At 43.4% G+C, this 123,015-nt stretch overlaps 3 protein-coding genes across 8 annotated transcripts; 2 read left to right on the top strand and 1 right to left on the bottom strand.

The window, feature by feature from the left end:
- Window positions 1-11,437: 11,437 nt before the first annotated feature.
- On the top strand, window positions 11,438-12,703 carry LOC137368752 (actin-like protein 7B). The gene has a single exon (XM_068028943.1). The coding sequence runs from the start codon at window positions 11,438-11,440 to the stop codon at window positions 12,701-12,703; it is 1,266 nt and encodes a 421-aa protein (XP_067885044.1).
- Window positions 12,704-20,002: 7,299 nt separating this feature from the next.
- On the top strand, window positions 20,003-21,244 carry LOC137369420 (actin-like protein 7B). Of its 2 annotated transcripts, XM_068030613.1 has the most exons (2): window positions 20,342-20,371; window positions 20,483-21,244. In XM_068030613.1, exons 1-2 carry the CDS (start codon window positions 20,351-20,353, stop codon window positions 21,242-21,244), a joined length of 783 nt encoding a protein of 260 aa, XP_067886714.1. In that variant the 5' UTR covers window positions 20,342-20,350. The 2 variants fall into 2 exon arrangements, with proteins under 2 accessions (XP_067886713.1, XP_067886714.1); XM_068030612.1 differs by having other exon boundaries at window positions 20,003-21,244.
- Window positions 21,245-30,185: 8,941 nt separating this feature from the next.
- Window positions 30,186-120,127, bottom strand: elp1 (elongator acetyltransferase complex subunit 1). Of its 5 annotated transcripts, none has more exons than XM_068030608.1 (37): window positions 120,010-120,127; window positions 117,701-117,870; window positions 106,726-106,878; window positions 105,835-105,916; window positions 103,818-103,898; window positions 100,619-100,704; window positions 96,026-96,125; window positions 92,885-92,975; window positions 90,352-90,475; window positions 87,695-87,800; window positions 86,131-86,361; window positions 84,239-84,409; window positions 81,884-81,986; window positions 80,673-80,849; window positions 79,770-79,876; window positions 77,906-78,015; window positions 77,364-77,417; window positions 77,166-77,268; window positions 76,693-76,808; window positions 69,143-69,216; window positions 66,461-66,539; window positions 63,432-63,511; window positions 62,415-62,546; window positions 61,489-61,574; window positions 60,274-60,422; window positions 57,633-57,756; window positions 53,701-53,798; window positions 51,503-51,704; window positions 50,683-50,744; window positions 44,608-44,670; window positions 41,804-41,864; window positions 41,397-41,510; window positions 41,179-41,290; window positions 38,977-39,104; window positions 37,485-37,639; window positions 34,952-35,030; window positions 30,186-31,285 (listed from the first exon to the last, which is right to left on the bottom strand). In XM_068030608.1, the coding sequence occupies exons 2-37, from the start codon at window positions 117,848-117,850 to the stop codon at window positions 31,221-31,223; spliced, it is 4,008 nt and encodes a 1,335-aa protein (XP_067886709.1). In that variant the 5' UTR covers window positions 117,851-117,870; window positions 120,010-120,127; the 3' UTR covers window positions 30,186-31,220. The 5 variants fall into 5 exon arrangements, with proteins under 5 accessions (XP_067886709.1, XP_067886708.1, XP_067886712.1 ...); XM_068030607.1 differs by having other exon boundaries at window positions 117,701-117,867; XM_068030611.1 differs by having other exon boundaries at window positions 81,884-81,983; window positions 117,701-117,867.
- Between the last annotated feature and the right edge of the window lie 2,888 nt (window positions 120,128-123,015).

Below are 123,015 nucleotides of genomic sequence, written 5' to 3'. Positions count from 1 at the left end.
TCCAGGCCTCGCTGCCATAGAGCAAGGTACTGAGGACACAGGCTTGATACACTCGGACTTTTGAGTTCCGTGTCAGTGTGCCATTTTCCCACACTCTTGGCCAGTCTGGACATAGCAGTGGAAGCCTTTCCCATGCGCTTGTTGATTTCTGCATCGAGAGACAGGTTACTGGTGATAGTTGAGCTTAGGTAGGTGAACTCTTGAACCACTTCCAGAGCGTGGTCGCCAATATTGATGGATGGAGCATTTCTGATGTCCTGCCCCATGATGTTCGTTTTCTTGAGGCTGATGGTTAGGCCAAATTCATTGCAGGCAACCGCAAACCTGTCGATGAGACTCTGCAGGCACTCTTCAGTGTGAGATGTTAAAGCAGCATTGTCAGCAAAGAGGAGTTCCCTGATGAGGACTTTCCGTACTTTGGACTTCGCTCTTAGACGGGCAAGGTTGAACAACCTGCCCCCTGATCTTGTGTGGAGGAAAATTCCTTCTTCCGAGGACTTGAACGCATGTGAAAGCAGTAGGGAGAAGAAAATCCCAAAAAGTGTGGGTGCGAGAACACCGCCCTGTTTCATGCCACGCAGGATAGGAAAGGGGTCTGATGAGGAGCCACCATGTTGAATTGTGCCTTTCATATTGTCATGGAATGAGGTGATGATATTTAGTAGCTTTGATGGGCATCCAATCTTTTCTCATCATATCAATCACGGAAAAGGTAATCTCTGATCACTTCCTTATATTGCTCTCTACCCACATCCCTTTTCCATCTCCCAATGCTACCTCCTTTGTCTGCCCCGGAAAAAAACTTTCCCAATTCACTTTCCACTGAATTTGCAAAATCCCAACTGTCTACCCTTTGACCTTCCATGACATTTTTGCAGTCACTGATGTTCTCAACCACACCCTCACCTCCACCTTTGAAACAGTAGCACTCAGTAAAAACTGTTATTCTCTCTCACCCTGGCCGCTCCCCCAGCATGACCCTCATCTCTGTTACTTTATGTCCAAGGGACATAGACTTGAATGGTTTCACCATTTACCGCCAGATTTGGCTGGACCATGTAAAGCACTATCTGGCCCTGATCTCATCTGCTGAAACTGCTCACTATTCCAGGATCATCCTGGAATGCAAAGGTAACCCGCAGCTTCTTTACTGCAAACCATCTCCTTAAATCTTCTCTCTCCAACAACAAGCGTGAGGAACTCATGGACTTCTTTGTCAATACGATTGAGACTATCCAATGTACTGGCTTCCTCTAGCCCATAAAGCCCAACTTCCTCTAAAGTTCCCCTGCCCTAGCCCTGAATTCACATCTTTCTATAGTTTCTCTCCTTTCTCTCCTCATACTCTCTCCAAGCTCATTTGATCCACAAGCCCCACCCCATGCTCTCTCAATCCTATTCCAACTTCCTGGCCACCCAACTTCCCTTCCTGGTTCCCTTGTTAGCTGATACTGTTAATGGTTCTCTCACTCTTTAGGTACTATTCCTCCTTCAAATCTGCCATCATCACCCATCTCAAAAAAACAACCCTTCACCCCACCGTCCTTGTAAACTACCGCCCCATCTCCAAAATCCCTTTCCTCCCCAAAGTACTTGAAAGTGTTATTGCCTCCCAAACCCATGCCCATCTTTCCTGAAGCCCCATGATTGAATCCTTCCAATTAGGATTTCCACCCCCTGCCACAGTTCTGAAACGGCCCTTATCAAAGGCACAAATGACAGCCTATGTGACAGTGCTAAAGGTGAGCTTTCCCTCAAACTGTCTGCAGTTGTTGACACAGTTGGCCTCTCCATTATCATCCAGCTGATTGGGACTGCTCTCACCTGTCAGAGTTATACAGCACAGAAACAGGCACTTCGGCCCATCGTGTCTGTGTCAGCCATCAAGCACCTATCTATTCCAATCCCATTTTCCAGTATTTGGCCTGTAGCCTTGTATGCTATGGCGTTTCAAGTGCTCATCTAAATACTTCTTAAATGTTATGAGGGTTCCTGCCTCTACCACCCTTTCAGGCAGTGTGTTCCAGATTCCAACCACCCTCTGGGTGAAAAATATTTTCCCTCAAATCCCCTTTAAACCTCCTGCCCCTTGCCTTAAATCAATGCCCCTAGTTATTGGCACCTCTGCCAAGGGAAAAGGTTTCTTCCCATCAATGTCCCTCATAATTTTGTATACTTCAATCAGATCCCCCCTCAGCCTTCTCTGCTCTAAGGAAAACAATCCTAGCCTATCCAGTCTCTCTTCATAGCTGAAATGCGCCAGCCCAGGCAACATCCTGATGAATCTCTGCACCCTCTCCAGTGCAATCGCATCCTTCCTATAGTGTGGCAACCAAAACTCTACCCAGTACTCCAGTTGTGGCCTAACTAGCGTTCTATACAGCTCCATCATAACCTCCCTGCTCTTGTATTCTATGCCTCGGCTAATAAAGGCAAGTATCCTATATGCCTTCCTAACCACCTTATCTACCTGTGCTGCTGCCTTCAGTGATCTATGGACAAGCACACCAAGGTCCCTCTGACCCTCTGTACTTCCTAGGGTCCTACCACCCATTGTGTATTCCCTTGCTTTGTTAGTCCTCCCAAAATGCATCACCTCACACTTCTCAGGATTAAATTCCATTTGCCACTGCACTGCCCATCTTACCAGCCCATCTATATTGTCCTGTAATCTAAGGCTTTCCTCCTCACTATTTATGACACCACCAATTTTCATCTGCATGTCATCTGCGAACTACTGATCATACCTCCTATATTCATGCCTAATCATTAATGTCCTACAAACAGCAAGGATCCCAGCACCGATCCCTGCGGTACACCACTGGTCACAGGCTTCCAATCGCAAAAACAACCCTCGACCATCACCTCCTGCCGCCTGCCACTAAGCCAATCTTGGATCCAATTTGCCTAATTGCACTGGATCCCATGGGCTCTTACCTTCTTAAAGGCCCACATGGGAGATTGGTTATCAAAAGCCTTACTGAAGTCCATGTAGATTACATCAACTGCTTTACCCTCATCTACACATCTAGTCACCTCCTCAAAAAATTCAGTCAAGTTTGTTAGACGTGATCGCCCCTTGACAAAGCCATGCTGACTATCCCTGATTAATCCCTGCCTCTCCAAGTGGAGATTAATCCTGTCCCTCAGAATGTTTTCCAATAGTTTCCCTACCACTGATGTTAGACTCACTAGCCTGTAATTACCTGGTTTATCCCTGCTACCCTTCTTGAATAATGGTTACATATTTGCTGTCCTCCAGTCCTCTGGCACCTCTCCTGTGGCCAGAGAGGATTTGAAAATTTGTGTCTGAGCCCCTGCTATCTCCTCCCTTGCCTCACATAGCCTGGGATAGTTCTCATCTGGGCCTGGGGATTTAGCCACTTTTAAAACCACTAATACCTCCTCCCTTTCAATGCTAATTTGTTTGAGTATATCACAATCCCCCTCCCTGATCTCTACAACTACATTCACCTTCCCCATAGTGAACACAAATTAAAAGTAATCATTTAAAACCTCACCTACGTCCTCCGGCTCCACACATGCTTTGGTCCCTAATGGGTCTTACTCTTTCCCTGGTTATCCTCTTGCCCTTAATATACTTATAAATGCCTTGGGATTTTCCTTTATCTTGCCCGCCAATGTTTTTCATGTCCCCTTTTTGCTCTCCTAATTACTTTTTTAAGTACCCCCCTACACATTCTATACTCCTCTAGGGCCTCTGCTGTTTTCAGCTCTCTGAATCGGCCATAAGCCTCCTTTTTTTTCCCTTATCCAATCCTCTATATCCCTTGACATCCAGGGTTCCCTGGACATGTTGGTCCTACCCTTCATCTTTACGGGAACATGTTGATCCTGAACTCTCACTATTTCCTTTTTGAATGACTCCCACTGGTCTGATGTAGACTTTCCTACAAGTAGCTGCTCCCAGTCCACTTTGGCCAGATCCTGTTTTATCACATTGAAATTGGCCTTCCCCCGATTCAGTACCTTTATTTCTGGTCCATCTTTGTCCTTTTCCATAACGACCTTAAATCTTACAGAGTTATGGCCACTATCCCCAAAATGCTCCCCCATTGACACTTCTACCACTTGTCTGGCTTCATTCCCCAGGATTAGTTCCACCCCTTCTGTTGTAGGACTTTCTACGTGCTGGCTCAAAAAAGCTCTCCTGTATGCACTTTAAGAATTCTGCCCCCTTTAAGCCTTTTGCACTAAGACTATCCCAGTTAATATTGGGGAAGTTGAAATCCCCTACTATGATTACCCTTTTATTTTTACACCTCTCTGAGATTTGCCTACATATCTGCTCCTCGATCTCTCCCTGACTATTTGAAGGCCTGTAGTATGCTCCCAGCCAAGTGATTGCCCCCTTTTTGTTTTTAAGTTCTACCCATATGGCCTCATTTGAGGAACCTTCGAAGATATCATCCCTCCTTACTGCAGTAACTGACTCCTTGATCAACAGTGCAATGCCACCTCCTCTTTTACAGCCCCCCCACCCTCCCTCCCCAACCCTCATCATGCCTGAAGATTCTATACCCTGGAATATTGAGCTACCAGTCCTGCCTTTCCCTCAACCATGACTCTGTGATAGAAATATTATCATATTCCCATGTGTTAATCAATGGCCTTAATTCATCTGCCTTACTTGTAAGACTCCTTGCGTTAAAATAGATGCAATCCAACCTTGCATTATTTGCTTGTGCCTTAACAGGTCTATATTTGTTCTGCCTTCCAAATTGACTTAATTTCTGTTCTATATTTGGCTGTACATCACCCCCTACTGTACCTCCACTCTGTATCCCATCTTCCTGCCAAATTAGTTTTACCCCCCCCCCCCCCCCCCCACCCCACACACACACACACACACACACACAACAGCACTCCAAAACCTCCCAGCAAGGATGTGGTCCCATTTCCGGTTCACGTGCAACCCGTCCAACTCATATAGGTCCTACCTTCGCCAGAAACAGACCCAGTGATCCAGGAAACTAGAGCCCTCCCTCCTGCACCATGTCTTCAGCCACACATTCATCTGCTCTATCCTTCTATTCCTATATTCACTAGCACGTGGCACCAGGAGTAATCCAGAGATTACAACCTTTGAGGCCCTGCTTTTTAATCTGCTACCTAGCTCCCTAAATTCTTGTTGCAGGACCTCATCCCTCTTTCGACATATGTCGGTGGTACCAATGTGAACCACAACCCCTGACTGTTCACTCTCCCCCTTCAGAATGTCCTGCAGCGGCTCCGTGACATCCTTGACTCTAGCACCAGGGAGGCAACATACCATCCTGGAGTCACCTTTGCGGCCACAGAAACGCCTATCTGTATCCATTACGATAGAATCCTCTATCACAGTAGCGCTCCCACTCTATTTTTCCTCCCCTCCTGTGCAGCTGAGCTACCTGTGGTGCCCCAGACTTGGCTCGCTGCATTCCCTTGAGAAGCTATCTCCCTCAACAGTATTCAAAGTGTAAAATCTGTTAGAGAGGGAGATGCATCCAGGGGACTCCTGCACTACCTGCGTAGTTCCTCTACTCTGACTGGCAGTAACCCATTCTCTTTCTGCCTGCAGTCTTTACCTGCGGTGTGACCACCTCCCTTTACGTACTATCCATGACGATCTCAGCCTCGCGGATGCTCCAGTGTCCCCAGCTGCCGCTCCAGATCCGAAATGCAGATTTTGAATAGCTGCAGCTGGAGACACTTCCTGCACACGTGTTCACCCTGGACACTGGAAGTGTCCCTGACTTCCCACATTGCACAGGAGGAGCTGCACTGCAGATTGCCGAGCTGCCCTGCCATGACTTACCCTTAATTTACTCAAAAATTTGAGATTATTTACATTGGGGACCTTGATTCCTTAAAAAAACACTACATACTATATAAAAAAAATTAGTAATAATTACTATTTACAGGCACTAATAGCTGTTACTTACCCAACCAATCAGTTTACAGATTTCCTGTGATGTCACGAAGTCTTTTTTCCCTCTTTTGAACCACAGCGCGTGCTGTGAGAGAGAGAGCCTGCCCTGCCACTGCTCCAGTCCTCAGGTAGGTAAGGGCCTCGAGCCCCGCTCTCTCTTCATGTAGGTCCTGCTCCAAATCCGCCTCCTCCCAGGTCCGCCTCAGGTAGGTGAAGAATAGTTCCATTCTTATCTATTTAATCATAGCCAGAGAATCACCATCAATGACTTTTCTTTCTGCTCCCACGCCTTTACCTCTGGTGTCCCTCAAGGATCTATCCTTGGTCCCCTTCGATTTCTCATCTGCATGCTGCCCCTCAGTGACGTAATCGGAAAACACAGCGTCAGTTTTCATGTACAATGGTGATGCCCAACTCTGCCTCACCACCACCGCTTTTGCTTCCTCCGCTGTCTGTAAATCATCAGACTGCTTATCTGACACCCAGTACTGGATGAGCAAAAATTTCTTCCAATTAAATATTGGGAAGACTGAAGCCATTGTCTTTGGCCCCCACGACAAACTCTTTCCTCATCACCGATTCCATCCCATTCCCTGGCAGCTGGTTGAGACTGAATCAGACTGTTTGCAGGTGTCCTATTTGACCTGGAGATGAGCTCTGACCAAATATCTGTGCCAAGACTGCAACTCTGTAACATCAACCAACTCTGCCCCTGCCTCAGCTCATTACTAAAACCTTCATCCATGTCTTTCTTACCACCTGTTATGACCAGGTGAGAAGGGGTCTAGCGGTTCCCTCTCAGCCTTTGCCTGGTTTAACCGTAACAGGGTTTAATTTGAAAACACCGTGTTTTTAGCTCCCCCTCAGTGAATGCTTGTTCACTGCTCCAATTGCAAGGCAAAGAAATCGAACAGGTTTCCTTAGATCTAAACAAGAAAGCTGGAAGTTTATTAATCTTAAGCTCTAATCCAGTTAACGACTACGGATATGCGACGCGACCATGCTAGCATACATACGCGATAAACACACATGCAGATAGAGACAGAAAAAGTAGAAAAGAATAAAGGGGAAAAGTTTGAGGCAATATCGGAATTATAATTACAGTCCTTTAAATTCAATGAGGAGTGCTCAGTTGCTGGCAAATCATGCTGTTCGTTGGGGCCCAGTTCACGCTTCAGCTTGCTTTGATGTCGGAGTCTTTTCTTTCTTAAGGTTTACGTGTCTTCCATGGGTCTGGTGGCTTGGGAGAAAGCAAGAGAGAGACAGCCAGGCGAGACGCTTCCTTGTTCCAGCTTCAGTTGCAAACTGCCTTCTGTCTATGTGACATAATTCAACTCTAAGTTGGCCAGCAGGTCAGTCATGTAACTAACTGGCTTAACCACTCCTGCGTTTGTGGATTGTATCATCTTAGCAGTCCCTGGAATGCGCTTCCTTACACCTTCAATGTCTGGTGATCAAAATCCACTTGGGTCAAATTGGACCAGGGAATAGTCCTTTGTCTCCACAAGCATCGTCCCTTAGTATGCAAATGTCCTCCAGTCAAAGGTCTGGTGATCTCTTTACAAGTTATTTCCTCACTCCAGCAACAGTTTAAAATCAATGTTCCTATGGCGAAATTAATATGCCTCATTCTTGGCAGGTGGGGGGCTGCATGACACCTCCAGATTCGACTATTACAATGCTGGTCTCCCACAATACAACCTTTGTACAATTAAGGTCATCCAAAACTCTGCTGCCCATGTCCTAACGCACAAAGTTCTGTTCACCCATCACCCCTGTGCTCGCTGACCTACACTGGCTCCCAGTTAAGCAATGCCTCAATTTTAAAATTCTCATCCTTGTTTTCAAATCCCTCAGGCCTCACCCCTACCTATCTCTGTAATCTCCAGCCCCATAATCCTCTGAGCTCTCTGCATCCCTCTAATTCTGGCTTGTTATGCATCCCCGATTTTAACATCTCTACCATTGGTGGCTGTGTCTTCAGCTGCCTGAGCCCCTGAGATCTGGAATTCCTCCGCTAAACCTCCTTTGAGACCCTCCTTAAAACCTACCACTTTTACAAAGCTTTTGGTCACCTGTCCTAATGTCTCTTTATGTGGCTCAGTGTCAAAGTTAGCTTTATAATGCTATTGTGAAGCACCTTGGGACATTTTATTATGTTAAAGGTGCTATATAAATACAATTTGTTTGAATTTGCTGATTTAGATATTGAAGTTCTAAGCTTCCTCCAGTAACCTAATGGTTAAAGGAACTGCCAGTTGAAGCAGTGCACCAGACTGAGCAGAAAGATCTCCGATTGAATTCCTGGTCTGTGCTTCTTGGTTAGCTTATCACAGGTGGGGCAACAGTTGAATCACCAGCATTGCAAGTGATTGTAGGTCAGGGTTTCTACGCCAGAGCACAATTCAACAATTCCTGGCTATGTGTGGACATCCAGTGAAGACTGATTTGTGTGATAGCCCTCACAGTGAATCCAACTCCTGACACTCCCACCTTAGACTTGCAGTTTCATGAATTTATCATCATAACCCTTAGCGCTCTTTTCTGACCAGCAAGTACTTCATTTCATACTCGTTTCCTTGTGGTCATAACTAATGATTCTGTACTTTATTGCTCTGGCACCCAAATGGCCCAGTTACTTTTTGAATAACAATTTGTGTTTGTAAAGCATGTTTAGCATAGAAAAACGCCCCAAGGTGTTTCACAGAGGACCTAAGGGAAGAAAAGCGGAAGCCAAGCCGAGGAAGGAGATAGTAGGAGTGGTTAGCAAAAAATCTGTTCACATTTTTAAGGAGGATCTGAGAGAAAGGTGATGGCTTTAGGGAGGGAATTCCCGAGCTTTGTGCCTATGTGGCTGTCAGTAGCTGAGTGAAAGAAAGGGTTGAACAGGAGGCTGGATTCAGAGAAATTGAGAGTTTTGGCAGGGGTGATGGTAATAGGATTGCTTAGAGATGTGGAGAGGCAAGGTCTGAAGGTGTTTAAAAACAAAGAGCATATTAAATTGTGGGGTGGGCAGGTGGTTTGAGGTTGGTGTGATGGCTGAGTGGGGTTTGGTGCAGGCGCTGGCGCAGTTTTAGGTGAGCTAACGCGGAGGATGAAAGGCTGGTCAGGAGAGCTTTGGAACTCTGTTTTTCTCTCCACAGGTGCTGCCTGACCTGCTGAGTATTTCCAGCAATTTCTGTTTTTGTTTCATCTTTCCAGCATCCACAGTATTTTGAGCTTCGGAATAGTCAGGTTTAGAGGTGACAAAGACATGGGTGAAGATTTCAGAGGCAGGGAAGCATCTCAAGATGGAAAGAAAAGCCACTAGTTGAGATGGCTAGGACTGGACACGAGTGCAACCAAACAAGGATAGTTCCACCAAGCTAAATGAGAGAGAGGTATGAGAGAAGGATGGTGTGGTCAACCATGTCAGAGGCTACAGAGAGATTGAGGAGAGATAATGCATCACTGTCTCACAGAATGTAATTTGGCTAGGGACACCAGTGCTGTAGGAGCATTGGAAACCTGATTGCAGAAAATTAAACAGGTTTTCAGGAGAGTTGGCCATAAATCTAAGAGACTAAAATACATTCAATGATTATGGAGAGGGAAGCAAGTTTGGAGCTAGGTCAATAGTTTGAAGGGCAGAGGGGGGCAAGGGTGTGGTTTTCTGAGGAAGGATGACAATGGCTGATTTGAAGAGTTGGTGGGATTGGGGGTGGGGGAGAAGTACCTGAGGAGACAGAACCATTTACAAATGTCAGCCAGGTAGGTAGGTTGTGTGGTCATCAGTTTCTGGGAATGGGATTCAGGGAAGCAGGGATCTTGTGGACAATTTGAGCTCAGCAAGGACATGGGGCTGGGGTTGGGGGGGGGGTGGGGGTGGGGGTGGGGGTGGGTAGATGGGAGTAAAGCCTAGCTGCCTGACCCAAACCCACCCAAACCCAACTGCATGTCAGGTTCGGGTCCGGGTTCTTTTCTGTGTCCAGCATTCGGGCTTGGGTCGAGTCAGGCTGGACTGTACTGTTTTGCTTTGTATTATTTTCATTTTAATCTACTTTTTGATGTGATTTTTTTTCTATTTCAATAACATGTTTGATATTTTCGGGTCGGGTCTGGCATGAAAAAAGATTAAAGGACTCGGGACTTGGGGCCCGGGTTGGTTGCGGTCGGGTCAGGCCCAGGTCGGGTTTTAATTTTATACCCGAGCCAGGCTTTAGATGGGAAGGGAAAACCAGAGGAAGGTAGGGATTCAAAGCTAACGTGCCAGTAGGAAGTTTGGGTTGGTGAGCAAGGCAGGGGCAGGCTGCAGATGCTGGTTGAGCAGATAATGTCTATCTTGGTGGCAAAGAAATGTATGAGCATCAACAAAAACAATCTAAACCTTTCTGAATCTGCTTGATATCATTTGCTCTGCTTTCTGTTTTGGTAACATCTGCAAACTTTTCGACATTACATGCAATAACACAGCTAAAGTCATTAACATATTCAAAATATCAAGTACCCCATCTGTAAGTAATTTCCAGACTGAAAGTTGGGCATTTATAGCACCCCCTGTTTCCTGTTTTTAAAACACATTAGCACCATACTTAATTGCTATTCCGTGACTTGTATTCCATAGTACTATTTCGAAGAAGATCAGGGAGTCCTTCTCTGATATCCTTGCCAGTTTTTATCCCCAGCCATTACCAAAACAGATGATTCGATCATTACCACATTGCTGTTTGTGGGAGCTTGCTGTGCTCAAATGGCTGCCGTGTTTCTGACATTACAACAGTGAGCACTCTCCTGAAAAGTACTTCATTGGCTGTTACGCCCTTTGGGACGTCCTGAGGTTGTGAAAGGCGCTATGGAAATGCAAGTCTTTCTTACCTTAACCATTAAATATCGTTGTGATCCATCTCAAAAAACTTTCTGAAGGTCCCGTGTGCGTTCACTGTGCCAAACAATTGAGTTTAATATAATTTCCCTTTTCCTGAATTCAGCAAATTAGTATCGGGATATCCTCCAAATGTGATGCGAGCTCTCAAAATAGTCTCAAAGACTACACCCCCCCCCCCGCCCCCGGACTGGGGAAAAGAATATCAATCTCATGATCCAACCGCAGATCTGGTAACTCCGTTTGAACGAAGTCACCATCAGCAATTGTAATGCACTTCCGCCTCATTAAATGCAAATATTTATTATCACAAAACTAGTATGGAAAATAAATATGGTGTCGATTCGTGCGGGATGGGCGTCCGATTACATGATGGGACAACCGGTCAACCTGTAGTCGACGTTGGGACGTCAGCTGCTTCATTCATCACCAAAAGCAATTTACACAGAAGGAGCCTCAGATCAACGTGTAATCTGACTTGATAATGGCCCCTGTCTGACGCCCATAGTAACGGTATCAACAAGGCTATAAAAGGTGATAATCGGGGGAGAAACAGCATTGTTATTCCATCTTAACAACGAAAGGTGACCACCGAAGAGGCTGGTTTTGTAAATGCAAGGGAAATAATCAAAAAAGAAACAGCGATGAAGTCATCAAATTTACAGATTAAGAAATGCTCCTTACCAATGGGGGTTCTCTGCAGGAAATTCCCCTCGAATACCACTCAATCGGTGAAATCAGAGCCCAGGATGACATCCTTCTCCTCAATAGACAGCCAGACAGTCAATCCTGGCAGGGTGGTCAAGGAGGTCAGGGCTCTGATGATTGACATGGGCACAGGCTACTTCAAAGCGGGGTTCGCTGGCCAAGCCAAGCCTTCGGTTGTCGTCTCTTCCATTGTGGGTAGACCCATGCAGCGGAGTGCCAAGACTGGGGACAACCGCCAGGAGAACTTCGTGGGCAGCGAGCTGAGAGCCCCCATGGAGCTGCGGCTCATCAACCCGCTCCGGCATGGCATCGTGGTGGACTGGAACGGAACCGAGGCCATCCTTTCCTACATGTTCGAGAAGGAGCTGAAGGTCCAGCCAGAGGACCATGCCGTTATGGTGGCCGACCCGCCCCTCAGCCCCACCACCAACCGGGAGAGAATGGCCGAGCTCCTCTTTGAGACCTTCAGCATCCCAGCCATCCACATCACCAGGCAGTCCCTCCTCTCCATCTATGCCTATGGGTGCACAAGTGGGCTGGTGGTGGAGAGTGGCCATGGCTCATCCTGTGTGGTCCCCATCCATGAAGGCTACATCATGCCCCACATCACTGCCACTGTGGACTATGGGGGCAGCGACCTAACCAAGCACTTGCTAAAACTCATTAACCAGAATGGGCACAAGTTAAGTGCCAGTGAGTATCACATTGTGGAGCAAATCAAACAGGAGTATTGCTACACTGCCATTGACTTTGATGCTGAGATGCGTGGTGAGACCAAAGAATGCACAGCACACTATGAGCTGCCAGATGGTAAAATTATCACAATTGGGAAAGAAAGGATCAAGTGCCCCGAAGCCCTCTTCAGTCCATCACTCATGGGTTCCAGAGAGGCTGGGCTCCACACAATAGCTCTGAACATCATCAATAAATGTGACACTAGCCTGCTGGAGGAAATGTACAAGAACATCCTACTTTGTGGGGGCTCGACCATGTTCTCCGGTTTCCGTGTTCGTTTCCAGAAAGAATTAAGGAAACTGGCACAGGATATGAACCCACAAGTGCAAGCAATTCCTGAGAGGAAATATTCAGTTTGGTATGGAGGGTCAATCCTAGCCTGTCTCAAATCCTTCCAGCAACTTTGGGTTAGCAAAAAGGATTACGATGAGCGCGGACCATTGGCTATCTATAGGAAATGTTTCTGAAGCTGTTTTAAACACTTGTATCTTTAAAAAAAATACATTGCTGATTTCCATCGTTGAATGTAACTTATTTTAATTGGAGAAAAACTGGTTTAAAACTATGGAAACATAATAAAGTCTTATAATCCGTGTGATTATTGAAATGGATGATCATGGAGATTAAGATGTGATTAGAACTAAGGTAAATACTTGGCTTCACGTAGAATCTTATTGGGTTCTGTTGACTTTGGGAACCAGGACTGCAGGCTGTGCATGTGAATTATAATAAGACCAGGAATGGACTTGGGTTTGGCTGGTATGCATGCTGCTCAGACCAATATAGAGCCAGTTGTTCTGCTCATGGTCTGGATGGGTCAATACACCAGTTAAATGTTTTCTCCTCATCTGGCAGTGTTCATTGATGTTGATTTAAATATTGCTGGTGTTGGACCACCCGGAAAGGCCTTAGGTTCTACCTCTGCTCCCTATCTGTGTAACCTCCTGCAGCCCTACAACCCTCTGAGATCTCTGAGTTCCTCCAATTCTGGCCTCTTACGCATCCCTGATTTTAATTGCTCCACCATCAGCAGCCATGTCTTCTTTTGCCTAGGTCCTAAATTCTGGAGTTTCAAATCCCACTCCAGAGGTTTGAGCCACATTGGCTGAGATTCCAATGTAATACTAAGGGACTGCTGCACTGTCTGAAGTGCTGTCTTTTAAATGAGATGTTAAACATCTGTCCTCTCAGGTGGACATATAATATCCTATGGCACTATTTTGAAGAAAAGCAGGGGAGTTCTCCCCTGTGTCCTGGCCAACATTTATCCCTCAACCAACATCACTAAATATAAAACAGATTATTTGGTCATTATCTCATTGCTGTTTATGAAAGCTCGCTGTGCACAAATTGAAAGACCTGTCCAATCTTACAGTAATTTATATATATTTGTTTGTTCATGGGATGTGGACATCACTGGCAAGGTCAGCATATATTGCCCATCCCTAATTGCCCTCGAGAAGGTCATGGTGAGCTGCCTTCTTGAACTACTGCAGTCCATATTGTGAAAGTACACCCACAGTGCTGTTACGGAGGGAGTTCCAGGTTTTTGACCCAGAAACAGTGAAGGAACAACAATATATTTCCAAGTCAGGAAGGTCTTGGAGAGGAACTTAGACCAGCTGGTGTTCCCGTGTGCCTGCTGCCCTTGTTCTGCATGTTTGGAAAGTGCTGTAGAAGGAGCCTTGGCAAGCTGCTGCAGTGCATCTTGTAGACAGTACACACAGCTGCCACTGTGTGCAGTGGTTGAGGGAGTGAATGTTTAAGGTGGTGGATGGGGTGCCAATTAAGAAGGCTGCTTTGTCTTGGATGGTGTTGAGCTTCTTGAATGTTGTTGGAGCTGCTCCCATCCAGGTAAGTGGGAGTATTCCTGACATCACACTCCTGATTTGTGCCTTGTAGATGGTGGACAGGCATTGAGAGTCAGGAGGTGAGTTACTCACTGCAGAATTCCCAGCCTCTTTCCTGCTCTTGTAGCCACTGTAGTTATATAGCTAGTCCAGTTAAGCTTCTGGTCAATGGTAACCCCAGCAAAATGATGGTGGGCGATTCAGTGATAGTAATGCCATTGAATGTCAAGGGGCGATGGGTTAGATTCTCTCTTGTTGGAGATGGTCATTGCCTAAAACTTCCGTGGCATGAATATTACTTGCCACTTATCAGCCCAATCCTGAATTTTGTCCAGGTCTTGCTGCATGCGATCACAGATTGCTTCATTATTTGAGGAGTTAGGAATAGGACTGAACACTGCAATTATCAGTGAACATTCCCACATCTGACATGATAGAGGGAAAATCAATGATGAAGCAGCTGAACATAGTTGGGGCTAGGACTCTACCCTGAGGAACTCATGCAGTGATATCCTGGCACTGAGGTGAATGATAACCATCTTCCTTTGTGCTAGGTATGACTCCATCCGGTGGAGAATTTTCCGCCAATTCCCATTGACTTCAATTTTGCTGGGGCTCCATGATGCCATATTCGGTCAAATGCAGCCTAGATGTTAAGGGCAGTCACTCTCACCTTATCTCTGGAATTTAGCTCTTTTGTCCATGTTTGGACCATGGCTGGAATGAGATCTGGAGCTGTGGCCCTGGTGGAACCCAAACTGAGAATCGGTAAGCAGTGCCATTGATAGAACTGTTGATGGCACCTTCCGTCACTGCTGATGATTGAGAGTAGACTGATGGGGCGGTAATTGACCAGATTGAATTTGTCCTGCATTTTGTGGACAGGACATATCTGGGAAATTTTCCACTTTGTTGGGTAGATCCCAGTGTTGTAGTTGTACTGGAAGATAATGTGTATATTCATATTATGTTTTTAAAGTGAATGTTAAAGACTTTATTAGATGCACGAAACCTCCTCAATTCTCCTGGTGCATTTTTTGTTCACTCTTAATTATAAAATCACTTGCATGTTGATGAAGTGGAGGAGGAGGTCATTTGGCCCATTGTACCTGTGCCAGCTTTTTGAAAGAGCTATCCATTTCATCCCACTCCTCTGTTCTTTCTCTGTAGCTCTTCAAAATGTTCCCTTCTAAGTATTTATCCAATTCCCTTTTGAAAGTTACTATAGAATCTGCTTCCAGATCATAACAACTCGCTGAGTATAAAAATGTTGCCTGTTTCCCTTCTGGCTGTTTTGTTAATTATCTTAAATCTGTGTCCTCTGGTTACCAACCCTCCTGCCAATGGAAGAATTCTCCTTACTTGCAATTATTTTTTTTTACCAAGTTGATAATAAAAGATAAAACAATTTTTTTGTCTCAAGAAAAATAAATCGAATTAAATAACCTAGGAGCTTGGACAATCTCTGCTTCTACATCTATTCATCTGCCTGCCTGTCAGATGCTCGATATCTGTTTCCTCTGACAGTGCAGAGAACATTCAAGACACAGAGATAGAAACAGCCGTTGGTTTTAGATAGTGATGTTCTATTTATATTTTAATACTAATATTGCAATTAATATTCTTGGGCTTTGCTAATTGCTTTTGGGTGAACAAAAAAGATTGCAGAAGAATGAGAACTATGGAGGCTTGATGCATCTAACAATGCCATTAACATTCATTTAAAAAAAACTCATGATTAATATAAAATTACACAATAGCTGGCAACCACAAGATTGGATAGCTCTTTCAAAGAGCCAGCATAGGTGAAATGGGCCAAATGGCCTCTTTCTGTGCTGTATGATTCTATGATTCAAACCCCAAGATGAGCCTGGCTGATTTGAATATTCATTGATTTGCCACCAGGATAGGTTCCTGATCTCAGATGGTGTGCTGAGGTCAGTAACTTCAGAGGGAGGGAAGAAGTCAACCAGCACGGATCAGGGAGATATTTCAGAGATTTTCATATAAGAGCATATGAAATAGGAGTAGGAGTAGACCATTCAGTCCCTTGAGCCTGCTCCGCCATTCAATATGATTATGGCTGGTCTTCTACCTGAATTCCACTTTTCTGCCCATTCCAGATATCCCTTGCTTCCCTGAGAGATCAAAAAAAAATCGATTGATCTCAGTCTTGAATATCTTCAACGACGGATCATACACAACCCTCTGGGGTAGAGAATTCCAAAGATTCACAACCCTCTGAGTGAAGTAATTTCTCCTCATCTCAGTCCTAAATGATCATCCCCTTATCCTGAGATAGTGCCCCTGTGTTCTAGATTACCCAACCAGAGGAAACAAGCTCTCATTGTCTACCCTGTCAAGCCCCTTCAGAATCATGTATGTTTCAATGAGATCACCTCTCATTCTTCTAAACTCTAGAGAGTATAGGCACAATTTATTCAGCCTCTCATCATAGGAGAACCTTCTCATCCCAGGAACCAATCCAGTGAACATTTGTTGTACCACATCCAAGGCAAGTATTTCCTTCCTTAGATATGGAGACCAAAACTGCGCATGGTACTCTAGGTGTGATCTCAACAAAGCCTTATGCAATTATAGCAGGTATTTTAAGTTCTCACCGTGATTTTAACCCCAAAATTCCATGGGGCCAGTTAGTAGCTTTTTCATTTCAGGAAGTCCAAGTACAGCAAGGAATTTCAGGATCAAACTGTCCATATATCAATGAATAACAGTGAAACTAAAAAGGAATATCAGAGGAATTTAAAATAAAAGCCATGTATGAGACAGGAAGTAATTACATAGAATTATAGAATGATACAGCACAGAAGGAGACCATTCAGCCCACTGTGTCTGTGTCAGTTCTTTGAAAGACTTCTCCAATTGGTTCCACTCCTCTTCCCTTTCTCCTGAGCCTTACACATTTGTGTGATAAACTCAGCAGATTTAAAGACAAATCCTCTCTCACACACATGAATAGCTGTTTACATGATTTGTCACAGTGACAAACGAATTTGGCCTAACCATCAGCCTCAAGAAAACAAACATCATGGGACAGGTCAGAAATGCTCCATCCATCAATATCGGCCGCCACACTCTGTAGGTGGTTCAAGAGTTCACCTACCTAGGCTCAACTATCACCAGTAACCTGTCTCTCGATGCAGAAATCAACAAGCGCATGGGAAAGGCGTTCGCTGCTATGGCCAGACTGGCCAAGACAGTGTGGGAAAATGGCGCACTGACACGGAACACAAAAGTCCGAGTGTATCAAGCCTGTGTCCTCAGTACCTTGCTCTACGGCAGCGAGGCCTGGACAACGTATGTCAGCCAAGAGCGACATCTCAATTCATTCCATCTTCGCTGCCTCTGGAGAATCCTTGGCATCAGGCGGCAGAACCGTATCTCCAACACAGAAGTCCTTGAGGCGGCCAACATCCCCTGCATATACACCCTACTGAGCCAGCGGCGCTTGAGATGTCAGAGCCATGTGAGCCACATGGAAGATGGCAGGATCCCCAAGGACACAGTGTACAGTGAGCTCGTCACTGGTATCAGACCCATCGGCCGTCCATGTCTCCGCTTTAAAGACGTCTGCAAACGTGACATGAAGTCCTGTGACATTGATCACAAGTCGTGGGAGTCAGTTGCCAGTGATCGCCAGAGCTGGCGGGCAACCATAAAGGCGGAGCTAAAGTGTGGCAAGTCGAAGAGACTTAGCAGTTGGCAGGAAAAAAGACAGAAGCGCAAGGGAAGAGCCAACTGTGTAACAGCCCCGACAACCAATTTTATCTGTAGCGCCTGTGGAAGAGTCTGTCACTCTAGAATTGGACTTTATAGCCACTCCAGGCGCTGCTCCACACACAACTGACCACCTCCAGGTGCTTACCCATTGTCTCTCGAGACAGAGGTCAAAGAAAGACTGTGACACAGAAACAAAATAAGGAAGTAACTTCATATAAGAACAGATCAGCAGGAAGCTGGAATCCAAGAGATGTTCCCTAAGTTCCCAATTAAGAAAATAAGCATCGCACCAGCTTACACAAAAAATACAAATGCATCTCATTCATGCAAAGAAAGGTAAGGGAAAGAGGTAATTATTCTCCATATTACGGCCAAGTGTTTACATCATGATTCCAATCAAATTCCATCAACAACTTGAATTTGTATAGCACCTTTAACATAGTAAAATATTTCAAGGTGCTTCACAGGAGTGATTATCAAATAAAATTTGACAACAAGCCATATAAGGAGACATCAGGTGGCCAAAAGCTTGGTCAAAGAAGTTGTTTTTAAGGAATGTCTTAAAGGAGGCTAAGGAGGTAGAGAGGCAGAGAGGTTTAGTGAGGAAATTCCAGAGTTTGGGATCTAGGCAGATGAAAGCACCACCGTCAATGGTGGAGCGATTAAAATCAGTGCTGTGCAAGAGGCCAGAGTTGGAGGGGTGCAGAGATCTCGAAGGGTTGTAAGGCTGGAGACAATTACAGAGATAGGGAGGGGTGAAGTCAGTGAGTAATTTGAAACAATGTTGAGAATTTTAAAAACTAAGTGATGCTGGACCAGAAACCAATGCATATCAGCAAGCAGAGGGGTGATCGGTGAAAACTTAGTTAAGATGAGGGCAGCAGAGATTTGAGCGAGCTCAAGTTTATAGATGGTGGGGGGTGGGAGACCTGCTAAAGAGCTGGAAGAGTTGAGCAGCAGATGAACTGAGGCAGGGCGGAGATGGGTGATGCTATGGAGGTGGAAGTAGGCAGTTTGGTGATGGAGTGGATCTGGGGTCAGAAGCTCATTTCAGGGTCAAATACGAACAGTCTGGTTATGCCTTAGGCAGCAGCCAGGAGAGGGAAGGAGTTGGTGCTGGAGACTAAAGACAATGGCTTTGGTTATCCCAATATTTAGTGGGAGGAAATTTCTGCTCATCAAATACTGGATGTCGGACAGCGGAATTATTAAACACAATTCAATATCACAAAACACAGTACATTTAATATCAATTGATCCATTGGGGAGTTGCAATATTTTGCAGTGGCATAAAATGACTGCAGGTGGTTAACATTTTGCTCTTCCTCCAGGAAATAGTCTCAGACAGTTTCAACCATACATCATCAGCAGTATAACTGCAAGGTTGTAAAGCCAACCTCTCCAATATTAGAAAATAGTTTATTGTTCTGTCAGCTGTATTCGAAATGAAACGTTTCCCCACCAAAAGGAGGCCAAGGAGCAGAGTTCGTCCTGGTTTGGCCTTATTTGCATAGAGCTTTACTTTCTTGATGAGAGTGGTACCAGCAGCACACCTCCAAGCTATCCACCTCCCTTTCTCTGTTAAAAATAACGATCCTGGTAGCAAACGTAATAGTTGCATTTGTAGACTCCCCCATTTAATTCATAATTGTATAACTAAGTTTATCACTAAATTCCTCCTTTGCCATATTACTTATAGTGCATTATTGAAATTATTGGATGCATTGATTTTATTTAGTGCAAATAAGACTCGCAGTGATCAGGAACAACATGCAAGATTATTGAAGGGCAGTCAAAATTGAGGAAAATCCAAAGGAGCGAAACTAAAGGTGCGTATTGCAAAAGGCAGGAATCCAACCCTAATGGATTGATGTGTCTTATCTATGTCCACATTTCAAATTTGTACATATTTGGATATGAGCGCGGGCGCAAGGAGATGAAGTTTGTATTTAAAGCTGGGCGTCACTGCGCATTAACTCGTCACTGAAGGAGCTGGTGTGAGTGCGAGATGACCTGGCAATGGGTTGTGTCTGGTCACCCTGGAGACAGCAGCTAGCCTTACAAAAAGGTTAAGCATCTCGCAAACAAAGTGCATTAGTGTCTCGCCAGCTGTTGCTGTCTGGAGACTGGAACACACGCGCGTGTGAGAGACAGGCGGAAAAGAGTGAAAAAAGGATGGTTACCAAGCCAGTGGCCCAGATGCCGAGGAAGACGGGGACACCCCCACCTTCCACAAAAGCCCAGAAATCCACCTCCAGGTTGTCCCAGAGCGTCAAGTCAATGGATGTGAAACCAGGGAAGATGCTGAAGGAGATCAGATCAGTGATGATTGACCTGGGGACCGGCTACTGCAAGGCTGGGTATGCGGGCCAACCCAGGCCTTCAGTGGTCCTCTCCTCGGTGGTGGGCAGGCCAATCCAAATGAGTGCCAAGACTGGGGACAACCGCCAGGAGAACTTCGTGGGCGATGAGCTGGCCAGATCCGAGCCCAAGCTTAAGCTGATCAACCCTCTAAGGCATGGCATGGTGGTGGATTGGGAAGGGGTGGAGGCCATCTGGGCACACATCTTTCACAAGGCCATGAGGATCCTGCCTGAGGAACATGCAGTGATGGTGGCTGACCCTCCTCTGAGTCCCAGCACCAACAGGGAGAAGATGGCTGAGCTCCTCTTTGAGACCTTCAGCACCCCGGCCATGCACATTGCCTACCAGTCCATCCTCTCTCTCTATTCTTATGGTCGGACCACCGGCTTGGTTGTGGAGTGTGGGCATGGAGTCACTCATGTGGTCCCAGTCCACGAGGGCTACAATATGCCCCATGTAACTGGCAGGGCTGACTATGGAGGCTCAGATCTCAATGACTATCTGCTCAAACTGCTCAACGAAGCAGGCAACAGGTTTACCGAGAAAGGGCTCCACATTGTGGAGGACATCAAGAAAAAGTGCTGCTACACGGCTGTCAATTTCGATCAAGACATGAGCCTTGATGTCAATGAGTACCTGGTGGAGTATGAGCTGCCTGATGGCCACGTCATTGCCATTGGAAAGGAGAGGTTCAGGTGCCCGGAAGCCCTTTTCAATCCATCTTTGATCGGCTCCAAGGAGCCTGGGATTCATTCCCTAGCTTTGCACAGTCTGGATATGTGCGACAGCAACTTGAAGTATGACATGTATAGCAATATCCTCCTGTGTGGAGGCTCCACCTTGTTCGATGGGTTCTCAGATCGCTTGCAGAAAGAAATGAACAAGATGGAACAAGGTATGAACCCCACCGTCCATGCCATACCCGAGAGAAAGTATTCAGTTTGGCTGGGAGGCTCCATCATGGCTTCTCTCAAATCCTTCCAGCAACTTTGGGTTCGCAAGAGAGATTATGATGAGCGAGGACCATTTGTCATTTATCGCAAGTGCTTCTGAAACTGCTTATCCGACCCATGGCCTCATTTTTGTTGGATATTTTAACTTTTGGCTCGTTTCCGACTTTTTAAGTACATCATCTCATCTAATTTATCACGATTTCTACCAAGCCGCAAGACTACTGTCATAACGTAATAAAGCATTTGCAAACTAACTCTTTGGTCTGTTGCCTAAAATCTCAGTCAGCTGCAGGAACAGGGAAATTCCTGCAAATAAGCAGTTACCCTTTGTGGACTCTTACTGTGCATTCAGATAGAATTCTCATCCGACCAAGGCGTAGAGACCTGGCAGAGAATTACTTCATCTCCACTGATGTGGAAGCTCTGTTAACCACGCTAAAAAAAAATCTGGAATTAGTGGGCTCATTCGTCTAGACATTATTCCAGTTGCCCTGTCTGCCTTTATTTATAATTCTAGCACGAATGAGCAATGTCCTGAAGAAGATTCAAATTGACGCCAGATTGGCTGATTTTGTAAAGCCCAAGGATATTTAGTTCTGGTTCCAAGTTGAATTATTATCCAAACCGTCCTTCTGTCAGTAATCATGCCATACAACCTTGTGGTACAAATAACTTTTTAATCAACTTAATGTTGGTGATATTGCCCTTTATCCAGACACAAACTGCAAAACTATGCACAACTATTCAATCAGTGTACTGTAAATACCGTTTTAAGAAAATGTGCATCAATATGTAAACTAATGTATGATTGTTCTTAAAAAGTTCGTACTTGGTTAAATCTTTGACAGCTTTCCCATTTTAAATTGCAACGGTTTCCTTATAGAACATGATAAAAATGCCACTAATAGTCAGGAACTTAGTTAATGTGATGTAGTTGGTTTTCTTTCGTACCATAAACTAGCTTGAGTGACAAACATAGTATGAGGGAATTTCAGCACGAATAACGCCAGGCCTCAATAGAGCATTTCTTGATTCACGCCACTTTGGCAGAGGAATTTGCGTGTCCTTGGGCACGAATCACAGAAAGTTAACATGCAGGTGCACCAAACATTAGGAAGGCAGATGGTATGTGAGCCTTTTTTGCAAGGGGTTGTAGTATAAGAGTAAGGAACTCTTGCTGCAATTATAAAGGGCTGTGGCGAGACCACACCTCGAGCACTGTGCGCACTTTTGGTCTCCTTATGTAATGAAGGATATACTTGCCTTTGAGGGGTGCAGCAAAAGTTCAGTGGAATGATTCTTGGGATGAGAGAGTTTTCCTGTGAGGAGATATTGAACAGAAGAATGGGCCTACATTGCCTGGAGTTTAGAAGAATGAAAGATGATCTCATTGAAATTTATAAAAATTCTTAGACAGGTTGAGAAAAGTCATTTTCCCTGGCTGGAGAGTCCAGAACAAGGGATAAGGAAAAGAGGTCAGCTCTTTAGGACTGAGATGTGGATTAATTTTTTCAGAAGGCTATGAAGCTGTGGAATTCTTTATCCCAGAGGGCTGTGGATGCTCACCCATTGCTGAGATCTATAGATTTTTGATCTCTTACAGAATCAAAGGATATAGTGATAGAGTGGTGTTGAGATAGATCAACCAAGAGCTTATTGAAAGATGGCGCAGGCTCAAGGGCCTGTGTGGCCTCCTAATGCTCCAATATCTTATGTGTTGATTATTTCTATATGGTGTTGGTCAGAAAGAATAAGCTTGTTTGAAATACTTCCACCTCTGGACATTTCGAAAACTAATATCAAATTGGCTACCTCGATTGAAAGTTCAGTTGGCAATAAATCAGGTGAACTTGTATTTATAAAGTGCCATCAACATACAAAAACATCCCAAGATGAAGGGAAGTCAGAAAAAAATGGACACCAAGCCAAAGAAAGAGTTATTTGGAATGGTGACCAAAAGCTTGGTCAAAGAAGTGTGTTTTAAGTAGAATTTTAAAGGCGAGGGAAAGGCTTAGGGAGTGAATTCCAGAGCACAAGTCCTAGACAGCTGAAGACATAGCCGGCAATGATGGGACAAAAGAGGAGGGGATAAAGCACAAGAGGCCAGAGTCAGAGAAACAGAGGGTGGGTTGTAGGGCTGGAGGAGGTTAGGGAAGTAGGGAGGGGGGTAGTGGTTATAACGGGTTTAAACACAATGATGAGAGGGTGTAATGCTTAGTATCATGTTACTAAGAAGTTAAAGAGTGTGACAATCATTGCCGAAACATTGAAACATAGATGGGCGGAGGCTCGTGTGGAGCATAAACATCAGCATGGACCAATTGGGCTGAAAGGCCTATACTTATGTGTGCTGTCATGCTCATGGAAGGAACAGTTATGAAATGAACTGGCAGAATTATGAAATAAAAGTCAACTGTTGATCTGAACTACAAAAAAAGGACACATTTGTGCCTCAGCCAAAATGGAGTAGAGCTCAGCCCTCCTGGACTGTCAATAAACATCTTTGTCTCCTATCTGGAAGAATGGAGCGAAGAAAAACTTTTGCAGACAGACTAGAGACCAGAGAGAGAGAGAGAGAGAGCACAGCGGGAGCAGAGCTTTAATAAGCACGCCAAAAGGACAGAGTCGGAGGCCAGAGAGAGAGGGAGAGAGAGCACAGTGGGAGCAGAGCTTTAAAAAGCACGCCAAAAGGACAGAGTCGGAGACCAGAGAGACAGAGAGAGAGAACACAGCGGGAGCAGAGCCAGGGAAAAATCAAAAAGTGACATCAGAGCAATGTCACAGTCGACAGAGAAAGCAGGGAAACACAAAGCTGTCCGGGGTGAGTATACCAGTATGCTTTTAACTTAAGTTAATCTCAATCAATCAAATATAAAATAAGACTTGATCGATCCAGTGGTATATAAACTAAAAACTAAAGCGGATTTTATAAGTTATAATAGAGTGAGAGAGAGAGAGACCAGCAGGGAGTGTATTCGCTAAAATTCAGACAACTTAATACATATGCTGTATTATTAGTGTTTATCAGTATTTGTAAGGTTTACTAATAGTAGTAAGGTTTATTAGAATTGACCAGCTTTATGAGCATTGGCAAAGTGTGAAGGTCTACATATCTGTGTAATCAAGAAAAGTGTAACTTTATAACAAGTGAGTAGCTGGTGAGTATTTTTTTGAGTAAGGTTTATTTTAACTAGTGAACTGTATTGATTTTTAGTTGGATTTATCAGTACTAGTAAGGTTTTATTAATAATTTTAAGGCAAATGGAATTCAACATGGAGAAGTGTGAGATGATGCATTTGGGGAGGTCAAACAAGGCAAAGAAATACACGATTAATGGGAAAATACTGAAAAGCGTAGAGGAAGTGAGGGACCTTGGAGTGAATGTCCACAGATTTTTTAAAAATTCATTCATGGGATGTGGGCATCGCTGGCCAGGGCAGCATTTATTGCCCATCCCTAATTGCCCTTGAGAAGGTGGTGATAAGCTGCCTTCTTGAACCGCTGCAGTCCATTTGGGGTAGGTAAATCGATAGTGCTGTTAGTGAGTTCCAGGATTTTGACCCAGCGACAGTGAAGGAACGGCGATATAGTTCCAAGTTAGGATGGTGTGTGACTTGGAGGGAAACTTGCAGGTGGTGGTGTTCCCATGTATTTGCTGCCCTTATCCTTCTAGTTGGCAGAGGTCGCGGGTTTGGAAGGTGCTGTCTAAGGAGCCTTGGTGCATTCTGCAGTGCATCTTGCAGATGGTACACACTGCTGCCACTGTGCGTCGGTGGTGGAGGGAGTGAATGTTTGTAGATGGGGTGCCAATCATGCGGGCTGCTTTGTCCTGGGTGGGGTCGAGCTTCTTGAGTGTTGTTGGAGCAGCACCCATCCAGGCAAGTGGAGAGTATTCCATCACACTCCTGACTTGTGCCTTGTAGATGGTGGACAGACTTTGGGGAGTCAGGAGGTGAGTTACTCGCCTCAGGATTCCTCGCCTCTGACCTGCTCTTGTAGCTACGGTATTTATATGGCTACTCCAGTTCAGTTTCTGGTCAATGGTAGCCCCTAGGATGTTGATAGTGGGGGATTCAGCGATGGTAATGCCATTGAATGTCAAGGGGAGATGGTTAGATTCTCTCTTGTTGGAGATGGTCATTGCCTGGCACTTTTGGGGCGCAAATGTTACTTGCTACTTATCAGCCCAAGCCTGGATATTGTCCAAGTCTTGCTGCATTTCTACACGGACTGCTTCAGTATCTGAGGAGTCACGAATGGTGCTGAACATTGTGCAATCATCAGCGAACATCCCCAATTCTGACCTTATGATTGAAGGAAGGTCATTGATGAAGCAGCTGAAGATGGTTGGGCCTAGGACACTACCCTGAGGAACTCCTGCAGTGATGTCCTGGAGCTGAGATGATTGACCTCCAACAACCATTGGGCGGCACAGTGGCGCAGTGGTTAGTACCGCAGCCTCACAGCTCCAGCTCCAGCGACCCGGGTTCAATTATGGGTACTGCCTGTGTGGAGTTTGCAAGTTCTCCCTGTGTCTGCGTGGGTTTCCTCTGGGTGCTCCGGTTTCCTCCCACAGCCAAAAGACTTGCAGGTTGATAGGTAAATTGGCCATTATAAATTGCCCCTAGTATAGGTAGGTGGTAGCGGAATATAGGGACAGGTGAGGATGTGGTAGGAATATGGGATTAGTGTAGGATTAGTATAAATGGGTGGTTAATGGTCAGCACAGACTCGGTGGGCCGAAGGGCCTGTTTCAGTGCTGTATCTCTAAATCTAAATCTAAATCAAATCAAATCTTCCTTTGCGCTAGGTATGACTCCAGCCAGCAGAGGGTTTCCCCCCTGATTCCCATTGACCTCAGTTTTGCTAGGGCTCCTTGATGCCATAATCAGTCAAATGCTGCCTTGATGTCAAGGGCAGTCACTCTCACCTCACCTCTTGAGTTCAGCTCTTTTGTCCATGTTTGAACCAAGGGGGTTAGGAGCTGAGTGGCCCTGGTGGAACCCAAACTGAGCGTTACTGAGCAGATTATTGGTTTGATGGCACTGTTGATGACACCTTCCATCACTTTACTGATGATTGAGAGTAGGCTGATGGGGCGGTAATTGGCTGGGTTGGACTTGTCCTGCTTTTTGTGTACAGGACATACCTGGGCAATTTTCCACATTGCAGGGTAGAGGCCAGTGTTGTAGATGTACTGGAACAGGTTGGCTAGGGGCGCGGCAGGTTCTGGAGCACAGGTCTTCAGTACTATTGCCAGAATATTGTCAGGGCCCAGAGCTTTTGCAGTATCCAGTGCCTTCAGTCGTTTCTTGATATCACGCGGAGTGAATCGAATTGGCTGATGTCTGGCACCTGTGATGCTGGGGACTTAAGGAGGAGACCAAGATGGATCATCAACTCGGCATCTCTGGCTGAAGATTGTTGCAAATGCTTCAGCCTTATCTTTCGCACTGATGTGCTGAGCTCCCCTATCATTGAGGATGGGGATATTTGTGGAGCCACCTCCTCCAGTTAGTTGTTTAATTGGCCGCCACCATTCACGGCTGGATGTGGCAGGACTGCAGAGCTTAGATCTGATCCGTTGGTTATGGGATCGCTTGGCTATGTCTATTGCATGCTGCTTATGCAGTTTGGCACGCAGATAGTCCTGTGTTGTAGCTTCACCAGGTTGACACCTCATTTTGAGGTATGCCTGATGCTGCTTTTGGCATGCCCTCCTGCACTCTTCATTGAACCAGGGTTGGTCTCCTGGCTTGATGGTAATGGTAAAGTGGGGGATATGCCGGGCCATGAGGTTACAGATTGTGGTTGAGTACAATTCTGCTGCTGATGGCCCACAGCGCCTCATGGATGCCCAGTTTTGCATTGCTAGATCTGTTCGAAATCTATCCCATTTAGCACGGTGGTAGTGCCACACAACACGGTGGACAGTATCCTCAATGTGAAGGCTGGACATCGTCTCCACAAGGACTGTGCGGTGGTCACTCCTACCAATACTGTCATGGACAGATGCATCTGCGGCAGGCAGGTGAGGACGAGGTCAAGTATGTTTTTCCCTCGTGTTGGTTCCCTCACCACCTGCCGCATACCCTAGCAGATATGTCTTTTAGGACTTGGCCAACTTGGTCAGTAGTGGTGCTACCGAGCCACTTGGTGATGGATATTGAAGTCCCCCACCCAGAGTACATTTTGTGCCCTCGCCACCCTCAGTGCTTCCTCCAAGTGCTGTTCAACATGGAGGAGTACTGATTCATCAGCTGAGGGACAGCTGTAGGTGGTAATCAGCAGGAGGTTTCCTTGTCCATGTTTGTTTTGATGCCATGAGACTTCATGTGGTCCAGAGTCGATGTTGAGGACTCCCAGGGCAACTCCCTCCCTACTGTAAACCACTGTGCCACCACCTCTGCTGGGTCTGTCCTGCCAGTGGGACAGGACATACCCGGGGATGGTGATTGCAGTGTCTGGGACATTGTCTGTAAGGTATGATTCCGTGAGTATGACTATGTCAGGCTGTTGCTTGACTAATCTGTGGGACAGCTCTCCCAACTTTGGCACAAGCCCCCAGATGTTAGTAAGGAGGACTTTGCAGGGTCGACAGGGCTGGGTTTGCCGTTGTCGTTTCCAGTGCCTAGGTCGATGCTGGATGGTCCGTCCGGTTTCATTCCTTTTTATTGACTTCATAGCGGTTAGATACAACTGAGTGGCTTGCTAGGTCATTTCAGAGGGCAGTTAAGAGTCAACTACATTGCTGTGGGTCTGGAGTCACATGTAGGACAGACCAGGTAAGGACAGCAGATTTCCTTCCCTAAAGGACATTAGTGAACCAAATGGGTTTTTACAACAATCGACAATGGTTTCATGGCCATCATTAGACTAGCTTTTAATTCCAGATTTATTAATTGAATTCAAATTGACACCTTCTGCTGTGGTGGGATTTGAACCCATGTCCCCAGATCAATACCCTGGGTCTCTGGGTTACTAGTCCAGTGACTACCACTACGCCACCGCCTACCTGAAGGTAGCAAGATTGATAAGGTTGATAAGGTGGTTGAGAAGGCTTAAGGAATCCTTTCCTTTATTAGCTGAGATATAGAATATAAGAGCAGGGAGGTTATGCTGGAACAGTATAACTCATTTGTTAGGCCACCACCTGAGTACTGTGTGCAGTTCTGGTCACCTCATTACAGAAATTGCACCAGAGAGGTACAGCGGAGATTTACGAGGATGTTGCCAGGACTGGAAAAATGCAGCTATGAGGAAAGATTGGATAGGCTGTGGTTGTTCTCCTTGGAACAGAGAAGGCTGAGGGGAGATCTGATTGAAATGTACAGAATTTTGAGGTGTCTTGATAGAGTGGAGGTGAAGGGTCTATTCACCTTAGCAGAGAGGTCAGTGACAAGGGGCATAGATTTAAAGTGATTGGTAGAAACATCTGAGGGGAGAGGAGGAAAACATTTTTCACCCAGAGGGTGATGGGGGTCTGGAACTCACTGCCTGAAAGGGTAGTTGAGGCAGATACCCTCAACTCATTCAAAAGGTGTCTGGATATGCACCTCATGTGCCATAAGCTGCAGGGCTATGGACCAAATGCTGGAAAGTGGGATTAGAATAGGTGGATCGATTTTTGGCTGGCACAGACATGATGAGCCAAGTGGCCTCTTTCTGTGCCTTAAGCTTTCTATGATTGTATGATTCTATGACTGACACTGAAGCTAAGGCCAAAATAATAGGTGTGACATAACACCTATTTATCAAAACAGACCACATTCAAACATCACTATGCAACAATGGTTTCCGTATCCTGGAACATTGTATGACTCATCCCAGGGGAGAGAGCCCTTAGTCACCTGACCGACATCCCATCATGATAAGTTTTTACCTTAAAAGGTATCTAAGAGTATGGCAGAACAGTGAGAGGTCTTTTCCAGCCAGAACAGCTGTGAGACAGTTCCAGCTAAGCAGGAGCCCTGCTGATAACATCTTTTAATTACTGCACCAGAGAAATTGCAAGGTGAAGTTGGAACTCCCCATCTGCAAAAATGAACCAGAATTTCCACTATCAACTTCGAATTGAGGCTTAACCACAAGGAGCCTGCGACACTTCATCCTTTTCAATGCAAAGAACATTCAGGCCTGCACTGCTGAAAGATTTCCTCCTGAAAAGTTTCTAAAGGTTTTCTTAGAACAACGAGCTCTTTACAACAATTGGATTCTAATTGCGTGCTACAACTCTATTCTCTATCTTTTCTTGTGTGTGTGAATGTTTGGTGGGTGGTCATGAATATTTTTCAGTTATTGTGTAAAAATAACTATTTATCTTTCTTTTTTAACCTATGAGAAAACCTGTCACTTGTCTACCTATTTGACCCTTAAAACACTCAGGGACTACAGCACTATATTTAAAACAATATCTGCAGTCACTTGAGAGATGAAAAGTGGAAGTCACTCACACCATTTCCCACATGTCCATAACAGTACATTCTCTACAATTCAGAGATTTAAATGAATTAGGTAGATTATTCTCTTTAGTATGGGGGTTTGAACATCATGTGGGTGGGGCAAACACAGGAAAATTGTGTCTGGATGAACGTACGCCTGCAAATAAGGACCGCCTGAATTTCTGTTCTTTCATGATCCTTGCTGGAACGTGCTCCTGTAAAGCTTTGTGGAGATAGTGTTCAGATGTGACGACTTCTCATTAAGGTCTATCCATAAACAGTGACCAATTAGGCAAAATAGTGGGAAAGTCAAATTTGGAAAATTACAAAAGTAGGACATGTTCAAGTCAGTAAAAGGCAAACTTAGGGCTGATATCGGACATCCTTCACACAGAAAGACGACTGACAGAGTAGTGCAAGTGAAAACTTTGGGACTGTTCAAAAAACAATTGGGAGACTGGATTACAGGGGGAACTTTGGGGTAGTTCTGGATGAAGACATTGAATGATGTTCCTGTGCTACGTATTCTGTGTAGGCACTTTGCTCACTTAAACCTTTGCAACCAAACCAGCACCATGTAGATCTGTTAAACTGCAAGGTTACAATATAACTGATATTTATTATATAGACAATAGGACAGACATGTCTGAATTTCTCTTACATTCTTAAAACACATTATAATTAAAAGCATTCTCAATGAAGTGTTTTCCACTTACGAGCAGTCTTGATCCAAATTCAAATCTGAAACTGGTATACCGGTACCTCTATATTATCAAATATTTTTCCTTTACAAATCAATATCTAATGTTGGCACATTGTGGTCAAATATGGTTTACATTCTGTTAACTGCTGCCCTTTTGAGTTGCCAGCTGCTGATTCACAAATAATTTCCATCATGCTCAACTTTGCTTTCAAAACCACACTACACTGTGACAGCAGTACAGGGTGTTTATAAAGTCCTTGTGCATCTTTAAACTTTAATAACTTTAGCTGCACACATGATAGAAGCAAATTGTAGATACCATATGGAAGTATAATTTATGAAGTTTAATGTTAATGTGTTCTTGTTGATGATTTTCCTTTTATTTCAGAGAATATGTTTTCAATGAGTTGGGTTATATCGCAAAAGATGGCAATTATGTTCGAATTGTATTGTTAAAACTTTATGAATTATGCTTTCACAAGCCATTTACCATTTGCAAAGTTACACAAGGAGTTTATAAACACCCTGCATTTGTAATAGAGTCAAGTGAAAACAAGGGCAATATGACAAGAAAGTAATAAATACTTAATAAGATTTTCAATGTGTTCTTTATATAACACAATTAAATAGGTCAAATCATTTTGCACCACCTTCATTTTGTAAGCAAACTATACCATAACAGCAGGAGCACTTGTTGCCCTCTGATTATAGCTCTGTCACTTCTGATTATTGTAATGACATGTAGATGTGCTCAGTCATAATTCTGCAGCTGCGGGGTGGGGGGTTAACCACATTCCCTGATGGGCATCCACCTATGACTATCTATTTTCACGAGCCTGCCTTGGCCTTTGAATTGCTGTACACTGACAGTAATGCACACGGTGCATTAATAGACAACCCCGAGATGGCAATGATGCTCACTGGAGTCACTTCACAGAATATTTAGCTTCCACTTCACATTTTTATTGAGTTTAGGAGGGACAAAAATTTCTTCATCTGAAAAAAAAAAGGCATCAGACATTAGTAATTGATTTGTATAATGAAATGTGATAGATGTGTCATGAACATCTGCAAAATTATTCCAGTTTAAAAGCCCTCTAACTAAATATTTAGTCTTTAAAAAAAAAAGTACTTCAGCCAGCTGGATTAAGCAAATGTGGTCCTATTTTTATTCATTTATTCCCATAATTTTTTTAAAGAGCTTCTCAAGGGCAATTAGGGACGGGCAACAGATATTGGCCTTGCCAGTGATGACCACATCCCAGGAAATATAAAAAAAATTGCTGCTAACTGTGGGAATTTCAGGGTTTATATCATTTCAACATTACACAATAATTTAATCCGTTTACGTGGTCAGGTTTCACTCACTCCTTCAGCCAGCCCCTTCACTACAGTCAGCACTCACTACGTCAATAAAATACAAACCCACCCCTTCAAGAAATACAGAATAATATGGCTGTTCAAATAAAACTGCAATGCTTCGTAAATGCGCTGATGTTTGGACTTATCATACACTTTATTAACTTCTAATTGTGAAGTTATATACAGTAGATACATCTTTTACATTCCACATTTTGGAGTTTTCTGCTTGAGCCTATAATTCAGGCTGATACTGCCAGTGCAGTACTAAGGGAGTGTCGGATGAGACATTAAGCTGAAGCGCCGTCTGGTCTCTCAGATGGACACGAGAGATCCCATGGCACTATTTTGTAGTTTGGCTGTTTAGTCCTCAACCAACACCTAAAACACATTATCTGGTCATTATCTCAGTGCCGTTTGTTGGAGCTTAATTTGTGCAAATTGGCTGCCACATTTCCTACATTACCATAGTGACAACACTTCAAAAGTACTTCACTGGCTGTAAAGCATTTTGGGATGACCTAAGATTGTGAAAGGCGGAGTATAAATCCAAGTCTTTTTTTAAAATTACTCATCTGACCAAAATAATCACATTGCAAGCGAAGGCCTGGTTTTAGGGGCTGTACTACAGGCCTCCCAACAGCGAGCGTGAGATAGAGGTACAAATATGTAAACAGATTATGGAAAGATGTAGGAGCAACAGGGTGGTGGTGATAGGAGATTTTAATTTTTCCAACATTGACTGGGATTCACTTAGTGTTAGAGGTCTAGATGGAGCAGAATTTGTAAGGAGCATCCAGGAGGGTTTTCTAGAGCAGTATGTAAATAGTCCAACTCGGGAAGGGGCCATACTGGACCTGGTGTTGGGGAATGAGCCCGGCCAGGTGGTTGAAGTTTCAGTAGGGGACTACTTTGGGAATAGTGATCACAATTCCGTAAGCTTTAAAATACCCATGGACAAAGACGAGAGTGGTCCTAAAGGAAGAGTGCTAAATTGGGGGAAGGCCAACTATACCAAAATTCGGCAGGAGCTGGGGAATGTAGATTGGGAGCAGCTGTTTGAAGGTAAATCCACATGTGTTATGTGGGAGGCTTTTAAAGAGAGGTTGATTAGCGTGCAGGAGAGACATGTTCCTGTGAAAATGAAGGATAGAAATGGCAAGATTAGGGAACCATGGATGACAGGTGAAATTGTGAGACTAGCTAAGAGGAAAAAGGAAGCACACATAAGGTCTAGGCGGCTGAAGAAAGACGAAGCTTTGAAAGAATATCGGGAATGTAGGACCAATCTGAAACGAGGAATTAAGAGGGCTAAAAGGGGTCGTGAAATATCTTTAGCAAACAGGGTTAAAGAAAATCCCAAAGCCTTTTATTCATATATAAGGAGAAAGAGGGTAACTAGAGAAAGGATTGGCCCACTAAAGGACAAAGGAGGAATGTTATGCTTGGACTCAGAGAAAATGGGTGAGATTCTAAACGAGTACTTTGCATCGGTATTCACCGAGGAGAGGGACATGACGGATGTTGAGGTTAGGAACAGATGTTTGATTACACTAGGTCAAGTCGGCATAAGGAGGGAGGAAGTGTTGGGTATTCTAAAGGGCATTAAGGTGGACAAGTCCCCAGGTCCGGATGGGATCTATCCCAGGTTACTGAGGGAAGCGAGAGAGGAAATAGCTGGGGCCTTAACAGATATCTTTGCAGCATCCTTAAACACGGGTGAGGTCCCGGAGGACTGGAGAATTGCTAATGTTGTCCCCTTGTTTAAGAAGGGTAGCAGGGATAATCCAGGTAATTATAGACCGGTGAGCCTGACGTCAGTGGTAGGGAAGCTGCTGGAGAAGATACTGAGGGATAGGATCTATTCCCATTTGGAAGAAAATGGGCTTATCAGTGATAGGCAACATGGTTTTGTGCAGGGAAGGTCATGTCTTACCAACTTAATAGAATTCTTTGAGGAAGTGACAAAGTTGATTGATGAGGGAAGGGCTGTCGATGTCATATACATGGACTTCAGTAAGGCGTTTGATAAGGTTCCCCATGGCAGGCTGATGGAGAAAGTGAAGGCGCATGGGGTCCAAGGTGTACTAGCTAGATGGATAAAGAACTGGCTGGGCAACAGGAGACAGAGAGTAGCAGTAGAAGGGAGTTTCTCAAAATGGAGACGTGTGACCAGTGGTGTTCCACAGGGATCCGTGCTGGGACCACTGTTGTTTGTGATATACATTAATGATTTGGAGGAAAGTATAGGTGGACTGATTAGCAAGTTTGCAGACGACACTAAGATTGGTGGAGTAGCAGATAGTGAAGGGGACTGTCAGAGAATACAGCAGAATATAGATAGATTGGAGAGTTGGGCAGAGAAATGGCAGATGGAGTTCAATCAGGGCAAATGCGAGGTGATGCATTTTGGAAGATCCAATTCAAGAGTGAACTATACAGTAAATGGAAAAGTCCTGGGGAAAATTGATGTCCAGAGAGATTTGGGTGTTCAGGTCCACTGTTCCCTGAAGGTGGCAACGCAGGTAAATAGAGTGGTCAAGAAGGCATACGGCATGCTTTCCTTCATCGGACGGGGTATTGAGTACAAGAGTTGGCAGGTCATGTTACAGTTGTATAGGACTTTGGTTCGGCCACATTTGGAATACTGCGTACAGTTCTGGTCGCCACATTACCAAAAGGATGTGGATGCTTTGGAGAGGGTGCAGAGGAGGTTCACCAGGATGTTGCCTGGTATGGAGGGTGCTAGCTATGAAGAGAGGTTGAGTAGATTAGGATTATTTTCATTAGAAAGACGGAGGTTGAGGGGGGACCTGATTGAGGTGTACAAAATCATGAGAGGTATTGACAGGGTGGATAGCAAGAGGCTTTTTCCCAGAGTGGGGGATTCAATTACTAGAGGACACGAGTTCAAAGTGAAAGGGGAAAAGTTTAGGGGGGATATGTGTGGAAAGTTCTTTACGCAGAGGGTGGTGGGTGCCTGGAACGCGTTGCCAGCGGAGGTGGTAGATGCGGGCACGATGGCGTCTTTTAAGATGTATCTAGACAGATACATGAATGGGCAGGAAGAAAAGAGATACAGAACCTTAGAAAATAGGCGACATGTTTAGAGAGAGGATCTGGATCGGCGCAGGCTTGGAGGGCCGAAGGGCCTGTTCCTGTGCTGTAATTATCTTTGTTCTTTGTCTTTGTTCTAAATAAAGTCACCGCCTCCTTACAGTACTTGTCTGTGAATAGCTGCATATGGAGCTTTAATTCAAGGCTTTGCTATAAACACCACTGAATGGAATTCCTAGCACTGACCTTGCTGAAGTGTTCCCCCATTCCTTGGTTGTTGGAAGGAAGCAGTAATGCTATTCGCAGTCGAATTGGGACCAAGAACCTACAACAAGCAAAGCAAAAAATCACGTTAACATAAAGTATAGCAATCCCTAATTATGTTCCCCAACTTAAGTCGGCCTTTAAATATACTGAAAACACAAAACAGTACACCCAATCCAATAAAAGGATAAAACAGTTGCTTGTATACGTTATTTCTTCATTCATTTTAGACAATAGCTGACCTCTTTCAGAGGAACAGGAGATGGCCATTCAGCCCATTATGTCTATTCCACCTTTCTAGTAAACAAGGGTTGATCTGTAACCCAGTCTCTGCCACTCTCACACCAGTCTGCGTGATTTGTAACTCACTCAACTTTTCTTTTTCCTTCCCATGGGAAGAATTCTCCAGCATCAACTCGCAGCATTCCCTCACCTACACAATCAAGACTGAAAGTTTACTATACTAGGGATTTTAGTCTTTGCGCATTATTCATATGTGTTTAATTTCTCCTCCTCTACATGTGAAAAGAATCACTTATTTACAAAAATGTCCAGTTCTGACAAGCCAGGTGCAATCAGGTTTTACGGTTTTGGTAAGATTTATTGTTTATCCTTCAATTAACAAAATTTGAGAAAAAGGATTGGAGGTCTTAATGATTATGAATGTAAAGAGACAAAGTCAAAACTGCAATTTGCTTTACTCTCTTAACTTGAGTATAAAAGATTACGTGTTGATCGAATTGAGGTGTTTCAGATAATTAAAGCATTTGATAGTTCCTCTGGTGGGGAGTCCAGAACAAAGGGCCGTAACCTTAAGCAGTAGAGCAAGGACATTCAGGAATGATGTCAAGAAGCATTTCTTCACACAAAGGGTAGTGGAAATCTGGAACTCTGTCCCCGCAAAAAGCTGTTGAGGCTGGGGGTCAACTGAAAATGTCAAAACTGAGATTGATAGATTTTTATTAGGCAAGGGTATTATGGTCTATGGAACCAAGGCAGATAGATAGAGTTAAGGTACAGATCAGCCATGATCAAACTGAATTGTGGAAAAGGCTCAAGGGGCTGAACGGTCTCCTCCTGTTCTTATGTTCCTAAGCAGAGGAGGATGAACATAATATAAATTCTGTACTTCAATTTTACCAGTACAAAATATACACTCCTCTGCCCATGGGTTTTGATACTGGGATCGGCATTGCTGTCAATTCGGTGCAAACTGCTGAGATTAACCATCTCCCTCTGGATAATAAGGAAATCTAGTGCTGCAACATCACTAGACTGCTATCTGCCCCTTGAATCTGATCACAGCTCAATTCTGATAATCTTCTTGGCTTGTACAATGGCTGTCTGGAGTTTGAAACCAATCTGCCTTACAATACTATTGCTTAGAAAGGAATCAGTTAAATTAATTTGCAGTCAAGTACCTATTTTTTTTCTAAAATTAAAATTCACTACAAGCTATTCATCCTCTTGATTAGGACGGTCATCAATGCCACGCATCGGAGACTCTTACATGATATTCCATCCCTAAACCTCGATCCTTCAAAACTGCTAATGAGCAATGGTTGAGGGAAGCGGCTGGAAACCAAGTGAAAAGTAATCTCCTGGCCTAGTTTTGATCACTTAAGGGGGTCGGAGAGGAATTTCCCAGTCTTTTATGTATTGTGATACATAAGGCATTATAACTGTGTAGAGCAGGCTGGATGGACCAGAGGCTCGTGTGTCCATCACTATTCATAATAAGTGGAGTTTCTTAATGTGTAAACTGAAATATGCAAGTGAATAGGGATAGGGTAACATAGTGGTTATGTTACTGGACTAGTAATCCAGAGGCCTGGACTAATGTTTCAGAGACATGAGTTCAAATCCCAGCTGGAGAATTTAGATTAAAATAATCTGGAATTAAAAAGCTAGACTCAGTAATGGTGACCATGAAACTACCAAATTGTCGTAAAACCCCATCTGGTTCACTAATGTCCTTTAGAGAAGGAAATCTGTTGTCCTTAGCCAGTCTGGCCTACATGTGACGCCAGACCTACAGCAATGTGGTTGACTCTTAACTGCCCTCTGAACTGGCCTAGCAAGCCAGTCGTTAGTTGCTTCAAGGGCAATTAGGGATGGGCAATAAATGCTGGCCTTGCCAATGATGCTCACATCCAATGAATTTAAAAAATGCACAAGTATGCCGATCAATGTCATTTAATGTATTTATTTAAAAATGACTACTGAAAATATTTACTAGCCTAATAGAAACAGGCAGGATATCCCAGTTATAGCACAGACCGCCAGTTTCCCGCCACTACCACTGCAAAATATTACAAACCAAGGACATGATCTCTGCTCAACATCCTGACAGATTCTCTGCTGCAAACAGGCTGTGTGATTTCTGGTAAATGAGGAGATATGATTTTAAGTAGAATGCTAAGTAGCAGAGATCATTTCAAGTCAAGACAAGACTAACCCAATTGGAAAAAAATGATCAGCTTGTGTTATTTACTAATATTATTACTTCACTTACTGGACAGACAGCTGCCTTCTTAAGATCAGCCTGCCAGATATCAGGGATGGATTTCTCTACTAGCTGGAGGGCATCCTCCAGAGCCTGCTGCAGCTCTGAAGCCAGAATGTCAAATCCAAACAGGACCAAAACTTTCAGCAATCTGTGCACTTCACCTGGAGATGGGGAGAACCATAAAAACAATGACTTCAAAAAATTGGTTAATTTATTTTCAAGAATTTTACATCCATGAACCTATCATGTACAAGGGTGAAAAAACAGAAGGCACGTAAGAGTAAATCAGCCCTGCATCAAAAATGTTAACATTACTAAAACTAATATTAATTACAAATATATATTTGAAATAGGTATAGAACAAAACTCAGGTGAAAGAAAATAGACAGATAATGAACGGCAGGTGTCAGCTGTGGTTTACTGAGTCCGAAGGTTGTGGGTTCAAGTCCCACTGCAGAGACGTGAACGCAAAATCCAGGCTAACACGCCCAGTGTTGTACTCAGGGAGTGTTGCACTGTCGGAGGTGCTGACTCTTGGTTGAGATGTTAAGAGAGCTTAGGTGAATGAAAAAGTTCCCATGGCACTATTTCGAAGAGCAGCAGTGGCGTTCTCCCAGATGTTCTCACTAATGTTCATCCCTCAACCAACAGCACAAAAAAAAAATCTGGTCAATTGCTGTTTGTGGGAGCTTGCTGTGCATAAATTGGCTACCACGCTTCCTACATTACAACAGTAACTACATTATAAAAGAACTTCATTGGCTGTTATATGCTTTGGGATGCTGCAATATTGTGACTGGCGTTATATAAATGCAACTACTTCTTTTCTCTTTTCCAAGTATCAACTAAACAAGGCAAAATTTGACATGAACAGAATTAAAATTCAGCAACAAAGTGAAAAACGAAGCCAATTATGTTACCCTTTTAAAGGGAAAGAAAGCGGAATTAAAAGCAACGCCAATAACGAAAGCTGCACAACTCCTCTTTGGAAGGATTCTGAATAACTCAATCCAAACACTTTTCAAACATCCATCATGATTAAAGGCAAGATGAGGATATGATACCCAGAGTGATTCAATTTGAACATTTCATTGTCAATTTCCAATTAAGAATATCGTTCCAGGGAGAACAAGTTCCATCTCTTAACAGGAGTGGGCTGCAGTATATAAATATAATGCATCACTGCTGACCAAATTTCATCCTCAGAATTAGCTTAGCAACTGCTAAGGAATCCATTCCATGAAGACTGAACAAGTAGCTACTGATGACAGTGGATTCCTGCTGTTCTGTTGTTTAGTGACCATCTCACAAAACACAAGTATTTTGAGCTCACAGAAAACTTTTCTTTTCTGACTGTTTATTGTTTTGGTGACAAAGATTAGTCCCAAGATCATCAAGGAGCAGGGAAATAAAATCCCATGACCAAACACCTAACCTCTGCAAGAGAAATCTAGTCTTATTTTTACAAGAAAAATGATAGAAGTGGAACTAGGAATACCGGTCAATTTGTCCAAGCTGCATATAATTTCTCCCAAAGCTTCCAACAGTGCTATGTCCTCCATTGGACTTCCCTCCTTCAAGCTGTGTCTTTTTCGCTCTGCCTTGCGACGGTTCTTTGAACTTCGCCTGTGAGATTCACACGCAAAAATTGGTCACACGCTAGTTCATAGACTCACTGTTACTGCCATATTACTACAGGCTTACAGAAACATGAACTTAAAAAAACCTTTGTATCAATGACAAACATTCTCGTCAGCCATGGCTCAATGAGTAGCAGTCTTGCCTCAGATTCAGAAGGTTGTGGGTTCAAGTCCTGCTCCAGAGAGCTAAGAAAAACAAGCTGGTCTGACAGTCCCAATGCGGTACTGGGGGAATGCTGCACTTTTGGAGGTGTGTCTTACAGATTAAATGTTAAACCAAGGCCCCTCTGACCATTTAGATGGATGGGAAAGATCCCTTGGCACTATTTTGAAGAATAGCAAGGGAGCTTTCCCCATTGTCCTGGCCAATATTTACCCTTCAACTAACATCACTCAAATTACCTGGTCAATTATCTCATTGTTGCTTGTGGGACCTTGCTGTATAAGAATTGGCTGCTGTGTTTCCCACTATTACAACAGTCACTGTCCTTCAAAAGTACTTAATTAGCTATAAATTGCCTTGGGAGGTCCTGAGGATGTGAAAGGTGCCGTATGAGTCTTTCCTTTTCGAATCATGTCCACTAATTAAACTGTCCAGTTAGTTCACGTGCTGGTGATGGCAATTCCCTGGAATGGCTTGAATCATATGCCGAGTCTGTGTACACTAAATGATCATCACCAAAAACTTGAATATTTGTACTTTTTACTGGCCTTTAAAAGCTCCAGTGAAAATATCATAAGTAGCAATCGACAAAGGCTGTACTCAACAGAATGTAAAGCCCATCAATGTAAAGCCTCGCAGCTCCAGCGACCCAGGTTCGGTTCTGGGTACTGCCTGTGCGAGTTCTCCCTGTGACCGCGTGGGTTTCCGCCGGGTGCTCCGGTTTCCTCCCATAGCCAAAGACTTGCAGGTTGATAGGTAAATTGGCCATTGTAAATTGCCCCTAGTGTAGGTAGGTGGTAGGAGAATGGTGGGGATGCGGTAGGGAATATGGGGTTACTGTAGGATTAGTATAAATGGGTGGTTGCTGGTCGGCACAGACTCGGTGGGCCGAAGGGCCTGTTTCGGTGCTGTATCTCTCTATGACTCTAATCTTCACTAATATACTGCACCTTATCTTAGATAGGAATCTGGTTTCCTCTATATTTCAAATAAATGCAAAAGTATCAGCATTTCACAGGTCAAGAGGGCCTGACCTGAAGTACTTCCAATGCACACCATCTTATATTATCACAACTGTTCCAAATGCAAGTGGAGACTTGAAATAACAACATTCCAAGGAGACAGAAGTAACTGAGTGAATAAAGATAATCTATTATAAATGTAGGAACCATATTCTCTAGTTTTTTTACAATTCACATTCCTTTTATTGAAACCATTTGTTGGTCTTCCCTTCAATTTTTGGAGCGATTTCCCCCCCCCCAAGGTGCCAGCCAAGGCTCAGTGGGTAGCACTCTCTCCTCTGAGTCAGAAGATGGTAGGTCCAAGTCCCACATCAAAGACTGAAGCACAAAATCTAGGCTGACACCCTAGTGCAGTACTGAAGGAGTACTGCATTGTCTAAGGTACCATCTTTTAGATGAGGTGTTAAAGGGAAGCACCGTCTGCCCTCTTAAGTGAATATAAGAGACCCCATGTTAATATTTTGAAGAGGAGCAGGGGAGTTCACCCAGTGCCCTGGACAATATTTATCCCTCAGTCAACAGCACTAAAAACAGATTATCTGGCCATTATGAGGTTGCTGTTTGTGGGAGCTTGCTGTGCGCAAATTGGGTGCCATGTTACAATAATGACTACATTCAAAATGTATTTCATTAGCTGCAAAGTGCTTTGGGATGCCCCGAAGTTGTGAAAGGTGCTATATAAATGTGAGTCTTTCTTATTTTTAACTGCTATCTTGCTAAAATCCAGACTCTCTTCTTTCACTTACTGTGTTACTCCAATCATACCAGGAAATTTGCCACATCACTAATCCGTTTTAAATTCTGATGCTTTACCTTGTGCGGCCAGGTCAGCGAAGAAATGGAAATCATGTCGGGATAATTAATTTCAAACTTACGCTGAGATCCTCGAGTTACTGTGCGAGTATTTGGAGGTCATTCCACTGGCTGACCGCAAACTGCTAGCTTCTGAATAGAGATCAGAGTCTGGCCCGTCAGCCACCTCCTCATCTAAAAAAAATTAAGACATAGGAGTCACAATTTCTAGTTCTTTTAAAGAAAATCCTGGATTGCATTTGCAAGTAGTGTGCTTAACTGAGGGATCTTTTCCACTTACCTAAAAATCCTTCCTGCGTTTTCTCTTTAATTTCACGAACAATGGCCAGGCGGGATTTGTAATGCAAAAATAAGGTTTTCTGAGAATCTAGGAATGCCATGTGGTTACTATGAGCTAGAAGAAAAAGAAGTTTGACAGAACCAAGCTTAATATTTGTATTACAATTTTCCCTTTCCACTAGATAGTTTCATCAATTACTTATAAAATACTGGTGTACAAGCACTTCAGGGTCAACTCCTGACAGAAGTGGTAACCACAACCATTTAAAATTCTGCAGAGCCATTAAGAAATGATATTCAGGAAAGCTTAATGAATCTGATACGGAAAGCACCTGTTACCGCACTTCAGGACTGTACTGCAAATTCACCAGTGGAGTATTTTGCAAAAGTAGAGAACACATCACCTACCTTCCAATATGGAAGGTTTCAGGTTAGTTTCCAAAATATCAGCCCTGTCGTACTTGTAAATCTAGGAAAATAAGAGAAATGTTTAATTTTCTTTTTAATTGCGACAATATTTATCACTCAACCAACATGGTTAAAAGTGATTATCTGGACATTATCACGTTGCCTTTTGTTAGAGCTTTCTGCATGCAAATTGGTTGCTGAGTTTCCTGCATTACAACTGACTAAACTTCAAAAGTACTTAATTGGCTGCCAAAGCACTTTGGGATGTCCTGAGGTTGTGAAAGGCACTATATAAATGCAAGTTTGCTCTTTTATATACACACAATACCATTAATCCAAGTACCGACTACCATACAAATCTATATTATTAGATGATCTCCTGGCACTGACCATTAAGAAAAAAAATTCTTAAAAATCCTGTAATTTTCTGTTCCACTCTCCAGTTATTTCTGCACCTTTTAGTTTGCTGCTCTTCCTTTCTGACTTTCACATTCTCTCATTGCTGTCTGAACCTCTTGTTCCCCTTTCTACACTTTTTCCCCCATTTGCTTGTTTCCAATTCACCCAGATTCCTTCAGTGATTTGCTGAATTTGAACTGGTTGCAGTATTTTTTTTCAACGGCATGGCGCCCTTAGCAAGATAAACCTGATCAGAGGTAGGGAGCTGAGGCAGGCAGACTGATATTGATTAGGAGATTCGCTTACATGCTTGAGTGTGAGAAGCTGGGATTGGGCTGGGCTAAAGTGAGAGGCAGTGAGCTGGAAAGGAATTAGAAATTAAAACTTAAAATTCTGGAAATATTCAGGAGGTCGTGCAGCAGCTGTGGAGAAAGAAACATTGCTAATGTTTCAGGCCAATGATCTTTTGCCAGAACTGGCAAAGGTTAGAGATGTAAAATGTTTTAAGCAAGTTCAGAGGCAGGGAGAGGTGGGAAGGGGAGGAAAGAACAAAAAGGACCGTCGGTGATGCAGTGGAAGGCAAGAGTAATTAAATGAGAAAAGGGTTGATAGATTGAAGCAAAAGGGGTCAGTAATGGGCCAAGTAAAGAAACAAAAGATGGATCTAGAGGAGCCGTAAATAGCAGCAGCAGAATCATTACCAACTGCTGCTGTCTGAGAAAATGGGAATAATGGTTATTAATCTTAAACTATTAAACTCAATGTTGATCCTGGAAGGTTGTAAAGGGAATTAGCCAAAGGGAGGAAAAAGATGCACTGTTATCCCAAAGACAATGCATCAACTCAAGAGATGTGCTCTTATACCACAGCCTGAATAAACTTCTTGTTGAGGTTGCAGTATATCTGAAATCAGAGCCTTAATCGGTATCCTGCAGCCCTTACACCAATTGCTTCATAGATGCATTTTTAAATTAACGGATAGTCAAAGGTCGGAACAAGCAGGACAGAGTCCAGATAAACTATCTTTCAGTCAAGCTGCTGTGAGACACATTAGAGATTAAGGGCTCAATTTAATGAGTCCTCTGGCATCAGGGGTCGTGGCGGGTGGGGGGGGGTCAAGAATATTCTTGCGGGAGAGGCCCACAACGACCCCCAACGCCAAGAAGATCAGGCCACATTTTACCAGCGAGGCCTTCATTTTAATATTAGAATTAAGTTAAAATCATTTAAATTAACATACGTTGTCCGTCCCACGCCAATATTAGGGCTGCAACTTTAAATAAATAAAAATAAATAAAAAATTTTTTTAAAAACTCCCGCACCTTCAGAACTCTGGAGTTTGGAGTTCCGAGGTGTGACACTGGTGGGGAGGGGATGAGTGAAATCTTCAGGTCGGGAGGGATGTAGAAGTGAGGAAAACCGTTCTGATTGGTTGTGGGGATGGTGGGAAGGGGCTGAGGGTCAAATGTTCTGAAGGCGGGCGGGGGGGGTTAAAGTTCATAATTTAACAAATTAGTTTCCCGGGGGTATAGGTAATTTTATTCATTGAGAACTCATTGGAAGAGTTAGGAGAGGGATGCAAAGTGTGAATATAATCTTATTTGTATTAGTGCGGTGGCACCTTTAAACATTTAAATTTACCTGAACAGCTTGAAGCCCTTTAGAAATGGTGCCGGATGCCAGCCCCTTCTACGTCATCGGGGGTGGCCGCTCCGCCCCCTCCATTTAAATGAGCACCCATGTGAAATATCACAGGGGCTCAGCGACGCCGAGATCAGAGCGTGCCGCCACAATTTGCAGCGCGCTCATAAATTTCAGCCCTAAGTGTCATGCAAACCTTTTGATGCACAGGTCTACACAGATGACGGAAGAATCCAGTAATTGGCAATGCAACAAATGCTATTCAGCTATATCAGATATGACTGCATACACTGTAAATAAGAATTCAAATTAAATATTTTGAGTGAATAAATATGCACACTGACGCACAAATTGGTAATGACCAACAGATACACGGAACACAGTGGAATATCCAGTTTACTTCTCATGAGAGTTATAACAGTCTTGGATACATTTGCTGTCCCCAACTGCAATCCCAGCTATAAAATAAGTGTAATGCTGATTAACTAAGGCATTGGGATGCCAAACAAGAAGAGGTTCCTGGAGGATGGGGTATATCCCAGCACAACAGTGAGACACAAAATTGGAGCAGAGGTTTATTTGAAAAAAAACACATCTATACTTGTACAAACTAGTTTAACAGTTTAAAAATATGCAAAATATATTTTTCACCTTGATAAGGTAAAACTGAAAAAAAAAACCCCCAAGAAAACGGTAATTAAAAACTTGTGAACTCCGCTTCATGAATAAACCACCTTAAATGATATGTTATTTAAAAACATTACCAGTCTTAGTGATTCTTCCCAGGCAGCACCTTCTAAAAGTGACGTAATGGCTTCCTCATAGTCCTGTTGTGAGAGATATCACAAATTCTCTTACACATAATAAGGATGAAGTTCTTAAAAGAATCCATTGGAATAATCAGGCACAGCAGTGAACACTTATTGTCCTTTACGGAACAATGGTAGGCAGTTAGCTGAACGCTGGAATAGGATTATTTTTCCAATGTGTAACATATTCAATTGAAAATTACATATTTATTCAGAAATAAAGTACTGCTTTCTAAAACAGTCACAAGCTAAAAAGACAAGCTTACCTTCGCTGTTTGGCCTTCCTCATTCTCAGAGGAGGCATTCTCCTTGCATCACCAGAGTTGAGCCAGATCTGGGTCACATCCCAGGGAAACTAACAGAGGGGATTCCTCAGGATCCAGACCCGGCCCAACCAAAGTATGAAAATTAGCATAAAATTACTGAATGAACACTCTGCAAGGCCTGATGAGAACGCCAGGTGGATGTGTATAGAATCATGCAGCACAGAAGGAGGCCATTCAGCCTATTGTGCCTGCATCAGTTGAATAGCCCCATTCCCCTGCTCTTTCCCCATATCCCTCCAAATTTTTCCCCTTCAAGTATTTATCCAATTCCCTTTTGAAAGTTATTACTGAATCTGCTTCCACCGCCCTTTCAGATCAGAACTCACTGCTTACTTTTCTTCCCCTTATGTCACCTCTGGTTCTTTTGCCAATTATCTTAAATCTGTGTTCTTTGGTTACCAACCAACCGTTCTGCCACTGGAAACAGTTTCTCCTTATTTACTCAATCAAAACACTTCATAATTTTGAACACCTCCTAAAAATCTCCCCTTAACCTTCTGTGACCTAATTAGTCATTCATTCCTCTCTAAGGCCTTGATATCCTTCCTGAAGTGCGGAGCCCAGAAGTGACCACAATATTTCAGCTTGGCCTAATGGTGTTATATGACATGTTCAGCACAACTTTCTTATGTGGGGAGGATGCTCAATGCTGAAACTGAAAATTAAAGCATCATAAAGCTCGGTTTATTTTAGATGTTGTTCAGATGTACCGGTCCGACCAATACAACAACTCTCCCAACCCCCTTTCTGTAGACTTTGCATCACATACCATAGAGGAGACCCCAAAGCATGGCAAATATTGGTCTGTGACAGATCACAATAAGAGCAGTTCAGGCAGTCACCCTCTAAATTGGCCTTCCCTACAGGGACACACAGATCTGTTCATGGCAGCATGGTTGAGATGGATAGTTTAGTTTAGTTTAGAGATACAGCACTGAAACAGGCCCTTCGGCCCACCGAGTCTGTGCCGACCATCAACCACCCATTTATACTAATCCTACACTAATCCCATATTCCTACCACATCCCCACCTGTCCCTATATTTCCCTACCACCTACCTATACTAGTGGCAATTTCTAATGGCCAATTTACCTACCAACCTGCAAGTCTTTTGGCTTGTGGGAGGAAACCGGAGCACCCGGAGGAAACCCACGCAGACACAGGGAGAACTTGCAAACTCCACACAGGCAGTACCCAGAATTGAACCAGGGTCGCTGGAGCTGTGAGGCTGCGGTGCTAACCACTGCGCCACCCAGCACGTGAGGAGTTCCAGGTGAAAACCCAAGTCCCATTACCCTGTGCTATAACATGAACTGCAACACCATTTTTTTCCCTCAAAAATGAAAAAACAGAGAACATAGCTTAAAAATCCAATCAACATTTTTAAAGTAGATTCACTGGCAATCTATAATTGGCCTGCTCTTTATTTCCCTTCCCAATATTATATAAACAAGCACTGCAACCTACAAACTCAGTCAGTCAGTTGTGTGTCGGTATCCCACACCATTCTATAAGGGGAGACGGTGGCATAGTGGTAATGTCATTGCAGTAGTAATCTAGAGTCCCAGGCCAATGCCCTGGGGACACAGGTTCAAATCCCACCATGGCAGCTGGTTCAATTTAATTAATAAATTCAAAAATAAAAATCTGAATTTGAAAGCTAGTCTTGTCGTGGTCTCAGTAGTGGTGCCATGTCATAAAACCCATCTAGTTTAATACTCCTGCTCCTCAATCGTATAGTAATTAGGAAAGCTAATAGAATGTTATTGTTTATTGCGAGGGGAATTGAATACAAAGTAGGAAGGTTACGCAAGTAAGGAGGTTATGCTTCAGCTATACAGGGCATTGGTGAGACCGCATCTGGAGTACTGTGTACAGTATTGGTCTCCTTATTTAAGGAAGGATGTAAATATGTTGGAAGAAGTTCAGAGAAGGTTTACTAGACTAATACCTGGAATGGGTGGTTTGTCTAATGAGGAAAGGTTGGACAGACTAGGCTTGTATTCGCTGGAGTTTAGAAGAGTAAGAGGCAATTTGATTGAAACAGATAAGATCCTGAGGGATCTTGACAGGGTGGATGTGGAAAGGATGCTTCCTCTTGTGGAAGAATCTAGAATTAGGGGGTCACTGTTTAAAAATAAGAGGTCACCTATTTAAGATAGAGATGAGGAGAATTTTTTCTCTCAGAGGGTCGTGAGTCTTTGGAACTCTCTTCCTCAAAAGGCGATGGAAGGAGAGTCTTTGAATATTTTTAAGATATAGGTAGATAGATTCTTGATAAACAAGGAGGCGAAAGGTTATCAGGGGTAGGCGGGAATGTGGAGTTGAGGTTACAATCAGATCAGCCATGATCTTGATGAATGGCGGAGCAGGCTCGAGGGGCCAAGTGGCCTACTCCTAATTCGTATGTTTGTAATGTCCTTTAGGGAAGGAAATCTGCTGTCCTTACCTGGTCTGGCCTACATGTGACTCCAGACCCACAGCAATGTGGTTGACTCTTAACTGCCCTTTGAAATCATCTAGCAAGCCACTCATTTGTCAAGGACAATTAGGGATGGGCAACAAATGCTGGCCTTGCCAGCAACACCCACATCCCATGAAAGAATAAAAAAAATCTGACATTCAAAACACAAAGCTACCCCCCTCTGCCACTGTCCTTTGACGCATAATGTGTTACACAAGCTACATTTCTGATACACCGAATTTGGCCTAGTGTTTCTGCTTGTTTCCATTGTTTTCCTTCCTCCCCCCACAAACACAATCAACACAAAAAAAATCGCAGAAAACAGGCACAAATTACATTCAGTGTAAGCTGATTTTCTGTGATCTTTTGCACTAACTTAAAAAACACAGTGCTAGAAGCTGGCCCTGGCCACAAACCTGGCCATTTCCACAAGGTGAATTAATCACCACAGCGAGTTTCCATTAATTGCGGCCATTTGTGGGCCTGTGCGGGTTCTTTTGGATGCATTGAAACTAACAAACACGTTTTAAAAGCTTTTGAATATAATTTTTTTTTAAATTACTAAGAAACTGAATACTATAACCCAGGGGTCACCAACCTTTTCTTTAGTGAGGGCTACTTTTGATGAAGGAAAAATATCACGAGCCATCCACCCCTCCCCACCCCCAACCTCCTCCCTCATCCTGTTGTGACGTCAATACGCAGTGACATCAGTAAGTGGTGACGTCAGGATGCCCATGTGTGGGTTAATGCTGGCAGGATGAATTGGGCGATCAGACTGCATTGTCAGGAGCTCTATGCGAGCTACTTGAAGGACAACCCGAGCTACCAGTAGCTCACGATCAACATGTTGACAACTCCTGCTATAACCCAACCGTACTGACAATGGATTTTTCTTCAAGTCATTTTCGCTGATTTAAAATCAGGTTACTCTAGACACTAATCAAAATGCTTTTTTGTGATAAACCCATTTTCAGCTGTATTAATCAAATTGCACCAAGCAAATTTGTTTTTAAATTACGCTCTAAAACGCTGCCCGATTGCATTGGTTCCAGGTGGATTTTACGTTTGGCGAGCGGAAACTTGAGAGAAAAAGATTTCTCAAATCTAGTGCAAGTATGTAACACTGTTTATACAAATACTGGAGAAAGATTAAGACTTAGAATATGACTCAAACAGTAACTAGTTTTGCAAATGTCTATAAAGTCTGCAATTTTTGACAAACTTGAGGCATGCCTGTTTAAAAAAATGCAACTAACACATACAAATCACACACTTCTCCCCAGTTCCCATGATTCTATTTTTGTTAAAGAATTTTAAATGATATGCATTATATCTAACATACTGTAAAACTCTTGCACATCATATCAAGTCCTCAGCTTTCTCTATTTTTTGGGAAACATTATCTGGTCAAAATGGTAGCTGTAGAACATCATTACATTTCAGGACCACAGAAAGATGTACAATAGGTCGTTTAATATTTCAGACACTGTGTCTCTGTGGTAACTTTTTTTTTCTGAAAATAGGAGCAGGAGTAGGCCATTCGGCCCTTCGAGCCTGCTCCACCATTCATTATGATCATGGCTGATCATCCAACTCATTAACCTGTTCCTGCTTTCGCCCCATACCCTTTGATCCCTTTAGACCCAGAGCTATATCTAACTCCTTCTTGAAAACATACAATGTTTTGGCCACAACTGCTTTCTGTGGTACCGAATTCCACAGGCTCACCACTCGCTGGGTGAAGAAATTTCTCCTCATCTCAGTCCTGAAAGGTTTACCCCGTATCCTTAGACTATGACTCCTGGTTCTGGACTCCCCCACCATTGGGAACATCCTTCCTGCATCTACCCTGTCAAGTCCTGTTAGAATTTTATAGGTTTCTATGAGATCCCCCCTCACTCTTCTGAACTCCAGCAAATATAATCCTAATCTACTCAATATCTCCTCATACGTCAGTCCCACCATCCCAGGAATCAGTCTGGTAAACCTTCGCTGCACTCCCGCTAAAGCAAGAACATCCTTCCTCAGATGAGGAGACCAAAACTGCACACAATATTCCAGGTGTGGCCTCACCAAGGCCCTGTATAATTGCGGCAAGACATCCCTGCTCCTGTACTCGAATCCTCTCGCTATGAAGGCCAACATACCATTTGCCTTTTTTACTGCCTGTTGCACCTGCATGCTTACCTTCAGCGACTGGTGTACGAGAAAACCGAGGTCTCACTGCATATTCCCCTCTCTCAGTTTATAGCCGTTCAGATAATAATCTGCCTTCCTGTTTCTGCTACCAAAGTGGATAACCTCACATTTATCCACATTATACTGCATCCTCCATGCACTTGCCCACTCACTCAATTTGTCCAAATCACCCTGAAGCCTCTCTGCATCCTTCTCACAACTCACCCTCCCACCCAGTTTTGTGTCATCTGCAAATTTGGAGATATTATATTTAGTTCCCTCATCTAAATCATTAATGTATATTGCGAATAGCTGGGGTCCCCCACTAGTCATTGCCTGCCATTCAGAAAAAGACCCATTTATCGCTACTCTTTGTTTCCTGTCCGCCAACCAATTTTCTATCCAATACACTACCCTCAATCCCATGCGCTTTAATTTTACATGCTAATCTCTTATGTGGGACTTTGTCGAAAGCCTTCTGAAAGTCCAAATAAACCACATCCACTGGCTCCCCCTCATCAACCCTACTAGTTACATCCTCGAAGAATTCTAGTAGATTTGTCAGGCATGATTTCCCTTTCGTAAATCCATGCTGACTCTGCCCGATTCTACCATTGTTCTCTAAGTGCTCTGCTATAAAATCTTTGATAATGGACTCTAGAATTTCCCCACTGCCGACGTCAGGCTGACTGGTCTAGAATTCCCTAGTTTCTCTCTACCTCCCTTTTTAAATAGTGGGGTTACATTAGCTACCCTCCAATCTGTAGGAACTGTTCCAGAGTCTATAGAATCTTGGAAGATGACCACCAATGCATCCACTATTTCTAGGGCCACCTCCTTAAGTACTCTGGGATGCAGACCATCAGGCCCTGGGGATTTATCAGCCTTCAATCCCATCAATTTCCCCAACACCATTTCTCTACTAATACTGATTTCCTTCAGTTTCTCTCTCTCACTAAGCCCTTTGTAACAACATTTTGAACAGGTTAATTTGCTGGCGACTGCTGAAATCGAGGCTGCCTCTTTGTATTTGTCTAAGAACTCCAGAAGTAAATTTACCTTAGCATACTGCTCTAGTATTACGGCTGCTTCAGAATTTCTCCGCTGCTCCATCAATCTCCCTGGAAAGCAGCACAGACATACATCTTACTACTCACTTCACACAGCGTGTGGAATTTCTAACTTTTAAAACATTACATTTGGGCTCATCAAAGTGAAGGCCATCAGGGCTATTTGAAATATTATCCCACTTTTTATTATCAATGCCAGCAATCTAAGTTAAACCAGTCTCAGAGTAAAAGTCCCTCAGTGCACCGACACTGCACCTTAATGCTGTCTCAGAGCTGCACCAGTACGATATTCATATTTCGCACTGCACCCACCTTGTAACAGGCGGGCGGGATTTCCAGGGCAGTCAGCTGCAGCAACACATCTATTGTGAAGTGACTGACACTTAAGAGCTAGGCTGTTTGGGGTTGATGTCAGGAAGCACTTCTTCACACAAAGGGTAGTGGAAATCTGGAACTCTCTGCACAAAGCTGCTAAGATGGTGGTGGGGAGAGGGATGGTCAATTGAAAAATTCAAAAGCGAGATTGATAGATTTTTGTTAGGTTAAGATATAAAGGGTTATGGAACCAAGGTGGGTAAATGGAGTTAAGATACAGATCAACTGTGGTCTAACTGAATGGCTTGAAGGGCGGAATGGCCTTCTCCTGTTCCCATGACACACTCTAAACTCACTTCACATAAAATCACAGTCAGAGGGGAAACGTCCATCCCATCAGTTCAACCCAGGTTCCAGAGACAAAAGGGAAGTATTCAGACCCACCACATCATTAAGACAAGCTTCAGAGTATTTCTACACACACCAGTCCTTACCTGCAATAGTCCGTGCCATGCTAATCAGTTTGTCCTCAGTGTAATGGAGCTGAGCAGCCATACAGAAAGCCTGCTGCCAACTGTTGCATAGCAGGAAGGCTCCCAGTGCCTTTTCGCATTCTCCGCATCGTGCAAAGATTAGCCCCGCCTGCTCATGGTACTGTGTCTCGCTGAGGTACTCGCCATATGCAATACTGATGTCCTGCAAGAGAAGGAAACCAAAAGCAGGCTCATACTGAGAGTCTGGATTATTGACTTCCTCACCAAAATTTGAGGCACTCTCTCCATCTTCATCAATCAATTGTTACATAGAGTTACATAGAATATACAGCACTGAAACAGGTCATTTGGTCCAACTAGTCTGTTTTGGTGTTTATACTGCACACAAGTCTTGTCCCATTCCATCTACTTGCAGCCTATCAGCATATCTTTCAATACCCTTCTCTCTTATGCACTCATCTAGTTTCTTCCTGAAAGCATGCAAGCTGATTATCTCAATCGCTTCCTGTGGTAGCCAGTTCCACATTCCAACTAGTCTCGAGTAAAGCAATTTCTCCTCAATTCCCTACTGGATTTATCAGTAACTATCTTGTATTTATGACTCTTAGTTTTGGATTCTCCCACAAGTGGACACATTCCCTCCACATCCACTCTATCCAACCCATTCATAATTTTAAAGACGTCTATCCAGTCTCCTTTAAGCCTGCGCTTTTCTAAGCAAAAAGCCCCAACCTGTTAATTCTTTCCCGACAGCTGTAACCTCTCAGCTCTTGTACCGAGTTAATGACTCGTAACTGAGCTTTCACAGAAAGCTACTGAATACCGTTAGGTATAGATTGAGAAGACACCATGTGAAAAATGAATGGCCTATTTTCCATCTGTAATTATTTATTCGTGCATTTGAGAATTAGACTCTCACCGCTATATACAAAAATATTATTCCGCAAACCTGTAAATAAGGCTAATCTAAATTTAAAAAATCACATTCCTCCTATTTGGATCCAACTTCTGTAACTTTCTTGCCCTCACTTCAATGCTGGGCTCTGACCACAATCTGCTAATTAAACCATTGCAGAATATCAAGCACCAAATTTTATGTTCACAAGTCTGGTCAAAGAAGTAGGTTTTAAAAGAGATTCCTAAAGGAAGAGAGGGTGCTGATAGGGATTATAATTGGGTCCTAGGTGGATGAAGGCACAGCTGCAAATGGTACGATGGAGGAAGGTGGGATTTACAAGAGGCCAGAATCAGAGGAACATAGAGGGTTGGGGGCAGAGTTGTAGAACTGGAGGAAGTTAGCGAGAGAGAGAAAGAGAGAGAATCACGAAGGGATTTAAACATGTGGATAAGAATTTGAAAGCTGAAGTGGTAGGGGACTGGGAGCAAGTGTAGGCCAGCAATGACAGGAGATGAAGGATAAATGGGACGGGATATAGGCAGCAGAGTTTTGTATGAGGTGAAGTTTACAGAGGGTGCGGAATGCAAGGCCACCTAGTAGGTCATTGGAAATGTTGAGCCTGGAACTGACAGAGACATGGATGAAAGTTTCAGAGGCTGATGGGCTGAGGCAGGAGCAGAGACAGGTGATGCCATGGAGGTGGAAGTTGATGGTCTTTGTGGTAGAGAGGATATAGGGTGAGAAGCTCTAGAATCGATCAGGTTGCTGCAATTATTTAGTTTAGTTTAGAGATACAGCACTGAAACAGGCCCTTCGGCCCACCGAGTCTGTGCCGACCATCAACCACCCATTTATACTAATCCGACACTAATCCCTACACTAATCCCACACCTGTCCCTATATTCCCCTACCACCTACCTATACTAGTGGCAATTTATAATGGCCAATTAACCTATCAACCTGCAAGTCTTTTGGCTTGTGGGAGGAAACCGGAGCACCCGGAGAAAACCCACGCAGACACAGGGAGAACTTGCAAACTCCACACAGGCAGTACCAGGAATTGAACCCGGGTCGCTGGAGCTGTGAGGCTGCGGTGCTAACCACTGCGCCACTGTGCCGCCCCATTATGAACAATTCCATTCACTCCAGCCCAAAAAGGATAGAATTGGTGCCAAGGGCTGAAGATAATAGCTCCTAAGTAAACTTTGAAACAGTTTGGCTAAGGTTGCATTTCTTTAATAAGTCCCTGAACTTAAATAACCCTCGGTGATTGCTGTGAGACACAAAATTTGCATCATACCTTGTATTCCTGGCTGTTTACCGGGAATAACTTCAAGGCTTCACTGTACATCTGTTGGTCTTTTACCAAGTTTAGAAGCTCAGTGAAATGCTGAGGACCTGAAAAAAAAAAAGTGACATCAGCCTAGTGGATCATTACTGCACTTGCATATTAGACCATGCAAAAACACACAGATGATAGATAAAATGTGGGTTGTGTTCTCAATGCAATTCCTCACTCAAGACATCAAGTAAAGGAGCTAATTGTGTTCCCATGGGGAAGGAAGGAAAAGAAAACTAGCATAATTTTGAATTTTACATGGCACTCAGAGTAGCCCTGTACATTTCCCTTCTCACCCCATCCAACAGCATGCATCATGGGAGACTCCACCATCTCAATCCTATTCATTAGACGTCAAAGCACATACTGGATTCAGAGTTTCACAGTAAATCCACAATGCAGGCATTACAATAGTTAGTCCGATCTTGCAGGTGCCATTGTCAGAGTGCACTCATGCATCTGATGACACACAGATGGTATAAGCCACCCCACACGAAATAGAAGTGTTGCACATTCTAAGCATTAACATATGGGTGAGCACTTTTCAAGGTATAAACCGATTTCAGCATTCCGCTGGTGTTTTATTCTCAACTGAAACACTCTGTCTCCTCAGATATTGCCCCAAGCCCTTCAAAACTGCTGTCAAAAATCCCACCCTTGACCCCTCTGTCCTTGCAAACTACTGTCCTATCTCCAACCTCCCTTTCACGTTCGAAGTCCTCGAACATGACCCCTTCCGAATCCATGCCCATCTTTCCTGGAACTCCATGTTTGAATCCCTCCAATTAGCTTTTCACTTCACCACAAAATTGAATCAGCCCTTATTTTTGTGACTGCCACCATGGTAAACTATCCTTCCTCATCCTTCTCAACCTGTCTTTAACCTTTGTCACAGTTGACCACACCATCTTCCAACACCTCTCCTCCATTGTCCAGTTGGGTGGGACTGTCGTCACTTGGTTCCATTCTTATCTATTGAGTTGTAGTGAGAATTACCTGCAGTGGTTTCTCTTCCCGCCCCCGCACTGTTACCTTTGGAATTTCCCAAGGATCTATCCTTGGCCATCTCTTATTTCTCAACTACATGGTCCCCACTCAGTGATATCATCCAAAAACTTGTTGGGTTCCACATGTACAGTGACGACAACTATATCTCACCACTACCTCTCTTGACCCCCTCCACAGTCTCTAATTTGTCACATTGCTTGTCTGACATCCAGTACTGGGTGAGCAGGGATTTCGTCCAACTAAATATTAGGAAGACCAAAGCAATTGTTTTCAGTCCCCGCCACACACTCTGTTCCCTAGCCGCAAATTCCATCCCTCTCCCTGGCAAGTCTCTCAGCTTGAACCAAACTGTTTGCAAACATGGTGTCGTATCTGACCCTGAGCTCAGCTTCTAATCCTGTATCTGTTCCAACACGTGGGATCCAGGGCAATTTGGCAAATTGGATCCAAAATTGGCTTAGTGGCAGGAGGCAGAGGGTGATGGTCGAGGGTTGTTTTTGCGAATGGAAGCCTGTGACCAGTGGTGTTCCACAGGGATCGGTGCTGGGACCCTTGCTGTTTGTAGTGTACATTAATGATTTAGACGTGAATATAAGCGGTATGATCAGCAAGTTCACAGATGACAGAAAATTGGTGGTGCCATAAATAGTGAGGAGGAAAGCCTTAGATTACAGGGAGATATAGATGGGCTGGGAAGATGGGCAGAGCAGTGGCAAATGGAATTTAACTCCGAGAAGTGTGAGGTGATGCATTTTGGGAGGACTAACAAGGCAAGGGAATATACAATGGATGGTAGCACCCTAGGAAGGATCAGAGGGACCTTGGTGTACTTGTCCATAGATCACTGAAGGCAGCAGCACAGGTAGATAAGCTGGTTAGGAAGGCATACTTAACTTTATTAGCCAAGGCATAGAATATAAGAGCAGGGAGGTTATGATGGAGCTGCAAAAAATGCTAGTTAGGCCACAGCTGGAGTACAGTGTACAGTTCTGGGCACCACACTATAGGAAGGATGTGATTGCACTGGAGAGGGTGCGGAGGAGATTCACCAGGATGTTGCCTGCGCTGGAGCATTTCAGCCACGAAGATAGACTGAAAAGGCCAGGGTTGTTTTCCTTAGAGCAGAGACGGCTGAGGGGGGACATGATTGAGGTATACAAAATTATGAGGGGCATTGATAGGATAGGTAGGAAGAAACTTTTTCCCTTAGCGGAGGGGTCAATAACCAAGGGGCATAGATTTAAGGTAAGAGGCAGGAGGTTTAGAGGGGATTTGAGGAAAAACCTTTGCACTCAGAGGGTGGTTGGAATCTAGAACGCACTGCCTGAAGAGGTGGTGGAGGCAAGAACTCTCACAACACTTAAGAAGTATTTAGATGAGCACTTGAAATGCCATAACATACGAGGCTATGGGCCAAGTGCTGGAAAATGGGATTAGACTAGTTAGGTGCTTGATGGCCGGCACAGACATGATGGGCCGAAGGGCCTGTTTCTCTGTTGTATAAATCTATGACTCTATAACACCAAAAAATCACTTATGTCCACCTCCATAACATTGCCATTATCTGCGTGTGCCTCAGCTCATCTGCTGCTGAAACGCTCATTCATGCCTTTGTTACCTGTAGATGTAATTATTCCAAAACACTCCTGGTTGACCTTCCACCTCAACCCCTAAATAAACATGAGCTTATTCAAAAATCTGCTGCCCATATCCTAACCTGCACCAAGTCCTGTTTACCCTGTACCGCTGATCTACAAAGTCTCAATTTTAAAATTCTCATACTTATTTTAAAATCCCCAAATGGCCTTGCCTCTCCCTATCTCTGTAAGCATTCCAGCCCCACAACCCTCCGAGATCTCTGCGTTCCTCTAATTCTGGCTTCTTGTGCATCCCAATTTTAATCGCTCCACCAATGGGGGCCTTAAGCCCTAACCTCTAGAATTCCCTCCATAAACCTCTCCACCTCTTTTAAGACAATCCTTAAAACCTACCTCTTTGACCCCTGTCCTAATACCTCCTTATGTGGCTCAGTGTCGAATTATGCCCAATAGCGCTACTGTGAAGCGCCTTGGGATGTTTTACCATATTATAAATACAAGTTGTTGTTATGTTACAGAATGTAAAACAGTTCCAGGTACCCCTTATTCCATCTTCTTTGGCCTCCTTATCGCGAGAGACAATGGGTAAGCGCCTGGAGGTGGTCAGTGGTGTGTGGAGCAGTGCCTGGAGTGGCTATAAAGGCCAATTCTAGAGTGACAGGCTCTTCCACAGGTGCTGCAGAAAAATTTGTTTGTCGGGGCTGTTACAGTTGGCTCTCCCCTTGCGCTTTTGTCCTTTTTTCCTGCCAACTGCTAAGTCTCTTCGACTCGCCACACTTTAGCCCCGCCTTTATGGATGCCCGCCAGATCTCTGTATTCCATACAACACAATAAATTATATTAACCAGCCTGATGATGATTGTATTGGCATGATATTATATTGAATGGTAATACTGGCAACTTGCAATAGACTTAGATCATGTGGAATTCATGAAACTAGTTACATAATTCTAGCAAAAGCAGGTTTTGATTTATCAAAAGTGATCTCATCCAAATTAAGCCCATGTACATGCTTACTTTAAAAAAAAATTGATCTGTTGAACAAGGTTCAAAAGAACTCCCTTGCATTACCAAACATGGTCACACCTCAAAAAATGGTTTTCAAAGCCAATGATTCCTTCCTCCTTCACACACATGTATAAGCTTGTACACAGGATGTTATACTGAGTGACAAATTCCTTGGAAGTAAGTCTGCATACCACCCTCCCTCGCCCTCTGAATACCTTAATTTTGAATCAAGCTGCTTAACTGTGAAATTCTGACGCAATGTTCTGAGGTTGCACTTACCACATTTACTGAGGTGGTTGAGAGCCTTTTTGTATCGCTTCAAATATTTATCTATGGTGTATCGCTGGTAATTGGTCTCCATTTTCTTCAATTTGTTCAAAAATGGTAGATATTCCTTAGGATCCTGAAACAAGAGAATAACATTCATGTATATAAACTACAGCATGCTTTAGATCATCCTCAAAGCCTCAATTCATTTGATATTAATAGGAATAGGCCATTTAGCCTAGTTATTTCACCATTCAATGAGATCATGACTGGTCTGTGACCTAACTCCACATACCTGCCTTTGTCCTTTGATACCTTTGGTTAACAAAAGTTGATCAATCCCAGATCTTAAATTAACAATTGACTTAATATCAACTGTTATTTGTTGAAGAGAGTTCCAAACTTCTACCATCCTTTGCAAGTAGAAGTGTTTCCTAACTTCACTCCTGTAAGGTCTGGCTCCAACTTTTGCACTATGTCCCCTAGTCCTAGAATCCCCAAATATTGAAATAGTTTCACTCTATCTACCCTATCCATTATGAAAACTTTGAGCCAATCACCCCTTAACCTTTCTAGTTTGCGTAATTTCTCCCCACAATTTAACCCTTGGAGCCCTATAACATTCTGGTAAATCTATGCTGCTTCCAAGGACAATATATCCTTCCTAAGGTGTAATGCCCAGAACTGCTCACAATACTCCAGAACTAGTCTAACCAGGGCTTTGTATTGTTATAGCATGACTTCTACACCCTTGTAATCTACTCTTCCAGATATAAAGCCTAGCATTCCATTTGTCTTTTTGATTAGTTTCTGTACCTGTTCATGACATTTTAATGATTTACATACATGGCCTCCCAAGCCTCTTTGGACCTCCACCATTTGTAGTTTCCCATCACTCAAAGTATCCTGTTCTATCCTTTTTAGTTCCTAAGTAGATGACCTCACACCTGCCTAAACTGAAATCCATTTATCATAGTTTTGCTCATTCACTTAATCTATTAATACCTCTGTAATTTTATGCTCCCACCCACACTGCTTATAATGTCACTTATCTGCGTCATCAGCACACTTAAATATGTGGCTCTCTATCTGATCACCTAAGTCGTTAATAAATACGATGAATAGTTGATATCTTAACAAATGTGAGACACCACGAGTAACATCGTACCAATTAGAATACCTGACCATCATCCTTGCTCTCTGTCTCCTGTTGCTCAGCCAATTTCCTAACAAGGTCAATAATTTACCTTCAATTCCATAAGCTTCACCTTTGGCTAACAGACTCTTATGAGGGAGTTTATCAAATGCCTTCTGGCAGTCCATATAAATAATATCTATAGACACTCCCTGGTCCACTACTTTAGTCACCTCTTAAGAAAAATCAAACAGTGTAATGCTATTGTTTTTTGTTGTCCAGTCCTCCTCTTCCTCCTTCTCCCAAACCACTGTCTTCCTTTACCCCCTTCTCCTGAACCACTGGATTCCTTTATTCCTCTTCTTACCTCTTTTCCCCAAGCCACTGCCTTCTTTTACATCATTAACGGGAATCTCGAGAGATGGGCTTAGAGGTCTCTGCTGCCCTGTAATCAGCCACTGAATGAAACTGGGCAAAAGCAGTCCATGTCGACTCATTCCTTCAGTTTTGGTTCCCTTATCTCACCCTACAAGGAAACGTTTTATCCTTGCTTTGTGCCTCACCAGCTGAGGTCAAGAAACTCTCTTGGAGAGCAAGTAGGGACCATGCCCACGGTTTTCAGTGATGGAAAAGGCTCTCTACCAAAAAATGCTTCAACTACTTGTCGAAGCTGACGAACCCTGCGGTGTATTTTCAGCAATAAAAACAGAAAATGCTGAAAATACTCCGCAGCTCTGGCAGCATCTGCAGAGAGAGAAATAGAGTTAACAGAGTTAATGTTGCAGGTCACTGCCCTTTTTTCATTTGTTCATGGGCTGTGGGCGTCGCTGGCCAGGCCAGCATTTATTGCCCATCCCCAATTGCCCTTGAGAAGGTGGTGGTGAGCCATCCTCTTGAACCACTGCAGTCCATGTGGGGTAGGTATTCCCACAGTGCTGTTAGGAAGGGAGTTCCAGGATTTTGACCCTGCGACAGTGAAGGAACGGCGATATAGTTCCAAGTCAGGATGGTGTGTGGCTTGGAGGGGAACTTGCAGGTGATGGTGTTCCCATGCATCTGCTGGCTCTGCTGCCTCTGCCCTTCTAGGTGGTAGAGGTCGTGGGTTTGGAAGGTGCTGTCTAAGAAGCCTTGGTGCGTTTCATTAGAACTTGATTTGCAATGTTAACTTCTGTTTCTCTCTCCACAGATGCTGCCAGACCTGCTGAGTATTTCCAGCATTCTCTGTTTTTATTTCAGATTTCTAGCATCTGCAGTAATTTGTTTTTGTATTAGTGTGCTAAACATTCTTCTTATTGCAGATTTGAGATTCTGCAGTTTTTTCTTTTCAACTTTACTGTGGACCTTCTTTGAACAGTCTACAACCTTTTTTTTTCAAGATGTGTATAACCGTAACCATTTTGATTGGTTTTGCCGTGTTGCCTGTTATATTCACCATTGGTCGCACTCTGCTCTACAGAGCTTGGTAAAACCTGTCCTAAAACAAAATAAAGCATTTAAAAAAAAACAAAGCATGCCAACCTTTTGCGATTTCTCTGCCACCATCATCACTAGATCAAAGTCATACGTGCCCACTGCATAGTCGTATAGTTCGTTAACATCCACCAGGAAGATGAGATATTTCAGTGCCTCCTCAGCACTGACTGCCTCAGGGTCAGATGGAGGATTCACTGCAATTCACAATAACAAAAGTGATAGTAAGAAATAAGGGAGAGCATAGAGCTCTTACTTTAATTTATAAGTGAATCTCCTGTGGCACGTCTCATGGTTAGTTCAGAGATGGTATGCATGGAATCAGAGAACATTCCATCACAGAAGGAGGCCATTCGACCCATTGCGCCTGTACTGGCTGCAATTGTTACAAGAGGCAGACAGGGGCCCCCTCTTAAGCAAGAAAAAAAGGAGTTCTAGTTATCCTGCCTTAGGAATAGCAGTGCCATCAATATACAGTAGTCACTAATGAATCCTATTAAGGAATTCAGGAGAAACTGCTTTACCTAGAGAGTGGTGAGAATGTGGATTTCTTCTACCACATGGAATATCTAAGCTGAATAATATTAGATGGCTTGAAGTGCAAGTTACATAATCACATGAGGGAGAAAGGAATAGAAGGATATGCTGATAGGGTTAGATGAAATAGGGTGGGAGGAGGCTCGGGTGGAGCATAAACACCAGCCAGGGCCTGTTGGGCCGAAAGACCTGTTTCTGTGCTGTAAATTCTGTATCACTCTGTGGAGGAACTAAGAATAGCTAGTGTTAATGTTACTTCGTTAACAACTCCAGGATATTAATTTTATATATATATATTTATGTTATATAATATATATATAAAATACATTTTACATACATATATATATATATTCTATTGAAACTCCCAAAGGTTGGTTGCTTAGTTATTTGGGAGGAAATGGTACATCTTTTATCAGTACTGGTTCAGAGGTTACAGCGCCACCCCTGGAGGAGGCAAGAAGAGCAGGGATTCTAATCATTTTTGGAGGGTAACAGAGCCATGCTATAGACAGAAAGAGGAACAGGCATTTAGGAACATCAGCACAGGAAGAGGCCATTCAGCCCCTTGAGCTGTTCTGTCATTCAATGAGATTTGCATCTTAACCCCTTCTGTTATTGATTTGAATGGACTGGCACCCTCCGGCTTAATGGTATCACCAACTCCCAGACCTGCATCAGAAAAACACGGATAGATCTCAATTTTTGTCTGAATTACTTAAATGTTACCTCTCAGCTCATGGACTTTCTGAAGAGCAATTTCCAGTTCTGGAGTACGTCTTCGCACATGGCAGGTCAGTACAGACAAACTGTATCTATGTAAAATAATAGGTAAGTGAAGGCTTTCTGAAAGGAATGATTTACAGTTTTGAGTTCAGAATGATAAGTATATATATATTTTTTAAATCGCAATTGCTTACGAAGTGTTCTAAAGTATTGTAAATTAAGTTTTGGAGATTCAAAAGGAAAAGAAGAATGTTGGCCTTCTCAGTGAGGATTTGAACATTGGTTCATTCTTGTTCTAAAGTTACTGATTTAGTACTGATTGAATGACCTTGCAATCTCACTGGGGGTCTACGATCAAAGGGCAACAGGGCTAAAACAATGGAGCATTGATTCTCCAGCCTCTGCTCCCTTTAGGTGCAGCACCTTGGTGGGTAGGCAGAACCACAGAATTTATCCTGTTTACAGCCAACACAACCATTACCATTAGTGCCAGCAGCGACTCAGTGGGAAGCACTCTCGCTAAGTCTGTAGGTTGTGGGTTCAAGTCCCACTCCAGAGACTTGAACACAAAATCTAGGCTGACACTCCCAGCGCAGTACTGAAGCAGCGCCACACCATTGGCATTGACATCTTTCAGATAGGATGTTAAAGCGAGGCCCTCTCTGCTCTTTCAGGTGAATGTAAAAGATCCCATGCCAGTATTTTGAAGAGCAGGAGAATTCTCCCTGGTGTCCTAGGCCAACATTTATCTCTTAACCAACAACAAATAATAGATTAACTGATCATTATCGCATTGCTGATTGTGGGAGCTTGCTGTGCATAAATTGACTGCCATGTTTCCAACATTACAATAGCTGACGACATTAAAAAAAAACTTGATTGCCTGTCATGGGCCATGCAAGGTGCTACATAATGCAAATCTTTCTTACTTGTGAGGGTTTATTCTCTCCATAGTCGCTCGCAGCGCATCACAAACTGTGTTCACTTTCGTCCCTATCTCTGGTGTTGAAGTTGATGAGTTATGGAGATATGGGTACATTGTTTTTGTGACATCTTCCTCTCTGGAAATGAACAGAGGTGCATGTAGAACAAAATGTTGTCATTGGGTTTAAGGATATTCAGTCTTTGATTCAGATTTTTTAAAAATTAGCTGAGAAATTGGTTGCGCCAAATAACTCGCTGACAGGAACGAGCTCCCAAAAGAGGCGCAAGAGGACCACACAAAATTGATCCTTGTGTTATCAGGCATGCCTGGAAGTGCTGCTCATGCCCCAGGACACAGTGTGCTTGCCATGAAGAGGAGGAAATTCAGCCGGTGGGGACACCAGCACTGGAGCAACGCTGAGTCCTGGGGAAGGGAGATTGGTGGCCAACAGTGAGCTGCATTTTCAACATGGCGCTTGGAGCACTCTTGGTCCAGTTCCATCACAATCCTGACAAAGACCCGATGGAGTGCTGTACTATCGGAGACATGAACTAAAAAAAGTACTCAAGACAATGGCAAATGTTCTTGTCAGCTGTGGCTCAGCGGGTAATGCTCTTTGCTTCTGGGTCAGAAGATTGCGGATTCAAGTCCCATTCCAGAGGCTTAAGTACAAAAATCTAAGTTGACATTCTGAGTGCAGTGCTGAAGGAGCACTGCAATGTCAGAGCTGCTGCTTTTCAGTCGAGCCTCCGTCTGCCCACTCAGGTGGACGTAAAAGGTCCCTGTGTCCTGGACCATATTTATCCCTCAACCAACGTCACTAAAAACAGATTATCTGGCCATTATCACATTGCTGTTTTTGGGACCTTGCTGTATGCAAATTGGCTGCTACATTTCCTATATTACAACAGTGGCTGTACTTCAAAATGACTGTTAAGCTCTTTGGCACGTCCTGTTGTACTCAAAGGTGTGATAGATGCGAAAGTTCCTCTTTTCTGTTTTTACTTTTAATGCCACTTACTTCAGTTCAGTCAGGAACAAATTGATGTAATTAATAGAATTGATCTGTTTCACGAAGTTCTCCAAATTTTCCAAAAATACCTGAAGACAAACAGATGTATTGGCAAATATGTATTCACACGACAAATAAATACAACCCTAGCCAACATCTTAATCAACGTATGTCACTTGGATGATTCCATTTTTATCCTTGTGTTAATCAGTCATGCAGCACTGCACTTAGTCACATTCTGGATCAATTAAACATTTTACTCAACAGGATTCTATTTTCACATTCTGATAATTTATTGCGATTAAAGCTGCAAACTGAGCCTTCAGCCAGTTATCATTAAGTTTCCAGTTACGATAATTAGATAGTGGGTGAAGATGTCTGAACATTCAATGGCTTAGCCTGATCTGACACTTGGAATCTAGTCCGACACACCAGTGCAGTACTGAGGGAGTGCTGCACTGTTGCAGTTGCTGTCTTTCAAATGATATGTTAACCGAGGTCTCGTCTGCTCTCTCAGCTGCATGGAAAACATCCGATGGCATTATTGTGATGAACAGTAGGAGAGATATTCCTGGTGTCCTGGCCAATATTCATCCCTCAACCAACATCACTACAGCAGATTATCAAGTCATTATCAAAGAGATCTGCAAACGTGTATCGAAACCTGGTTAGACCACACTTAAGTATACTGTGCACAGTTCTGGTTGCCATATTATAAATAGGATTTAGAGGCACTGGAGAAGCTAAAAAATAGAATCATAAGGGTGATACCAGAACTAAGAGATTATACGTACAGGAAATGCTGAACAGGGTTCAAGCTCTTTTCTCCAGAGAAGGCTGAGGAGTGACTTAATAGAGGTCTTAAAGACAATGAAGGGGTCTGACAGGGAAGATGCAGAGATGACGTTTCCACTTGTGGGGGAGTCCAAAATTCGGGGCTATAATATAACTAATGAATCCAATAGGGAATTCAAGAGAAACCTCTTCACCCAAAGAGTGGCTAGAATGTGAAACATGCTAACAAAAGGAGTGGTTGAGGCAAACAACATAAATGAATTCAAGAGGAAACTGGATGAGGGACAAAGAAATGAAAGGATGTCCTGATTGGCTGACATTAAGAAAGGTGGGAGGAGGCTTGTGTGGAGCATAAACACCGACATAGACCAGTAGGTCCAAATGACCTGTTTTCATGCTGTAAATTCTGTGCAATTCTTTTAAGCTGTTGTTAGTGGGACCTTGCTGTGTGCACACTGACTTACACTAGTGACTACATTTCAAAAATACTTCCTTGGCTGTAAAGTTCTTTGCCACTCTGAGATTGTGAAGGGAGCTACAGAAATGCAAGTCTTTTTTTTCCTAGCCAATCTGTAGCACATAGTGCGTTTACAACTCTGTGGATCACATCACTAAAGCCACTAAAAATTCCAGAAAAATGGAAGAAAAAATTACACCCCCTCAAAAACAAGTATCTAAGCAAACATCTTTGCTTGACTAGAAATTATTCCACTAAAAGTGTGTTCAGCTAAAGAAATTCAAATGATAAGCACTCCCCTTAACATAAGGTTACCTCCAACAATGTTGGCATTGAACTAAGGAGTAACTTCATGTTATATTGTACCTCCAACTTACATCACCATCACTAAAGGAGCAGTGTACCAGTCCCAATGTCTTCCCTACTTTGAAAATGGCACCGTTGTCAAAACTGGCTGCAAGGCTGATCTTGGCAGACCTAATGCTGCAAAATCAGTACAACATAACTAGCCAACACCAATGGTGGAGATTTGCATCGCAGAATACCCAATACCCCAGGTACACAAGCAAACAATTATTTCACACATATGTACACAGTGGCAAGCACATTCACAATTCAGACACAGTGGAAATAAGAGCATTAAATATTGCACTCTCCAGCTGTACAGATTCAAAAAACAACACTGCTTATTGCACCTATAAGGCGGCGAAAGATTATATTCTGCAGGATAAATCAAACAATAACTGTAGATTGTCACTACAGTTCCTGGAGTGTGTACTTTCGGTGAGTAGAGAGATTTAGAACACACAGGACAAGTACTGCAGTCGCTTGGGTGGCTCAGACAGCTTAATAAAGAGTTTATTTTTATTAATAAAGAGTTTCAAGCTTTCAAAAATGAAATCAGTAGCTTTTCTTCCCAGAAGTCAGCCAGAAATCTAACATGCAAAAGCCCACCATACCTTTTTAAAATAAAAAGATTTCAAACCACATGACTTAGAAATCTAAATGTAGAATTTTTCTTGCCAATATAGTGAATGCTCTCGCTCCATAGGGACACACCCCAATTTAACCAAGTCCTGACAGCCTAGTCATGTGATCGAGTTCATAATAGTACAGCACAAGAGGCCGCCATTTGGCCCAGAGTCTGTGCTGGCTTTTTCGAAGAAGGATCCAGTTAGTTTCACTCCTCTGCTCTTTCCCCATATTCCTGAAATTTCTCTTTTTCAAATATTTATTCAATTTCCTTTTGAAGACTACTATTAAATCTGTATCCACCACCCTATCGGGCATTACATTTCAATCCTAACCACTCATTGCATAAAATGTTTTTCCTAATGTCGCTTGTTTTTTTGGCCAATCACCTTAACTCTGTGACCTTTGGTTATCAACCCATCAGCCACTGGATAGTTTCGCTTTGTTTACTCTAACTAAACCTGTCACAATTTTCAACACCTTTATCAAATCTATTGTTGTTTATGAGGCTTGGCTTCATTCTGAACGTCCATCGCCAACCACAAAGAAACTCTGTTTCACTGTACTAAAAGAGTTTTTATTCAGTTCAGAGGTACACAACTAGGCACAGATCTATGTTGATGCTACGTTTGTCTTCTTTGGGAAAGAAGAGGACCAAAAGAGAACTAAATACGTCTTCTATTAATCAGTTACTATCCAGAAAATATTGTGTCGATAGCCCGGGGACCAATCTCTCTCCTCAGCAGAAAACACAGCACTATGGTAAACAGGATGAAAGCTCAGATGTTTAAAAAGATTTGATAAAAGTACTCACCTTCGGGTTGTGATCATGGATGAGATTGAGATTTATTCTCAGCTTTCTCATACACTCGAAGGCTTCCTTGAACTTAAGCCTAAAGAAAAGGTAATGAACAGGTTGCATCTATAGCGACTGGTACATATTACAATAATTGCCTAACTAGAGTCATAGTTATACAACACAGAACCAGGCCCTTTGGCCCATCATGTCCGTGCCGTCCATCAAGCACCTAACTACTCTAATCCCATTTTCCAGCACTTGGCCCTGTAGCCTTATATGCTGTGGCGTTTCAAATGCTCATTTAAATACTTCTTAAATGTTGTGAGGGTTCCTGCCTCTACCACCTCTTCAGGCAGTGTGTTCTAGATTCCAACCACCCTCTAAACCTCCTGCCCCTTACCTTACTAGATCTTTCAATTTTTTCTCGACTTTATTTTTTTAAAGACAGTTAAAACTGTATAAATAAAATTCCCAAAAGAAAACAATTGCAAAAAGTGGGCATTTATTGAGCAACCCCCAAATAACTTACATGGTGAAGTATACAAGAGGCACTCTGAATTCATTGCTACTCGCAAATTACAAACTACGGTCAGCTTTCAATGCACCAAGCCCCTGAAGGGCATAGCCTGTCGCAAAGCTGCGGTATCTGGAATGTTTACTGAGTCGGGACCACTGGCACTTCATCTTGCATCGTCTCTGCTCCCAAATTCTCGTGATGTCAGTGTATGCAGTCAGCACAAGGCAGCAGCAGGTTTTATAAAAGAAATAGCTCATTACCCAGCATGGACAGCGGTAGAGAAATTACTCCTTCTCTGGGATCAAACGCTTGCACAGCTCTGCCTCGGGGCACAGCAGTTTCTCTCTGCCGCTATGGATACTGAGTTAAAAAAAGTCTTCATTCTACCAAAGACTTTTACAGTGCATACAATGACCATTTTGAATTAAGGACACCCATAATAAAAAAGACATCGTAGTGAGGAGGAAAACCTTAGATTACAGGACGATATAGATGGGCTGGTAAGATGGGCGGAGCAGTGGCAAATGGAATTTAATCCTGAGAAGTGTGAGGTGTTGCAGTTTGGAAGGACTAACAAGACAAGGGAATATACAATGAAGGGTAGGACCCTAGGAAGTACAGAGGAACCTTGGTGTACTTGTCCATAGATCACTGAAGGCAGCAGCACAGGTAGATAAGGTGGTTAGGAAGGCATATGGGATACTTGCCTTTATTAGCCGAGGCATAGAATAGAAGAGCAGGGAGGTTATGATGGAGCTGTATAAAACGCTAGTTAGGCCACAGCTGGAGTACTGTGTACAGTTCTGGTCGCCACACTATAGAAAGGATGTGATTGCACTGGAGAGGGTGCAGAGGAGATTCACCAGGATGTTGCCTGGGCTGGAGCATTTCAGCTATGAAGAGAGACTGGATAGGCTCGGGTTGCTTTCCTTAGAGCAGAGAAGACTGAGGGGGGACCTGATTGACGTATACAAAATTTTGAGGGGCATTGATTTGGTAGATAGGAAGAAACTTGTTCCCTTAGCGGAGGTTTCAAGAACCAGGGGGCATAGATTTAAGGTAGGAGGCAGGAGCTTTAGAGGGGAATTGAGGAAAAATGCTTTCACCCAGAGGGTGGTTGGAATCTGGAACAAAGTGCCTGAAAGGGTGCTAGAAACAGGAACCCTCACAACATTTAATACGTATTTAGATGAGCACTTGAAATGCCATAGCATACAAGGCTACGGGCCAAGTGCTGGAAAATGCGATTAGGATAGCTGCTTGATGGCTGGCATGGACACGATGGGCTGAAGGGCCTGTTTCTGTGCTGTTTAATTCTATGACTCTATCTGATGCCAGTGCCGAATGTGTCTGTAATGTACAGGTTTCACTGTATTAATTTTTCATTGTTCTGTTTTCCAGGTTTCTCTTTGCCAGACAACATCCATGGGAGATTATTCCCAGACCTTTTCTCAACTAACATGCCATAACTGGTGTGAGCAGAGCTCAGTCACTCTCTCTCCTTCTTAGTACCTGCGTGCAATAGCATGTCGGGATTTACGACGAATTCCTAAAACTAAGAATTGTACCACTCTACAGCTTTTCCTATTTTCCCATAAATGCTCCCAAGCTGAATAGACCATCAGTATGCTGCACTCAGCAGTGATGCTTTTCCTACTCATTTGTTACTCTAAACATAGAATCTTACAGCATAGGAGATCATTTGGCCCATCATGCCCATGCTGGCTCTTTGAAAAGCTGTCGAATTCGTCCCCTACCCCCTGCACTTTACCTACAGCCCTGAAAATTTTTCCTTTCCAAGTATTTCTCCAATGCCTTTTTGAAAGTTACTGTTGAATCTGCTTCCACCAATCTTTCAGCATGTGCCTTCCAGATTGTAACTCGCTGTGTAAATAAAATTCTCATCTCCTTTCAGTTCCTCTATCAGTGATCTTAAATCTGTGTCCACTGGTTACCAACCCATCTGTCAACGGAAACAGTATCTCCATACTTACTCTACCAAAACCCTTGATAATTTTGATTGTCTTTATTACATCTCCCCTTCACCTTTTCTGCTCTAAGGAGAACAAATGCAGCTTTCCAGAAGGATGCATAAACTCTAACAAAGTTGACCATTATGGTATTCAAAAAATGTTTAAAACTTCAATTATGATTTTACTTAGGGTCAATGATTTACAGACCTGTCCAGATATTTTCGGACCTGGGCCAATACCAATGCTCGGTGGTGAATGACTTCCAGATTCCCACGTGGCATCTGCACAGAGAACATAAATCTCACAATTCAGTCCAAATAAGGTCCTTCAGCCCTCCAGAATCTCGACGCTCCTCGAATTCTGGCCTCATGCACATACCCGATTTTCATCGCTCCATCATTGCTGGCTGTGTCTTCAGCTGCCAAGACCCTACGGTCTGGAACTTACTCCCTAAATCTCTCCACCCCTCTGTCCTCCTTTAAGACGCTGCTTAAAACTCACCTCTTTGATCAAGCTTTCGGTCCCCTGTCCTAATATGGCTGAGTATGAAATTAGTTTGATAATGCTCCTATGAAGTACCTTGGGACATTTTCCTACATTAACGGTGTTATATAAATGTAAGCTGTTGTAGAAAAAAAAAATATTGTTTAAACCAGTAAAATAGTCCAAGAAGAAAGTTGGGAGGTGGGGGGGGGGGGGGAAAGAAAGGGAAATGACATCTTTCACTTCGAGATTTCTTTACCATAGTTGATATGAGTGGTTATTCTCTGGGGACATGGGCTCCAATCCCACCACAGCAAAAGGTGGAATTTGAAGTTAATTAATAAATCTGGAATTAAAAGCTAGTCTAACGATGGCCATGAAACCATTGTCGATTGTTGTAAAAACCCATCTGGTTCACTAATGTCCTTCAGGGAAGGAAATCTGCTGCCCATACCTGGTCTGGCCTACATGTGACTCCAAAACCACAGCAATGTGGTTAACTCTTACATGCCCTCTGAAATGGCCTAGCAAGCCACTCAGTTGTACCTAACCGCTACAAAGTCAATAAAAAGGAATGAAACCGGACTGACCACCCGGCATCGACCAAGGCACCGGAAACGACAACGGCAAACCCAGCCCTGTCGACCCAGCAAAGTCCTCCTTACTAACATCTGGGGGCTTGTGCCAAAGGTGGGAGAGCTGTCCCACAGACTAGTCAAGCAACAGCCTGACATAGTCATACTCACGGAATCATACCTTACAATGTCCCAGACACTGCAATCACTATCCCTGGGTATGTCCTGTCTCACCAGCAGGACAGACCCACCAGAGGTGGTGGCACAGTGGTATAGTGGGGAGAGAGTTGCCCTGGGAGTCCTCAACATCGACTCCAGACCCCATGAGGTCTCATGGCATCAGGTCAAACATGGGCAAGGTAACCTTCTACTGTTTACCACCTACCGCCCTCCCTCAGCTGATGACTCAGTACTCCTCCATGTTGAACACCACTTGGAGAAAGCACTGAGGGTGGCAAGGGCACAAAATGTACTCTGGGTGGGGGACTTCAATGTCCATCACCAAGAGTGGCTCGGTAGCACACTACTGACCGAGCTGGCCGAGTCCTAAAGGACATAGCTGCTAGACTGGGTCTGCGGCAGGTGGTGAGGGAACCAACACGAGGGAAAAACATACTGGACCTCGCCCTCACCAATCTGCCTGCCGCAGATGCTTCTGTCCATGACTGTATTGGTAGGAGTGACCACCGCACAGTCCTTGTGGAGACCAAGTCCCGCCTTCACATTGAGGATACCGTCCATCGTGTTGTGAGGCACTATCACCGTGCTAAATGGGATAGATTTCGAACAGATCTAGCAATGCAAAACTGGGCATCCATGAGGCGCTGTGGGCCATCAGCAGCAGCAGAATTGTACTCAACCACAATCTGTAACCTCATGGCCCAGCATATCCCCCACTCTACCATTACCATCATGCCAGGAGACCAACCCTGGTTCAATGAAGAGTGCAGGAGGGCATGCCAGGAGCAGCACCAGGCATACCTCAAAATGAGGTGTCAACCTGGTGAAGCTACAACACAGGACTATCTGCATGCCAAACTGCGTAAGCAGCATGCGATAGAACCAACGGATCAGATCTAAGCTCTGCCGTCCTGCCACATCCAGCCGTGAATGGTGGTGGACAATTAAACAACTAACTGGAGGAGGTGGTTCCACAAATATCCCCATCCTCAATGATGGGGGAGCCCAGCACATCAGTGCGAAAGATAAGGCTGAAGCATTTGCAACAATCTGCAGCCAGAAGTGCCGAGTTGATGATCCATCTCAGCCTCCTCCTGAAGTCCCCAGCATCACAGATGCCAGACTTCAGCCAATTTGATTCACTCCACGTGATATTAAAAAACGACTGGATACTGCAAAAGCAATGGGCCCTGACAATATTCCGGCAATAGTACTGAAGACCTGTGCTCCAGAACTTGCCACACCTCTAGCCAAGCTGTTCCAGTACAGCTACAACACTGGCATCTACCCTGCAATGTGGAAAATTGCCCAGGTATGTCCTGTACACAAAAAGCAGGACAAGTCCAACCCGGCCAATTACCGCCCCATCAACCTACTCTCAATCATCAGTAAAGTGATGGAAGGTGTCATCAACAGTGCCATCAAACGGCACTTGCTTAGCAATAACCTGCTCAGTGACGCTCAGTTTGGGTTCCGCCAGGGCCACTCAGCTCCTGACCTCATTACAGCCTTGGTTCAAACATGGACAAAAGAGCTGAACTCAAGACGTGAAGTGAGAGTGACTGCCCTTGACATCAAGGCAGCATTTGACCGAGTATGGCATCAAGGAGCCCTAGCAAAACTGGAATCAATGGGAATCAGGGGGAAAACCCTCGGCTGGTTGGATTCATACCGAGCTCAAAGGAAGATGGTTGTGGTCGTTGGAGGTCAATCATCTCAGTCTCAGGACATCACTGCAGGTGTTCCTCAGGGCAGTGTCCTAGGCCCAACCATCTATAGCTGCTTCATCAATGACCTTCCCTCTATCATAAGGTCAGAAGTGGGGATGTTCGCTGATGATTGCACAATGTTCAGCACCATTCATGACTCCTCAGATACTTAAGCAGTCCGTGTAGAAATGCAGCAAGACCAGGACAATATCCAGGCTTGGGCTGATAAGTGGCAAGTAACATTCGTGCCACACAAGTGCCAGGAAATGACCATCTCCAACAAGAGAGACTCTAACCATCTCCCCTTGACATTCAACGGCATTACCATCGCTGAATCCCCCACTATCAACATCCTAGGGGCCATCATTGACCAGAAACTGAACTGGAATAGCATTATAAATAACGTGGCTGCAAGAGCAGGTCAGAGGCTATGAATCCTGAGGCGAGTAACTCACCTCCTGACTTCCCAAAGTCTGTCCACCATCTACAAGGCACAAGTCAGGAGTGTGATGGAATACTCTCCACTTGCCTGGATGGGTGCAGCTCCAACAACACTTAAGAAGCTCGACACCATCCAGGACAAAGCAGCCCGCTTGATTGGCACCCCATCTACAAACATTCACTCCCTCCCCCACTGACGCACAGTGGCAGCAGTGTGTACCATCTACAAGATGCACTGCAGCAATGCACCTTAGACAGCACCTTCCAAACCCGCGACCTCTACCAACTAGAAGGACAAGGGCAGCAAATGCATGGGAACACCACCACCTGCAAGTTCCCCTCCAAGTCACACACCATCCTGACTTGGAACTATATCACCGTTCCTTCACTGTCACTGGGTCAAAATCCTGGAACTCCCTTCCTATCAGCACTGTGGGTGTACCTACCCCAAATGGACTGCAGCGGTTCAAGAAGGCAGCTCACCACCACCTGCTTAAGGGCAATTAGGGATGGGCAATAAATGCTGGCCAAGCCAGCAACGCCCACATGCCTGAATGAATAAAAAAAAGTACTCTTTTTTTAATTCCACTGCACTTAACACAAACAGTTGAAATAAGGATATCAACAAAGTTTGTATATTTGGGCAAACTCACACATATTTCTTGGATATATGAGGTAGTTATCGTGATGACCATACCTCATGAAATTAATTCCAGTACTCCTCAAAAGAGAATCAGCATCAGAAGCAGTCGAGAGCTGAACACTCTGCTCAGTTCACCTCCATGTCACTGTTTCCCTATGGTGTCAAGTCAATGATTCTGGTCAACTAGACCCCTGAACACGATACTACAGTGCTCCATAAAACACAAAAGTTTCCACTCCATTATAAGGACTTTCAGAAGGCTTTCGATAAGGTCCCAATTAAGAGATTAGTGTGCAAAATTAAAGCACATGGGATTGGGAGTGAGGTACTGACATGCATAGAGAACTGACTGACAGACAGGAAACAAAGAGTAGGAATAAACGGGTCTTTTTCCAAGTGTCAGGCAATGACTAGTGAGGTACCGCAGGGATCAGTGCTAGGAACCCTGCTATTCACAATATATATTAATGATATAGATGAGGGAATTAAATGTAATATATCCAAGGTTGCAGACGACACAAAGCTGGGTGAGAGTGTGAGGAGGATGCAGAGAAGCTCCAGTGTGATTTGGACAGGTTGAGTGAATGGGCAACTACATGGCAGATGCAGTGTAATGTGGATAAATGTGAGGTTATCCACTTTGGTGGCAAAAACAGAAAGGCAGATTATTATCTGAACGGCGATAGATTGGGAAATTGGGAGGTGCAGCGAGACCTGGGTGTCCTTGTGCACCAGTCGTTGAAAGTAAGCATGCAGATGCAGTAGGCAGTTAAGAAGGCAAATGGTATGTTGGCTTTCATAGTGATAGGATTCGAGTACAGGAGCAACGATGTCTTGCTGCAATTATACAAGGCCTTGGTGAGAACAAATCTGGAGTATTGTGTGCAGTTTTGCTCTCCTTATTTGAGGAAGGATGTTCTTGCTATGGAGGGAGTGCAGCAAAGGTTCACCAGACTGATTCCTGGGATGGCAGGACTGACGTATGAAGAGAGATTGGGTCGATTAGGCTTGTATTCGCTAGAGTTTAGAAGAATGAGAGGGGATCTCATAGAAACTTACAAAATTCTAACAGGACTGGACAGACTCGATGCAGGAAGGATGTTCCTGATGGTGGGGGAGTCCAGGACCAGTGGTCACAGTCTAAGGATAAGGGGGAAGCCATTTAGGACTGAGATGAGGACAGATTTCTTCACCCAGAGAGTGGTGAACCTGTGGAATTCTCTATCACGGAAAGCAGTTGAGGCCAAATCATTAAATATATTCAAGAAAGAGTTAGATATAGTTCTTAGGGTGAATGGGATCAAGGGATACGGGAAGAAAGCAGGAACAGGTTACTGTGTTTGGATGATCAGCCATGATGGTATTGAATGGAGGAGCAGGCTTGAAGGGCCAAATGGCCTACTCCTGCTCCTATTTTTCAATGTTTCTATCGCTATACACACGATTAGTGAAAAGCAACAAAGGATCATGAAGATTAGGAGCAGTTTCCTAGGCAGCACTGACAATTTTTTTGTACTTTAAGGCAATCCTTATTTCCTGGTTTATTTGAAGATGGTGAAATGAAGAATAGTTTCTAGGAAACCAAAGCCATGCAGCCCTGGTTAAAGACTCTGATCAAAGGACTTTACACAGCTTGCAGTACTGTTAGATTTCCTAGGGGATAACATATTGGCATAGATGGAAGATTAGCTAGTTAGCAGGAAACAGAGAGTAGGCATAAATGAGTCATTTTCTGGTTGGGAAGATGTAATGAGTGGTGTGCCACAGAGATCAGTGCTAGGGCCTCAAGTTTTTACGATTTATATAAATGACTTGGATGAAGGGACTGAAGGTATGGTTGCTAAATTTGCTGATGCCACAAAGACAGGCAGGAAAGTAAGTTGTGAAGAGGACATAAGAAGGCTACAAAGGAATATAGATAGGTTAAGTGAGTGGGCAAAGATATGGCAAATTAAGTATAATGTTGGAAAATGTGAAATTGTCCATTTTGCAGGACGAAGAAGCATATTATCTAAATTGGGAGAGACTGCAGAGCTTTGAAATGCAGAGGGATCTGGTGCATGAATCGCAAACAGTTAGTATGCAGGTACAGCGAGTAATTAGGAAAGCTAATAGAATGTTATAGTTTATTGCGAGGGGAATTGAATACAAAAGTAGGAGGTTATGCTTCAGTTATACAGAGCATTGGTGAGACCACATCTGGAGTACTCTGTACAGTACTGGTCTCCTTATTTAAGGAATGATGTAAATATGTTGGAAGCAGTTCAGAGAAAATTACTAGACTGATACCTGGAATGGGCAGGTTGTCTTACGACGAAAAGGTTGGACAGGCGAGGCTTGTATCTATTGGAGTTTAGAAGAGTAAGAGGCGACCTGATTGAAACATACGATCCTGAGGGGTCTTGACAGGGTGGATGTGGAAAGGATGTTTCCTCTTGTGGGAGAATCTCGAACTAGGGGTCACTGTTTAAAAATAAGGGGTTGCCCATTTAAGACAGAGATGAGGAGAAATTTTTTCTGTCAAGAGGGTTGTGAGTCTTTGGAACTCTCTTCCTCAAAAGGTGGTGGAAGCAGAGTCTTTGAATATTTCTCAAACAGAGGTAGATAGATTCTTGATAAGCAAGGGGGGATGAAAGGTTATTGGGGCTAGGTGGGAATGTGGAGTTGAGGTTACAATCAGATCAGCCATGATCTTGTTGAACGGCGGAGCAGGCTCGAGGGGCGGAGTGACCTCCTTCTGCTCCTAATTCGCATGTTCGTACCCCAGCAACCTTCCTTTTTAAAAAAAAAACTTTTATAAAGATTGCCCCCGAGATAAATACTTGAAGGGAAACATTTGCATGGTTACAGAGAAAGAGGAGGGCGTAGGATTAATTAAGATAGCTCTTTCAAAGTGTCAGCATAGGTACAATGGGCTACATGTCCTTTTGGTGCTGTATGATTCTTTAAAGTTTTCCATCACTTCTCCTGAAAGTGGTGAAACATTGAGGCTAAACTCTGTCTGCTGTATCTTGCTCATAGGAACATAGTGATTGTAGAAACAGGAGTAGGCCATTCAGACCCTCGAGCTTGTCCTGCCATTCAATTATATAGCTGGTGTTGATGTGCTGGCCAATAGCTGGCAGTAGGTTGGTATTTTGTTCATTAAGTAAAGAATCAAGTTATTTAGTCACTAGTGCCAGTCATTAGGCATCACATATCAGAATCACAGAATGATAAGAGCATTAAAGGAGGCCCTGCCGCCCACCTTAATTATGTCAGCAAGTTGATGAACACAGGAACACGAGACGATCATTCAGCCCCTCGAGCCTGCTCCACCATTCAATCAGATCATGGCTGATCTGTATCTCAACTCCAGCTACCTGCCTTGGCTCTGAAATATTTCAATTAACTCTCAACTTCAACAGCTTTCTGAGGAACAGAATTCCAGATTTCCTCTATCCTTTGTGTGTAAACCTAGAAACTAAAAGATAAATTTGCTGTGATGTTGCAGGTGTGGGATTTGTGCCCACCTGTGTAGCACAGTAGACTCTCAACAAATCTTCTGGAAATCACAAGCTATTCAGTGTTAGAGCTGAATCACAACTTCAAAGGAAAGTTATTTATTTCTTTAAAAAAACAGGTTGCTGTTTTGTTTTGTTAACAATTATTATACCCCTTCTCCTAGGTACTGCACTGCACATAAGAGAAAGGACACTAACTCATTTCAGTAATAACGTTGCTAACCTGGAGGACGAGCTTGGTGTCCTGGGGTACAACGGTCACTATGCGAGATCCTCTCTCCACTCGACGAACTGTTTCGTCATTGGGCTGGGAATCACTACTTGAAAGGTGTGACAAAGCTGTTTGTGGAGACAGCAAATTCAATCAATCTCAGACAGTCAAAGTCTTACTTAAAAAGTTATAGCAAGCTGCCAACAAGCACAACCAAAACAGCAAAGACCTACAATTTGCTAGTTAAGAAGAGTTTAGTGATTTAGTATCAGATGTAAAAATTGCTTGCATAGGTTTAAGCAGATACTTGAACTTACATTGTGATAAATGGCAGAAAGGTTGTTGTATATGGGCTGGTGAGTGGCAAGAGAAATTTCCCCTTCTTGTAACAAATAAAACTCCTTTAACAAGTCTATCTAATAATACTGATCTTTGAATGTCTTAATCCAGATTGCATAAGTTTTGCGTGGGTTTTACACACTCACCTTTTAATGTAGTCCTTAGATTGAGACAGCGACAAGTGTGTGAATGGGTCGTGAACAGCAGGAACTCATCATAAACTATAAACGAAGTAACGTTGGAGGCTATCTGTTCAGAACATAAACAACCCCAAAATAATTTCAAAAGTGCCATTCGTGCCTTTTGCAAAGAGAAAAATGCTTTATAGAAATCACATAACTTACCTCTAAGTCATTAATAAAAAAGCGAGATCTTTCTGTCAGACCCAAGACCATTTCCTATAGGAGAAAGCAGATAGGAAATACTGAAGTCAATTTTAGATACAGATGTTTAAATCACTAAAATAACCCATCCATTACTTCTGTTGGTTAACAAAAATGAGTAGCTGAGCCATAAAAAACCAGGAAGGTCTAAGAGTCGATGAGTTGTATGATCTCCAATGGTTATCAATAGGGTCCCTATATTTAACTCTCAATTAAGGAGAGATACATCACGCAGAGTTTGCTCCTCAATGCTGTTCAGCACACACTGCTGGAAACACAGGTGGATGCCAGATAGGGATAGGATCAGGTTTCACTGTGATCCCACTATGTCAAACAGCCTGCTTACACTCAGTGTTCAGGAACTCCCATTAAGAACGGCGTTCTGTCTAAGGATCCCGATTGCATCTGGTGCATATGGAACAGCACTCCAGCAAGGAGCCGATGCTTTCAGGAAGTAGGGAAGAGAAGAGAAAAAACTGGCAGAGGAAGACAGACCTGCTTACCTCTCCATCAACAGTACATAGAGCTGTCTCTACACAAGGCTGAGGAAATCGTACTAAACATCCAGTAGTTGACTTCCACGGTTTCACACATGCCTCAGAGGAATCTGTGGCTGAAAGAAACATTGAAATCTTATTATACTATGGCTGCAACAACAACAACTGCTGTAACAAGCAGCAGCAGCATTTATACAGCATTTTCCATAGTTCAAAGGTGCTTCACAGGAGTGTTATCAACCACCGTGTGTTATTCACACCGAGTCACAGAGGCGAGTTTTAAGGAACGTCTTAAAGGAGGAAAGAGAGGTAGAGAAGAGGAGAGGTTTAGGGAGGGAATTCCAGACCTTTGGGCCAAGGCAGCTGAAGGCACGGTGCCAATGGTGGGGCGGAGATCTTTTGGTTATAAAATAAACACACATAGGCTTTTAGTACCATTCCTTCTCATCGCACATCCACAGATCTATAATTCTCTAAACTATATATAAAGACATGTAACACAAAGTCACTTATTACATCTTCTTTGGCCTCCTTATCTCGAGAGACAATGGATAAGCGCCTGGAGGTGGTCAGTGGTTTGTGAAGCAGCGCCTGGAGTGGCTATAAAGGCCAATTCTAGAGTGAAAGGCTCTTCCACAGGTGCTGCAGAAAAATTTGTTTGTCGGGGCTGTTACACAGTTGGCTCTCCCCTTGCGCCTCTGTCTTTTTTCCTGCCAACTACCATGTCTCTTAGACTCACCACACTTTAGCCCCGTCTTTACGGCTGCCCGCCAACTCTGGCGAACGCTGGCAACTGACTCCCACGACTTGTGATCAATGTCACAGGATTTCATGTCGCGTTTGCAGATGTCTTAATAATGACCAAACAAAAATTCAGCAGCCATTAATATGCCTTACTGGCCATTATTATTTGAACGCAACTGTTACCAAGAACTGTAGTACAAAACAAACTCAACTATATTTTTGTTAAGAAGTAGATTTAGTCAACTCCCCAAAAGGGAAGTAACCTTGGAATTGACAGTGTTAACTGCCCAACGATGAGAAGAAACAGACAATACTGCACCTCAAAGCATTACTGAGATTAAGCTCGATATGTAGACACAGGGGCATGTTGAAGTGTTATGACCACAAAACGAATTCAAGGTGAAAGTTTGGCGGGAGATGGGAGGGGCAGAAAACAGAGACTTTCAAAATTGTTTCTACATGTTTGCAAAGGTTAACAATTACACAGAATATACAGCACAGAAACAGGCCATTCGGCACAACCAATCCATGTCAAGCTTCCTTCTCATCAACTCCATTAGCAAAACCCTTTATTCCGTTTTCCCTCATATGCATATTTAGTTTCCCCTTAAATGCATCAATACTATTCACCTCAACTACTTCTTGTGGTAGCGAGTTCCATATTCGCACCACTTTCTGGGTAAAGGTGGTTATTCTGAATTCCCTATTTGATTTCTTGGTGACTACCTTATATTAATGACCTCTAGTTGTGCTCTTCCCCACAAGTGGAAACACTCTCTGTCTACTTTATCAAAGCTTTTGCAATTTTAAAGACCACTATTAGGTCACTGCTCAATCTTTGCTTTTCAAGAGAAAAGACAGACCCAGCCTGTTCATCCTTTGCTGAGAGTGTGATGTAATGAAAGTGTCTTGTCCGCAGGAAGGGCTTTCCCATGGGAATTTTCAGTCCAGTGAAAGCAACATCTGGAGAATGACAGGGAGCAAGGCCACGATTTCTCAGTCTTGATATGCAGTCCTGGAAAACAAGGCTCCCTAACAGAAGCTCACATTCCAAAGAACTGGTCAGAGGCAGATAATAAAATACTGGTCAAGTTCCATTTAAGTGTTTGATTAGAAATATACAAACCCCAAAGGTATCTTAGAATCTGCCCACTGGAGAGCTCCAAGGCAACACTCCGTGTCTTCAGGTTGTGACACAGGTTGATCACGTGACCATCCACAGTTATAGGAGACCTGGAACAATTAACACCATAACTGTAAAAAGAAATCCAGCAGGCCCTCAGGAAACAGGATTAGAATCTAAGGACAATATGAGACACAGCAATACAAAAGGCAAAATACTGTGCATCCCAGAAAACAAATATAAACAGAAAATGCTGGAAATACTCATCAGATTAGGTAACACTCCTCCATGGATGCTGCCTGACCTGCTGAGTATTTCCAGTTTATAGTTGATATAGCAATTCACACATCGGCAACTTGGACATCAAGACTCTGTACAAACAAATAAAAACAAATGCTGTACATATGGGGGAGGGACATTTGCTGAGTAAAAGAATCAAAGACACATTCTAATTAAATAGATTTAACTTGAGAGAGCAGAGACTTAATTCTGGTGCACAGCATGGTGGACTTGCTGGCAAGGGCGTGGGTGAGCAATCAGGAGGGAAATAATGAAGACCAAAAACAAACTTATAAAATAGCATGTACTTCAATATGCCAATATTTACTGAATTCCATAATATAACCCCCAAAATCACTGCACTCATTAATGCTTTAAAAAAATTCCGCCTCGCACCCCCCCCCCCAATCGCTGCCCACCAGCCAATCCCACCAATCCTAACACCCATGATTGAAGCTATTGTAAATACCATAACTTAGCAATACCATAAGTTGCAAACACTGTGCTCCTGGTATGCTACAAAAGTATGAACTCTGCACTTTCAGAATTCCAGTATTAGGATTTTTTTTTAAAGTTTTGGGGCTCTACAAAACTGATAATCCTTCCAAGACAGGTCAGATTCCATACCTAATCTGAATCTCTCCCTCCTGAGTCTTCTCTGATGAAGTTATCAGCTGACAGACAACAGTCTGCGACGTCCTCGGACCTTGACTCAGAGCCAGAAATATATTTTCCTTTACCCAGGTTATCATACGCAACTTCAATGGCTTCAGGGATTCACTCTTTCCTTCTTCAAAATTAATTCTGTCATTTCCACAAAAACAAAAGGTTGGAACAAAAATTAATTAAAAATTTAATCATTCTTATGTAAAAGAATTCATCCAAAATTGGGCAGCAAATGATGTTTCCAAAGTTCAATTTTTAAAAAGAAATGAAAAATAGTTGGGAAAACTTCAGTGATGTTAATATTTCAATATGTATTTTCTATTTCTATTGTGTTTGGTTGTAATATATTGTCATATCTTGTTACATTCTTAGTGCACAGTATATAATTTGCACCATACATACTCGTGTGATAAAATACTCAGCCAAACTTGCAGTGTGACTTGGTTCAGGGACTAGCTCTTGGGTGCATTGGCAGCATTAGGCTGCACTTCTGCACTAGCCTGCAGGAGTCATTATTGGGAAGGCTCTGGTTTGAGTTACTGTATTTGGGTGTGTTAGCCTTGTTTCTCTTGCATGGCGCCTGAATTGTCATGTCCAGTAAAGGCATGTCCTATTCATAACTTTAAACATGGACTGTATTCAGCATAGAATCTTCGAGAGCTGAATATTCTTTTTAAATGAACCACAATGGGCGTTAAATGCTGCAATAAGATGGCTGCTGAGGATCAGGTGACTTTTGCAATTTCGGCCCAGACTCGGGAGTATCTCAAGCATCTGGAAAGCTCCAACCTCTAAACTTAAAGAGGGCTGTAAGAAAACTATGATATCATAAGTAGGTGTGAATGGCCACCATAATTCCCCATTGTGCAGCAATGGATTCAAACTTCAAATCATTCTGGGCGGACACGCCCATGGATCTACATTATCATTGGACATCTAAAGAACAAACCAGGGCAGTTTAAAATCAATGCCCTTCACTAATGAACGAAGACCAGATATTTTACAGGCAGTAAAGGAAAGCCATCTCTGAACTTTACTCCCACATCTACTAATGGTCATTTTCACAGCAACAGTTGTGAAGTCTGGGATCAAACCATCTTGCCATGAATTGTGTATGGCACGAAGAGTTCATGAACGAGAAAGCAAGAAAAATACCACCAAAATAAACCAACCTGTATGTTTTTACCAGTTTGGGAGTTAGGATGCGTATCTTCGATCCACTTTCACCAAGAGCACCAATTTTAACTGTAGAGTCTTGATTTACACCTTCACCTGCTCAAGAAAAAAGTGAAAATACAAATCTAATTGAAAATTCTTTTAATAATTCAACAAAAAGTTTTGCATTTTGTTAATCAAGAAAAACATGCATTTGTACAGCGTGTTTCACAACTTCAGAACATCCCAAATCACTTCACAGCTAGAGTACTTTTGAATTGTCACTGTTGTAATGTAGGGAACACAGTAGCCAATGTGCACATAGCAAGCTCCCACAAACAGCAATGTGATACTGACCAGTTAATCTGTTTGAGTGTTGTTAGTTGAGGGATAAATATCTGAGATCTTTGGTGTCCTTCTGTGACTAGCGCCATGGGATTTTTACATCCATCTGAGAGGGCAGATGTGACATAACATCTTATCTAAAAGACAGCACCCCCAACAGTACAGTACTCCCTCGATATGGCACTGAAATGTCAGCCTGGATCATGTGCTTAAGAATCTGAAGTAGGGCTTGAACTCAAAACTCAGCACTGAGCCAAGGCTAACACATATCAACTACAGTTATTTTTGATGAAATTATGGATAGAGATAATTGAATGTTCTGTGGAACTTGTTGGTCAATGAGCCACTGCAGCTAACACAAAGAAACCACTGAACTATAGACAATGTAGGATTTAAGGATTCACAGATATAAAAAGTACTGGAGTAAGTACAAAACAATTTACAAGGATGATACCAGAACTGAGAGATTATACCTATCAAGAAAGGCTGAATAGGCTGGAACTCCCTTCTTTAGAAATGATGACCTGATAGAGGTCTTTAAAATAATGAAAGGGTTCAACAGGATAGGCATAGAGAAGATGTTTCCACTTGCATGGGAGACCAAAATTAGGGGCCATAAATATATGATAATCAATAAATCCAATGAGGAAAACAGCAAATATTTCTTTACTCAGAGAGTGGTAAGAATACTGAACTCATTACTACAGAGATTGGTTGCATTTAAGGGAAAGCTAGATAAACACGCAAAAGAGAAAGGAATAAAAAGGATACGTTGATGCGTGAGATGAAATAAAGAGTGGGAAGAGGCTCATAAGGAACAAACACAGAATGGCGTTTCTGTGCTGCAGATTCTATGTAATATTCTGAATTTTTGCTCAATTTAGTTGAGGAAAGGCTGCAGGACAAAATCTTTGACAGCCTTCACTCAGAAGATTAAATGGATTGTGTTTTGGTCTGTGACGGACTGGACAGTTCTTAATGTGTGGAAGCAATGGGGGTTTGATGGAATGAATGGCCTGTTATGCAATGCCAGTTTACTTATTACCACAGCGACTCTTGACAACGCACAGCATATGCAGAGCGAACGCAGATGTCATCAGTGCATGCAAACATTTGCCAGCTTGCCAGTATGAATGTGTGCATGCGTGCTGACGTCACCACGCAATGATGTCCTCAGCCTCAGTAGCCACGATCGCTGCCTCCATTCCCCCGAACAGTACCCTGCTCCCTCCCGCCATGCCCGCTTCAATCACTGCTTTCAATTTCCCACTCCATCCCGCCTCGCCACTGTTTTCTCTCAGTCACTCGCTCCGGCCCTCGCCACTTCCTCCCTCAGCCACTCGTTCCGGCCCTCGCTCGCTTCCCACCTCGCCACTTCCTCTCTCGGCCACTCGTTTCCCGGCTCAGCCACTTGCTCCTGCCCTCTGCGCTTTCCCCTCAGCCGATTGCTCCTGGCCTCACCGCTGCCTTCCCTCGGCCACTCGCTCCCACCCTTGACACTTCCCCCCCCCTTGTCTAATTGCTTCCCACCGCGCCGCCCGAAGAAACGGTCGGGAACGAACTGCCGAAGCGGCAAGACGGGGAGCGAGCAGTCAAGGGGTGATGGGGCAATGCTGCAGCGAGTGGCTGAGGGGTGGGGCGGGGAGCAGCAAGACCTGGAGTGAGTGGCCTGGGATGGGGGGAGGCAGCGGGCAGCGAGCGGCGAGGGCGGGAGCAAGTGGCTGAGGGAAGGCAGTGGTGAGGCGGGGAGTGAGCGGTGAGTGGATGGGCACGTGAGGGAGCGGCGAAGAGAAGCTCAATGGCAGAAATTGAGGGGATTTGAGTTTAATTTGTTTTATCTGATAAACTGAGCAGTGCCATCATTATTACTGACAGAGACATTTCAGTAGATGAGGCTGCATTTGCGCACGTGTCACTTAGTGGTTGCGTTATCAGCAAATGCAGCCTACCATAAAATGGTGTTATTCTTTTCGCTTGTTCAAAAATTCTTGTAATGAAGCAGTTGACCAGTAACCATGCAGACTCACCAGCCTCGCACACTGAAATCCGATTATCTGTTGTCAGGACTGCAAAATCATTGCTCCTCTGTGGATCTGAAGTGAACATAATCTGATTCACAGCACAGGGCAGCTGCAACTCATATGCACACATTGGTGGAGGCACCACTGTTTGGCGAAAAGGTGTCACTAGTACTTTATCTGCCATTGTCAAGAAAATGAAAACAAGTATTATTTAAATCAAAGTGATATTTTTTAAAAGTTATTGATTTTCTGTCATTGACGAGATCTGATATTTTGCAAGCTTCAAACAGGAAAATTAACTCTAAGGAATCTCAGTTAATGTTGTACCTGAAAACAATAATCTGTAAATACGCGTATATAACGACTTTGACTAAACTTCATCAGTAATTCACTGGTTGCAAAAACATCTTGGCACGCAATTAGGCAACACACAAGTGCAAAGTCAAAATGCTGCAGATGCTGGAAATCTGAAATTAAAACAGAAAGTGCTGGAAACGCTCAGCAGGTCAAAAGATTATCGACCTGAAACGCGAACTCTGTTTCTCAAGTACAAGTGCATTCAAGTTTTAATCTGATTCCTGTCAAAAACCTCAATTTGCTGAGAAAATAAATATTTCTTGATTCATCAGATCACCAGCTGATGCAAGAAATAATCCACATGCATAAACTGCTTCTAGATGATGCATTAAGTAACTGGAGAAACCTATAAATCACTGCACAGTATCTTTCAAGACTCAAGTAAAACCAAGCTTATAAAAAAGACTTGCATTTATACAGCACCATTCAAGATCTCAGGGTGCCCTAAACAGCCAAAGTACTTTTGAAGTGTAGTCAAAGTTGTATTGTAGGAAACACAGCAGCCAATTTGCACACAGCAAGGTTTCACAAAATGAGATATATGTAGACAACTGATAGAATCTCAGTAGATGATCGTGGATTCCCTACTCTTTAAAATTCCTCAACTCAGTTTTCTCCTCTCCTGAAGGTGCCAGTGATTCAAACTGGGCCATGGTTCCACAGGCTTTAGCATCCCTGTGAGACCTTACCCAAATGATTATTCCTCGTGTGATTAAATGCAGTGAACATCAATAGGTTATGTAGCTGTGGATGGCATCAAGTTTGAATGTCGATGTTGCCTTATGTTTACACACAAGTATTTTCTAGAACAGGATGACTAGTTGGCAATCAGAAGCAGAAAGCCTGCTGGGATGTTATCCTTCCTTTGTCCTGGAGTGCGAAAGCAACTACTGCCTTATTAGCACTAATTCATCTAATTTCAGGAGTAAACCTTGAACATTTTGATCAAAAGAATCATGCTGGCAAACAAACCAGGGTGGGAGGTGTAGAAGAGGAGAAATGTTTTTATGCTGCGAGTTATGACGATCTGGAATGCGTTGCCTGAAAAGGCAGTGGAAGCAGATTCAGTAGCAACTTTTAAAAGAGAATTGGATAAATACTTGAAAACAAGAAATTTGCAGGACTATGGGGAAAACAGTAGGGGTGTGGGAGCAACTGGATCGCTCTTTCAAAGAATCGGCACAGGCACAATGGATTGAGCAACCTCCTTCTGTGCTGTATGATTCCAGTATCTGTTTGGCTGCTGAGCCTTTCATTCCTCACTTCAAAACAAAAACAAGCAAACTGTTTTGAATGGAATAGCTTGATTCATTGCTATTTGAATCAATGGGTGACAAACTTGCACGTAACAGTGCTGTGTTTAAGTGGAATGGACTCTCTTGTGACAGTGCGAAGGCTGGGTGGAAATAGATGTTTTTAGTTCAAATGGTTATACAATTTATAACTGTAAGGTTAGTGCAGATATTTACAAACTTCAACACTGACATTTACTGGTCATGATGCCTATAAGCAACAAGTCTCAGGCTAAACAAACTTTTTACCTCCATCAATCACAGCTACATTAGCAAAGTCAGTGCTGTCCTCTCCCATACTTCGATCGGTGGTCCAATGCCAGTTATAGGACAGGTAATGCCACCTGCTGCAGAGGACGTGCAGTCGATAGGGGCTCTCAGAATCCCACATTAGGGACACAATTTGTCCTGCCTGATCACAATCAAAATGTAGATTCTGCTTCAGGTACCAGTGGTAGTTTCCCACTGTCCACAACTGAACTGCAAGACAACAAAAATAAAAACAGCAAGTATTGCTTAATTGGTGTGACCAAGGGTACAGTTACAATACAGTTTCCAATCAGAAAGTGTAACATCCTTTTCTCTTAGAACAATGATTCATTTCATGAGGTTACTTGGATGCGGGCAGCTGGAGAGAGGGCAGTGATGTTAAAAGGCAATGCACAAAGCAGGCTCACCATCACATCTTTCACTCCACCTGACTTGCAGCTGACTAGATTACAGATTTGCATCAGCAAAAAGTGTGCCCCACCCCCCACAACGTGATCCCGGCTGCGGATTAATAATTCTCAGAAGGGTCAACACTGCAGATGGGTTCATATCAACGGATCCAACATTTTTTCGTTTATTTTGTTTGATGAAAACCAGCATCATTCCCTCAGCAGCTGATCCACTGGTACCACAAACTGCCACAATTTTGAGATGTTCAATGAGACCACATCTGGAGTACTGTGTACAGCATTGGTCTCCTTATTTAAGGAAGGGTGTAAATGCATTGGAAGCAGTTCAAAGAAGGTTTACTAGACTGATACCTGAAATGGGCGGGCTATCTTATGAGGAAAGATTGGACAGGCTAGGCTTGTATCCTCTGGAATTTAGAAGAGTTTAAGGTAGAGGTAGATAGATTCTTGATAAGCAAGGGGGTGAAAGATTATCAGGGGTAGGTAGTAATGTGGAGAAATCAGTTCAGCCATGATCTTACTGAATGGCAGAGCAGGCTCGAGGGGCCGAGTGGCCTACTCCTGCTCCTAATTCGTATGTTTGTATATGTGGGGTTTTGATACAGTACATGTAGAGAAACTGTTCCCACTGGCAGCAGGATTGGTAACCAGAGGATACAGATTTCAGGCAACTGGCAAAAGAACCAGAGGGGAGATGAAGAGAGATTTATTTTTTCTGCAGTGAGCTGTTGTGATCTAGAATGCACTGCCTGAAAGAGGAATGGAGGCAGATTTAACAGTAGCTTTCAAAAGGAAGCTGGATAAACTGGATAAATAATTGAAAATGAAAGAATTTACAGGGCTCTGGGGAAAGAGAAGGGGAGTGGGTCTAATTCGATAGCTCTTCCAAAGAGCTGGCACAGGCACAATGAACCCGATGGGTGATTCTAAGCCACACACCCCATTTTATTTTAACGTCAGAACATTGTTCTGGCCTGGCAGTCTAAGTAATTTTCAAGCAGCCAATTTTTAGACATAATTACAAAGCACAGAGAAGAAACGTATTTGGTAAAATCAAGCTGAATATTTGATTTGGATTTTAGATAAGAGACAAAAATAATGAACTCCAGACAGTCTGGAAGATAACTTATTACCGTATGTATTTTGTTGGATATCCTTGATTCCTTCATCCGTTGATTTCAAATCCTCTAGCCAAATTGCCAGCACAGTGGACTCACTGTTCCAGAGCAGCTCCTTTACCTGATTAACAGTAAAAACCAAGCCAGTCAGTACCATACAGAGCACTGCAGGTAGAGTATTTCCAACAAGGTGCAGAAAATCTACTGGTTAGGAATACCAATACACTTTCAATCCACCTGCTTTGATCCAAGTACATCGCCCGATCCAGTTCAGAAATTGAGGGCAGGTTAGATAAAGGGTGTCAACCACTGATGCACCAACCTGTTACACAAAGCAATTTTTTAAAAAGCCAATGAAGAAATCTCAAATATGTCAACAATGAAGTTTTAAATTCTTATGGATAACTTGGGTGAATATAACGTAGAATGTACAGAACCATAACGCTCCACACGACCCTTATGAGCATTACCTTCTATTCCATTGTCCCTCATATACTTACCTAGCTTCCCCTTAAATGCATCTTTGCTATTCTACATAACCTTTCCATGTGGAAGCAAGTTCCATAATCTCACCAGTCTTTGGGTAAAGAAGTTTCGCCTGAATCCTCTATTGGACTCATTGGTAACTATATTGCATACATGGCCCCTAGTTTTGCATACCCCTGCAAATGGAAACATCTTCTTTACATGTAGCCTACTGAACCCTTTCATAATTTTAGAGACCTCTATTAGGTCACCCTGTCTTCACTTTTCTGGAGACAAGACCTCCAGGATGTTCAATCTTTCTGGATAGTTGTACCCGCCCAGTTCAAGTTCACCATTGTAAATATTTTTGCATTTTCTCCAGTGCTTCAACATCCTGTCTATAATATGCTGACCAGAATTATGCACAGAACTCCAACAGTGGTCCAACCAAGGTTCTATATAAGGTTTACATAACTTCGGTTTTTGAGTCCTAGTTCTCAGTAAATGAACCCAAGTGCGTCGTTTGCACTTTTTGTGGATTACTCAACCTACGTTGTTACCTTTAATGATTTGTGAACCTGTACTAGATCATTTTGCACTTCTACCGCATTTAGGCTCTTATTTTCCAAGAAGTAAGCAGCCTCATTATTCTTCCTACCAAAATGCACCACTTATATATAAAGAAATTCTTTTGCTATTTATACACCCATTCTGCAAGTTTGATAATGGTGTTGTGTATTTTGCTGCAGTCCTCCCCAATATTAACAATATGCTTACATAGAATAATGTATTCCTTGTGCTTTTTCATATAATGAAATATAATATAATCCAATCTGCACCAAAATACTTACCTCACTGTGTTTTAAGAGCTGCATTCAACATAAACTTGAATTTCAGCATATAATCTGATCTGAGGTGATTTACAAACTTAACTGGCTATATTTTATTGCAAGCTCTATCCCACATAAACCAAAATGTTGTAACATATATTGCTTCATAGGACATATAAAAAGATTAACAAGGAACAATGACGGGACGAATCTTTGGTACCCCAAATAAGAAAAAAGGCGACAGAAGAGGGGGACAACAATCATCTGAAGAATTTCACAAACAAAACACAAGAAATCAGCAATACATATAAAGAGCACCAATGAACTAATCTAAACAGATGTAGCCATTGTGTTAACAACCCAATTGTAATTTCTTAAATGAAAAGGAATACTTAAAAATGTTCCCAAATTAAAGCTAAAGTAGGGTAAATGGGTATTTTCATTTATAAGCTGATTTCTCAAAAATCTTAAGAAAAGATTCTTCACATCACAAATGCAATTCCAAGTCTATACAGTACATTGTAGCACCTAAAAATTAACCAGACACCAAGCATGCCACATTTCAGATATTTGGAAGTTACAAATCTAATAACACAATATCATGTAGAACATTTGAAACACCATGTATTAAAAGGCTTCAGAACAGACATGCCTCAGTAGACTAATCCATCACATGTTGTGTTACCAGGACACGTTAATTTGTTGGCTCTGCTTGGATGACTGCATATAGTGACATCACTGTTCCTGTGCAGAATGGACATGATTAGGTAATTTCCCTGTCAATCACTCCTGGAGACCACACTTTTGTAAGTGAATGGGATTGATTATATGTATATAATTTGTGTGTAACTATCCTCCACTTACTGCATTTTGCTGGAGAAATCACTCTGCTTTTCCTGGGAGATGTTGTAATTTAGGTCATACGTTCTGTTTGCTGTTGTTCGTAAAGACTCTTTCCTAATCAGACTCTGTAGACTGTTTGCTGTGGTGTGTTGTTTAAATAGACTCTGTTTGCTGAATCAATACTTTGTAAAATAGACTGTTTTCTGTGAGTCCGACTGTAATTCCTTCCCCACTTCCAATTCAATGGCTGACACGGTGACGTTAATAGACACACTGTGCTTAGTTAGGCAATTTTGGTAGGGAGCTGGGGACAACATTCATATCTCTTGGTAGGGAAGGAAACACTAGTTAGGGTTCACTACACTGATCAATGGTTGGGTCACCCACACTGCACATGGGCGGAGGTTTCAGATGAGGATGTAGCCAACTTTGGCTATGATGCCCATGGTCAAATCTGAAGAATGACCATCTGGGCAAAGTGCCCATGTTAAGAGGAGAAAGTTGAAAGGGGAGAAAGGAACTTCCAGTACTTGCCTTAACTTGATCTTTGTCAAAAGGAAGTGAAAACTCTCCATGTAGTAAACCATTCTGTTCGAAGAACACAACATTGTGCTTGTTAAGCTTTCGCTGTGTAGAAGCAATCAAGTTCCCTGATGGTCTAGAAGTGGAACATTGTGGTTAAAAAAAAAATGCAGATTACAATGGATTCTCAGACATCCCGCATTTCCATTCAGAATTAATATTATGACCATGGAAAATTTAGGCTCCTGTTAATGGGAATATAACTTTTCTATTTCCATCAAAAGCAGTATATACATCCCAAACAAAGCACCCTTTCAATCTAATTACAGTATGATAGCAGCATGCAGCTCTGAGTATGGAATTCATGTGACTCTCATCAACAGCTGGCATGTCTGTAAGGAATGGATGTTGATTGTACTATACTAGACATGTCGGACTAATACAGGGTTCAGAATGTGGAGGTCACTGCTCCCTGAGAATATATAAGACTGCTCTCAGGCTTCTATCGATGCCAGTTCAGTAATGCACCAATATTTAAGACTTCAATGCACAACCTTTTGACTCAGAGGCAAGAGTGCTACCCACTGAGCCATACATGACATCTGTTAATGAGAATTTTTTAAAAAATTGTTTTTAAGTTATTCAGTTGCAGCATAGTTCACTTCAAAACTCAGCAGGTTTAAAAGCAAAAGATTTGAGAACCACTTGCTGGTGCCATGCTCTGGATAGCCAAGTCATTGTACCCCAAAGCAAGGCTGCAAGGTTATTCACGTAACATCTTCACACAAATCAAGTTTCTGATCTCAGTAAATAGACATGAATTTATATAGCACCTTTCATGACTTCAGGATGTCCCAAAGCACTTTGCAGCCAATGAAGTCCATTTTTTTGAAACATGCTTACTGTTGTAATATAGGAAATGCAGTTGCCAAGTTGCGCATGGCAAGCTTCCACAAACAGCAATGATTTAATTGCAGATAATCTGTTTTAGAGATGTTGGTTAAGAGATGAATATTCATCAGGACACCGGGAAAACTCCCCTGCCCTTCTTCGAAAGTTACGCGAACTTTTACGTCCATCTAAGAGGGCAGATGGGGCCTTGGTTTAACATCTCAGCTGAAAGATGGCACCTCTGATAGTGCGGCACTTCCTCAGTACTGCACAAAGGTGTCAGCCTGGAATTTATGCTCAAGTCTCTGGACTGGGACTTGAACCCACAGCCAATTGATTTAGAGGTCAGAGTGCTACCAATTGAGCCATGGCTTACAATGTAGTATTAGGGGAGGCCATGTACATACCCAGCTTGGGGGCGCGGTGGAGTGAAAAGAAGAAAAGGGTAGAGAAGCCACCTCAGCATCTCTTGTGCATCTTCTGTCAGCTCATTACAGAGAAAAATTGTCAGAGACCTCAGAGAAAGTTGCTGAACAACCCTTTCAGCAAGACTATGATTCAAAGGCACACAGAAAGTGCCAGAGGTAAAAATATAGAAGAGACCTCTTGGAGAATACATGCAATTATCTATTCGGGTGGCCACAGGACATCTCTGTGTGAATTTCCCATGTGCATCCCCTTCATCAACATATCAGCAGTCAAGGTTCTATGTAAGAACTCTTCAGAAGAGGAGAATCTTGTATAAAATACCAACTTGGCCTGGCAAATTTAATGAGACAGAATTTGCTGGAGTGGGACATCTCATGGCGAGCCCCCTTAGACTTTTCCTGCACCCTTCAGCTCAAAAATTAATTTTGCCCTGCAACTTGTTGGAACTGAGAGCTGATAATGGCATGTCAAGGGTAACAGGGTATCCAGGATCTGAATGATGGGACCAACAGTCTATTACCTTAACCAATGAGATTTAAGGATTAAGAAATAAATAGAGCAATGATGGAGAAGGTTAGAGTCAAATGGAGGTAGATAAAGAGAAATAAAGTGAGGGAAAGAAAGACTGGATTAACAGCAGGATAAAGAAAGATTTTTTTAAAAATTTGACATCTTTAAAATCTCCAACAACAATTTTCTACCTGAAGGAATGAGATGCCACAGTTTAAAATGTTCACTTTCTGGGCCAGAGAGGTTGATTGGCAGTGATTGACGGTTATCACATTGCTAAAAAAAATTACTTGTACTGTTAATTACTAGAGTTATGATGGGCTGAATGGCCTCCTTCTGTGTTGTAAATTTCTATGACTAACTTTCTGTGGTATGTTCAATTGCAATTAATGTGCAAAGTTCTTAACAACGGCAGGGAGGTTAAGGGCAAATTAATGTGAAAATCCAATAAGTTGTCAATAATGGAAATGCCATTGGTGTGAAGCAAGTGGCGACACAGCGTAAATCAACCAGCAAGTTCTGGAGTTTTGCAAGTCAGAGCCTATCTCTTCCTCGCCTGAACTCGCTGGATGATTTGCACAGTTTTAACACTGTTATTTTCAAGGCAAATTCCGGCCCAATACATTAGTCAAATGACGGCAAATGTATCCACACAAAAAATTACCTATAAACCTCAAGAGGAACATCAGGGTGCAATTTGATTTAAATTACTCACTTCCAGCATAGGGCCTGTTCAATTCCACGCACAGACTCACTGGTTGACTGAAGCACACATTCTCTATTCCATATTCTCAGCCTTCTGGATCCTATGTGAAGAAATTTAATTTGAATTGACCTCAGACATGTATAAATTGTGAAAATACAAGGACCTTTGCATATAAGTTTTAAGTGAAAAATGAGAAGGTGAAAAACATGAAAGACAAAACAATTTATCAGCATCCAGAAGAATACATACATAAAAACCCTGTTCAAAGCTGGTTAACATTATCTTCTAATGTGTGAAGCGCAGTGCAATAAAAACTAAGACAAGTCTACGTTAAATTCATTCGCCCTTCTTTCTCATCAAGAAAAGCAAAACCCGTCTAAATATTGCATTTTTGCTAGCACTCGCTGGCATTCACAATTGAACACAATTATTTGAAGGATAACTGTACTTGACTTGGAGATTGTGCCACAATGCTAAAGTTCTGAAACTTGTCTCCAGGGACATTGTGAGTAGTGACTGCTACCCAGAGCACACTGATTCCCATTGGTGCAAATCAAAAACTCCCAGCCTGCCTCTAGAAACAAATTCTAAGTACAAAGTGGTTTTCGTTTGACCAGCTGGATGTCTCACACATACGGAGACCCAGTACTATGCTGAAGAGTCACCAATTCTATTTGCCCAATAGGGAGTGCACATTCTTCCCTTGTAGGGACAAATCCTACTTACCCAATACCAGAGAGTTCTGCTGAGGGTTGGCACAGCCAATACTCAGAGATTCTCAAATGTGTACAGAGGTAATGTTGCAGTTTATTCAGCTTCCATCATGCCAGAAAAACCACTGATTGGTTTCCCATTGTTTGTCCAGCTAGGACGACTCTACCCATTATTTAATAAAAGCAAAATACTGTGGATGCTGGAAATCTGAAATAAAAACAAGAAATGCTGGAAATACTCAGCAGGTCTGGCAGCATCTGTGGAAAGAGAAGCAGAGTTAACGTTTCGGGTCAGTGACCCTTCTTCAGAACTGACCCACTACCAAACGTATCTTCCCCTCCCTTCCCCTGTCAGCATTCCGAAAGGATCGTTCCCTCCGCGACACCCTGGTCCATTCCTCCATTACCCCCACCACCTCGTCCCCCTCCCATGGCACCTTCCCCTGCAATCGCAGGAGGTGTAATACCTGCCCATTTACCTCCTCTCTCCTCACTATCCCAGGCCCCAAACACTCCTTTCAGTTGAAGCAGTGATTTACTTGTACTTCTTTCAATTTAGTATACTGTATTCGCTGCTCACAATGTGGTCTCCTCTACATTGGGGAGACCAAACGCAGACTGGGTGACCGCTTTGCGGAACACCTCCGTTCAGTCCGCAAGCAGGACCCTGAGCTTCCGGTTGCTTGCCATTTCAACACTCCCCCCTGCTCACATCTCTATCCTGGGCTTGCTGCAGTGTTCCAGTGAACATCAACACACGCTCGAGGAACAGCATCTCATTTACCGATTAGGCACACTACAGCCTGCCGGACTGAACGTTGAGTTCAATAATTTCAGAACATGATGGGTCCCCCATTTTACTTTCATTTTTATTATTTTTTCTTTTTTACATTTTTGACAATTTTCTTTTGTATGTTTATTTCATTTCATCTTAGTTTGTTCAGTTTGCTTACCCACTGTTTTTTTCACGTTTGTACTTGCTGCTGTTCAATCTTCAGTCCGTTAACACCCTATCTGTACTAATGCTTTGTCTTTCAATACATCATTAACATATTGTTTGCCTTTGCTCCATGACCTTTTGGTCAGCTATGTGGCCTTATCCAATCTACACCTTCTCCTTTGTTATCTCTTGCCCCACCCCCGCCTCACTTGCTTATAACCTTTGACATTTCTAATATTTGTCCGTTCCGAAGAAGGGTCACTGACCCGAAACGTTAACTCTGCTTCTCTTCCCACAGATGCTGCCAGACCTACTGAGTATTTCCAGCATTTTTTGTTTTTATTTCTACCCATTATTTGTATAGCTAGGACGACTCTACCCATTATAGCTTTGGACTGAAAAGGTTATCAGGAGCTGCGCGGGAAAGAATTCCACCTCCTTGTACACAAATCCATCTCACAGCTTGGTCCTGTAATGCACAAATGGGCGGGAAGAAGCCCATCTCTTGCACAAGACAAGCAAAGGGAAAAAAACAATATTTGTGCATACTGCTCCCAGAGACAGTCTAACACTCTGGTTCCATTAGTGAGCCAGGCTGGCTAGTCAACTATCAACAGTAACCCAGAGCATTGCCGATCTTCCTGTCTCAGGGAATGAATCACCCAGTCTGCTATGTTGGGTTGACTTGGTGTGTAATCTTGGATCTAACTCAACCCAGAGGCTCTGCCTACCACCCCATCCAAGTAGGTTAAGCAATCAATGAAGGTTGGGCCTGCGTTCGGTGTACAGCATATATTAGAATATGAAATAGTTACTGTAAGATGTGTACACATTGTCACAGCATGGACATACATCATATCCCACTGAATGATGGCTCCACTGGTTAGAGATGCAGAGCAGCAACAACTATGTGCCTCTCTGCAATCATGGCAGACACCAATCCCTATGATATAGAAGGCCACGATCCCATGCCTGACCTTTAGATAACACTATTTAGCAGCTGCCTTCCTGGACTTCAGAGTTTCATCATCAGCTACAGGATACTGTTAGCATGTGGAAGGGCTTACATGGGAAGCTTGCTTTGTAACAGCCAGCTTGATGTTCTGGACATCTAAGTCCAATGTCATGCTCATCTATCACCAATTGATTAATCCATTCCCTCACTTGAGGGATTTTGACAGAGACATACCCATTATAAGGCCACTCTCCCTCCAAGGAACTCTGATAGAGTTGGCTTTGATCTACACCAACCTATCTGTAACCATTTCCTCTTTTTGTACACAAATCCATCTCACAGCTTGGTCCTGATTCTCAAAAATGAGCTGGAAGAAGCCCATCCGTTGTATAAGACAAGTAACGTGAAGAAACCAACATTAGTACACAGACATGCAGTGTTTTAACACATATAGAATTGTTGGGTATCCCAGAAAGAGTACAAGTGATACACCTCCCTTTTAAGAGTATGCTCAAAGGTCAAAGTTGAAGTTAGATACATACCCGTCACAGGACAAATGGCACTAACTGCAAACAGTTGCCCATCCCCTCGCCAGGTTACTCGTGACCTCCGATCATCCCAAGGAAATGCTGGCTCAATTTCCTATCAAACAGAATAAGAAATTGCATTAACAGATTTATAATATATTTGGGAAGCCAATACGTACTATTTCGAAACTCCACGAAGGGTGAACCCGGCTGGAGCTCCAAGTCACTTGGCTGTTAAAGGCAGTGAGTAGCTGAGCCATACAGAGCAGTGAAGATCCCAGGGTTGATTCCTAGCTAGTCTGTGCTGGGTTGAGCCTGGAGGTGGGGGGGTGGTTAGGGGTACCTTAGGTGCCCCCTGGGATAAGGAGGTAGAAAGAAAAAAACAGGCAAATTCCCATTCGGAACAGCAGGAATGGTCAGCAAGCGAGAATAGGATCAAACCCAGCCATGGAACCTCTGCAGTCGAGTGATCAGCCAACAACAACTTAAATTTATATAGTGCCTTTAACGTAATTAAACATCCCAAGGTGCTTCACAGGAGTGTTATAAAGCATAATTAGACAAGCCACATAAAGGCTATATTAGGGCAGATGACCAAAAGTTTCATCAAAGAGGTAGGCTTTAAGGAGCATCTTAAAGAAAGAGAGGTAGAGAGGCAGACAGGTTTAGGGAGGGAATTCCACAGCTTAGGGCTAGGCAGTTGAAGGCACAGTCACCAATGGTGGAGCAATTAAAATCGGGGATGCTCAAGAGACCAGAATTAGATGAGCACAGCGATCTCATAGGGTTGCGGGGCTGGAAGAGATTACATAGGTATGTGCTGGGCCAGGTCATGGAGAAATTTGAAAACATGGATGAGAACTTTAAAATCGAGGTATTTCTAGACCGGAAGCCAATACAGATCAGTGATCACATAAGGAGTTACAGGTGACTGGGACTTGGCGTGAGTAAAGACATGGGCAGCAGAACTTTAGATGACCTCAAGTTTATGGAGGGTAGAATGTGGGAGGCTGGTTAGGAGTTTGTTGGAATAGTCAAGGCTAGCGGTAACAAAGGCATGAATGAAAGTTTCAGCAGCAGATGAGGTGAGGCAGGGACGAGGTAACAGAGGTGGAAATAGGCATATTACCGTCTAGGCTCCCATAACAGCAATGGTAATCGGGCAAGGTACGGTGGAAACCTGTGCAGCCATATGCCAGTAAGGTTTCAGGAGAGATTCTTATTTCTTTCTCCACTCTCCCTTCCTTGGTGAGTACCAGTGTTACTCTTCGTATTAGTTATAGAACAGCTTTACATGTTAATTGTTGATCAAAGAAAAATCATCTGTTAAACATTAGTATCTTTTAGTTTGTATTAATTAAGTGCTGCTATCTTCAATACAATGTTCAGTGAATTTGATGTTTGTACTTGAATATTTGTTTGAATTGGGTCTGAGGAAGAGACACAACTGGCATTGCCTTTATTGTAGATCCCTCATGGTCCTGACCTTTCTCCTTGAACAATTGCAAACTTTGTAGTGATGGTGCTTCTGCAATCACATCAGACAGGGAATTCCACGATACTGAACCAGCAACTATAAAGGAACTGAGATTAATGTCAAGTTCAGGATGGTGTGCGACTTGATGTGGACTTAAAGCTGATGAATGTTTCCTGGGTCATTGTCAACAAGTCCATACAACCTTTTCCTTATTTTTGAACTTTGTAGACTTGCTAGGCCACATCAGAGGCAAATAAGAGACAACCACAGGTGTAGGCCAGACTGATAGGTCTTCCTCCCCTGAAAGATATTGGGGAACCAGAAGCTCTTATAATTATTTTTCCAGAGCTGGCTCACAAATTACCTGATATATTGAATTCAGTTTTACAGTTTGCCAAGGTGGGATTTCAGCTCATGATCTCTGGGTAGCTGTACATGATTTAGATGTGTTTATTTTTTTTAATTGTTTAATGTAGTCCCTAGACCTAGATGAATACTTGAATGGCCCACAATAGGACAGAATTCAGACACCCTCATCTATGAGTTTTTCATATGACTCAAGTTAACAAATTCTAACAACAGGCACCCTCAAAGACTGGGGTTTCAACCAGAAGCTTCTGACAGCTTACCCTACCAAGACAATGCACAAATCCTTTACTTCTGCATTGTAAGAGCTCTATAAGGTTTTATGAAGTATTTACAGCACAGAAACAGGCCATTCGGCCCAAGTCGTCCATGTTTTTTGCTCCACATGAGCTTCCTCCCACCCTCCTTCATCTATCCCCATCAACATATCCTTCTAAGGGTATATTTAAATAATAGTCTAAATCTCTGCTGTAAGGATCGAATGGAAAATGAGCTTGGGTAGGTTCAATTCAGTTCTTATCAGATGCGAGCTCACAGCAAAAAAAAAAAATCGCCCTTAATTTGCCCGTTTCGCTCAGACTGGAGCAGGATGGCTGTTCTGATGCAAGGTCAACAATCTGAAAGGTTAACTCTGTTTCTCTCTCTCTGCATATGCTACCTGATCTGCTGACTGCTTTCCAGCACTTTTTTGTTTGCTTTTCAGATTTCCAGCATCTGTAGCAAGTTGCTTTTCTGTCATGGCTGTTGTGGAGAATTGAAAAATATCATGCTGGTGCAAAAATGAGGGAGGGAGACTTCTCTAAGGTTGCAGATAAAGCACACTGGCAGAGTAGATTAAATTATATTTCAGGGTTCTATTGAGAGTGGATACGTGCCAGAGGACTGAAAAGTGTCCTACATAACATTCGGTTTCAAAAAGAGTGAGAAAGCTAATCCAGGTAGTTATAAGCTATCTGTGATGGCTAAACATTTGGAACCTTACATTAAAAAAACAAACTGACTAATTATCTAAATGAAGAGAAAAGGATTAGAAGCAGCCAACAGGGATTTAGGAGAGCGTTACTGTATGCAACAAAGCTGGTAAAAACTTTTGAGGAGTTGACAGATGGGGTAAATTCAATGGATGAGGCATTATGTGGACTTGTTTGACAAGGTACCACACGAGGCTACTGGAGATGATTAAGGGACATGGAATTTGGGGAAGTGTAGCAAACTGCATTAAAAACTAGTTACAAGGGAGGAAAGAGAGCTTGGGAGTTAAGGACAGTTTCTCACTATGGTTGCAGGAAGATATCAGTGGCCCACAGGATTCAGTTCAGGCAGGTAAAAATGGAACGTGAGACTGCAGGTTGAGTCAGCTAGCCTCATTACTCCACTACCACAGAATTCACTCGATAATATTCAATCACAATTCCTCCCACAAACCTTGTGAACTCCTTGAGTAACTGTGTTAACATGGTGTCAAACTACAGGTCAAAGTCAGCCGAGACATCTCAAACTTATTTCACATGGAACTTCACACATGACACAAAGGGAAAATGTTTAGGCTTCATTGGGTTCAAACCCAGAGCTTTGATTCAGTGCCAGATCTTGGGAGGATTCTATGCTAATCTACAGAACCACATAGTCCTGACATTTATTTCTCTTAGCTGTGAGGTTACATTTCATAAGGAAATGGGAGTGTATTGTTACGACCAGGTAAGAAAAGTGTCTAGGGAGCTCTCTCAGCCTTCACCTGGTCTTACCATAACAGGGTTTAATTTTAAACACACCGTGTTTTCAGCTCCCACTTGGTGAATCCTGGTTCACCACTTTTCAATTGTAAGGCAAAGAAACCAGCACAAACAGGTTTTCTTAGGTTTTAAGAAGAAAAATTGAAATTAATTAAATTTAAACTCTAATTCGGTTACGCCTACGGATGCACGACACACTGACGCTAGCATGCATATGCGATACACACATGCAAATAGAGACAGAAAAGAGAAGAAAAATAAAGTGGGAAAGTTTGAGGCAATATCTGAAGAGTTTTTGTTAGTTCTTCGAGCACACTGTACAGTCCTTGATTATAGGTAGATCTTGCTTTTCGTTGGGGCCCAGTATTCTCCTTAAACCTTGTTCGTTGTAGGAGACTTTTCTCTCTTGGGGTTCATGTGTCTTTAGTGGATTCAAAAGCTTGTGAGATAGATGGGAGCAGACAGGAGAGCTCTTCTCAGTCCAGGAGCAAACAGTCTTTTCTGTGTTCAAACTCTCTGTGACCAATTCAAAAGAAAACCCTGGAACAGCCAGGTAGTCATGTGACCAGCTGGTCTAACCAGTCCTGGCCCTTGTGGATTGTATCCTCCTTAGCAGGCCCTGGAATGCGTTTCCTCACCTCGACGTCTGTTAGTATGTAAATGTTTTTTCCAGCCACAGCTGATCTGTTTAACAAGTCATTTCCTCGTTCCAATAACAGTTGCTAGTTCCGAAGAAGGGTCACTGACCCAAAACGTTAACTCTGCTTCTCTTTCCACAGATGCTGCCTGACCTGCTGAGTGGTTCCAGCATTTCTTGTTTTTATTTTGTATTAGTTAAAAATCAAAGTTCGTGACAAAATTGATGTGCCTCATTCTTGGCAGATGGGGGCCTAGATGACAGTATCCTTAACGCAGTAAAACCCATTCAACCATTAGCTACATAAAAGAAATAGTTCACGGCAATCAACTTCATTGACCATGAACCGTACGAGGGACAAACACCTAGGTACAAGAGTTCAACACAATACTCACTGCTGGCTTACGACGAGCTGCTTCCTTACCCTCTGTTCCATGGAACTGAGTCTCCTTCTTACCCCAACCAACAGTGATGAATTTTCCTGAAGGGGAAGACACCAATTTATAGACAAATAAGACACTTCATTTTTGTCTTCTCTATAAAGTTTTTTCAAAAAAGATATCCATTTCTTTCTGTTACTTCTTTTTGGCATCTTTATGCCAGGCACATTTATTTTTCAGAAAGGAAAGGCTTTGAAGCCTCTGCTAATATCAGCAAGAGCCAGATGGAGATACAGCAGAGTAATCTGGAATGACTCCCCCACCCCTTCTGACTTTTGGTTGTGAAGAATATACAAAAGATAGGCAAGGAGCATGATTCCTGGCGTAAGTGGCACTGCACTATTATACAGCACAGGAGAACATTCAGATCATCAGGCCAGAAAAACTATGGAGATGCACTGTGTCTTGGGTTTGGTTCGCTGGAGTGGCATATACTTACAGTGGATCTGTTTCAGCTCTTTATTATTAAGGACATTGAGAACACACAAGTGGATAGATTGTTCTTGGGTAATGAGGCCAAGGAGAGCCAGGGGCCATCCATTTAAAATTGAGATAGCAAGCAGTGAAGTTAGATGTGTGGATGTTTTATTTTTCTCTGAATGACCTGTGAAACGGCATCTCGGAGGTGACAGCGTGGCCTGACTCCTTGCAAGCTCTTCAAGGAGGAGTTCAACACATTTGTAGAAAACTATGAATTTACAACAGAAGGATTATGGGAAATAACCAATGGATTAGGAGCTTGCCTGATCACCTTTAACGGATCAGAGAGGAATTTTTGACAGATGTTTTCTGAATTGGCTTTGAGTCTCCTTGCTTCTCCCAGGAGATGGGGGAGGAAGATAAGAAGGATGGGGACATGGGGGATGAGCTCAGTAAGAATTGGGGTAGGTTCATATAGGCCTGGTGGCCTTTTCTCATCCTGAGTACATAACAAAGTGAGATTGGGATCTCATTTATTTATTTATTATTGTCTCCTGTAAAATGTAAAAATGTATCTGGCATGACAAATGTGAAATGGAAGGGTTGAGGCAACTCATGATTGTATTGAAGCAAACGGACCTCCTTTGCACTGTTTGTAATTTTTGACTTGGTGCTGTTTGAAACTGTTTGGTAATGTATTTTTGAAAGATTTTTATGAATATTTTGGGAATTTTTATTTATTTATTTATTTAGAGATACAGCACTGAAACAGGCCCTTCGGCCCACCGAGTCTGTGCCAACCATCAACCACCCATTTATACTAATCCTACACTAATCCCATATTCCTACCACATCCCCACCTTCCCTATATTCTCCTATCACCTACCTATACTAGGGGCAATTTATAATGGCCAATTTACCGATCAACCTGCAAGTCTTTGGCTGTGGGAGGAAACCAGAGAACCCGGCAAAAACCCACGCGATCACAGGGAGAACTTGCAAACTCCACACAGGCAGTACCCAGAATTGAACCCGGGTCGCTGGAGCTGTGAGGCTGCGGTGATAACCACTGCGCCGCCCTGCAGAGAATTATGGCACACCAAAATCACTACTGTGTATAAATGTAATTGTAGGACAGTCATGTAGAACATAGAACATAGAAAAATACAGCACAGAACAGGCCCTTCGGCCCACGATGTTGTGCCGATCCTTTGTCCTCTGTCAAGGACAATTTAATCTATACCCCATCATTCTCCTTTATCCATATACCTATCTAAAAGCCGTTTGAAAGTCCCTAAAGTTTCTGACTCAACAACTTCCCCAGGCAAGGCATTCCATGCCCCGACCACTCTCTGGGTAAAGAACCTTCCCCTGACATCCCCCTTATATCTCCCACCCTTCACCTTAAATTTATGACCCCTTGTAACGCTTTGCTCCACCCGGGGAAAAAGTTTCTGACTGTCTACCCTATCTATTCCCCTGATCATCTTATAAACCTCTATCATGTCACCCCTCATCCTTCTCCGTTCTAATGAGAAGAGGCCTAGAATGTTCAGCCTTTCCTCGTAAGACTTATTCTCCATTCCAGGCAACATCCTGGTAAATCTCCTCTGCACCCTCTCCAAGGCTTCCACATCCTTCCTAAAATGAGGCGACCAGAACTGCACACAGTACTCCAAATGAGGCCTTACCAAGGTCCTGTACAGCTGCATCATCACCTCACGGCTCTTAAATTCAATCCCTCTGCCAATGAACGCTAACACCCCATATGCCTTCTTCACAGCCCTATCCACTTGAGTTGCAACTTTCAACGATCTATGCACATAGACCCCAAGGTCTCTCTGCTCCTCCACATGCCCAAGAACCCTACCGTTAACCCAGTATTTTGCATTCGTGTTTGTCCTTCCAAAATGGACGACCTCACACTTTTCAGGGTTAAACTCCATCTGCCACTTTTCAGCCCAGCACTGCAACCTATCCAAGTCCCTTTGCAGACGACAATAGCCCTCCTCGGTATCCACTACTCCACCAACCTTTGTATCATCTGCAAATTTACTGACCCACCCTTCGACTTCCTCATCCAAGTCGTTAATAAAAATCACAAACAGGAGAGGACCCAGAACTGATCCCTGTGGCACGCCACTGGTAACTGGGCTCCAGGCTGAGTATTTACCATCTAAGACCACTCTCTGCCTTCTATCAGTTAGCCAATTCTTAATCCAACTGGCCACATTCCCCACTATCCCATGCCTCCTGACTTTCTCCATAAGTTTACCATGGGGGACCTTATCAAATGCCTTACTAAAATCCATGTACACCACATCCACTGGTTTACCCTCATCCACTTGCTTGGTCACCTGCTCAAAGAATTCAATCAGGCTTGTGAGGCAAGACCTACCCCTCACAAAACCGTGCTGACTGTCCCGAATCAAGCAGTGTCTTTCCAGATGCTCAGAAATCCTATCCCTCAGCACCTTTTCACCATGTAGGAATATTATTTTGTAAACTACAGACATTTTTTGACACGATGTGGAATACATTCTCAACAAGTTGTTGCAAACCTTCTGACAACAGTTTAAAAGTAGTTCGGTATTATTCTGACAGAAATGTTTTCTTGAATTATTCAATAAATCTTAGCAGGGGTACCTACAAATGGCTGACAGTCTATGCTGGAGTTTTACAGAAAAGAACACAGGTTTTAAAATATACTTATGAAACAAGACAGCGCACCCACCTTCACCAAAGTCATCCTGGTGGATTTTGACTTCAGTGACTGGATCAAAGTCCTTGGTCATCATTATGATGGTGTCTTGTCCTACAAAAGCGATAAATTTAGCTCATTGCATAGGTCTTTTGCCAAAATAGTACACAGTTAAAGCAATAATCCCACTCACTTGCTGCTGCGTAGCAGAAATATACAACATAGTAGTGCCTTCTGAAAACTGAGTTTAAATTTCTACAAAACTGACTCAGCTATATTTGAAAAAGCTGCTTAATGTATTTGTGCTTTTGCTACCATTGTAATGAAAATATTTCACTCTAGGATCACTATTTCAAACAGCATTTTAAAGTGTGTTAAAAATGACTGCTAGTTAAGGAGTGTCCTCTGTTGTTTCATTTGATTAGGATGCATCTGCTAATACTTTTTTATTTAAAGCAACTTGTCCAATTAAAACTCACCCTCATGATATCCCCCCTTGACAATTTTCTCCCCCTTCTCTCCTCATACAGGAATATGACTCCATGATCTCCAGTGTCCCTGTGGTACCCCTTAACTAATCCTTCTGATATACAAGTGAGTGATGTAAATCTTGAAAGGCCGTTCAACTGCCAGAGGCATTGTAAGCAAGATCCAACATCCTCGTCCAACACGGTCTCACACACACACGCATACAATTTCCAGGAGAGGGGGCTGCAGGATCAGAAACCTTGCTGAACCTTTCCCTATCGAGTGAAGTCAATTACAGCATAAGCATATCTTGTTTAAGGCTCTCAATATACTGAGTGAGCCTGTTAAAGGTGCTCAAGGCCTCCACTCCCCACCTGTGAATCGCTATGGTGTCGAGGGGCTGGGAACGCTCCATTGGCCATAAGACAGAAGCTTAAGGGTTAAGCTTGCAGACGCAAGGAAGCGGTGAGACCAGATGGTTACAACTGCAAGGTATGTATACAGAACTAGCAAGTGAAGTGTTTTGTAGCACTTGCTTGTGGACTGGCCGTCGAGGTAAAGTCGCCTGATTTCTGTTTTTTCTGAAATCCATGCTGGTCACATACCTAATAATTGGACATGGACTAGTCAGCAATGCTGGAGGAACTATACAACTCCACATTCTTACAGATACAAAACCTTTCATAATGCAGACAGACTTTGAAAATCATCAGAGCTAACATACTTCAACCAAGCTCATCTTGCAGCGCTACAGTGAGTAAGAGTGATGGGTATGGCAGTCAAGCCTTTTGTGTCAGTCTCTTCATGCCTTGCCTCCTCTCTATCTGTCACTCACTCCAGCCCTACATCCTCCAAGATCTCTGTACTCCTCCAATTCTGGACTCTTGCACATCCCCGATTTTAATCACACCACCATTGGTGGCTGTACCTTCAGATGCCTATGGCCCCAAGCTCTTGAATTCTCTCCCTAAACCTCTCCGCCTCTCTCCCCACCTTTAATGCTCCTTAAAACCTACAACTTTGACCAACCTTTTGGTCACTTGTCATAATATCTCCTTATATAGCTCTGTGTCAAATTTTGCTTGATAATAGCTCCTGTGAAGTAAGTTTTATTATGTTAAAGGTGCTATATAAATACAAGTTGTTATGTGTTGCTTAGGAAACTGGCTCAAGCTGCAGATTGGCAGAAAGATATAAGTGGCCTTAGTGAGGTAGCAAAAGCACACATTTGCTCTTTATGAAATTTTAAAGGAAAAATGGAAGCAGCACAGTTATTGCAACTGTTTCACCACTGCTTGATTTATTAGGGCTCAGATAAAGGAATTAAATGTAGGCAAATCTTAATTATTCATGCATAATTTACTGCGAGACACCAGCCATGAAACAAGTTCTGGGGTGGAGGGGAAGCTCTACAGACTGGCTGGACTTCTACTAAACAAAACTATCCTTAACAGTGAGGGAAAAGAGGGATAGCTTTCATAGGATTTTACAGCACAGAAATAGAGCTATTCAGCCCAGGCATCTGCACCATCTCCGGAAAAGCTATTCACTTAGTCCCATTCCCCTTCAGACTTGCACATACCTGTGGTGAGCGCAACCAGTTCCTGGTCTGGACTCCAGCTCATCCCAGTCAGTCCGCTGTCGACACTGCCAACGCATTCCAGCTGGAAGAAATTACAGAATCTTAGAATTAAACAGTTTTGTTAATATGTATGTTCTGTAAACTATATTATTTACTTTTCTTGCCCTTTTTAAGATCTCCAGTACCACTCATCAGCCCAAAGCCCTGAACACAGCAAGCCACCTGTTCCTTGACCTCCTAGATTCTGAGTTCATACAAAACTCTGCGACCTACATCCTAACACACATCAAGTTCTGATCGTCCAACATCCGTGTGCTCACTGACATACGCTAACATCCTGGCAATGTCCAATCTTTAAAATCCTCATCCTTGTTTTTAAATCCCTCCATGGCCTTGCCTCTCCCCATCTCTGTCACCTCCTTCAGCTCTACAACTCTCTGAGATCTCTGTGCTCCTCCAATTCTGGCCTCTTGCGCATCCCCGATTTTGAGCCTTCAGCTACCTAGGCCCCAATCTCTGGAATTCCCTCCCTAAACCTCTACGCCTCTCTCTCCTCCTTTAAGACCCTCCTTAAAACAACCTCTTTGACCAATCTTTGGGTCACTTGTTCACCATCTCATTATGTGGCTCAGTGTCAAATTTTGTTTGTTAACGCTCCTGTGAAGCGCCTTGTGACGTTTTACTATATAATGCAAGTTGTTGTTGATTCTTTATGCTCATTTCCTGCTGAGGAAGAACTTTAGCTCCTTTCAATTTTAACCAAAGCAAGCCATCATCTCACCAGTATCATGGTACTGAGTGCATATGAAAACATGTTTAGTACATAAAATTATATTCCTCAAGTAATATTTATTTCCCCCTGTTAAATAAGACTATCACATCACATTTTACCTGAGTTGAGTTTAGATTATAAAGTATCACATCCCCAGATGCAGTAGCGACACACACAGATTCCAGATCGGGCAGCTCCTCGATACCAACAATATACCCAGTGCCATCTTCAGGGAGAAATGCTTCTTCAACCAGGGACACCTTACTGACCACCTGCAAGCAGAAGGAGGACAGAGCCTGAATCAAAGTCTACCTGAACAAACTTGTCAATTCAAGGCTGTATTGGGTTAAGATAATTCACTTCTTGAGAGCCAAAGGCCAGTACAGTGAAACCTATAAATTACAGAGACTGCAGGAATGAGCATCAGCTTCCCTTCTTTTGCAGGTTATTTTCAAAATTATCGCGCACATTGTAAAAAAAAAAAACAGTAGAATGGGAAGTTATTCACCCAGCTTCCATAGCAGCAAAGAAACTGGGCTATTCCTGGAACTCAGTCATGCAAGCACTCAGTCCCAGCGCTAGAGCAGTTTCTCTGCTGCTGGGCGAAGAACCTCACACGCCACAGAAGCCATTTCATTGCACAAACCCACTGCCAACTTGCAGTGACCAGTATAGGCTGACCTCACAAAGACGTAAGGAATAGGAGCTGGAGGAGGCCAATCGACCCTTCAAGCCTGCACCGCCATTCAACAAGATCATGGCTGACCTTGATCTCAACTCCACCTTCCCGCACTATCCCCAAGTCTCTTAAATTCCTTAGTACCCAAAAGTCTATCAACCTCTGCCTTGAATATGCTGAACTACTGAGCATCCACAGCTCTCTGGGGTAGAAAATTCCAAAAATTCACAACCCTTTGAGGGAAGAAATTTTGCATCTCAGTCCTAAATGGCCAATCGCTTATTCTGATACTGTGACCCCTTGTTCTAGATTCTCAGTCAGGGGAAACATTTTCTCAGCATCTAACCTGTCAAGTCCCTTAAGAATTGTATATGTTGCAATTAAATCACCTCTCATTCTTCTAAACTTCAGGGAATATAGGCCTAGTCTACTCAGTCTCTCCTCACAGGACAATCCCCTCAACTCAGGAACCAGTCTAGTGAACCTTTGTTGCACTCCCTCTAGGGCATGTCTGTCCTTCCTTACTTACGGAGCCTAAAGTTGCACACAGTCCTCCAGGTTTTTGAATTTGGGAGCAGAAAGGAAACAAGATCCAACAGTTCTTCCTTGGGCAGATTCAGCAGTTGGGAAATTATCCAGGTGACTATTTCTAAATTTATTTGAGTTGTACTTTTTAAAAATATTGCACAGTGCTGATGTGTAGTTGTAATTTTTGCATCTTTTTTGCCTGACAAGAAGTGTTTTATGATATGGTATATATATGCGTACATCTATTTTTAAACGAATAGCTCAGTAATGTAATATGTTTTATCATATTCTGGGTTTCTTTTCAAAATGGGTCATCTAAATTTGTAGACATGCATGTCTCCAGCAATGTATGTTACTGCCACCTATGGAATAGCATGTGATTTCTTCACTGTTAAGAAGTGAACCCTCATCATATTCTATTTTATGGTTTAATGATTATAAGAAATCAACAATTATAACACAAAAATGATGAAGGATTTTGACAGAAACAGTTTCCTCTGGCAGATAGATTACATAGGGATATACGCACACAAACTAGCCATTTGGCCCAATCAGTCTATGCTCCACATGAGCCTCCTCCCATCTTGCCTCATCTAAATCTATCATCGCAACCCTCTATTTCCTTCTCCCTCATTTGCTTGTCTAGCTTCCCCTTAAATCCCCCACCAACATCATGATGGGGGTTACCATCAACCAGAAACTAAACTGGACCAGCCATATAAATACTGTGGTTACAAGAGCAGGTCCGACGCTGGGAATTCTGTGGCAAGTAACTCACCTCCTGACTCCTCAAAGCCCATCCGCCATCTACAAGGCACAAGTCAGGAGTGTGATGGAATATTCTCCACTTGCCTGGATGAGTGCAGCTCCAACAACACTCAAGAAGCTTGACACCATCCAGGACAAAGCAGTCCTCTTGATCAACACCCCAACTGCCACCTTAAACATTCACTCCCTCCAGCACAGTGGCAGCAGTGTGTACCATCTACAAGGTGCACTGCAGCAACTTACCAAGCCTCCTCCAGCAGCACCTTCCAAACCTGCGACCACTCTACCACCTAGAAGGACGAGGGCAGCAGATGAATGGGAACACCACCCCTCCAAGTCACACACCATCCTGACTTGGATCTATATCGCCGTTCCTTCACTGTCCCTGGGTCAAAAACCTGGAACTCCCTTCTAACAGTACCGTGGGTGTACCCACACCATATGGACCGCAGTGGTTCAAGAAGGCGGCTCACCACCACCTCTCGAGGGCTATTAGAGATGGGCAACAACTGCTGGGCTTGCCAGTGATGCTCATATCCCATGAAAGAATAAAAAAAACCTGCTTGCTTCATCCACTCACTGTGGTAGCGAGTTCCACATTCTCATCACTTTTTGGGTAAAGAAGTTTCTTCTGAATTCCCTACTGGATTTCTTAATGACTATTTTATATTGCTGGCCTCCATTTATGCTCTTCCCCACAACATTCTCACTGTATCCACTCTACCAAAACTTTTCATAATTTTAAAGACCAGATTTTAAAGATTTTTTAGGTCACCACTTCGTCTTTTTTCAAAAAAAAAAAAAATTCAAGGTAATTGGCAAAAGAACCAGCAAGAAGGTGAGAATTTTTTAACGCAGCAATTTATGATCTGGAATGCACTGCCTGAAAGAGTTGGGGAAGCAGATTCAAAAGTCATTTTCAAAAGGGAATTGGATACAAATTGAAGGGGAAAAAAATTGCAGGGACTGCGGGGAAAGAGCAGGGGAGTGGGACTAAATTGGATAGCTCTTTCAAAGAGCCAGCAGAGGCACGCTGGGCTGAATGGCCTCTTTCTGTGTTTAGTTTAGTTTAGAGATACAGCACTGAAACAGGCCCTTCGGCCCACCGAGTCTGTGCCGACCATCAACCACCCATTTATACTAATCCTACACTAATCCCATATTCCTACCACATCCCCACCTGTCCCTATATTTCCCTACCACCTACCTATACTAGGGGCAATTTATAATGGCCAATTTACCTACCAACCTGCAAGTCTTTTGGCTTGTGGAAGGAAACCGGAGTAGCCGGCGAAAACCCACGCAGACACAGGGAGAACTTGCAAACTCCACACAGGCAGTACCCAGAACTGAACCCGGGTCGCTGGAGCTGTGAGGCTGCGGTGCTAACCACTGCGCCACTGTGCTGCCATCTGTGCTGCAAGATTTTATGATTCTATGAAACAAGCTGTCAGTGATTCAAACTCAGTGAAAGTTCCAGATACCATAGCTTTCAGCAGGCTATGTCCTGTGTTTTAAATTGCAAAAAGGGACTTGGTGCATTGAAAGTGCCTGTAGTTCATAATTTGTGACCCTCTGTACTTTTAGAGTGTTTCTTGTATATTTTACTATGCAAGTTATTAGGGCCATTAAGTGTCCATGTTTTGCAAGGGCCTGCTTTTTGGGAGTGTCCATTTATACAGGTTACACTGTGAGAATTGATTAAGTGAATCAATACAGAAAGGTCAATAAATACGTACTTCCAAAACAACCACTGTGGGATTTAACAGAAAGTTCCTCAAAATCAAGATAATTAGTAAATATTTTAAAGAAATAATCAAGCTTTAAAAAATGCTGTCCAGTCTCTATTGAGTGGGATCAGCATACAGCTGGTGTGAAAAATTTTAAAAATAGCACAAGAAGCGATGCTTGTCTGAGGTTGCAGATGAGGCACATTGTTGGGCTGGAATAGAGACAGCTTTACCCTGCACCTGGCTGTGCTATATGTGATTTAGGAGTGTTTGTTACTGATACTAGGCACCTGAAATTGGAAGAGTTCCTTTCCTTAGCGCTATTATGTCTCACTTTGATTCGAACAATTATTAAAAATATCAACACGTCTTGTGTAAACTCCCTAGATCAGTGCATACTAAGAAAACCATTTGTAAGCGCTCTCAATCCAGGTTGACACTCCCAGTGCAGTAGTGAGGGAGTGCTGCACTACTGGAAGTGCTGTTTATTGGATGAGACCTTAAAGCAAGGCCCCGTCTGCCCTCTCAGGTTGGCATTAAAGATCCTAAGGCACTATTCTTAGAAGAGCAGGCGGAGTTCTGCCCTGGTGCCCCAGCCAACATTTATCCCTCAACCAACACCTAATACAAATGATCGGACCATTCATTTAATTGTTGTCTGTGGAGCCTTGCTGTGCACATACTGGCTGCTGTGTTTCCAAACCAGTGACACCACCAATTTAGTGCCAATTGACACAGAATCAGGGCAGTGTTTGGCAATGAGCACTTTTCCACGAGAAACTGGATTAGACTGGACAAGCTCATTTCCAATTGGACCTAGTTAAATCTAGTTAAATTAACTTCATGAATCTAGTTAAATTAATTTCTGCTTAAAAAACAGCTTTGAAATCGACAGAACGTGGGGGAGGGCAGTGGTTAGCAAATGAACAGGTTTCAGCCCAGCTTCAGCACCAGTCTATTCATGTTGGACAGGATGCAGCTGTAAGGATTCATGGTTACTTTGATTTGGTCAAAGCAGAATCAGGACTTCAAGCCAACACTATGCAATGACTTCTCTTACCCAAAACTGTTCCTGCACTGCCTACAAAATATTTATAGGAGCCAACACCTTTACTTGCCAATTGTGTCTATGGTGGAGCTCTGTCAGGCTTATAAAAGTCTCAAGCCCTCTGAGATCTAACAGATTACATTGTTTCTTCCAGAAAGTACTTTTAAGCCTGAACACAATTGTTCCATGCTTAACTCATAGCAAAATATAGCAGGGTGAGATGCTTAATTTGCCAGTTGCTTGTTTAAAATTTATAAGTCCATTCTAGCCTACAAGGCATGGTCTGACAAAAGGTCCTGAAACATTAACTCTGTTTTTCTTTCTAGAGCTGTTGCCCGAGCTGCTGAGTACTTCCAGCACTTTCTGTTTTTATTTCAAACTTCCAGGATCTGTAGTATTTTGGCTTTGTATAGTCTGGCTTTCTATGGCTGGGAGTCTCTCACCAGCAGGAGTCTTGCTTCTGCATTACTGTCCCAACTTAACAGCCTATAGCATTCTCCAGTTAGGTACAACATCCTTCATTGGACACATTAAATCAAGATCCTGTCTGATCCAATGACACCATTTCAAAGAATATCGGAGTTCTCCCTGGTGTCCTGACCAATATTTATCCCTTAACCAACAACTATAAAACAGATGATCTGCTCTTTATCTCAGTGCTGTTTGTGGAATCTTGCTGTATGCAAATTGCGTCACGTTTCCTACATTATAATTAGTGACAACTCTTCAAAAGTACTTCACTCGCTATGAAGCTCTTTTTTGATGTCCTGAGGTTGTGAAAGGCAGTGTATAAAATGTAAGCCTTTCTTTTCTTTAAAATAAATTATTTGTAGTACACTGGCCCTTATTCCAAGTGAGATACCTTAAAACAAAATAATGAACCTTAAACCTCCCAACAGCCATACAATTGAACTGCCCAATTATTGGCAATAATGCTAATCTTTAACCTTTTGGACTCATTTTAAATATGGAACTGGGTTACCATTAATTTATTAACATGTATCCATTGGTGAGAGGCCTTGAGCTGAAAGACAGAGTAACATGTTCTCTTATGTTGCATCAGACAACATAATGTGAGATGCATGGAGTTCAGCTGAAGATTTCAAACAGGTTTATTTACAGCTAAACTATTATGGTCTCTTCAGACTACTAGAAAAGATCGGATGTCCACCAAAGCTACTAAGTATCATCACCTCATTCCATGACAATATGAAAGGCACAATTCAACATGGTGGCTCCTCATCAGAGCCCTTTCCTATCCTGAGTGGTGTGAAACAGGGCTGTGTTCTCGCACCCACACTTTTTGGGATTTTCTTCTCCCTGCTGCTTTCATATGCGTTCAAATCCTCTGAAGAAGGAATTTTCCTCCACACAAGATCAGGGGGCAGGTTGTTCAACCTTGCCCGTCTAAGAGCGAAGTCCAAAGTACGGAAAGTCCTCATCAGAGAACTCCTCTTTGCTGACGATGCTGCTTTAACATCTCACACTGAAGAGTGCCTGCAGAGTCTCATCGACAGGTTTGCGTCTGCCTGCAATGAATTTGGCCTAACCATCAGCCTCAAGAAAACGAACATCATGGGGCAGGACGTCAGAAATGCTCCATCCATCAATATTGGCGACCACGCTCTGGAAGTGGTTCAAGAGTTCACCTACCTAGGCTCAACTATCACCAGTAACCTGTCTCTCGATGCAGAAATCAACAAGCGCATGGGTAAGGCTTCCACTGCTATGTCCAGACTGGCCAAGAGAGTGTGGGAAAATGGCGCACTGACACGGAACACAAAAGTCCAAGTGTATCAGGCCTGTGTCCTCAGTACTTTGCTCTACGGCAGCGAGGCCTGGGCAAAGTATGCCAGCCAAGAGCGACGTCTCAATTCATTCCATCTTCGCTGCCTTCGGAGAATACTTGGCATCAGGTGGCAGGACTATATCTCCAACGCAGAAGTCCTTAAAGCGGCTAACACCCCCAGCTTATACACACTACTGAGTCAGCGGCGCTTGAGATGGCTTGGCCATGTGAGCCGCATGGAAGATGGCAGGATCCCCAAAGACACATTGTACAGCGAGCTCGCCACTGGTATCAGACCCACCGGCCGTCCATGTCTTCGCTATAAAGACGTCTGCAAACGCGACATGAAATCGTGTGACATTGATCACAAGTCGTGGGAGTCAGTTGCCAGCATTCGCCAGAGCTGGCGGGCAGCCATAAAGACAGGGCTAAATTGTGGCGAGTCGAAGAGACTTAGTAGTTGGCAGGAAAAAAGACAGAGGCGCAAGGGGAGAGCCAACTGTGCAACAGCCCCGACAAACAAATTTCTCTGCAGCACCTGTGGAAGAGCCTGTCACTCCAGAATTGGCCTTTATAGCCACTCCAGGCGCTGCTTCACAAACCACTGACCACCTCCAGGCGCGTATCCATTATCTCTCGAGATAAGGAGGCCCAAAAGAAACTATTATATACAATGCAGAGCTAACTATTTGCAGAACCTTACTCTGGGTGTTACAGCAACAGAATGAATCAGGCTTGTAGTCACATGGCTGCATTCTGGTACTTGGCTCATTAGCATATTAAGATCTTAAAGGGACAACACTCTTAAAGGCAATCACACAACATCCCCTTTCTTTCCAAAGCTATGTCTCGTATGCTAAAAGTAAAAATACATAAAATTAGATATCCAAATTATTTACACATGGATAGAGATTATAAACTTTACAAGTATAGAGGCTTAGCAGTCCATATATCGTTCCGGTGGTTTGACAACTCTTCCAGATCTGGTTATGGTATAACCTTCTGGGGATGTGGATTTCATCCCTGGCATTCCTGGGTTTGCAGGCATGTTGTCAATGCGTTGGCTGTCGCCCTGTTGATCTGACACACCCCCACTGTGGGAGCGTGCTCCCTCGAGTCCACGAGGGACTCGTGGAATACTGCACATCTCTCTCAGTTGGCTTCAGTTCCTTCTCAACACCACTCCATTAGATGTTGTAATCTCGTAGGACCTGGGCTCACCGCACACTCCAGACACCTCTGCAGGCAACCATGTTTTCTTTGTGGTTGTATGACCCTGACCTTTTGTCCTACATGTAGCTGAGGTAGTTCTACCCGTGTTTTGGTCATGCACCATCTTTATTCTCCCCTGTTTTTTGAGCACAGTCTCCTGCATCTCGGAGAATTTGGACAGATGATGGCTTGGCAGAGTTGTCTGTCAAACATGATCTCTGCTGATGACGATAAGCCCATATCCATAGGCGTAGATCTGAGGTAGAGCATGGCAGCATGAAAATCTTGTTTCGTTGTCCTATACTTTTAGGATAAGTGCTTTGTGTGGACCATTCACTTGGCAAGAACATTAGACCCAGGGTAATGTGGTGAGGACATCACATGGTTTACATCCCATTTGGCGCACATATCCCTGAAAGGTCTGCCCGTATACTGTGGCCCATTGTCAGAAATGATTTCTTCAGGTGCACTGAATATAGCACTGTGTGTCTGTGACCACCGCGTTTAAAGTGTCTTTAACCTGTCTAACAACTGGAAATTTGGAGACATAGTCAGTGACTAAGATAAGGTCTTCTCCGTGAACGGAAAATAGGTCAGCAGCGATTTTGGACCAAGGGACTGAAAGAATCTTGTGTGGGTATAGAAGCTCTTTGTATTGTTGTGGTTGGTGACACTGGCATACCTCACACATGCTCACGAACCTTTCAATGTCATTATTGATCCCTAGCCAATAAACAGTGTCTCGTGCCAGTCATCTTGTTCGCTCTATGCCCATATGGCCTTGGTAAAGTTGTGACAAGATGTCCTCTCAGAGAGCTTTGATTGACAGCAGCAGGTGTTTTGCAGTGCTTTTCTGTTTAGCTTCCAGCACTCTCGACTGTATGTTTACACAGTTGTGCAATAGGCATTTCACGTGCTTTTTTTCTTTCTGCTTTCTTTGGCCTCTTTGTCTCGAGAGACAATGGGTAAGCGCCTGGAGGTGGTCAGTGGTTTGTGAAGCAGCGCCTGGAGTGGCTATAAAGACCAATTCTAGAGTGACAGACTCTTCCACAGGTGCTACAGATAAAATTGGTTGTCGGGGCTGTTACACAGTTGGCTCTCCCTTTGCGCTTCTGTCTTTTTTCCTGCCAACTGCTAAGTCTCTTCGACTCGCCCACTTTAGCCCCCCCTTTATTGCTGCCCGCCAGCTCTGGCGATCGCTGGCAACTGACTCCCACGACTTGTGATCAATGTCACAGGACTTCATGTCGCGTTTGCAGACGTCTTTAAAGCGGAGTCATGGACGGCCGGCCGGTGGGTCTGATACCAGTGGCGAGCTCGCTGTACAATGTGTCCTTGAGGATCCTGCCATCTTCCATGCGGCTCACATGGCCAAGCCATATCAAGCGCTGCTGGCTCAGTAGGGTGCATATGCTGGGGATGTTGGCCTCCTCGAGGACTTCTGTGTTGGAGATACGGTCCTGCCACCTGATGCCAAGGATTCTCCGGAGGCAACGAAGATGGAATGAATTGAGACGTCACTCTTGGCTGACACACGTTATCCAGGCCTCACTGCCGTAGAGCAAGGTACTGAGGACACAGGCCTGATACACTCGGACTTTTATGTTCCGTGTCAGTGTGCCATTTTCCCACACTCTCTCTTGGCCAGTCTGGACATAGCAGTGGAAGCTTTTCCCATGCGCTTGTTGATTTCTGCATCGAGAGACAGGTTACTGGTGATAGTTGAGCCTAGGTAGGTGAACTCTTGAACCACTTCCAGAGCGTGGTCGCCAATATTGATGGATGGAGCATTTCTGATGTCCTGTCTCATGATGTTTGTTTTCTTGAGGCTGATGGTTAGGCCAAATTCGTTGCAGGCAGCCGCAATCCTGTCGATGAGTCTCTGCAGACACTCTTCAGTGTGAGATGTTAATGCAGCATCATCAGCAAAGAGGAGTTCCCCGATGAGGACTTTCCGTACTTTGGTCTTGGCTCTTAGACGGGCAAGGTTGAACAACCTGCCACCTGATCTTGTGTGGAGGAAAATTCCTTCTTCTGAAGACTTGAACGCATGTGAGAGCAGCAGGGAGAAGAAGATCCCAAACAGTGTAGGTGCAAGAACACAGCCCTGTTTCACGCCACTCAGGATAGGAAAGGGGTCTGATGAGGCGCTGCTATGCTGAATCGTGCCTTTAATATTGTCATGGAATGAGGTAATGACACTTAGCAGCTTTGGTGGACATCTGATCTTTTCTAGTAGTCTGAAGAGACCACGTCTGCTGCCGAGGTCAAAGGCTTTGGTGAGATCAATGAAAGCAACATAGAGGGGCATCTGTTGTTCACGGCATTTCTCCTGTCGCTGGCTAAGGGAGAACAGCATGTCAATGGTGGATCTCTCTGCTCGAAAGCCACAGGGTAGACATGCTCAGTGTTTGTTTATACAACTGTTCAATAGGCAATTCTTCACAGTTGAGTTGTTTTATGTTTCTTTTTAATTCTGGCAGAGTGAATGAAAGCTCTTCATGCTTGAGTGGTTTGATGATTTGTTTTTTATACTTTAGCTGCGAACTGCGTGGAGAATTCCCGCACTTTCTGCTGTCAAGACGCCTCCAGGAATGGCGCCGAATTCGATCAGCCGGGGGAGCCTTTGAAAATAATTGATCAGCCAGACATAGGGATTGGGTTTTTCCTGTTTTTATCTTTTACTGAGCCTTTAAACAAAAAAATCAACTTTGCAAACACCTCAAAGCTTTTTTTCAAACAGGGATTCCTGGACTTATGGGACACCCGATCACAGTGATTGATTTGCAGCCTCTCGTTCAGTGCTCTGTCTTCTACAACTTGAGGTATGTGTTTTCTTCTTTCCCTGTTTGGGCCAGTATTTTGTTTTCAACATTCTCTCCAGTGGCTGTAGCAAATGTAGTTTTTACAGCTGTTGTACCTGTGGTCTTCAATCTCAGACTTTGTCTTCTCACCACAGCTGCCACCATGTAATGAGTTCTTTTCATGTTGTCTGATACAACACAAACGAGATGCGTGGAGTTCAGTTGGTTGAAGATCTCAAACAGGTTTATTTACAGCTAAACTATTATATACAATGCAGAGCTAACTATTTACAGAACTTCACTGCGAGTGTTACATCGACAAGAGTGAATCAGACTTGTAGTCACATGACTGCATCCTGGTACTTGGCTCATTAGCATAATAAGATGTTAAAGGGACATCAGTCAAAGGCAATCACACAACAGACAGTAATCATCCTTTGCGTCATACAGTATCCCAAGATTCTTTTCCTTATAAGAATCAAAACTAAAAGGTAGAGAATCGTCACATAAAAATCCACAATAAAATAAGTCCATACCTGCTCAGAGTGTGGGTCGAGTTCTGTGATTCCCACGTTGGATCCCACAAGCACCGTCCCTGTATCCGTGCGCACAGTCAGACACCGAGGTGTTCCCAGGCCCTGCCACCCACTGCAGTGCAGGCTGTGCAGCAATTTCAGATTACGCATGGCAAATGCTGCAAAGGCTTCTCAAAACAAGCAGAGAAACGTGAACTCACATAACAAATCAGTGGTACGACACAGACACAATAGAATGTGTATTTAGTGATCAAACAATTCATAGAATCACAGAACATAGTAATACAAAAAGCAGAGATGTGTAACTATGCACGACTGCTCTTTTAAAGAGCCAGCTTAGGTACCACGGGCTGAATGGCCTCTGTTATAGGTTTCTATGATTATGAAAATACTAAAAACAAAAATCCTAATGGCCTAATGGGAAAAAAGCACTGACTGATTTTGAACTTCAGCATCCAATACTAACCTCTCAACCAACATTACATATAAAACAGATTATCTGGTCATTATAGCATTGCTATTTGTGGGACCTTGCTGTGTGAAAATTGACTGCCGCATTTCCTACATTACAACAGTGACTGCACTTCAAAAAGTACTTCATTGGCTGTAAAGTACTTTGGGAGTCCTGAAGTCATGAAATGCACTGTATAAATGCAAGTCTCTTCTTTCTGACAGGATGCAGCCCCAAGTTTGATGCCCAGTCTGTGATAATTGGAGTGCCACTGGAGTAGAAGGGTGATTTTTTAAAAAATCTAGGCTTGCTCTCTCACTGGTATTCAGTAATACCTCCTCCCTCCCTGCTGCACGTGTAGGGACGTGTTGCCAGGGTCAGGTCCATCACCTAGGGGTGGGGCAGGGGAAGAAAGAGAAAATTGGGGCAGGGGGAGGAAGAAATGAAAGCTGAAAACAAGCAGTTGTATTAAGAGCTGAAGGCTGTGCAAGGTGGCATGATGCTTGCCTTTATCAAGCCCTGCTTTAAATAGTTTTGTCTCTGGACAAGCTTTTCTCCCAGTGGCTCTGACTCTGCCTGAATTTGCTCACTTGCTGTCACAAGAGTTTGGGCAGGACTCATTCACTGAGAGCCGCGCGACTCTGACAGATGATGGTGATGGTGCTGCTTTAGGTACTGACAGTGCTAGTGGTGGTGGTGCTGATGTTGGATCTGGTGCCCCTGTTCCACCGCACAACTATACGCCCAAAGACAAAACACTAAATAAATCGAAATATCAATTAAATCAGATGCAACTTGGAAGCCCCTGCGCACAGCCCCCCACACCCCGGGGTCTGGGCACTGGGTGGGGAAGAGATTGGGGCCAGGCTCTGCGGGGTGCGGTTGGGGGAAAGGGACGGAGGATCTGGAGAGGTCTCGGGTGGCAGGTCCAGAGGAGGGGGAGAGAGGGATCCCAAGTTCTTGGGTGGGGGGTATCAGGGGTGGGAGAGGCAGAAATGGGGGGGCAAGAAGGGGGTCTTGAGGGCTGGTCATTGGTTCTGTGGGGGTGGAGGGAGGGGGATCTAGGGCGTGGAGGAAGTGGGTTCTGTGGGGTGGAAGGTGGGGAATCTGGGAGGTGGAAGGAGGAGGACCTGTGGGGGTGGAGGGAGGGGGATCTATGGGGTGGAGTGAGGGGGATCTATGGGGTGGAGTGAGGGGGATCTATGGGGTGGAGGGAGGGGGATCTGGGGGGTGGAGAGAGGGGGTTCTGTGGGGTGGAGGGAGATCTGGGGGGTGGGGTGGGGGATCTGCGGGGGTGGAGGGAGGGGGATCTGCGGGGGTGGAGGGAGGGGGATCTAGTGGGTGGAGGGAGGGGGATCTATGGGGTGGAGTGAGGGGGTTCTGTGGGGTGGAGGGAGATCTGGGGGGTGGGGTGGGGGATCTGCGGGGGTGGAGGGAGGGGGATCTGCGGGGGTGGAGGGAGGGGGATCTAGTGGGTGGAGGGAGGGGGATCTATGGGGTGGAGTGAGGGGGTTCTGTGGGGTGGAGAGGGAGATCTGGGGGGTGGAGGGAGGGGGATCGGGGGTGGAGGGAGGGGGAATCTGTGGGGTGGAGGGAGGGGGTTCTGTCGGGTGGAGAGGGAGATCTGGGGTGGTGGAGGGAGGGGGAATCTGGGGTGGAGGGAGGGGGTTCTGTCGGGTGGAGAGGGAGATCTGGGGGGTGCGGTGGGGGATCTGCGGTGGTGGAGGGAGGGGGATCTCAGGGGTTGGAGGGAGGGGGTTCTGGGGGTGGAAGAGAGCGGAGGGGGATCTGAATGGGGTATCTGGGGAGGGAGTCCCAGGTTCTCCCGCCCTGCCGCCAGCTTCTGCAAGAAACGCACCGAGGGTTTGAAGGAGAATCGGCCGCACCTTCTGCGGCCTCAATTCGCTGAAACCCCGGGAACTTTCTCTCAATTCCTCAGCGATACATCCGCCCCTCAGCAGCCATGCGAAAGCCTGCTCACCTCTGACCCCCGCTCACTCCCACTTCCAGCCCCCTGGCGGCGCGGAGGACTCACTGCACAGCTCCCCTCAACAGGGGCACTGGGCTGGCTGGCTGCAAATAAAACTGGGAATGCTGGAAATCTGAAATTAAAGCTGAAAATGCTGGATGTCTGAAATGAATGCTGGAAATGCAGTATTTTTGAAAACAACCCAGTGTCACGAACTGTAATCCAAAGTGCTCTCTCTGCCTTTCAAAGAGGCACAAGTAATAAATAACCAAAAAACCTTGGGAAAATGATAAAACTTAAATAATAGTGTTATTACCATTATCCACTGTACACTCCAGTCCCTGCAGTACCCACTAACCATGGTATACATCAAGTGTATCAGCGTGCTCCCTCTCCTGGGCCACCTGGGTGTGGACAAGACCACAGAAGAGAGGCAGCCAGCCAAAACGACCCTCGACCCCAAAGACTGCATACAACCTGGACCTGTGAATGGGGAAGTGCAGTTTCAGTGTCTGGGAGAGAAGGGTAAGGAGAAGCTGCAGTTTTAATCCAGTAAATAGCAAAGTAGGTACTGACGTTAAGGAAGTTCCTCACACTGATATTGATTAAACACACAATAAGGTTGTGGGTTCAAGGTCCACTCCTGACACTTGAGTACAAAAATCCAGGGTGACAGTCCAAATGCAGCAGTGAGGAACTGCTGCATTGTCAAAGGTACCATCTTGAATGTGAGACTGATCATCCTGGTCAATATATATCCCTCAGCAAACATTACTATTGCTGTTTCTGGGAGCTTGTATGCAAATTAGCTGCTGTATTTCCTAGATTACAACAGTGATTACATCAAAAGTACCTCCTTGGCTATAGAGTGCTTTGGAATCTCATGAGGTTGTGAAAGGCACTGTATAAATGCAAGTTTTTCTTTGTTAAAAAAAACAGAAAATGCTGGAAACCATCAAAAGATCAAGCAGCATCTGTGGAGAGACCCGCAGAGTATTTCCGTTATTTCCTGTTTTAATTTCAGATGTGCAGCATCTGTAGTAGTTTGCTTTTGGTTAAATGTGGAATGGACTTCTAGGTAAAGTAGTGGAGGCAAAATTCCTGGAATCATATAAAAATGACCTTGATGCAGTGAACTAGGGGACTGCAGGTTCTTTTTGGCTGGATCAACTAAAATGGGCTGAATGGCCTTCCGCATCTGTAAAAAAGTGTTGTGAATTATTAGAGGTAAACTTGAGCTCATTGGAAAACTCTGCTACCCATAACCTAACTCGCACAAAGTCCTGTGCACCCATCACCCTTGTGTTCGCTGACCGATATTGGGTCCCAGTCTGGCAACACCTCAAAGTAAAAATTCTCATCCTTGTTTTTAAATGTCTCTGTGACTTTGCTGTCTACCCACCCCCCACAACCCCACAACCTATAAGCTCCACCAGCCCTACAACCCTCTGAGATCTCTGTGCTCCTCCAATTGTGGCTGCCTATGTATCCCTGATTTCCTTCACCCTGCCATTGGGGACCATGCCTTCAGCTCTCTAGGCCCTAAGCTCTGGAATTTCCTCCCTAAACCGCCTCTCTACCCTTTCTCTCCTCCTTTAAGACGCTCCTTAAAACCTATCTCTTTGACCAAGCTTTTGGCCACCTACCCTAACATTTCTTTATATGGCTTGATGTAATATTTTGTCTGATAATGCTTCTGTGAAATGGTTTGGGATGTATTACTACGTTAAAAGCACTATATAAATACAAGTTAATGTTGTCTTCCCGACAAGAGTGATTACCAGCAGTTTTACATTTGGCATCCAGTCAACAGTGGAAGATCTGGACTTAGTAAACCTGATAACATTATCAACAGCTCTTGCACAATATGAAAAAGCACCTATAGCTTCACCAATCGACAGCAACAAAGCCAAAGCCATCACTGATGCCAAATCAACATGCTGTAGTTATGCTGGAGGAAAAGAACACAGCTACAATGTGTTATTGAAAAACGTTCTGTAGCTTATTTTGAAGAACAGCTGCAAGTTTAACATTGGTGAAGAACAGAATACAACCATCAAGAAAAATATAAAGAGCCAGCATAGCTTCCATAATAAAAACAGAGAGTCTTAAAGGAGGAGAGAGAGGTGGAGCAGTTTAGGGATGGAATTCCAGACACATTATTGGCAGATATTTCAGGCTGTCAGAATTAGCAAGTCTCAACAGCTTTACATTTATCTCGAAGGCGGCATTGGAAAACCTACAATTGCAGCAATGCCAGCAGCATTAATGCAATATAAAAGTGATTATGTTGTTAATGTAAGAAATGGAAGCAGGAGTAGGTAATTTGGCCTTTGGAGCAAGCTCTGTCATTCAATAAGATGACCTTCGACCTCCAATCCACCTTCCTACATTATCCCCGTATCTCTTGATTCCCTTCGTATCCAAAAATCTGTCAATTTCTGTCTTGAATATACTCAATGACTGAGCATCCACAACTCTCTGGGGTAGAAATTCCAAAGATTCACAACCCTTTGAGTGAAGAAATTTCTCCTCGTCTCAGTCTTAAATGGTCAACCACTTATTCTGACCATAACCCCTAGTTCTGGACTCCCCAGCCAGGGGAAACAACCTCCCAGCACCTACCCTGTCACGCCCCTTAAGAATTGTTCTTTGTACCTACTCTTTCCAAATTTCCAGTAAAAGTTGACTAACGTGAAAGTAAAACTGTCCAACTTTTATGACCACAGAATGGTGTTTTATTGCTTAACCATCTGCTGTTTAGCTCACAACGCACACTCAAAATTAGGTTCTTTTTATTTGTTCAACTGAACTTTAAACATAGTCAAATTGTTTTCCTTCTCAGACAGTGCATTACTAATGTTATAAGGATGCACAAATAAGCATTAGTCTTTT

This window comes from Heterodontus francisci, chromosome 4, assembly GCF_036365525.1.
Source record: "Heterodontus francisci isolate sHetFra1 chromosome 4, sHetFra1.hap1, whole genome shotgun sequence".
NCBI classification, from domain to species: Eukaryota; Metazoa; Chordata; class Chondrichthyes; order Heterodontiformes; family Heterodontidae; genus Heterodontus; species Heterodontus francisci.
The sequence above is the reverse complement of the archived record's forward strand: the minus strand, read 5'-3'. Positions and strand labels throughout refer to the sequence as shown.

Bases quoted from the DNA above. Each gene is read 5' to 3' on its own strand.
- LOC137369420 (XM_068030612.1), top strand. From the start codon at position 20,003: ATGGTTACCAAGCCAGTGGCCCAGATGCCGAGGAAGACGGGGACACCC.
- LOC137368752 (XM_068028943.1), top strand. From the start codon at position 11,438: ATGAAGTCATCAAATTTACAGATTAAGAAATGCTCCTTACCAATGGGG.
- elp1 (XM_068030608.1), bottom strand. From the start codon at position 117,850: ATGCGTAATCTGAAATTGCTGCACAGCCTGCACTGCAGTGGGTGGCAG. The intron at 79,877-80,672 runs GTATGGAATCTG...TAATTGTTCCAG, and splicing joins GAGGGAGAGATTCAGATTAG to GTCTCCTATAACTGTGGATG. The intron at 50,745-51,502 runs GTAAGGACTGGT...GCTGCTTTCCAG, and splicing joins CATGGCACGGACTATTGCAG to GGAGATTGATGGAGCAGCGG.